The sequence below is a fragment of the Meriones unguiculatus genome, chromosome 11 (assembly GCF_030254825.1).
Source record: "Meriones unguiculatus strain TT.TT164.6M chromosome 11, Bangor_MerUng_6.1, whole genome shotgun sequence".
NCBI classification, from domain to species: Eukaryota; Metazoa; Chordata; class Mammalia; order Rodentia; family Muridae; genus Meriones; species Meriones unguiculatus.
Genome location: NC_083359.1, coordinates 27862702 through 28006880, shown reverse-complemented (window position 1 = coordinate 28006880; position 144179 = coordinate 27862702). Strand labels below are relative to the sequence as shown.

The window sequence follows — 144179 nt, the reverse complement described above, 5'->3', positions numbered from 1 at the left end:
AGAGATTATAGACATTAAATCTTAGACTTATTGTTTGAGGCAGAAGGAATTAATCAACCTCCAGACGCCTCACCTGATATATATATTAGCTGGATCTGACCTGAAAGACTTTTTTCTGTGCCTTAGCTTCTATGATTCTAGAAAAGTTCTATACAAGGTGCCAAAAGAGAGAAATGATTAAATAGCGTTACCCAGCCTCAACAACTATGAATTGTGACAATTACCAGCAAGGCACAATATGAATAGAAGTGTAGAAAGTGGGACTCATATGCTGGTGGCAACGAATGATTGTCTAATTGGACTTGGGGTCCATTCAACAGTATGAAAATTATGACTGATACAGGAAACAGCCAGCTTTCTGGGCCTAGTGATGTCATGGACATTAGAAAAGAATCTACCACGAATTCTTTTTAGACCAGCAGAATTTCTTACTACATTCTGTATCTCTCCTTATACCCAGAGATGCAGCAACTGAAGACCATAACAATACATAAATAAACGAATAAATAAATAAATAAATAAATATGAAATTCACATGTAGATGCAATGCAGAGATCAACAGAGACTGTTGGGAGTCCCAACATATGTCTACATCACAGTTACTACATATATGGTTCAGGGAAGGTTGCTGCAGAGATAACAGAAAGAATGTAAAAGCCACAACTGCTAAATAAGTCTCTTCTAGAAACGGCTACATAAACATGATTGACACAGTGGCAAAATCAGTGGATATGCTAATGCGAAAGGGGAAATTTAGAAGGGCCTTGCTTAGACAAAGAATGACAATTAACTACTGACTGTTGAGAAGAAAATCTGTCTCTCCCAGGGATGAGCCTTCTATTGGTTACCATATTTTAAAATCCCGTTCTATGTCATTTGTAGCACCCAGGGTTTCCCCATCATTTTGCATGCATTGGAAATGGAGCTGATATCAAAACTGAATAAACAACCATACCTGCTCCTCCTTGACGGAAGTCCTGCCTGGCTAGGAGGTGGCCACTTTAGCCAACCCACCTACCTTCAACCTTCAACCCAAAATAACCCAACCTACAAAATGTGCAGGGATAAAGATGGAGCAAGGATTGAAGAAATGGGCAACGAATGTCTGGCCCATCTTCAGACATACCCTATGGGAAAAAGCCAACTCTTGACACTCTTAATGATATTCTGCTACGCTTACAGACAGGAGCCTAGCATAACTCTCCTCTGAGAGGCTCTGTCCAGCAGCAGATCGAAACAGATGCTGAGACCCACAGCCAAACATTAGGCAGAACTTAGGGAGTATTGTGGAAAAGTGAGGGGAAGGACAGAGGCACATCACAAGAAGAGCAACAGAGCCAATTTAACCTAGGCCCATTGAGACTGAAGCAACAACCAAAGAGCATGCACAGACATGCAAGCCGATAGGCAGCTTGGTCATCATGTGGATTCCCTGGCAAGTAGAGTGGGAGCTGTCTCTGACATGGACTATATTGCCTGGTTTTGGATCACTTTCCCCTAGCTGGGATGCCTTGTCTGATTTCAGTGGAAGAGGATGTGCTTAGCCCAGATATGACTTGATGTGTCTGGGTGGGTTGGTAGATAGTAAGGAGAGCATCCCTCTCTTTTGAGACGTGTAGGAAGAAAATGGAAAAGAATGTGGGAGGGTGGGAATGGGAGAATAAGAGGGAGGTGGCTGCGACTGGAATGTAAAGTGAATAAATAAATTTAAAAAGAAATAGTGGCTCTCTGACTTGCAATTTCTCTTAGGATTCAAACTAGATCAGACTAGAAGAGGAACTCAAGTTGACTGCCCTTTTTGTGTTCACTTCTGGCCATTGTAGAAGAGTATTTTGTTTATTTTACTTATTTTTTTGTAAGACACGGTCTCACCCAGACTAGCCTCAAAATCATGCCAACAATCCTGCCTCCTGCCTCTGCTACTCAAGTGTTCTGATTACATGTGAGCGCCACCACACTGGGCTACAGAGTATGGTATTTTAAAGGCACTTTGAGTTCTTATTCCACATCCTGACTGCTTTGTGTTCTCAATAAATCTCTCAACATCTCCTGACTCATTGACTATGACACCACCTGCCCTTTCTTCTCTGCTCAGAGCTGTGAGTTCTCCAGCTGTCAGTGTCCCGCTGTTTATTTTACAATGCTTTTCCCCCCTAAGGATTACTTCTATAAAATGTTAGTCAACTCTTCTCTTAAAGAAAAAAAATCACGCTTTTGTTTTTCACATGACAGAACTTTTTATTTATTTATTTATTTTTAAGAAAAAGCTTGAGAGCCACCTAGTACATTCAAAGCAAACTCTGGGTAACAGGAACATCTGCTCATTTCTTTTGTATGGAGAGTCCTTTGGGAAGCCCTTGCCCTTTTGAGCTTTAATTTTGTAGAGGCCTCTGGCCATGGCTCAAACTTCACAGGAAGAGCATTCTCCTAGACTAACAGCACAGTGCTGCATTACTGGGCTGCCCACACCGGGCTTGAGAGGCAGGGTCTTTGGGATGGGCTGAACCTGGAGTTTTTTTTAGCTTTGCATGGATTTGGCCATCAGGATCTCTATTTTTCTTGTTATTTGATGGGGCCCAAATACCTGAATGAGGGCTTAGATTTAGCTTCCAATGTACTTTTGGGAAAACAGCAGAGCTGGTGGTTAGATGAGGCTTCTCACAAGTGTGACCTTCTTTTCCCTTGTATGCAGTATATCTTCAATTCTGTGACATTTAGAGTTATTTGTGCCCAGCATTTTCAAGTGGCCAGGATCTGCTCCAGACATGTCTCCCAACCCCTCATTCTTTTCATCATAGGCCTTTTTCTCTAATCAGTTTTTACAATATCCCCTCACTGCTATCAATAATGTACAAAATAATGTACACATTGAACGTTTACAGTGGGACATTATGGTACATATATTATGAGATGAATATCATAATCAAACTGTTCACCCACACATTACCTTCTAATTACCATATTTGTGTATGTTTTGAGATTACAACGTCTTGGTAAATTTCAATTGCAATAGAGTATCAATTATAATGATATCATACAATAAATTCCTGATATTTATTATTCTTTCACAAATAAAGTTATGTCCCTTTGCATAAGCCTTATTATTTTTCTGTCTTCGGCCCTTACCAACCATCCTGATCTATTTTATGACTCTAACCTCTTTAGTTTCACATAGGAAAGAGACATAGCTTTATGTCTTCTAGATTTGTTCATATTATTGCAACAAACAATGTTACTTTTTAAAAATTAGTCTTCCTTCTCCTTTAAGGCAAAACAGTGCTTTTTATATATATTCCATACTATATGTTAATCACATTTTAAATAGTTCTATAGTGACCATAAAGTGCAAAGATCTCTTAGACACATTGATTTCACTGAGTTTGTTTACATACCTTTCAGAAGGATTGGCACATCATTTGGTAGCTCTGGCAATATTTTAATAACCGTCGAACTATTTACTATAGCAGCTATATCAATTTATTTTTCTACCAATAGTGCACCAATATTTTCCCTCTACATCTTCAACATTAGTCATAATTTTATTTTTTAATAACTATGCTAAGAGGCATGAGTGTGTATCTCATTATGGTTTTGAATCGTCCTCTCAGAGCCCTGGTCTTGCTAACTAATAAGTTTCCTAGCTTGTGGGGAAAGGCCACATTGATGGATATTCGCGAGCCTAGAGTGTCCCTCTACTTGTCAATTCTGTGTCGATACAGCAACAAATTGTCCTAAGGATGAACTAGTAGGAAAAGTTTTGCTATGTTTTTTTTTGTTTGTTTGTTTTGCTTCTTTACCAGCCTCACTCTTGTTTTAAGGTATAGAAGGAGCAGCATGTGTCACGACAGAGTGGAAGAGCAAACTCTTCTGAGATTTAGTCTTAAAACGGTGCACAGGAAAGTCCCCAAAAGAATTTTGCTTAGAAGGGAATGAGAAACTTGATTTCAAATGGCAGATTCAATAACACTCTCTTCAGATTTGCTTCTAGAAACAGTACTCATATATATTTTATAATTTTAAAAATATATACATCTTAGCATTTATAAAGAAATTGGAAATGGTCAGGCAGTATGTGTTAAACAAAGCAAATCAGTAGGGACACTAGATTTCTGGTACTTGTGATCCACAGAACTTATGAGGCCTACACAGGGAACCATAAGTTGAAGAGTTGAAGCTAGTTGGGCTACACATCAATTCTCTGTCTAAAAATCAAACAGATAAATATCTTTGAGTGGTCAGGGTGATTATGGAAATGAGTGAAAATGCTTAATTTCCCTACCACACCGTGGTCAAGGACAAGAATGCATTGAAGTGGCTAAGCGATGACGCTCTTCAGATTCATTCCTTCTCTCACATGCCAGTAAATATGCATCATTCAAAAGTGACTAAAGAAAGAACTTAAGAAGTAAATGTTGAAATATACATGGGTGGAAAGCAGGGCAGCAGCTTTTCTGGTTAGCTTTTCATTCAGACATTTATTTCAATATCACACCTTAAGGAGTCTTTTCAGGGCTGCCCTCTCCAACTCATCACCCTATTTCTTTCCCAGGTGAGCCTTTCATTTCTTGCATAAGGATGCTTTGCTTGGACTCAGTTACAGATACTTCTTTACTCAAAATGATACAGGTTGAACTTCTCTCTTGAAAATATAAGCTAATCATCCATGTAATAAATGTATCTGCTTATTATACATACACTTTTCACAGTACTAAAGTTCAGAGAGAAAAGCCAACTTCCAAGATTAAGGCCTATGGTATCCCTCAGTAGCAAAACATTTTCCCAGTACATGCAAATCCTAATTTTGTTACCTAACACCAGAAAAACAAAATGAAACATACAAATACCAAATACATTTTAAGCCAAGTGGTCCTGGTACATACTTGCAATTTTGATGGCGAGGAAGTTGAAGGAAAAAAAAATATTTAGTTTGAGGACATCCTGGACTATATATTGACTTTATTATCCTGTTTCAAGGAGAAAAAGAAAACATTAAAGCTTAAATGTACACTTTAAGAGGGAAGGCAGTAGAAATGGTTCAATAATTAAGAGCTTGCACTGTTCTTGTAGATGACCTAAGTTTAATTCTAAGCATCCTCATTAGGCAGCTTGAATCTGCCTATAATTCCAAGTCCAGCAGACCTGATGCAGTCTTTTGATTCCTAGGGCACCTGCTTTCATATTTGTTTATGTATGTATGTATATCTATCTATCTATCTATCTATTTATCTCTCTCTCTCTCTCTACATATATATATATATATATATATATATATATATATATATATATATATAATAAATCTTTAAACAACACAACTCTGGGTCAACATCTACTCACAGCCCTTGAGGCAGAACCTCAAAATGACAAACCTGCTTATTAATAAATATCCATGATCTACTCAAGAAACAAAAATCATATGTAAGTTCAAGCCTTCATTTTATTGCTAAGAGAAAAACACCTACCAAAGGCAGCTTATAGGAGGAAAGGAATATTTAGTTTATAACGCTATATCACAGTTATCATTAAGGGGAGTCAAGACATTGAAGTAGCAACCATGGAGGAATGCTGCTTGTAGCTCATCCACAGGCTCATGCTTTGTTAGTTTTCTCAAGTCCCGAGACCACATGCTCAGGGAATGGTGTGGACTAGGCCTTCCTACATCAATTGACAGTCTTGCATAGACATGTTTATTGGCTAATCTTATCAGGGCAACCCCTCACTTGAGACTTCTTTCTCAGGAGATTCAGCAATATATCATGTTGACAAACAAAAACAAACTAGGCTAGGAGAAATTCGTTTGTAATAAATCCAGCCTAAAAAAGTGTTTATAGAGCTGCCTGTTGTTTACGCTAATGGCTGTGTGGATGGCTGGATGGGACTAGAGCCTAGCTTCAAGAGAGCCTATCAGACCATATACAGTCAGTTCTCGCAAAGATCAACGTGCCCATTTTAACTATGTTTTATACTGAATGTGTATTCCTTTTATACCGTCACAAGGTCAGAAAATTTTATGTCATATGATCTTATATCAAAATCAATGGCTGTGTTTACCTGTCCACTACATGACTTCTTTACTTGATGATTGACTTCTTGAGGACCTAGCACAATCCAAGGAATAAAAAATTCAAACAGTACATGAATATCTTGAGATAAGATGGGCTACATCATTAGTTCATTGCACGAGTAGCCTTCCTTAATGTAGATATCATTGTACAGCTTGTCAGTGGTGTTTCTCTGCCATTTGTCCCTTAATATCTTAAACCATCACTTTTAACTGGCAGTGATTTTGCTCCAACAGAAAACTTTAACCAGTAAAGAGATACTTGACTGTTACCTTGGAGGACATTGGGAGAAGTATGCTACTAACTTCCATTTCAGAGACAAGGAAAATCTCTTGCATCATTATGTAGCACAAAATATCGGTTCTAAGCCCAGGACAACTTGATCTATATGAGGGAGTTTCTTTATTCTCTCTGACATCATTTCTCTTCCTTTTCCTAATATCCTTCATTACTAAAGTTTGATAAGTGGTTTACCTTAACCTTGAGAAAATAAATCTTTCACTTCCTTTTTTACAGTCAGTCAGAAAAATATATAAGGGGAGGAGGTAGTCATAGGGCCAGACCTTTATTCCTAGTTCCAAGCTATTTGAAGCCAGCAAGAAATTTCAAAGGAATATGTAAATGTGCATCAAAATGGAAGTTTCAAATCTGCCAATGAATGTGTAATACATACAACTTTTCTAAGATTGAGCCTAAATCCTTCCAAGCAAAATGAATGACCACATACCCCCACCCCCAGAGTGTGAATCTGGTTAAGAAGTGGTGAATTAGCATCTCCACTTCTTAGGAAAGACAATCTGTGAACTGCGCCCCCACCCAAGTGGAAGTATGCAGGGAAACTCAAACTGATTCCAGTCCTTCTCAGCAGCTCTCGCCCACAGCAAGTGGGCTGATTGACAGTATGGAGTACACAGGTTAACTTTGCTGAGAACTGCTCAATATCAGACTTTTTTCACCACCGTGGTTACATTCATTCAGACTATGTAAACATCCAAACACCAATAGAGAGGATGATCATACGTGCCTCTCGAAGTTCAAGTGTCAAGCAAATGGACTCTAAAATACTGATCCATTGTTTGCCTGTCATATCATCCCCGTGATTTATCTCACAGAAACTTGGGTCACACTTTCAAGAAGAAACATTTGTCACTATTTACCAAGACTAAGGTTATTATACAGACTATGAATGCTAGTGATTCGATGTAGGATCTACAGTAGCAGTTTCCAGTATGGATTGAGTGGAACTGTGACGGTAACAATAAGCACGAGAGCCCTGTCATGGAGAATGGAAGACAGCAGTGCTTGGAACAGCCACTTGCCTCATGCAGTTTTAATGCCTGTTAGGGGTGTGGAGTAGAAGCAGCAGCACTAAAATAAATCTTTAACACCTCTTTCGGGATACATGCTTTTGAGTTGAAGAAAGTGTGTTTGAGCAGAGCGGGGTGGTAAGCTGTGACACGGCCAGGGGAAAACTCTCCTACATGTAGGGTGACCCTTCGGCGTGACCTCACGTTGGAGCAAAAGAATCCTACATTGACCATTCACATTTAAAGGTTGCCCTTTGGGAGGCGACCAGCCTCTCTTCCAAGGTAAGTTGTTCTTTCCCAAAGACTAGAAAGGGAGAAGGTTTGCATTTTATGTTTTAAGGACACCTGAAGTCATTCAATGCTTTTCTAACTTGCTAGTCACTGTGAGAATTCCTTCACTAACTTGGAAAAAGGGCTGGTCACTGTATTCCATACCCATCTCTCTAATTTTGCAATCTCTCTGCTTTTGCAATGGTATTGTCTGCGGTATAGAATCCCCGGCTTCACAGCAAACACAGGATGAAATGAGAGTTTTAAGGTTCAAATTTTTCTGCAGTGCTGTGACTCACCAAACTTGAACTGGCTTCCTGATTTCGTCTTCTTGTTATTAACATTGAGAGTCAGCTGTGTGTCCTCAAGAGTCTGGTGTGAGGAGGTACCTGCTGTGTGATGTGATGATATGTGCTTTGAATCCTAGTCCTCATTTTAACACTCTTGCCGTCTATTCTCCTCTTTCTTCCTCTCATCTTATCTATTTTAAAATTTATTTCACATGTATAATTATATGACTTCAGTAGCAATACAAAACCTCTGTGTGTCTCCATTCATATCTGCAATGGAGATATTAATATAAAATTTCCTCCTCTAGAGTTTCTTTATGAAGATCAAATGAAATCATAAGTGCAAGGTTATTTATAAATGGTGACGTTCAGTGCAGTTACAAGACAGGATAGCAATAGTATCATTCTAACCTAGACTACTTTAGCATCCAGGAAGTACAATTTATACTTGATTAATTCACATGTCATTTTGATAAAGCAACCTTGTTAGATAATAGTTTTACTGTGATTGTTTTCACATACTAGCAGAGGAAAGAGTAAGGAAATAGCATGTTCAAAAGAAAATGAAAAAAAAATGACAAAACAAGCAAACAAAAACATGGATTTTTTTTCTTATCTAACATATTTAGCTTTTCCCCTGGATATGAGAGCAAGAACTAAAACCTTTACAAGTATTTAGTATATTTAAAAAATATAGTGTTTTGTTCCTTGTTCTTTTCCTCAGGGGCAGTCAAGACACTAATTGCAGATTTCAATGATAAACAAAGAGGGCTTGACAATAGCCTCATTTTTTTTAAATTTCTTGAATGTTACTGAAACCATGCATAAAATGGAAACTGCTCTCCATGGGCCCATAAGCCATGTCTGTATTCAGCAGGTCTTTCACAGAAGCATCTATGGATATATTTCTGTGCTATTAGCTGATCCAGAATTGAATATCTTGAATCTTTTGATAGGAGCAGGTGAATGAGTTTTACAACTAGATGACAGTTATATACAATTGTGGTGAGTCAAAAGTTTCATTTTATATATCGTTCTTTGAGAGTCCTTACTTGAGCTTGAAGAGACAGTGTAGAGACTGTTCTCCTTCTAATAAGTGGGACAAAATGGATTTAAGGGGATGTGAGTCTCAGATGTTTCATCAATGAACTGTGACTGCTCTATCTCCCTCCCTCCCCCTTCCTCTCCTCCTCCCTCTCCTAGTTTTCCTCCTCCCATACATCTCCTCTCTCTACCTAACTCTGGGCAAAATGAATCTCCAGGATGTAAGCCAGCTTCTAAGAGTGGGAAGAAACTCCAGCTTCCAAGGTGCAATGAGAACAAGACTGTGTGCATGAGTTTTAGAGAGCAGTCATGAACAAGAACTGTTCCCATAAGCTAAGACTTCTTTCTGGTGATCAGAAGCTTGTGAGATTGTTAAGGTTCCTGCATTAAATGACTGTTTTTGGGAAATGCAGTTCATAGAAACAGAGATAATTAAAAATATCTGGTCACAGGCAAATCACAGCCTATGGTAAAGACACAATAAAGTAAGAAGACAGAAGTCACTCCATCATCTTCATACGTCAACATATTCAGCGCTCTCACAGATGTGGACTTTTCTTGCAATTTTCACCAATGCCTGACAACTGACTCAGTTCACAAAATGGCTATGATACAAGTAGAAAACAACATTCTTTATCCCTATGGACTAACAGAGTTCAAAAGGAAAATGGATTATTATGCTCGGTTTTCAAGAGATCAAAAACCCCTGTAATCCCTGTGTTGCTTCACCTTTCATGAGAAGGACCATGTGGCCTTTGAGAAGACGTAGGCTTTTTCAGAGGAACACACTTGTAGAGAGCACCCAGATTCTGAGGAACAAAAAAAAAATTGTATCGTGTGCTCAGATGTATTATTACAACGTACCACATCATCTTACCAGAAGCACACAAGGAAAACAGTGAAATTCCACATATGTGAGTCTCCTAAGCACACAGGGTGGTGGTGCATTTCATTTCAATAGTGTTGTCTACAGATGACACACAGAGGAAAAGGTTTGGCTCGCCAACGTTTACTTGACAAAAAAGCTATTCTAGAGATCATTTCAGGATTGCCTGCTCAGTCACTCATCCATAGCCAGCAGAACGGCTGTCAGAACTTGTCACTTTTATTTAAGAAGAGCTTTGACACAAAGAAGTTTTATTCTAATCATGCTTATGTCTGACTTTAGAATATCTTAGGCACGTGTCCACTACACATACTCAGAGGGATCACTGATCTGTATGCTTGTCTTTCCTTTGCCAGCTTGCACAGATTTTCACCTTCCTTTAGCCTAATTTCGAGAAAACTCAAATGCGTGTATTAAAAATGCCACAGTTTTTGAATTTTCAGAGGATCTGGTGAGAAAATAGTGCAGAAACAACTGTAATTTATTGTCAGAAAGGGAAAATGCCAATGTAAAGTGTGCATCGAGACACAGGATCACAGAGAACTGAATCTTGAAGGACTTATTTTCTCTTTTAATCCTATACTGACTAAGAAACAAAAAGTATTCACACAGTTTTTCAGCATGTAGACACTAGACACTACACAGCAATGCAAATTAAATATTATTAATTATTAAATTAAATATATATAATTATTATTAATTGGACTGATGGTGTCCAAACTGCATCTTCTGATCTTACCCTAACATAATCTCTCCACATAACAAATGTCTATCATTTGTGATTCAAAGAAATTTTTTAATAGTCCTGTCAACATTTCTTACTCATTATGATATATATGTGGCTCAGAGATTTGAGTTGTCTTATATAGATCACTACACATAACAGTTTCAGCATATAAAAGGTTAACTCCATTTTTCAGAAGTAGGAATAATCCTCAAAGCAGACAAACATCTCTTTCAAGTTTATCTTAAATAAAGTTGCCTTAGGAAGATAGTCAATGAAGACAAGTAGGTAATTATGAACACATGCCTTTGGGTTATGGAAGCAAACCCATGTGCTTTTTTATAGTGAAGAACAATGATCAGAAAAATAATACAAATGGCCATGATTTCACAAAGTTTCAATTATCTGCATTCTTAGTGGATAAATACAGATGAAATGACTAATAGCCAGGTGTAGCAACACCTACACCTAGCATAGACAGGTTCCTAAAATCTGAATGCCTGGATACCCTGAAGAAGTTAATTTTATTATAACCATCTGAAAACTCATAGGTAGACATAACTTGTTCTCAACACATTTGTAGTCTCACCCCATTTTCATTTTCTATTTTTCCTTATAATTAGGAGATGGAGATATATTAATGTCAAGCCAAGGGAAGTAAAACAAAAAGCATCAGTGACCAAACATCTTTTTTCCTAACACATCCTTTACTTTAATTGATATTACCATGCCAATGCAACTTCTCTGTAATGCTAACTGTACAAAAGCTGAGTCAAAGAATAAAATAACCACATATGAATTTGTCAGCCCTCAGTTAAGTTTGAAATTCACTCAAAACAAAACGTTCAAAAGCAGACAGTGCTTACTCTCTTCTTCTGCTTTCAGACTAGTAAACTGCATGATATGACAAAAGCCAAACTCCCCATAAATCACTCCAGGAGAAGAAGTACTTTCATAGTGTTACCACATAGAATTTCAAGCTGAAGAGATGGCTCAGAGGTTAAGAACAATGGCTGTTTTTCCATAGGTCCTGAGTTCAATTCCCAGTAACCACATGGTGGCTCATAACCATCTATAGTGAAATATGGTGCCCTCTTCTGGTGCTCGGTCACACGTGCAGCCAGAATGCTGTGTGAATAAAAAAATAAATGCTTAAAAATAAAAAAAAAAAAAAAACATGGAATTTAGGGTTTAAGATCAATCTAATTACTGTAGTCTAGATATTTCAATGGCCTTCCATTTTTCAGCACAGTGTTAATGTGACAAGTGAGCATCTTCATTTTGTTCATGCTTTTGAGATCCCCTTCATACTTTAAAGCAATAGAAAGTGACTCATACTGAATAACCAAAATTGTAGGTAATTCTCTTGTATTCCTCAAGCCAGTGGTTCTCAACTATTAGCTTACACACATCCTCCCCAGTCACAGGCCATTTGTCAAGCCTAGAGCTGTTGCAGGTTTCACAACTGGGGAAATAACAAAGGGGATTGTTATTGATAAACACACTTCAATGGAGGGGTGGCCATTCAAGACTATTTAGCTCAAATTATTGGCAGTGTAGAGGTTAAGGAACTTTAATTTTTGAAAGGCTTATATGCCAGATATAAAATAATAACCTGTAACCTATATCCAAGACCCTAGAAATCTTACCAGGATTAAGATTAGAGTGGCAACAAAAGACACATAAAAATATGACCTTTTATAAAAATATTTTCTTTATTTTTGAGAATTTCATGTGTATGAAATATGTTTCTTACTTATCCTCACCTTACTCCTTCCAAGTTCCCTCAGCATACATCCTCCCAACTTTTACGCATGGGGGAGTGTGCTATGAAAAAAAAAAAAAAAGATTCTTGATACATCTCCTGATCTTCTTCAGACTTCTTACAGCCTGTGACAATATGAAACTAGTAGGCAGAAAAACTCTTTTGTTGTTTCAAATGTGAACATATGATATGAATGGGATTAGAACGATAGCAGTGAACCTTAGTACTTGATCGACAGTGGCGACCTATGTAGGCACTGGTTTTTTTTCAAGCAGCAAACACAGGGTGATTTTCTATTCCAGCATCAATACAATCACGTAGAGTGGCCTGGAATTTGTAAGAAGCTTCTCATAGCCTTAACTATGAGACTGTAAGATTATTCGCGGGTCACCTTAACCCTCTAACAGTTCTGCCACCAGGTGTGAATGGTAATAATAGTGTCTGAGTTCTGGTGCTCTGTTCCCTTGTGGTCTGGAACACGTGCTGGCTTCAGTAACATGAATCTTCTTTTATTTTAATTGTTAAATGAGTGAGTTAAAGTTTAAGTTTTTCTTCAGAACTAAATTCTACAAAATTAATATTATGTTGAACCAAAAAATCATCATCATGGTATGTGTATGTGTGATTTTGTATGTACATATGTGTATGCCTGTGTTGGTAGTGGGCTTGTGTGACTACATTTGTGACCACATGCTTGATAAAGTAGCAACTATTGTGTAGACTAAATCCATGACATTGATTGCAAATTTATATTTTGGATCAATTCAAGTGATGACAACATTTGTAAAAAATTATATATCTCTGTCATGAACTCAGTGATAAGCTCTCTGATCACCTTCCCTGTGTGGTCCAGCCTTGCCAGGCCACAGAGGAAGACAATGCAGCCAGTCCTGATGAGACCTGATAGGCTAGGGTCAAATAGGAGGGGAGGGTATCATCCCCTATCAATGGACTAGAGGAGGGGCATAGGAGGAGAAGAGGGAGGAAGGGTGGGATTGGGAGGAGATGAGGGAGGGGGACACAGCAGGGATACAAATTGAATAAATTGTAATAAATAATAATAAAAATTTTTAAAAGTCATATTTCTTCATGTATATCCCAAAAGCTGAAATTCTATGAATTTGTTTTGGCAACATCTGAGTCATAATGAAATAGATTATCATGATGATGTCTTCATCAGAATTAATATCAATATTAGCAACTTGATGTAGATATATGTCTTGCTGCATAATCTTTGCATTCTGTTTAAGTGTGTTTACTCTGTATTATTATTATTTTTCTTACAACTTATTCACTTTGTATTCCAGTAGTAGCCCCCTCCCTTATCTCATCCCATCCCCCCCCACTCCTTCCCTCTTCTTACTCTATCCCTCTGCCCTAGTCCACTAATAGGGGAAGTCCTCCACCCCAACTGTCTGACCCTAGCCTATCAGGTCCCATCAGTACTGCCTGGATCCTCTTCCTCTATGGGCTGGTTAGGTCTCCCCACCATGGAGAAATGATCAAGGAGCAGTTCAGAGACAGCCCCTGTTCTCCTTGCTTGAGAATCCACATGGAGACTGGGCTGTAAATGAGCTACATCTGAGCAGGAGGTCTAGGTCCTCTCTATGCATGTTCTTTGGTTGATGCATCAGTCTGCAGTTCCCCACCCTGGTCCCAGCTTTTATTGGCTTTGTTGGTCTCCTGTCCCCTCCAGGTCCTTCTATATCTCCCTTCTTCCATAAGACTCCCTGCACTCCTCCGGGAAATGTAAATTAAAACAACTCTGAGAGTCCGTCTCATACCCATCAGAATGGCTGATATAAAAACGTGACGCACATGCTGGAGAGGTTGTGGAGAAAGGGGAGCGCTCCTCCACCGCTGGTAACAGTGCACACTTGAACAACCACTTTGGAAATCAGTCTGGCGCTTCCTCAGACAACTGGGAAAAGCGAAACCTCAAGACCCAGCTACGCCACTCCAGGGGATATGTCTAAAAGATACTCAACCGTACAGCAAGAACATTTTCTCAGATGCTCATAGCAGCTTTGTCCATGATACCCAGAATATGGAAAGAACTTTGATGCCCTTCCACTTAAGAATGTATATAGAAATTGCGGTACATTCGCACAATGGAATACTACTCGGCTTTTAAAAACAAGGAAATCATGAAATTTGCAGGCAAATGGATAGGACTAAAAAAGATCATCTTGAGTAGGGTAAACCAGAAGCAGGAAGACATGTATGCTATATACTCACTTATAAGTGGATATAGCCATATAGTATAAGATAAACATATTCAAATCTACAGGCCTAAAGAAGTGAAAAAAGGAAGAGCCTAGTGAAGATGCTTAATTCTCATTTAGAAAGGAAAACAGAATAGACACTAGAAGAGTAGTAAAAGGATGGGAGCCTACCATAGATGTCCTTTAAAAGGCTCCATCCAGCAAGGGATGAAGGAGATGCAGAGACTCACAGTGTGTTCACTTTGAACATTTGGAGCTTGGAAGAAAGGACCTAGAAAGATATGGCAAAAGCAAACTGACGACTCATATCCTTAGATAAAATACAGGAGAATGCAATTTTCTGTGATGTTTTCATTCTTACTTATTTGGGGGAAGGACCCAACTCAAGACAGTTAAAATAGAAATAATAATATGATTTTAGAAAATATGCTAAAATATTAAGTAATAATTCAGAAACAGATGATGTATTAGTAAGTTTTCACATTTTTCACTGAGAAGGAATACAGCATACTTTAGCTTTCTGGGATTCCAGATGATGCTGTTGTAGAAATAAATTGTTAAGGAACAAACAAAATACACTAAATCTGTAAAAAATCTAATAAGAAAATAATAGTACCCAACAGTTGCATGTTTTTGATTTTTCATTAAAGGGATTTGTAGTGATATATCACTTTTGTACTGATATATCAGATATATAATACTGATATCTATATTTCATAGCAAATAGCCTAGAAATGGCACTAACATTGCAACTGGCAGAAAAATGTGAATCTAAAAAGCAGAAAGATTTTACACTGTGCCTCCTTAGGACTTTGAAGGAGCTTTTGAAAACAGATAGAAGTACTTTTTAAAACTCCAGTTATCAATTTTTATATTAGATGAAAACACGTTTTCACTGAACTCTTTCTTTTCATTGAGATGCTACATTAAAATACATTTTAGGAAGAAAAGTGATATATTATTATACTTCTTTCTTAACACCATTCAGAAAATAGAATTTATACACTGTTATAAAGGGTATTAATTTTTAACTGTAACTGGCCTAGAATTCTGTATATAGAAAAGGCTGAAATGAGATCACAGAGATCTGCCTAAATTAAAGACATGCACTATGTTTTCCAATGTATACAATGTTTGATTTTTAATTTTTTAAATCAGCATATATTTACACCATTGTCTTGCTTCCATTTCCTCCCTTCAACCCTTCCATGTTTCATTTCCCTTGCTCTCTCTCAAATTTGCAGTACTTATTCTTTCATTTTTATTAAGTGGTCAGTCCTAAAATTATCAGCATACAAGTAACATACAGTCTGACCAGGTTGTATTTATATATTTAGGAATATATGTGTGTATATAGATATATATGTAAACATTTCTTTTTTAAAATAATATTTCATTGGAAAGCATTTAATAATGGCACAGGCAGGAAGTCCTTGAGGAAGTGGAGATGTTCTAAATAGTATATCATAATTGGACAATGTGTGTACTATAGTTTTATAAGGTACAACTTAAGAATTCTTAGGCTGCTGAATAAGTGTTATTGAATGAACTATAATTCCAGCTAACATAACCCATTAAATACAGTTTTTAAAAGATGAAAAATCAGACTAGTGAGCAGAAACATCTTCATGCTTATTTGTTGTCTGTTGATACATAATAAGGTTTATTAATAAGAGTTGAAGATTTATATGGGTGGTTAAAATTGCAATAGCATTAACTGCGACGAAAGCAGTTGAAATGTGGTTTCACTCCTGAACTCTTCTCTGAAATGGCTTTACTCAGTGGAATTACATTTAATCAGCAGTTTGATGGCTTGGGCCATCTGGTATTGCATTATTAGTAATAGACCAAATTCAGTCATCTCCCAGCAGTTAGCCTTTGGAGAAACACTTTCAATAAAATGAATAGACCTCTTAAGCAGGTGGTTCATGAAGACTAAGAACATATACAAAAACGAAAGTAGGTATTTATGCCATATCCTCACAGGAGTTTCAATTCCATTTGAGCATTTTTAAAAGATAAATAATTGAAATCAAGCTCAGTGGAACTTATCCATCCAAGTGACTAAAGTTAACAGAAGTGAGAACAGAAAATGTTTTGTTGGCGTGTAGCAACTGCAGTGACTGATTACACATTCCTGATGGGGCTATGAAACTCTATGATGTAATAGGCTAAGTTCCAGTCATTTAGTCTAAAATTAAACACATCTCTACTATACGATCTAAAATTCCATCACTAGCTATCTGCTCAAGATATATAAAATCATATGCTCCCAAATGGCTCAAAAACCAATTATCAACAGAAGATTTCTTAGTAATTAGAATAGTAAAACAGAATTGGAAAGTTTAGATATACATCATGGCAGCCGGATAAACAAATAGCATTTTATTTTATTTTATTTTATTTTAATCGCAGGTCATTCACTTCTATCCCAGCCATAGCCCCCTCCCCCTTTCCCTCCCGATCTCACCCTCCCTCCCTCATCTCCTCCCTGCCCTTTTCCAAGTCCACTGATAGGGGAGATGAGGGAGGAAGCGCAGATCAATGAGCCAATCACTGAGATCATGTCAGAAATAATCCTTGTGCCCCATACTAGGGAACCCACTTGGATACTGAGCTACCATGGGCTACATCCGAACAGGGATTTTAGGTTGTATCCATGCATGGTCCTTTGTTGGAGAAACAGTCTCATAGAATACCCCTGTGCCCTGATATATTTGGTCCTTCCGGAGCTCCTATCCTTTCCATGTCATACTAACTCCTCCTTCTTCCATATGATTGCCTGCACACTGCCGAAGGTTTGGTTATGAGTCTCAGCATCTGTTTTGATACACTGCTAGATAGAGTTTTTCAGAGGTCCTCTTCCTATCCTGTTTCTTGTTTTCTCCTACTTCCAATGTTGATCCCCTTTGTCTTTCTAGGTAAGGACTGATCATCTTATCCCTGGTCCTTTCTCTTGTTTATCTTCTTTAGATGTACAGATTTTAGTATGTTTATCTTATAGGTCTAGTACCCACTTATAAGTATGTTTAGTATGTGCATTTTATCCCTGATCTCTCCAAGACTTTAAACATGAATGGGTGTTAGGTGTTGTGAAATGCTTTTTAAACATCTAAGGAGATGATCATGTGGTTTTCCTCATTCAGTTTGCTTATATGGTGGATTCCACTGATGGATTTCCATATATTGAACCACTCCTGCCTGCTCTGCAGGAAGCCTACTTGGTCATGTTAGATGATATCTTTTTTTGTGTTCTTGGATTCTGTTTGCAAGTATTTTATTAAGCATTTTTTTTGCATCAATGTTCATAAGAGAGATAGGTCAAAATTCTCTTTTATGTTAGGTCTTTGTGTGGTTTAGGTTTCAAGGTGACTGTGGCTTCATAGAATGAGTTTGGTAATGTTCCTTCTGTTTCTGTTTTGTGGAATAATTTGAAGAGAATTGGAGTTGTACTTCTTTGAAGGTCTGACAGAATTCTGAGCTGAAACCATCTGTCCCAGGGCTTCTTTTTGGAAGGGAGACTGTTGATGACTGCTTCAATTTCTTTGGGGGATATAGGGCTATTCAATCTTTCTACCTGATCTTAACTTAATTTTGGTAGATGGAATCTATCAAGAAAATTGTCCATTTCTTTTAGATTTTCAAATTTTGTGGCATATAGGCTTTGTAGTACGACTTAATGATTGTTTGGATTTCCTCAGTGTCTGTAGTTATGTCCCCCTTTTAATTTTTGATTTTGCTGATTTGGATAGTTTCTCTCTGCCTTTTAGTTAGTTTGGCTAAGGGTTTATCTATCTTGTTGATATTCCCAAAGAACTAGCTCTTGGTTTCATTGATTTTTTTGAATAGTTTTATTTGTTTCTAATTGATTGATTTCAGACCAGAGTTTAAATATTTCCTGCCATCTGTTCCTCTTGGGTGTCTCTGCTACTCCCCCCCCCCAAGGCTTTTACTTGTGCCATTAATTTGCTTGTATGAGATGTTACAAATTTCTTCTTGAAGGCACTTAGTGCCATGAATTTTCCTCTGAGCACTGCTTTCATTGTGTCCCATAAATTTGGGAAGGTTGTACCCTTCATTTTCATTGAATTCTAGGAAGTCTTTAATTTTTTCCTTTATTTCATCCTTAACCCAGCTGACATTGAGTATCAAGTTGTTAAGTTTCCATGTGCATGTAGGCTTTTTGCTATTTCCATTGTTGTTGAGGTCCAATTTTAGTCCATGGTGGTCATATAGAATACAGGGGATTACATGAATCTTCTTGTATCTGTTGAGGCTTGCTTTGTGACCAACTATATGGTCTATTTTGGAGAAGGTTCCATGAGGTGCTGAGACGAATGTATACTCTTTTGAGTTTGGGTGAAAATTTCTGTAGACATCTATTAGATCCATTTGAATTAGGACCTTTATAAGTGCCTTTATTTCCATATTTGGCTTCTGTCTAGATGATCTGTCCCTTGGTGATAGTGGGGTGTTGAAATCTCCCACTATTAAGGTGTTGGGATCGATGTGTGATTAAGCTTTAATAATGTTTCATTTACGAATATATAGGCGCTCTTGTATTTGGGGCATGGATGTTCAGAACTGTGATGTCCTCTTGGTGGATTTTTCCTTTGATGAGAATGTAGTGCCCTTCTTCATCTTTTTTGATTAATTTTGGTTGAAAGCCTATTTTATTAGATATTAGGATAGCTACTCCAGCTTGTGTTCTGGGTCTATTTGCTTGAAAAACAGTTTTCCAGCCTTTACTCTGAGGTAGTGTTTATCCTTGTTGCATGGGTATGTTTCTTGGGTGGAGCAGAATGTCGGATCCTGTTTTCGCACCCACTTTGTTAGTCTGTGTCTTTTTATTGGAGAGTTGAGTCCATTGATGCTGATAGATAATAGTGATTATTGAACGTTAGTGCCTATTATTGTGGAGTTGGTGGTGTTACTGTGATTCATTGTTTTCTTTTAATTTTGTTGGGAAATTATCTGTATCCTATGTTTTCTTGAGTGTAGTTGTTTTCATTGGATTGGAATTTTCCTTCTAGTATCTTCAGTAGGGCTGGTTTACTGTTTAGATATTGCTTAAATTTAGTTTTGTCATGGAATATTTTGTTTTCTCCATCTGTGTTGGTTGAAAGCTTTGCAGTGTATAGTACTCTGGGTTGGCATCTGTGGTCCCTTAAAACCTGTATGATATCTGCCCAGGCCCTTCAGGCTTACATAGTTTCTGATGAGAAGCCCGGTGTGATTCTGGTAGGTCTACCTTTATATGTTACTTGGCCTTTTTCCCTTGCTGCTTTTAATATCTTTTCTTTGTTCTGTAGATTTAGTGTTTTGACTATGATGTGGCATGAGGAGTTTCTTTTCTGGGCTAGTCTATTTTGTGTTCTGCAGGCCTCTTTTATGTTTATGGACATCTCCTTCTTTAGGTTGGGAAAATTTTCTTCTATTATTTTCTTGAAAATATTTTCCGGACCTTGGAGCCTGACATCTTCTTTTTCATCAATTCCTATTATTCTTAGATTTATTTATTTATTTATTTATTTATTTATTTATTTATTTTTGCCTTTTCATAGTGTCCTTGATTTCTTGGATGTTTTGTGTTTGGGGTTTTTCCGATTTTACTTTTTTTTTTTTTTTTTTTTTGAGAGCAGTATCAATTTCTGCAAGTGTACCTTGAGCACCAGAGATTCTTTCTTCCATCTCTTGTGTTCTATTGGTGATGCTTACTTTTGTGGTTTCTTTTCTTTTCTCTTAGTTCCCCAGCTCCAGGGTTTTCTAAATTTGTTTTTTCTTTATTGATTCTAATTCTCTTTCAAGCCTTGTACCATTTCATTCATCTGTTTGAATGTGGATTCCTGTCTCTCTATGATGGTCACTATTTTTTTGTTTGTTTCCTCTCTATATGCCACTAATTGTATCTCTACTTGTGCCTGTATTTGTTTGGCTATATTTGCCTGTGTTTCTTTGAGAACTTTGTTTATTTCCTCTTTCTTTGCCTCCACTTGGGTCAACAATTCTTTGAGAGATTTATTCATTTCCTCTTTAGCTGTCTGGATTTGAATGGCTATTTCTCTGAGAGATTTGTTTGTTTCCTCCTTCTGTACCTCAAATAACTGGATAAGCATAGCTTTAAACAACATATGAGTCTTTTAATATCTCAATTCTTTTTGTAAAATATAATTTTGTATTATTTGAGAATTTCGCACAATGTGTTTTGTGGGGGAGGGGCAGGAACTCCAGCAGGGCAGGAACTCTGCAAGAGGGTGGTAGGTGGGGCTGGGGCTCCTGGAACCTGTATTCTGTGGAATAGAGTTCAGCGGTGCAGATGCAGCCGCCCCTTGGGGCTGAGGAGCTAAAAGCTCCGCCTCTGCTGTCTCTAGGCAGTGAGTTTTGTGCTGAGCTCAAGGGTGCTGTGTATAGGCTGCCCTAAGGAGGAGGGAGGCCCGAACAAGGGAAATGCCCCTCTCTGTTCCCAAAGAAGTCCGTGCCTGCTCTGAATCTATAAGTGTCCTCCATTTCTGTGGTGTCCCTTCTCTTTCAGAAAGCCAAAACGTCTAAATCCTGGCCTCAGTTGCCCCTCCACTCACCAATTTCAGAGTTTCCGATCCTCTGCCTCTCAAAAACAGTGTGAGCTTATCGCCGCCATCTTGGATTCCCCAGCATTTCGTCTTAAAATGAACATTTTGTTCAGATATATAAATGGAACTATATATACCAATATGGCTGATTATCACATGTATGGTCCCTTACAAAGAAAATTTGGAATAAAGAGTTCATGTTTCCATTTGGGAGGACATTCTAGAGCAAATAACAGCTATGCATAAAAGTTCAGAACAATGACTGTTTTGGGGGAATTGATTAGAAGTTCCTAAGAGGAAATCAGTAGCAAAGTCTGGGCATGAAATGGTAGTGTTAAATTAGTTCACATTTATTTGAGAAGCAAGAACTTTGCTGCTTGAACTGGTCTCTACTCCTTGGTGAATATTGCACAGATTCTTGGTGCCCATTTATAATCAAGCACCTTACACACAGTCTCATCCTTTACCGTGAATATTACAATAAGTAACAGTTTCATCAACACCCTGTTAGATCACTCATTGAACAACATAACTTGAGTCTTTTAATATCTCAATTCTTTTTGTAAAATATAATTTTGTATTATTTGAGAATTTTGCACAATGTGTTTTGTACATGTATTTTGATCATATTCGTGCCCACTCCTCCCACTACCTCCTTCCAGATCCACCTACCACCTCCTCATCCCCTCCCGACAGTGTGTCCTCTCTGAATTTTTTAAAATAGCCCACCAAGCCTAATTTCTACTACCATCTGTTCTTACCTGTTGGGCCATCCACTGAAGTGTGGTTGACCCAGCAATGGCCATATCCTTAATGGAAATCTCACTCTTTCTCCCCCAAAAGCCATTAATGACAACAGCTCCTGAGAAAGGAGTCAGGACTTGAGAATGCTGGCCCTTTCCATGCTAAAATACTGATTAGCTTGATCCTGTGCAGTCAGCCAGAGTTGCTTTGAGTTCCTGACTGTAGCAGCCATCTTATGCCTAAAACAGACTGCTTCAATTGAGTCCTCCTAGATCATTGGCTCTTTCAGTCTTACTGTCCCTTCTTATCCAAAGGACCTTGAGCATCTGTAAGAAGAGGGGTGATACATATATCTGATTTGTAACTGAGTCACCTTTTTTCTGTCCTTTGACCACTCCTGAGTCCCAATGTTACCCACAATCCACAAAGAAATTTCTCTGATGAGACCTTTAGCCTTGCTAATTTATGGGAATAAAGATACAAATTTTCACAACTGTATAAAAATATGTCTATTTAGCAAAACAATAGTGGTAGTCTCACCGCTGGAGTACTGCAGCCCTAGGTTATTGGTTTAATTTCATTGTATAAGTCTTTTGCGTCCTGGGATAGGTTTACTTCACTGCTTTTGTTTGAGTTTTGAAGCCATTGTAAGTAAAAATGTTGTGTGACTTATTCCTAGGTCCATTTTTTTTCTTGAAATATTGAAAGGCTACTGAATTGAGTATATTAATTTTGTAACCTGTCACATAGTTAAGAGTCTCTATCAGTTCTAGGTGTTTCCTGGTGGAGTCTTTGAGAGTATTTCATGTATAGAACCATGTGATCAGTAAGTAGGGATGTTTTTAGCTTCTCTCTTTTATGTTTTTATCCCTTGTATTTTCTTGTCTTATTGTTCTAGCTAAAACTACAAGAGCTGTATTGACTAGGAGTGGTAAGAGTGGATGTTCTTGTTGCTCTCCTTTGTGCGAATGCTTTACATTTATTTTTCTTTTTCCCCATTTGACACATTGATCAGTATTGGCTTGCTATAAATAACCTTCATTATATAAAGTAATCCATTAAATATAGAGGTATTTCCTATATAGAGAAGTATATACCTCTACCTAAAGTTTTCCAGGGTTCAGGTTTCATTACTTCTCTGAAGATTTGGTAGGATTTTGCTGAGTCCATCTGCCATTGGGCTTTATAGTTGAAAGATTTTTGATTACTGCCTCTTTCTTACTGCTTGTTATGTGGCTGCTTAAATAACTACTTCATCTTGACTCGACTTTGGTAGTTCATATGGATCCAGAAATCCTTTTTCTTTTCCTGAGTTTCCACTTTAGTTGAGCATTAAATTTTAAAGAGTATACTCATGGTTATAAATTTCCTCATTGTCTGCTTTCATCTCTAATTTTATCAGTTTGAGATTCCACTGACTTTTGGTTAATTTGATTAAGGTTTTCAGAAGTTTTATTTCTCTTTACCCAAGTATAAAACATAATATTTGCAAATACTAAATAAATTGATGTTTTATGATTTTTAATGAATTATTCAATGTATCATATTGGAACTAAAATGGCTAAAGATCTAGTTTCATGTAATCAACCATCTACCACCCAGCTTCAACTAATAAATAAACAAAAGCTTCATGACAAAAGCTGAGATAAAATGAATCTCAAACTGAAACCCCCCTTCTGATTTGCTATTGGATAATCTCCCAGTTCTGGAGCAATATACTTGGTTAAAACCTTGGGCATTTTCTTTTACCAACTTCTTCCCAAATAAATCACAGTGCTTGTAGCATCGGCTCTTTTTTGTCGTTGTTGTTGCTATTGAAAATAGATTATTTTTTCATAGAATATATCCCAACCACATTTTCCCTACCCTCCACTCCCCCAGCTCCCCTCAAGTGTACCCTCCTCCAGACTCACTACCCCTTGCCCTCCATTTCCTCTTCAGATAAAAAGCAGGCCTCTAAGAGATAAAAGAAAACAGAACAAAATACTGCCAGAATACAGTACTATCTTCCCACTGCTAATGTCCAGGACAGTAGCTCTACTCTCATTGCCTGTAGCTCTTTCTTAACTGGTGTTCCTGTTTCGGGTCATGGCCTCTTCAATCCATTTTTCACAATTCAATCTCCCTGATTTTCAGAAGTCAAATGTGATCATGTCACTTTCTGGCTTATTTAAAACCTGTCAATATTATTCCACTGCCTTCAGGTTAAAGTCCTACTCCTTAGCAGGGCATGCAAGGTCAGTGATGAAGAAGCATCTGCTTCCATTCCTGGCTACTTCTTTCCAAAGGGTTTCTCCTTATGCTAAGCTCCGAAGACAGGATACCTGAGGTCCTCAACCATGCTGCATTTTATTGCAGTGTTTTAAAAATATTATTTAAAGAAGGTAATTTTCTCCTATCTAACATTTTTTTCTCTCTTCCCATACTTTATTTCATCGTTCACAATTTAGTTCAGAGGTAACTTCCTTCTGGGTCTTCTCTCCCCCATGAAGTTCCCATTCTTTTGTCCAAGAGGGGTAGGCTTATCCGTGATCATATTATTCACTGGAATCTTTCTTCTTTGATTTTATTACTACAGTTTTATTCCTTAAAAGGTAGATAACTTGACTTTCTTATAGCTTAATTTTCTCAGGATGAAAATCCGAGGAATAGATTCAGTGTAAATGATTCTAAACATGACTGCAGGAAGCAATAGCAAGAGTACTGAGATAGAGAAGAGGCAGTTGCCATTAAAGAAGTGTTTGGATGTGTTGCCAGCACAGGTGTGTGATGCATGGTATATTGGGGCATGCCAAGAGTACCTGTAAAATCTCTCTCCAAGTCAGCCTAGCTTAGGAAGGGCTAACATTTACAACAGAACCTGTTTAAACAAGTCCCTGCAGCTAGCACCAATTCCCTTTGGTTACTGGTTGAAAGCAGGTTAACTAAAGAGGTGAATAGCTATTATGTCCTGGACAATTTTAGCTTAGGGTATCTAAAAGCAGATAGATATGGACTCCTGATGCAGTAGAAACAGGCTTGTTTACTGTGCTACTGTGATTAGAGGTCTTCAAAACCATTTACTAAAGAAATGAAAATTAAAAGAAAATAAGCAAAAACAAAATTTTGTGATTTCCTCACTATTTTTTCTCACCATCAAGCATCCTTTCTGGCACCTGATATTTTCAATACTTTAGATATTTATTTGATTAATTAATTTATTTGTTTTAAAGATTTTCAAATGAATAATTTAATAAAGGAGGACTACAGTACTTTGAAATTTCAATATATATTTATAACATACACACAGATACTTACATACATACACACTCTTTCTTCCTGTCCCTCTCTTCCTGTTTCTCTCTTCCTTTCTTTCTCTCCATCTTATTTCAGAGTGTCCTTCTCAAATATGGTCATATCTCTTTGGTTTCTTGGTGATTTAATCTTTTTTTTTTCCTTCATTATTACAGCATAGTGGCTGTGAGTAATTGCATGAGAGACACAATGACAGGGTTTGGGGACTCTGTCACTTAAGAACATTCACATTAAAGCTGTGCGGTGGTGGAGCCCAGATTGTTGCCACTTGGCCTTCACCAATGGCATATATGAAAAGACAACCCCAGTCTCCATCCATCGCTACCATCCTCTGTATTCCCCAGAGCTCTTTCTTTAGTTTTTAAACAGACAGGGAATTAAAAATAGAAGCTTGGGTGTGGGAGAAGGTGAGTCTTCAAATAGTTTCTTGAAATGTCATATGAAATGAGAAGGCCTCCCGGGACAGAACAAAGGGATTGTGTTCAAACATCAACAGAAAGTGAATGCATTCAACTTGGAAATTTTAAAACAATTGTCATACCCCAAAACACAACATTTAATTTAGTATTTTTGCTTTGGTGAATTTATATGAGGTCTGCATGTCTAGTTCTGACTTTTGTGGTAGAATTTACATTTCTCCAAAATATGTTGCTATATTGATCATTTACATAACATATTTTCAGATATTTTATTATAAGAATTTCTCACCTAGCTCCATACTTTTTTTTAAACATAAAATTTATTTATACTAATCATAGTAACAAAGATCTGTAATTTCCAGTGCCAGTAAAGCTCATGCTGGTAGGCTAATAGGGTAAGATGTAGTGCCAATAATAATAATAAATTTATTTACAGTATATACAACTAAGATTTCTAAAAATTTTAGCCTTTTTTTTTTTGAGAAAAAGTCCCACTATGTAGGCTGGTCTGGAATTTACTGTGTAGACCAGACTTGGCAAGAACTCTTCTGCTTCCTGAGTCCTGAGGTTAGAGGAATGGATCACATCAAGTAGAAATAATCTGTAATGTTTCAGTCAGCATAAGTACTGCTAACAATCTTTCTTCTACCATTCATCTACCTAGAAAACCTGAAAGGTACCTTTACATTTCTTTTTTAATATCTTTTATTATTGATAATATAATACAATTACAGAATTTTCCCTTCCCTTTTCTCCTTTAAAACCCTCCCATCTACCGTTCCTTCTTTCATACTTTTTTCATTAGTTGTTTCACATGCATATATGTGTGTATATATATATATTTATATATATATCAACATATATTAAAAATTAAATGAAAAATTTAAAATATCCCTTATTTGGTGAGGAGATATGATTCTCTCAAAGAAATTCGACACTATCTAAGAGGGTTATACTATAGGTACAGGTTTCATGATATTTAGGCTAATCAGTTAATAAAAACTTACACTTTTCTAGTTAACAAATTGATATTTAGGTTATTCTTACTTATCATGAAAAGTAGGTAAACCTAGTGAATGCATTTTGTAACATCAACTGATAGGAATAAAAATGAATATAACATAATGATGATGATGTTCTAATAATTGAATGCAATTTTTTGTCTACGGCAGATAAGTAAGTACCTGGGAGGCTTATGTGAAGTACATACATAACTTACAGAATACAAGATATGAGAGGTAAAGCCAGAATTAATATGAGCCAAAGCTCTCATGAGAAAATTCACAGTAAAAACGTCTTCTTTTGTCTTGTATCACAATGATAGTCATTTTTAAAAGGAAACCTGAATAAAATTGCTTGACTTACTGTAAGATCTTTTATAGTATGCCTTATGTATGATTAAATATTCATACATAGCTAATAAATGTGTATTTTTAAGTTTGGTATAGAAAACCCATTGATGAATGTGATTCCATGAACTCTGAAACACATATGACATCTATTTACATAAACACAAATGCAAATAAAAGTTTTAAAACATTTCTTGTTGGAGCTTGCCAATTTGTTTTACCTTAGCAATGTCATATCCAGAAACATCATTACTTGAAGGACTGCTATGGATTCTGAATTTTAGAATATGTTACTGTAATAATGTGGCACATATTTTGAGACAAAGCCTCACTATGTGGCCTTTGCTTGATTAGAACTCGATGTGCAGATCATTCTAGCTCCCAATGCATAAAGATCTGCCTTTCTCTGTCTCTGTTGCTGTTAAAGCCAGATCTCTGTAAGGTCTGCCTGTAAAGCAATTCCTCCCTTAGTGATTGATGGGGAAAGGCATTGCATGTTGCAATCCCTGTGTTGGTGGTTCTGGCTTCTACATAAAAGCAGGCTGAGCAAGCCATGTGAGCAAGCCAATAAGCCACACTTCTTCATGGCTCGGCATGATTTTCTGCCTCCAGATTCCTAAGTTAAGTTAGGAATCCTGCTAAGTTTCTGCCCTGACTTCTTATAATATTGAATTGTGTAGTGGAAGTGTAAGCCAAATAAACCCGTCATCCCCAACTTTTCATCATGGCGTTCCATCACAGCAGTAGAAACCCTAACGAAGACCTTAGGAGAAAATTAGTATTGATATTCTTCCACAGCTTTTATAATGCTTGAAATTTTCTATCATTTTGAAAATTTGTTTCAATGGTTATATAGCTAGCTAGCATTGATAAAATAAATTAATTAAATATCTTCATTTGAATAGAGTAGTATAATTGGATCTTGAAGTAGATCTATTCCCAGCTGTCTATGGAAACTATTTCCATAGTTTCTGTATATATTTGCACTCTCACCATATTGCAATGGTAAGTGTTCCCCATACTCCACATCCTTGCCAGCAAGAGCTGTCATTTGATTTGTTGTTTGTTTGTTTGTTTTTGTTTTTTTTTCATCTTGGTCGTTCTGACTGGTGTAATGAAATCTCAAGATAGGTTTGATTTTCACTTCCCTAATTACTAAGTATGTTGAACATCTGTTTTTTTATCAGCCATTTGTATTTCCTCTTTTAACAACTCTTTGTTTAATTCTGTACTACACTTTTAAATTGAGTTATTTGTTTTCTTGCTACCCATAATTTTTAATTGTATATGATAGATAGACAGATAGATAGATAGATGCTAGAGAGATAGAAGGAAAGAAAGAAAGAAAAAAAGAAAGAAAGAAAAAAAAGAAAGATATTAGCCCTCTATTGCATTATAATTGGTAAAGCTATGTTCCCACTCTGTGTCCTACTTTGTCCAAATGACACTGTGCTTTGTCATATGGAAGATTTTCAATTTCAAACATTTCCATGTATTAATGGCTGTTCTTAATGCCTGTGATCTCAGTGTCTTTTTCAGAAAAAGAAAAAATTTTTTTCTGTGCCAATGACCTCAAGACTACCCTCTTCATTCTCATCCATTTCTCTTTCATACGTTCCATCTTTCTCATCTCTCCATCACACATTTGTCTAACATAGTGGAGCCCATGTCAGGTGCTTGCTTGTCTTTCTTTTGGCTTCTCCAGGTCACTGTACCCTGTATGAGCGCTTAGGTATCTTTAGGGGGGGGTGCCCCAGACTGCAAGGCTAGGGTAGGTGCTTGGGTGCCGTTATTCCCCATCTTGATTCTTTAAATTAACATTTTTTTCCTTTTTTTTGAGGAAGGCTTGTGAGCATGGGCCTTGGAGATTGTGGTAATACATCCATATGCACATATGTTAGGATACCACGTACTAGGAAGTAAAGATTGGCAGGTAGACTCTGCAGTCATTCCTGTAAGAAGCCTGTAACTTTGTAAAACAGGGTGGTTCCTTATAGACGTATGTACTCCACATGGTTTACATTTATTTAGTCAGCCTCACTCTGAAAACATTAAAGGAAGACACAGAACAAGCTCTTCACTTGAAAACAGTTCGGCTGTTGTCACTTTAGGTTAACTAGTGCCAATTAAAATGTAATTGTCATTATAGTCATTGCATTTGTAAAAATAGGACTTTGCCTTTGTTATTTTTAGCCTTGAACCCATATAGAACTATGCTTTTGGGCTTCCAGTGACTCAGAGCTCTGTCTTTTTTAAGCCTTGCGATAACGGATGAAAAGTGTTGGCACAAAAGGTCCAGACTTGGCTAAGACAGCTCAAAGCTGTCTTGGCCTGCGAACCCCTGACTGACTTGGCAGCCCTGCTGTGGGACTAGGCAGAGTGAAGTGGCCATTAACCCACATTAACTTCTGGAAAACAGTTGCATGGAGACATTTATTGACCTTTATAAAACCATCAGGAAACTTTCTCAAAAATAAATCATATGGACCTTTAATATTCTAATATAATGTTTTTTTCTTAAATATTTCTTATCTTTATTCTATATGAATGGCATTTTTCCTGCATGTGTGTCTGTGTCATGTATTTGGTGCTTAGCAAGGCAAGAAGAGGGTCTCAGCTATTCTGGAACTGAAATTACAGATGCTTTTGAGCTGCCATTATTTTGCTGGGCATCCAACCCAAGGGAATTTTGGGAAAGCAGCAAGTACTATTTTTTTTTCTCATTTATTTATTTTATTCACTTTACATCTTTGTAGCCCCTTCCTTCCTCCCCACTTAGTCACACTTATTCTTTCTCTCTCCACTCCCATTTTCCTCAGAAAAGGAAAGCTCCTTTCACAACCACCCCAGCTCATCAACCTGCATCAGGACTGAACTTGTCCTCTTCCCTGTGGCCTGTCAAGGCAGTCCTGACAGGGAAAAGTGATCAAAAAGCTAGCGAGTGAGTCTGTGCCTGATGCACTCCTCACTTTCCTTACTAGGGTATCCATTTAACACTTAAACGGTCCATCTGCTACATCTGTGTAGGTAGTCTCGGTCCAGTTCATGTATGGTCTTTGGTTGATGTTTTAGTCTTAGCAAACCCCTCTGGTCTCTGGTTAGTTGCCACTGTTGTTTTTCTTGTGGAGTTCCTGTTACGTCTGGGTCCTTTTCTGTTTCCTTCCAATATTCCCCAAGACTGCTATGGATCAACCAATATTTGGCTGTGAGTCTCAGCATCTGTTTTAAGGCCCTGCTGGGTAGAGCCTCTCAGAGGACAACTCGGACAGGCTCCTGTCTGCAAGCTTAGCAGTGTATCATTCATAATGTCAGGGTTTAGCACTCTCTGATAGGTGTATCTTTGGTTGGGCCAGGTATCAGTTGGGCATTCCCTCAATCTCTGCTCTTATCTCCTCTCTCTTTATCCCTGGACTTCCTTAGTTGCAAGGGAAATGCAAATCAAAATGACTCTGAAATTCTATCTCACACAGTCAGAATAGCTAAGTTCAAAATCTCAAGAGTATGTTATTATATATCATATGTCTAATATCCACTTAAAAGTGAATATATACCATGTGTGTAATTCTTCTTCTGGGATATATCACTCAGGATGAACTTACTCACTTTTAAGTGGATATTAGACATATATATATATATATATATATACATATATATCATATATATATATATATATGATAAACATACTAAAATCTGTACAGCTAAAGAAGCTAAGGAAGAAGGAGGATCCTGGGTAAGATGCTCAATCTTCATTCAGAAAAGCAAACATGATGGACATTGGAAGAGGGCGAAAACAAGGACTAGAACAGAAGCCTACCACAAAGGGCCTCTGAAAGACTCTACCCAGTAAGATATCAAAGAAGAAGCTGAGACTCATAACCAAACATTGAGCAGAGTGTGGGGAATCTTATGAAAGAATGGAGAGATGAAAGACCTACAGGGGACAGGAGCTCCACAAGGAGAGCACCAGAAATAAAAATTTAGGGCACAGGAGTCTTTTCAGATACTGATACTCCAACCAAGGACCATGCATGGAGATAACCTAGAACACCTGAACAGATGTAGCCCAGGGCAGCTCAGTGTCCAAATGGGTTTCAGAGTAAGGGGGAAAGGGGCTGTCTCTGACATGAACTCAGTGGCTAGCACTTTGATTCCCTCCCCCTTGGTGGGGCAGTTTTAATAAGACACAGAGGAATAGACTAGGGTCAGATGAAAGGGGAGGACCAACTCTCCTATCAGTGGACTGGGGGAGGGGGAGGAGGACAGAATTTGAAGGGGTCAAGAGAGGGGCTACAACTGGAATAGGAAGTGAATAATTTGTAATAATAAAAAAATCTCAAGAGCTAGCGCATGCTGGAGATGGTGTGGGGAAAGGGGAACACTCCTCCATTGCTGGTGGGAGTGTAAACTACAAGTTTACGAACACTATCTATTTTCTGTTAGTTCTATAATTAGTAAATTATCATACCTTTTATTCAACAAAACTCATTTGTAGATGCATTATGTGAAATAGAATCTGTGGAAGGCACACATAATACCTAACAAATGTGTCTCCTACAGCATTATTCAATTATAACAACAAGAATGAAATATATCAAGTTTCCCATGGTTGAACTGAACAGTAAAAACAGAAAACCAACAAATGTTTCTTATAAGAACTCATACAACATGAAAAATGTACAAAAATATAGGTGTACATGATGTATACCCCTATACCTATAGCTCTCTATAGCTCTAACTATGATTTTATCAATTTACCTATCTATCTACTTATTCTATGTATTTAAACACATGTGGAGAGAAGAAAAAGAAGTGTTTTTTTGGAGTGGCTAGTTGTAGCTAGTGAATTGGTGATACTTCCTCATGTTTTGCAAATTTTAACTTTTCGTTAGTAATCAGAAAGGAAGTTCTTAAATCAATGATAAAGTCTTACATATGGCAGAGCTTTGAACAACAAATGCTTTCCTAGTAGTACTCAGAGATAAAACTATGAAATAAGCTTCTTTTGTGTGTAGCCTATCAGATTCATTTGTGTTTCTATTTATTCCATCTGTCATATGCTTGATATTTCAAGGCAAGTTATGCCTGTAATTGTTCTCTTTCTCACCTCACAGTGCCTAGTATAAAGTTCATGCTTATGTATTTACTGAAAGCATTCTGCTGAATTCACTTAATAGGTGCTTAATCAAAATTTCTTTGATAAAAGACTTCATCTCAGAACCTTAATACACACCCTGTTCATTGAAAATATGAAGCAAATTTATATATCAAAGACAGACATAAAGATAAATACCCTTATTTATGATGTTAATGAGGAATGAATTATACATGCCATATTCTTGTTACAGCATTGTTTATTTAAATTTTGTTTACTAAGAGCAATGGGTGAATGTTCGTACCATGATAAAGTAAACATTTAGAATGAGATCATTCTAAATCATACCAAGTAGTGGACGAAATGAAAGGAAATAGCTTATTATATGCTAGTAAAACCCTAAAAAAATATTCTAGATCCAGAAGATATTCAAGATGGGAAATTCTCTTGAGAAGTCTTTTGAGAGGACTCATGATGCAAAATAACAATGGACCAATGTGGCTACATGGAGATAATATAGTTTGATAATTTAAATGTTCAATTGAAACCAATAATATTGCTCCTAATAAGGGCCAGGGGAGATGTAGAATAAGTGACTGCCGGAATAGAAAGAGTCATATCCCCTCCTCTAGCTATGAGAAACTAGTTTTCCCAGTGAAAGGAGTATTTACACAAATTCTTCTGCTACTAATGGGCCAGTGATAATTTTTTCTTTCTCATTTCAGTGATCAAACAGTATTCTTATAGATGCTAGCCATTAAACAACATAAACATGGGGTCCTAACACTCAATCCTTTTGAAATTTCATTTTCATGCTAAGGAAAATAATTAACATTGATTCATTTTATAGCATTGTCTCGATTATTTGATTATGCATAATGGAAGTATATGATGTATGCCAATATTGTCTCTATATTTGGAAATGAGGAAACTAAAACACATGAGAATTTTACAACAATGAGCTAGGTGTGGCGTGACATACCTGTAATTCTAGCACTTGACACACTGAGACTGGAGGGCCAAGCGTTCAAGACCATCCTGGACTATATAGGGAGACCATATTACAAATAAATTAACCAGTAAAACACGAAATATCAGAGCCAGGGTTTATAGTCATGAAATATGAAACAAGAGCCTCTGGATCCCCATTTTTTTAATTTTTATTTTTTAAATTAATTAGGGTTTATTCACTTTGTATCTTAGCTGTAGCACCCTCCCTCATCCCCTCCCAATCCCACCCTCCCTCATCTCCTCCCATGCTGCTCTCCAAGTCCACTGATAAAAGGAGTTCCTCCTCCCCTTCCATCTGATCCCAGCCTATCTGCTCTCATCAGGACTGGCTGCATTTTCTTCCTCTGTGGCCTGGCAAGGCTCCACACACTCATGGAATGGTGATTAAAAAGCCAGTCACTGAGTTCATGTTGGAGACAGCCCCTGTCCCCCCTTACTAGGGAACCCACTTGGAAACTGAGCTGCCATGGGCTATATCTGTGCAGGGGTTGTAGGTTATTTCCATGCATGGTCCTTGTTTGGAGTATCTGTCTCAGAAAAGACCCTTGTGCCCAGATTTTTGGTTCTGTTACTCTCCTTGTGGAGCTCCTGTCCCCTCCAGGGATTCCTATCTCCCCCTTCTTTCATAAGATTCCTAGCACTCTGCCCAAAGTTTGGTTATGAGTTTCAGAATCTGCTTTGATACACTGCTGGATAGAGTCTTTCAGAGACCCTCTGTGGTAGGCTCCTGTCCTGAATCCCCATTTTATAACCTAAAACATTTCAAAAAAATTTAAAGTTCATTATGTAATTGTAGTATTCTTTGTAGTCATGGAAAGAATCATAAGGGCCAGTCACTACTTACTCTGATACAGAGCACTATTGCATTGCAGAAATGGCACAAACAAATATTCTACATAAAATAGCTTTGAGAACACTCAGACAGTCATCTCCTGTCCCATGCCTTAGAGGCAAAACCAGCTCTAGATATGGAATTCTTCTAGATAATTTCAGGTCCCTTCGTCTTTAAAAAGCAGTAGAAGAAATATTGAATGGTGAGCATCACATATGGTGGAGAATAAAAATGTAACATCTTAGTTATTAAATATTATTTAAAAAGCAGTATTTTTGTAGTTAAGAGAGTCAAGGACAGGTTTGGAAATGAATTTTCAAGCTTGAAATATCCTAATGGATTTATAGAAAGATAATATTCACCAGAATTTTACTTCCAAATTCGGAAACACTGTGAGACAAGGTGGAAAGACCAAGCCGTGTGACCTTGGGCAGTTCACTGCAGTGCCCATTTGGTGTAGGTCATTACCCTACACCTTTGACAAAAATCCATAGTGACAGAGCATAGAGGCAGCACTTTTTTTTTCTTTGCATAATCCCCACAGACAACACCATTTGGTTAATTTAATTTGACCTTCATCACAAAATTTAATGCTACTGGTCAGAATAACATTTAGTAAAAAAAAAAAAAAAATGCAGGTTTTACAAAAGAAAATGCCCTTAGCTGAAGATAAGGCATTTGCTAAACAGCAGATGAGACCTCAGTGAAAACAATCCTGACCTGATGGAAGGTGAGAAACAGATGTTTAAATCAGGTGCAGGAAAACACAGCAGGGCAAAAGAATGTCATGCAGGGGAAGTTAGCACAGATTTGTCATATCTGCTTTCATTACTGTATTCTCAGGAGAATTTCAAAGACCGCTGAGAAAATAGGACACTGTCACCGGAGCAGGGATCATCAGGTCTCTACATTTTCAAAGTTTGGAAATGTTATTCTTTGGGGGGTAAGTTATACGAGCCTTAAAAGTAACTATTCTGGTTTATAAGATTTTTTTTCAACAGACCTCGATTTTCCACCCATATTTCATGTCTCTCCCCCTCATTTCATCCCTCAATTCTCCCTCTCTCTCCCTTCACCCTCTCTCTTTCTGTGTGTATGTGTACGTGTTGTGTGAATGTATGTGTGAGTTTGTGTGTTCCTCGTTTGTTGCATGGAAGAGGGGAACACATTTGCCATGGTACACATGGTACACCAGAGACCATTCTTTCATGTCATTCCCCACTTTCCAACTTTTTTGAGACAGAATCTCTTCTCACAACCACTGAATATGCCAGACTAACTGGCCCATAACCTTTTTAGGTATTCTATCTCAACCTTCTATCTCACAGTATGAGCACTGGGATAAAATATCTGCATGTTACTATGCATAGATTTTAGAGCTCTGAATCCAGGTGCTCAAGGCAAGTTCTTTCTCTACTCAACCATCTTCCTGGCCTCTAATCTATAGTTTAATAAAAATATTGCATAGTAAGTCTCCCTAAAAAGAACAGCATCACATGGCTTCAACTTAAGACAGACTGGATATCTCTCTCTTACAGGACTGATTAGATTGGAGTGGGAGAAAACTGAAGTACATGGGTACACTAGAAGTGAGAGAAAACATTTGACCACCTGTTAGGTATCATTAGCTGGGATTATAATATCTAATTTATAACTCATAAAAATGGAGGCTTCTAAATGCTGCCATATCAAGCAGCCTGACAGGGAGACTGTAATTCCAATTCTGAGAAAAAAAAAATCAACAGATTTTTATATGAAAGGTCCTGTAGTGGAGAAGACTGGAGCCTTATCAACTTCATTAACGCTTCTGTCTCCCTTCTTCACTCTATCCACAAATGCTTATCTAATTTATCCACTTTACTCATAGTGAAGAGAATCACTTGCTGATTGCTGAAAGGGGTTCAGCAGTAAAGCTCGGTGCAAGGATATTTATGGAAATGAACCTGGAAAGAGAAGGTAACACTTGGAAACAGAAAACAGAGTCCAACCAGACAAGTGAGGTGCCACCATGGGTTAGAATGCAGCATTTTTATTGTAAAAGTTCGTATGTTTGGCAATTCTCTTGTGAAAAGGTTTGCAAATACATAGACAGGGAGCAGCTGATGATTAAGAATTGGATGATGTAATATATATATATAAGCATATTGCGATTGTTACACATGTTGCAATGCTAGCTTCATTTTTTTCAGTGTCCCCACTGCAGAACACATTCCAAGTTGACAATAATACCACGTTTTTCACAATTGAAATTTGCCAACAACTCTCCCAAAGAGTCAACTTTGACTATTAGGACAATTCAAAATGTGAAAATAATCATCTATTTACAACTGTTTGAGGTTATAAGCTGAAGCACTGGTACATAATCAAGGTTTTTTTAACCAGTAGCTGAATGTTTTCAAGATTCATCCAGATGAATTATAATGACTTCATGTGGTTTTCTATTAACAAAGACACTCCCTTTAATTGCCTTTTTATTGTCTATAAAGTTATTCTAACTATGATTTAGCTTTGATTTAAATCAATATTTTTCTTAAAGAAGAGCTAATCACAGGGTAATATTTTAGAAAAATAAGGATTCAGGATGATCACATTGAGCTACAATGCATTATGTCTGAAGGCAGGCAATCACTCCATTTAATTACTGTCGAGCAAAATGAGCCCTCCTTCAGAGGTTCAATGTCCTCCGTGCAAGTCACTCAATGTTGTTTCAGTTTTTAACTTAACCTTCAATGCATCGTTTCCAAGCATACTGTACACCAATCAGGTATGAATGTTGCTCATACTTTCATAGGTTCACAAGCATAATTTTTAACAGATTAAATTAATTCTTTAAAAAATGGGTAATCAAACAACTATGCTCAAGTCATCAACTGCATACATAGGTGTAGGAAATGGATATTGTCTTAAAATAAATACACTTCACCTAAAACAGATTTTTAAAGATGAACATATGAGCTACAGTTCTTCAGATTCTCTTGTTATTTCTATAGATAAAGCATCACTTGCCAACAGCAATGTGAAAAGATGAATCGCTTGTTCTGGGTCAGAAAAGGATTCACCAATCTACAAGAAGGTGTGTCTCTTCTAGCCGTGTTTATTGAGCACTGACGATATGCCAGGCACAATACGAGACTTTAAGAACCTAAAGAAGAAACGACAAGGACTCTGCCCACAAGGCATTCTCAGTCACTAGAAGCCGATATTGAGATAGAGAGCAAGTTCTGTTCAGAACTCACATCTTCACAGGAAGGTAAAAAACATCAGCAAGCACATACATTTATTTTATATGCAAGTGATGAAGTTGGGCATATTTAGAGCTGTCAAATGTCAATCAGCCTGAGTTTTACTCAAACTGTTTTAATGTCATACAAGACAAACATAATTTTAAAACCAGAATTTTCATGCATGAAGGGGAAGGCAGTGAAGACCCCTCCAATTTCAAGCCCAAATCCTTGTAGTTATATTAATATATTATTTTATAGCCGAAAGGAAAAAAAAATAAAAGACAATACTATATGATGGTAACATCAGTTCATTTATTTTGGCTCTAAAGTTCTGCATGCATTAAACTTGAAGCATTCTACATTACTGAAATATTTACATCATTGTACATATGATATGAAGGAAATGTTCTCCCTACCTTGGAATAAAGATATAATAGAGTTCTAATCTAGCCTTTTCTATTGTGATTCTTCACAAATAAGGGAGGTATTCTAATTTGTTCGAATTTACCACAACTTGACTCAAATGGACATAGCACAAAGCTTTATACTTTTTGTAATAAACTATATTTGAATCAAAGACTGATATCACCAATTTAAACACTCACGGCTTTCACTGTTTCGTTGCTGTTGCTCAAAGTTATCTTGCCTGGTGTAACAATTCTTGCTCTAACTCTACTTTGCCTTGCAGGTTTGAAAGACAGTGCACACTGAAACTCAAATTAAAGGAGAGTTGGGCACGGATAGTATGACATTATACACATTACTAGGTTGAGACAGAGAAACAAATTCAGTGACCACGTAGGGGATTACTTCATTGGACTTAGAAAGGACATTTTTCTCTCCATGAGATTCAGTGAATAAGACTCCTATCAGTAAAACCCAAACCTCCTCACAGATAAAGGTAGGAGACCCAGTAAACCAGATTGAACAAGCAGAAGGCGGTGGGGAAGAAAATCCGAGCATAGGAGTCCATTTTGGCAATTCGAATATGTATCCTCCCATGTCTCCAGGCTCCTGTTCGGCAATCTTCAAAACAGCAGAAGAAACTGGCACAGTCCTTGCCATCCAGGCACTCGTAGCCATATTCTTCATCCCTCTCTTGAAGGTGTGTGGCATTGTTCATTTGGATGGTTGCTGATCTGGGACGGATATCAATGGTAGGGGCCTGAGACAGGGTAGGTAAGGAAAGAGATCAAAGTTAGTTACGCTGAAGCTATATTGTGATTTCCTCATGCTGTCATCAATGAGATGATGAATCTGGAAATGAGCACTTAGGAAATTGCTTATGACATTATGATCTATGATGGTAAAATTGAACTCAGAAAGATAGCACGGTTGCAGGTTTCAGATTTTGAGCTTAAGCAGTGCAGCTGGAAATAATATCATCAAGCTAATAGCTACAGCAAGAATATTGAACACCAAAAGAACTCAAAGTATAAATATTTGAATCAAGCTACATGGAATCTCATTCTATTAATTATTAGATGTGAAGCTGGTTACATGAAGCTAGTTAATGGTACTGCAAGTGAGTAAAATAGAGAAATAAAAATGCATTGATTTTTCAAATCAAATTGCATGTCATGCTAACTTATAGGCAAATAGAAACCCATCATACTAAACAAATATATTCTAGTAGCAAATGCTAATATACATGGAGAAATAAAGAAGTTCATTGATTTTTTTGCAACAAAGATTTAATTTATGTGTTAAGGGAATGTAGTTTGTCTAACATTCACCAACTTGAAACTTAAAACTGTCTTCAGTGTTTACATACGTTGAATGAAATTGAGAATTCAAAAAGAAAGCCATTACTTGTCAAAGTTTTCTTAGCAAGACGAACTGCATTTAAGACGTAGGCATGTAATATTAAATGCTTGAAACAAATAATAAAATTAAAGCAAAACTCAAGGGTTCTTTTTAGCTTTTGGAGTGTATAAATATAAACTACAGCTTCTAAGTCAGTTGTTAGAAAGAATGAAAATCTCATTTCAACATTTCACAGAGCCAACAGGCCTGTGATATCCCTGACAGGAAAGAAAGGGGACTTTAACTTAAAGTCTTGGAAAGACCATTTCATTATTATAAAGTTCTTAATTATACAGAGATTAAGGTCTTAAAACAAATTTTAAATCTCATTTTAGTTAGTGTTTACAGAGTTAAAATTTAACTTTAAACCTATATACGTGTACATAAAATTTAGCTTTAGACATATACGTGTACATATACAGGTTTAAAGTGTATATGTAAGTTATAGCCAGTGAAGTAAGTTTCATTTAATCTGAGACATGGTTTGTTTGGGCTTTGGGTTGATAGAAGCCTTGTTATCTGTGATAACTATTAGCCTCATGACATTGAACTGAGTGTAGAATCAAAACCTATGCAAATAGTGTCTAGTTGCTGAATTAACTCTAGAGGTCTATAGAATGTTCCCCACCTTGAGTGTGCCACCATCTAGAAGAATATTTAAATGTCTATTCATAAAAAAATACAGCATTATGGAAAGCATCAATAGTTAATTCAGCGGTTGCATGCAGTGAAATTTCCATTCCAAAAACATTATACCTTGAAGGAAAACATCCGAAGAAGCTTTGGATTTGTAGACAGAAAAGAGAATAGCATTTTTTTTTTAAATAAAAGAGAAAAGAAAAAGAAAGAGAGAGAAAGAGAAACAAAATAAGACAAATTAAAATACATTTTGAAAACACGGTAAGTAAAATGAACTGAAAGCATAAACACAGAAGGTGGGCTCTGAGCTTGTCATAATTTGCATATCTAAAGTTAGGAAATAAGATTTTATGATTGGCAACCCAATCGTTTACAAATTACCCCACAATTACAGGACAGTGAAGGTCACTGTTGTTCAGTTGCAAGGATGCTTCCTAGTGAATACTTGCCTGTAGAATTGTGTAATTGTCAATAAAGAGAATCCGATATGTGAGTCCTGACAATGAGGACCAAAGGACACATCAAACAAGAAAGCAAATTTTCAGATGCTTAGACCTTCAGCATCTAGAGTAGTTTTGATAAATAAATAAATTGGATTAAAAGGAGAAAATGCTTAAGATTTTTCAGGAATTATATTTTCTTGTTTTCTCTGGTCTCTTTTCCTGTCTGTCCATTTTTTTATTTTGCTATTGCTATGATTCTGGGTTAAGGAATCAAACTGTTTCTGTCTCTGTAGCAAGGTCCACACTGAAGTGACAGTACTGATAAGGAAAGACAGGGGAATTTTGTTAAAGGACTTCAGACTTCGAATAGAAGACTGTATCCCATCCTCCTCACAGATGAGGGAGAATGAATTAGGGAGTGAAGGAGAAGGATGAATCAGAGAAACAAAATTCAAAGGAAGAAAATCAAGAATAGGAAAAAGTAAAAAGGTAGAGATAGAAGAACAGACAAGGAAAGGAAGGACCACATACAGTACAATAAATACTAGTGACAATAAAATCAAGCATTTTCTGTTTTCATTAACCAATAAGAATAACGATGCTATTTTATTTACCTTCTACCAAGTCTTACTTTCAAGGAAATGTGTCATTTGTAAAATTTCTTCTGTATTTCTAAGATGCATCAGAATATGAGTCAGGCCCAACAAGAGTTTTATGAGGTCAGCCCACAGTTCGGGGTCAGATAGGTAGCCACTGTGATCTGCTTATGCTTCTCAGAGCAGATAACCAAGGATGGGGTCAATTCAGGAAGGTAAGGCCATTACCTTTTTCACCCTCTCAAAAAGAAATGAACTTTTACTTTCATAGGGACTGTTGTGAACTAAACACTAAGCCCAGGTGGTACCTATTTGCTATCCTCAACACTCACAATAAAAGACAATTGCTTCATTTATTTATATTTATGCTTCATCCTTTCCTTTTTGGATTGGTACAACCAGTAGACATCTTACCTGTTTCTAAATCACATAGTCACTAGAAAATTTAGCTTGCCAACTGAACCATCAGCATAAACTTCCATTACCATCCACCAACGTTAAGAACCCTCACATGACTTTTTTCTAATGTTTTTTTTAATATTATGTTTTTATGGGTCTTCGTCATTAAATTTGTTTTTCATAGAAGACTCATTTGACATTTGTTTTTAATATATTCATCTTATTTTATATGAGGGAGCAGAGACAGAAAGGCCCACACAATGCTAACCCATTTGTTTTGAAAGTAAAAAATATATGTAATTATACAATGAGTAGAAGTCTTCTAGTAATAAAATACATATTCCTGTATAGGCAGATAGACAGATACACACACACATAACTTTACAGTGTGCATACATGTGTTTGTGCATACACATGTACACACTGTTATTTATAAATTGTTATGACCTGATAAACTAATGTAAGAACCTAAAGTTTGTAATGCCTTTGGTGTGCACTTTAGTTAAAAAGAAAAAGTCATGTAAATATTATAGTAAGGAACCACCAACTAAAGAACATGCCTGGACTGGTCCTAAAGCCCCTGCACATATGTAGTCGATGCACATCTTTGTCTTCATGTGGATCCCCCAACAACTGGAGGGAGGCCTTCTCTGACTCTGATGCCTCCTGCTGGAACCCATTCTCCTAAGCATGCCTTGTCTGGCCTCAGTGGGAGAGGATGCGCATAGTTCTGCAGTGACTTAATGTGCCAGGGCAGGTTAGTACCCATGGGGGACATCCTTCTTCCTTGAGAAGGATTGGGGAGAGTGGAGAGGTTGTTTGTGTGAGGAGGGAGACTGGGAGAGGAAAAGGGTGGCTACAAACAGGATATAAAGTGAATAAATAAGTAAATTAAAATAGAAACATATACCATACTAAGTTGATCAGAAAAAGTCCATGACATACAGAATAATAACTCAACATTGTAAGTATGTCTGAATATTCTTTTAATTCACACCTATATTGAAGACAATGGGTAATTACATTTGCATAAAAGTATGACTTAGAGTATCTTGGAACTGTGACCTAACTAATGATCATAACTAAGCCTTTATGTCCTGGTCAAAAACCTCACTTATTCCCTTTTTCATTGTGGAGCTCAAAGTGAAGATCCTCAATGTGCAAGGTGAGCTAACCACACCAAACCCAAACCAAACCCAGTGACCTTTCCTCACAAACGTTTCAGTTGTCCCAGTGGGAAATGATACATACAGGGTTTTTCTTCTTTTTGTCTTTATCCTTGCTTGGTTTCCGGTTGCTGACAAAATAATGCAGGGTGCCGTACTCCACCAGAGCAGAAAACACAAAGATGAAGCAAACAGATACAAAGAGATCCATTGCTGTGACATAAGAGACCTTGGGCAGAGATTTTCGGGCTATGGTGCTGAGGGTGGTCATGGTCAGGACAGTGGTGATTCCTATAGAGAAGCACAATAGAATACATCATGTGATGGTATCAGTAAGGTGAGTATCCGAGTCGCCATGCTGTCATTATCACTTCTACTCAAGGGCCTCCTTAAGGGAAAAATAACTAGAAAGTTGGAATTAATTCACTCTACCCAAAATACGACCTGTCTTTTTTGTATCTATTATTTCTATTGGCACTGAGTACATACTAGGAAATATCAAAGATGTGGTTCCGGATGCTTTAGATTTTCATGAGATGGAGCAGTATAAATCAAGTGAGGAAAGAAAATGCTGGTTTCAGTTTCTGAGGTGATGGAGAAAACCTCCTTAGAGTTCTCATAAGAGGATCTTAGAGGCATTCATGCTGAAACTGAGGCTTCGAAGGCAAAATAAAATCAGCTTTTTTAATATTAATAAACTAAAGGCAGAGTCTGAGCAAAGGCAATCATGTTTATTTATGAAAGTTGAGAATGTCTGCTGTCTGTGGAGAGGGGAGGAGATCAAGGGGTAGTTGGTGAAATAGAAGTTGTTCAATCATGAAGTATACATGTAGTCAACAAAGAGAAATCATTTGAAATTAGTAAACAGGAAAAATGGTTAGGTGACACCACCTAACTAATTCTATGACAGTTTGTACCATAAAAATAAAACTATCTCAGAAGTTACCCAAACCATCCTGAGTACAAGAGAAATGATATTCCATCTAGGCTACTGTAGGATAGAAATGAAATAAAAATGTGGGCAGCCTGTCATCATTTGCTTTACACTGGACTATTTTTTTCACACTTTTTTTTAAATACAGGAAAATATGTAGAATGAAACCCCAGAAAGGAAGGAGGTATTGAATCATCCTGATTTGTGAAGTGACGTGGTCATGTCGGTTTCCACCACCAGTTACTAGAAGGGGGATTTTCCTAGGATTCTCATTGTTTTTTCACAGCATTGCTTTACTGTCGAGATGGGAAAATAGTGGCTAATTTTTAAGACTTTTTGATATCATATAATGTGTTAAAGTATGTATAGTGTGTTGCATTCAGGATATAGACTGTTGGCCAAGGGTTCGTGTGATAAGTGTCTTCAGCTTGACACTTTGGGGACATGGTGGAACATTTAGTGACAGGGGAGGATGATAGGACACTGGAGGCATACACTTGGAGAGATATTGAGACACCAGCCCCATCCTTTCTCTCCACTTCTCATCTATATGCATGACGTAAGCAGACTTCCTCCTTTCTAATCTTCAACATTGATATCCCGTGCTCAGAACAACAAGGCCAAATGACAGTGTTCTGAAACCTTTGAAACTTTAAAGTAAATTTTTCTTCCAGTCAAATGGATTTATTTTATATACTTGCCATACCGTTGGAAGACTGACTAACACAGAGGACTGACATCTAAGAAGTCTCAAGATATTTATGTAGTTTATTTTACACCCTATGCTAAAAGACACTAATTACATTTGGTACACATTAATTCAAATTGAACTTCCTGATTGTTCCTAATTGCTTCTTATATTTTAGTACAGAACTTAAAAGCTGGATTGGAAACCGGGCTTTCATATTCACAATCAGGCCGGAATCTATACTTGAATTTTGAAAATGTGAAGTAACTATTAAATCTAAAGTAAGTATTCTTGCTGTATTGCACAGATGTATTCATTTTAGAAGACCTTGCAAGCGACCCTTATATCAAAACAAATTCTGACGCATAACTTAAGTACTGATCTCACAAAAGGGAAATACATTATTTATGACATAAGGAAGTTCATTATGGCTATTCAACATGTGGCTTGAAGAATTGTTTCGTCATATTTTCATCATATTTCCAGGGTACTTCCTGGAAATACGAAAAGAGAAAAACTGTGGCATTATGAACAAGAAAAGGCATGGTCTTACCTGACTCATCAACCACCAACAAGGTAACGGTGTGATTTTGAAGCCAAGTTTTATTAACTGGAAAAATTAATTTTATCTTACCTTGGCAAAAGACGTAAGGAGCACAGCTTTTGCTAATTACTCAAGTCTTGGCATGAAGTGAGATTCTTAGGGTTGCCATTTCACCTCAGAATACTTAAGTGAAGAATGCCAACGTGTTTTCATCATGCTGTGTAACTCCTCTCACTACAGCATGTTTAACTGTCACCAGCTACCAGCTGTGCACCAGACGCCATTTCTGTGTTACAAGATCCAGAAATATGTCCCCAGAAAGCAGCCAATCTCTCTGAGTGTACTGAGGGACTCTGCCATTGTACAAGTCAGCTCTATTTGCTCTGTGACCAGAAGTGAAAAACCTGCAGGTGTTCACGGAGCTTCACATATATACAGTTACATTTTTTAAAGTGACTGCAGACTTGACTCTCCGGATTAAGACACAAAAGCCTAAGACCGAGGCTAGGCTTGAGGTAAATTAAATAAACAACTCATGGGGCAGGAATAAGTTATCTGTACTTCTCAAGCATTCTTATTGATAGAAATATAGAGTTACATTTAAGAATCACTGATCTAGAGAGCTGAGACAAAATTTAAATAGATGCATTCTTAGACTGGCTTCTTTTCTTCGATGGCAATAGAATCAGAAGATCCTTACATCCAGGATAAACCCATGACCAATTTTCCAAGTTGCAGGTCTGTTACAAACTGAATGCGCGACATTGCAGATATTACTTAATTTTCAGGACAGCTGCACGCTTATCTCTGCTCTACAATATGGTAATTTATATTATTACAACTTCTGCATGTGATGTTTGTGAAACATTGAAACTGCATGAGGAACATTGAACATTCCTGATTTAGAAAGAATCAAAAAACAACCTGTCTCTGGCCTTACTGGGGGCCTTCCCTCAGCCCACCTTGATCTCTCCTATTCAAATGGCTTGTTGCTACAGATCATCTGTTACTGAGAGGTTGAAATGAATTGCTCACATAATCATAAAAGACATATTTGTCAAAAGAATTCAGACTTCAGCAAAAAAAAGACTGAAATATATTCTCTAAAATACTCTGGGAAGATGATAGATTAGAATACATCCGTATATTTGCTGTATCTAGTCACAAAAATAAAAATTGAATGAATAATTATTGAGGCAGTAAGCATGTTGGAAGTATATGTGTTGCCAGAGATGAGCAACAAACATACTATTTCTTCTGAGACATGGTAACATACTAACAAGTAAACACTCTTGTAGTGTTAGATTTAAAACACTTTGAGTTTGTTTCAGTATGTAGCATTAGACAGGATATTTGAATTGTTGAATAGAATTGGTAACACAAAGTACTGCATATATGAGAAAAATCAAAATAACTTCATTTTGAAACAGATGGGAAGCTAAATTGGGTTTGGAAGAGGACAGATATGCAAATGTTGTATTTTTCCCAGTAATCACTTCTGCCCTCAGTTTAATAACCTGGTACAGATCATTTTGTCAGAAATGATGACAGTTACTACCATTTTTGAGGCTTTCTCTGCTCAATGTGCTTTGCATAAAATATGTTAGTAGCCCAATGAAGAACTTCAATCTAGGAATCAGGAATGATATTTGTTTTACTGGTGATGAAGCCATGAATTAGAATAAAGTTTATCATACACACACACACACACACATATGTATATATACATATATATTTATATATTTGGAAATTAAGAGTATTGGACCTTATAGCCCATGTACTACTGCCATACCAGAGAGTCAGCAAGGTGTATGTTACTAGGATGTACATAGCTAATGAAGGGAACTCAGTCAGTGGATGGAGACTATAATGTCCTTGTGAGTCAATAGCTTTGCTTTGGTCTGCAGAAATCTCCCATAAATAAGCAAAACATGAAAACCTAATACAGGAATCACCATATTTGAAATATTGACTAAACTGCAAATAATTATAAAGTAATTCTATTCCCTAGATTTGTCAATAAGTGTTTTTCACTTATAAATCATTTAGATGGCTCTTCTGGAAAGAGTCGATTTAGCTAAACATCATCGCACTAATGATTCATGTTGGAATTAACCAAGCTTGCTTTGTTAGGAAAAGGGTAACAGTTGATTCTAGAAAATAAGTGCTTGATTCACTTTGTTTCCCTTTCTCGAGACACTAATACTTCCACCCTGCTAGATTTCAAACTTCTTCTGGGTCATCACTAAGCAGATAATTGAGAAAGCATAAATGTAGTTACCTCTCATGAATAGGTTTGGAGAGGGCAAAAAGCAGAGGAAAAAAATCAAAGTTATCTTGAAATTGAGTTTTTGTTTTTTTTTATTTTTAGTTAAATTTGTTATTACTAAAGAAAACCCATGCTAATTAAAGAAGGTAGAGCTATAGAACTTTAAATACAATGCATAAATAAATAAATTACAATAATTATTTTCTTTAAGATAATAAAACACGGATTTTCGTTTAACCTTTTAATTCAAAACACCCCACTCAGAGTGGGAAATACAGACTTCTTTTCTCAGGTACTTATCTTGGGAGTCTACAGCACCTAAAAGTGCATCTCACCTAGAGATGTTCTGGCAGGAACGGCATCCTTATTGATCCAGAAGGACACCCAGGATAGGACTACAATGAGCGTGCAGGGGATGTAGGTCTGGATGGTAAAATACCCCATTCTTCTGCTCAGATCGAAGTACACAGACATGACCACGTAGTCTCCTGGAAAAGAAAGACGGAGTTACGGGAAAGCTCATCAGACACTGGGAAGTGTGCACAGTATCCACATAGTCAACTGTTGCACACATACTTACTCTCAGACTTCACGTGACAGCCAAGTCGAAAGCTGTTTTCTAAGCACTTGGGCAAAATAAATAATAGGGAAAGTACAAAATACAGTCCAGCCTGAACAGAAGCCTAATGGTACTATCAGAGAGAAAGAAGTATTTTGAGGCATTAAAGTATTTTTTCTTCCAGGTGTTTCTGGATCTTGACTTTCCATATGTAGTAGCAGCATGAGGTCTTTTATGGTGTGTGAGGGAGGATATCGCCTATGCACTCAGCCTTGCTTGCTGGTCATGTATTGTACATTCTATAATAATTTTCCCTTATTACATATATATTTACATATATATATATGTATATATATATATCACTTGGGAATATCTTAGTAATTGGCACTTATAAAATAACATTTTACTCAAAATCTACAGTCCCTTTCCCATGATGACATGAGTTAATGAAGTTTCATAGTGATTGCTTTCATCAGTGATTGTGCTTTCTTTTGATTGCTGTTCATGTTACAGTTGCTATAGTGTGCTTTTTACATCCATGAATCCATGAATTGTACCTGTGCCCTCCACCGTCACACAGTCAGGACTCAGCATGCTACTTGAGAGAAAATGGGCAGTCCCTTATGTTTGATGGATACATTCATAAAATTAACATTTTACAGTTCAAGAGGTATATTATGAAACATTTTGGTTTTGAAAGTGAGTATGTACGTGGTGTGACATTTAAAATAAGAAAGGGCAATAATAGGAGTTGAGAAAGAATGGAATTCAGGCAAAAGGTCACATGAAGCATGGAAAAGAGTATAAAGCTATGTTTTGTTTTTTTCTAGTTTCAGCTGTTACACTACTTTTTCTTTCTTTCTTTCTTTCTTTTCTTTTCTTTTTTTTGAGGGGTGTGTGGAAAATAAGTGTATACAAAGGTAATTGACAATGAACTCATAAAACCCAAAATAAAGCCCCAAAATAATGAAATTGTAAAACCCAAAGTATAGCTTCTGAGTGGCCATTTTAATACAACAGTTCACTGAGACATGTAGATTCTGAGATGGTGCAAGTGTGTGTTTGAGTGGATACCTACTCTCAGCATATTTGTGTTTGTGGGTTCCTGGCAATAAACTGATCTTATCTTTTAAAAATAATTTACTATTTTTAATATATTATGGGACTTGTTTATAATCCCAGCATGAGGTAGCACTATTGCCTAATTTAAAGCCTTCCTAGCAGCCTGGGCTACATAGTAAGTTACCAGCCAGCTTGTGCTAATTAATTAAAACTTGTCTCAAACAAACAAGCAAAACAAAATCAAAAACCAAACCAACTAAACAGAAACAACCCTCTCCCAAGAATTTGTATACAAAAATTCAAGGAATGTATTAACAAACTCTTAAGTAATTTAAAAGTAGCTATATAGCTATTCATGAAAATAATAGTGGACTGTGGGAAGCATGGGAGAAGAGGCAGGGAGGGCGAGATTTGGAGGGGATTAGGGAGGGAGGTACAGCTGGGACACAAAGTGAATAAACTGTAATAAATAAAAATAAAAATAAATAAAAAAAGAAATAATATACCTAAAAAAACCTAAAGGCAATGAATTTGGAAAGTCATTACGAATAAGTTGCTTGCAAAACACCTTGTCACCAGCTAGTACTATGCCTATAAAACAAACCATTGTAGTCTTCAGAATTACAAGATGGTTCATGTATCAACTAATACACATTTGTACCGTCAAAAGTAGAGAATTTCAAACACTACAATTCCAATAACTTTTTTGTATCATATGAGCAAATGAGAGCCTACATTTTCACAATAATATTCTGACTCTTCAAAAGTGAACTTTAATTTTGTTCAGCATTAACAAGATTCTTATCTTTATTTGATTCTCTATTTCCCTTTAGGCCATGTTCTAACCTCTCATAATTTGCTTATCTAGCAGACTCTATTATAAGGTGATGCTTCTGAACACCTTCATTCCTTGCCTGCAAATCCTAAAGCTTTTCTACCAGTGGATTATGGATTCCAACTCCAGACCAAGCCATTTAAAAGCAAAGCAGCTTCACAGAAACAGCCTGATGTCAGTCTTATCACCAAGGCCACATCACATTTTATATTTAAAAACTCTAATGCTGAGTAGCCAGGAAAATTTAATCCTCTTAAAGTGCTGCATCAGTGATTTCCCCAAGCCCCAAAGGTTTAAGTGCTAAACAAGTCAAAGATGGTAACTTCAGACACTTCAAATGTACCTGTTCCATTGTTAAGTCCCAACACCTGATACTTACAGTCATAACATTTGATACATTACTTCCTTCCCCGTTTATACGCAGGATGGAGAGATAGACTGTAATTAAGGGCATGAAACATATTTTGATTTAATAAACACACGTGTTAATACCTTTTCTTATATTTTAGGAAGCTTCTTAGGGTTCATTTGAGGAGGCAAAACCTCAATGTCAGTGAAAAACAATGATGTTTTTGTTACTGTTTACTTAAGGTAATAATCAGTCATATGAAAGTAATGCAATTTTGTAGATGGTAGGTGTTTGCCTTCTTCTTTTCCACATTAAACTGAAATCTTGATGGTTTGATGGCGATTATTTGCCTCTACAGAAGCTCTGAGGTAATTAGCAGCTACCTTGAAGTTGAGGGTTTGCTTCATGTAAACACTTGAACGGCTGGCAGATGTCTTAAGAAAAATGTCCTGTGTATTTGGTAATAATGATGAAAACAATAAAAGCAAACCAAAAGGCTTCAAATAAATTCTCATGTAGTACCAATCATATTCTACTAGGTTAGTGGTGAAGGCAGATATTGTTTTACTCTACCATCCTTTCAAATGTGCCTTCCCTAGCAACAAATGTTTTTTCATCACTTCTCTGAAAAGAACACTCAGTTAGCTGTACTGAATATAAAGACTTGCAGGCCGTCACAGCTGGTCCTACCTTAAATGGGTTGGATGGAAAGAAAGCCGTTATCTTTCTCCAAGCCTGTGAGAGATGTGGTAAGATAAAGGCTTGCCTTTATCACCTTCTTCAACACTGAGCTCCAGAAGTCACTCCATGGCAGGAGAGCAGATTGACTATCTTTCATTAGATAAAATTGTTTTCTGAAATTAAATCTGTCCTACACCCTAACACACAAACTCCATATACGCCATGTATATAAATTCATAAGTAAATCTAAATGCAACACAGAGAAAATAGACTATCTTCATAACACAGAGACAAAACAGATGGACTAACATTGTAACATAATCTAGAAAAGACTGCAGAAGCATCATGAAATATAGAGACCATAAAATACATAAACAAGTGTACTGCCTAAAACTTAGACATTCTAATTATAATGAATTCCATATTTTTGGGTGAAAGGCAAAATGCCACCAGTGAATAGGTTATTTCCCAAATAAATAAAATATCAAGACTAATATCTTTAATATATACAGAATCCCCAATAGTAATTGAGGAGAGAAATTTTTCTTATATCTGTATTTTCTCAAATTTATAACTTGATTTTAATCTAAGTATTTCTCCTTGATAATTCCTTTTGTGTTCTTCTAACCCCAACTAAAAGAAGGTAAATATTTTCATTTGAAATTTTATGATTTCTCTATTTTTGTTCTCCTTTGCATCATCTCCTTCCTACATAATTAATAATCTCCTCTCACTCACTCATTTCAAGCCCCTGACAAGCACATACCAAAACAATCATGTGCGCGCGCACACACACACACACAAACACACACACACACACACCCATTGCATCACACACACACACCCATTGCATCAAGGCCTCTGCTCAGTAGAATGGTGCTCATAATAATTATAACTTGAAAGTGAGTTAAATGAAATGTTGATTAATATAAATTCTATGTTACCACATTGATCACAATTAAATTTGTTTATGAACTCAGAGAGATATTTCATTGTTCCTATTTTTACCTGTAGTAGTTTATTCTTCTGCAAAATCAATGTGTGTTATGTAGAAGGAAGTCAACAATCCTTTGTTAATGAGTAAATGTGTTAGTTTAGGAAATCTTTACAACCACATGGACATTTTAAAATACTAAAATTTAATTTGTAAAGCAATGTAGTATAAACGCACTTTATAGGTTGCTAGATCTGATCACCTTTGATACAGATACACGGTCACAGTGAGCGGAAGTAATGGTATCTGCTTGCCAAGAAGAAAAAAGAACAAGGTTTTCAACTTGACTAGTTACTCTATGCAACCTTTGCAGTGGCAACTCCTCAGATTGTTAGCTGGATCTTTTTCATGGTGAAGATAACAACCAGATTTGGTTGCTGAATCTACCAGTCTTCCATGTTAAGTCTGATAGGTATGTTTTAGTTGGTTAGTTAGTTTGCCTGTTTGTTTGTTTGTTTGTTTTGTTTGTGTGCGTGTCCCTGTGTGCCCACACACTGACACACTGTTTTTATTTGCCTGCTATTTAGCTTCTAATATTAAAGCAAAAAGAGCACAAGGCAACTACAAAAAGAGGATAAAATGGAAAATAATAAGTATAATTGATATAAGTTTTCATGGTTAAGTTTGCCTTTTAAAGAGGCCATCTGATTCTCTACTGAGGATAAGAGTGTGGAACAATAGTGGAAGCAGGTTAAATTCCAGCTTCCTGGGAGGAGCTGAGTCCATGACTCTTGCTTTGTTGGTGTTTGATTCTCAGAGTATAGGAATGAGAGAAACAAGAGAGAGTAGTGAGGGAAAGGCAAGTGTGTATTTGGTTCAGCTCACAGAAGAAAATTTGCCACAGCCTTGATCTCACCTGGAGACAAGACTGTTATCCAGGTTTGACTGTTTTTTTTTTTTTTTTGGCCAAGGAAAGGGACAATCCTGAAATGGTATCAGTAAGACATTAAGCATCCAGGAGATTGACCCCTGAGTCCAAGGAAATAAAAAAAGCTGGCATTGGCATCAGTGATGACCGCTACAAGGACCCCATCAGGTCAGCTGGAGTGAAATATTTAGTCATGCCATTAACTGATATCTGACTTTGAACAACTTCTTTAATTCCCTGAAGCTCAAATCTTTATCTATAAAATAAGAATAATAATTGTGTTACTGAGACCATGAAAAGAGCTCATACATATATGTTGGTAAACATACTTTCAAACAAACAATGAAAGGTTCATTAATGCTAGTTATTACAAAGTAGGGTAACCTTTAAAATGTTATTAAACTCCATTCTGAGCCATTATTCAGAGGCACAGCAGAAATGCTGTTTGGCATGCATTAGAAAACAGACATTTGAAAGGACCCAAAGAGATGTCTCCCAACTCTGGAAGTTTAAACCTGTTTCAACCATACATGAAGAAGACATGTCATCCAGGACAGAACTTGCCCAAGAGCCTTTAAAAAAAAAAAAACCTAATGCTTGCTGCAGAAGTAAAAATGTTTCTTTATTTCCCACCAAAGGTTAGTAACAAGAGTACAGAAAAGGGAAAGAGTAAAAAGCTGATCAACAGTTGAATACCAGTCATTTATGCAGCTGATCTGTGAAAGTGGAGCTCCTGACTGCCTACAAAAGTTGCCTTAATTTACTATTGAGACTCCACAAGGCACTCTACCTTAAGAAGGCAGTCTGAGTCAGTGACTGCAGAGTTTTACCTTAAAAAAAAAAAAGAGTTTTAGATGAAAGAATCTTGGTGTTCAGAAACTTCAGAGTGCAGTGGATTTCTGCAGGGCCATGACATAAGAGGCTAGGTAATACCAGTTTTTTTTTTGCATTTCTTTACTCAAAACTTATCTCGTTAATGCAATAGCTTCTTTCTCACCTTCTAAAATCCCCCCACAGATGCCTATCCCAATGCAGACCTTTATAGCACAATTCATTATTCTGTCATCCAATTTCAGAACTGCAGCCAAAGAATCCAACCAGGGATCTATTTAAATAAAATGACTTTGGCTGTTATGTCTGAAACTGTAACTTCAAATGAATATGTTTGTCATTGTTATCTATCAGAAGGGGAGGCAATTTCTCCAGATAATTAAGTCTAACTCCTGCAAACATCTGACTAGATATTAAAACATGTTTTACATAAGTACAGAGTAGTTCCCAGTAGCAAATTTAGTCCCAGAATCCAAGTACAAGCCACAATGGCAGCAAGAGATAAGGATAACAAGGTACCTAGACTTGCCTAAATCACCTAAATTCCCACAGCAAAAAAAAAAAAATGAGACATAGATTGCTGTTAAGAATATTGTGAAGATAATATTTCCTGATGAAAGTGAAGTATTCTGTAATTTTTCAAACCAATGTCCAAATACAGAGCAACTTCCCGAGGATAACCTTTTTGGATAAATAACTTTTATGACATTAGTAAGTAAGCTTCTTTATGACTGGCAAGAAGTTTGATACCGTTAAAACACTGCATGTAATTCTCAGGAATAATAGAATACCAAATTATCCTATTGTTTTTGTTTATAGCAATATGAATGCAAACATGAACACCATTAAGTACATTCCTACTTAATGTAACTGAGGAATTCAAGCCAGTAAAATTATGTTCATTTGTTCAGCTCAGATTTCAAATGGCAGACTAATCACAGATTAAAAATAATCTTTAATATACAGGCACTCATTGTTTTACATAGTGTGTGACACAAATGAACCTTTTAATTTACCTTTAACAGAAGCTCTATTCAAGATAAATTTGAAGTTGTCAATTCTTAGTCTGCTGTTAACTCTAACTCTAAAGGAATTATTTTAAGTGTTTTAGAATACTAGAGTTGACTTCTTAAAGAAGACTAGATGTTAGTAAAGAGAAGGGCATCTGAGGAGGTATTGGTGAAGCTCTTGGAAAGCATGCAGTCACTCCGTCCTTATCAGCTTCAGTTATACAAGTTCTTACTGAATTGAATAAGACATCATCTTTAATTTGCCAAATCTGTTAACCCAGGAACACGATAAAAGGGTGAGCATATCATATGGAAGCACACTGACATAGGAATAACTGATTCCTTTAACTGGAGAAAACGAGGGTGAAGCAACACACTCCAGAGGCCTGTCCTGGAGAACACCTGCAGCCACAGACAGCCACTTGATCCACCCTCTCTTGGGATAAAAGCTCTTTCTTCAAGGAAGCTCTTTAATGCCCATCACTTTGTGTATGTGTGTGTTTTTTTAAGATTTATTTATTATTTATACAACATTCTGCCTGCACAACAGATCTTGCTATAGATGGTTATAAGCCATCATGTGGTTGCTGGGAACTGAACTCAGGACCTTTGGAAGAACTGAGAGTGTTCTTAACCTCTCTCCAGCCCTGCCCACCACTTTGTAAGAACAAGAAAGTCAACATTAAGAACTGGGTTCATGTTTTCTTCTTCTTCTGATGTCCATCCTCTTTGCCTTTCTGGATGGGGATTGGACGTTTTAGTTAGGGTCCTCTCTCTTGCTTAGTTTCTTTAGATGCACAGGTTTTAGTGGGTTTGTCCTATGTTGTATGTCTATATGAGTGAGTATATACCATGTGTGTCTTTTTGCTTCTGGGACAACTCACTCAGGATGATCCTTTCCAGATCCCACCATTTACCTGCAAATTTCATGATTTCCTTATTTTTCATTGCTGAGTAATATTCCATTGTGTAGATGTACCACAATTTCTGCATCCATTCTTCAGTTGAGGGGAATCTGGGTTGTTTCCAGCTTCTGGCTATTACAAATAAAGCTGCTACAAACATGGTTGAGCAAATGTCCTTTTTGTGTACTTGAGCCTCTTTTGGATATATGCCCAGTAGTGGTATGGCTGGATCTTGAGGAAGCGCTATTCCTAGTTGTCTGAGAAAGTGCCAGATTGATTTCCAGAGTGGTTGTACAAGTTTACATTCCCACCAGCAGTCACCTCCTCCTGAGGGGGAGCAGCCTTACCAGGCCACAGTAGAGGACAATACAGCCACTTTTGATGTGAACTGACAGACTAAGATCAGAAAGGAGAGGAGAACCTCCCCTATTAGTGGACTTGGGGAGTGGCATGCAAGCAGAGGGAGGAGGGAGGGTGGGATTGGGAGGAGAGGAGGGAGGGGCTTATGGGGGGATGCAGAATGAATAAAGTGTAATTGATGAAAAATTTAAGAAAAAAGGGAAAAAATAATTTAAGAACCTTAAATGACTTTCAAAAGTGGAGGAAAACATGGAGTTAGTCAATTTACATGGAGCACGTCTCGCCCCTGGGGGCAATGGTCTCCTGAACCTACTCAGACCTCGGACACCACCACTGCTAGTTCTAGAACTGACGCTGGATGTTCCAACGAGGGGTTAAGGCTTCTCATAATATTTCCTATAAGCCCACACCTGTTTGTCTATATCCCCCATTTTTATTCATTATTAGCCAGATAGAGCCAAGTAATTGTGGTAATGATACTTGCTTTTTTGCCCAATGCTGGAATGCTAGTAAATTTAGGTATGCCCTGGTTACTCGCATGCCTCACTGGGTGCCTGTGCCCATTGATGCCCCTCACGCTATGACTCTCTTCAGACAGAAAAGGGATCTTGGAACTACAGCCACCATTGTTACTACCATCTCATTGACGGCTGTTGGAGCTACCACCAGGGCATTAGCCATGAGTCATACTGGGCAGACTGCTCAGACCCTGAATAATCATTTAGCCAATGTAGCTCATGCCTTAGTTGTACATAAAGGAATTAATGCTCAACTAAAAGGAAGCTTGATGGTGTTCAATCAGAGGATTGACCTCGTGCAGGAGCAAATTGATACCCTATGGCAAATCGCTCAACCTGGCTGTCAATGAAAGTATGCTGGACTTTGTGTCACTAGCATACAACATGAGAATTTTTCCTGTGCTGCAAATCTGTCTAAACAATTGTCGAGCTATATTTTAGGTAATTGGACTGGATAATTCGATACTACGATGGAGCAGCTGAGAGTGGCCATTGTCACAGTAAATTCTACCAGAGTGGACGCAGGACTAGCCACAGGATTATCACCATGGATTGCTGCAGCCATGAATCATCTGAAGGAATGGGCAGGCATGGGAGTGTTAGCAGGCCTTCTGGTGTTGGTCTCCTTGGTTTGCCTGTGGTATATATGCAAGATTAGAGTCTCACAACAGTGTGATGCAGCCATGATCATTCAGGCCTTTACAGCCATTGAAGCAGGACATTCTCCCCAAGCATGGTTGGATACCATAAAAAAAGCATAAAAAGCATGGTTGGATACGCTCAGGATGCGAGGCTAAGCACTGCACTCAGGGTCAGCCGCTTTGGACCCAGAGAAGAGCATGTCTGATTGCATGCAGGTTGATGCCCCAGGTCCCGCCTCTGAGAAAAAGGTATCGGACGGGTCTGATGCTCTTTGGGTGGATGACACCTAAATGAACATCTGTACAAAGTCCCAATTTATTTCTAATATCAGAGATCAGACCTCTACTCTTGCCTGATGCGTCTAAAACAAAAAGGGGGAACTGTAGAGAGCTGCGGAATGCTATGCCTTAAAGATGGAGCTGGTTTCTGCCTTCCACCTTCCCGATGGTGAGTGCTCTCTGTCACGAACAACTCCACATTTGGCTAAGGCCGAGGATCTGGCTTGCTTCCATGTATGTGGACCTATCTGCATTGCCCCCGTGGCACGCCTGGGTTGGCTACCCAGAGGCTATTTAAGCTGTGGGCTGGCTTTCCCCGGGGTCCGAGGATTGTTCAATGTTCCTGAATAAACTGCATTGAAAAAAAAAAAAATGACTATGCCAAAAACTAAATTTAACAACAAAAAAAAAAAAAAAAAACAAAACTGGGTTCACCCATGCACAGATGTAGCCCGTGGCAGTTCATTGTCCAAGTGGGTTCCATAGTAATAGGAACCGGGACTGTCTCTGACATGAACTAATTGGCCTGCTCTTTAATCACCTCCCCCTGAGGGGGGAGCAACCTTACCAGGCCACAGAAGAAGACAATGCAGCCACTCCTGATGAGACCTAATTGACTAGGATCAGAAGGAAAGAAAAGAAGACCTCCCTGGACTTGGGGAGGGGCATGCATGCAGAGGAGGGAGAAAGGGAGGGATTGGGACCTTAAGAGGGAGGAAACCACAGGGGGGATACAAAGTGAATAAAGTGTAATTAATAAAGAATTAAAAAAAAAAGAACTGGGTTCATGTCCCAAATTAGTCAGGGACTATTTTGTGAAGTCAGGAGATCATTTTAAATAATTTGGCTGTACCTCGATTTCTTCTTCCTTTTTTATTTGTTACCTGAGCAGTCAAGAGCTATTTAGATATTTCCATAGTACATCTATCCAGCTGATCTGGTGTTTGTCCTTCATCAGAGAAGCAGTCTGTTTGTAGCCACAGACTAACACACAGGGATTTCTCTAATAGTTGAGTCTATTTCTGCTTTGGATATCAGACAGCTACTCTAAGCAAGCACATTCATCCCACAAATCTGCCTCTTTTCTCAGCTAGTGAAGACCGAAGATGAGGCTTAGAGGAGAAATATTAAGCAGCCAGTCTTTAATTTAGCTAATTCTCCAAAGCAATGGAGTTACCAATAAGAAGGTGCTTGAACTCAGTCACAAGAGTGAAGTGTTCTTAATGATTATATCCCTGAGCGAGAAAAATATTTTCTGAAGAAATAAGCATCTTAAGAGAAATGTTTTTTTTCTCTCTCTTTCAGTGAGTTTCCTGTTAGTTTGCATTTGAAGTTGGACTGAGTGGTGTAACCCAAGCACTGATTTATTTTGTTATATTTATTTATTTATTTATTTATTTATTTATTTATTTATTCATTTTTTAAGGAAAAGGTTTTGTTGAGGTCGAAAAACCTGAGGTTAGCAAAATACCAGGTTTTCTAAAAATACTTTCAAAGCAGTTATGGAAAAAAAAAGAGTGTTCAAATCCAGGCAACCACAGGCAGTGCCTGCAAAGGTCAAATAATAAACTGGACCCCAATATGTCAAATTATTCTTCAGGATGTTCTGAAAAACTATACACCTAAATGCTTGGCCTTACTTGGCCTTTAGTCATTCAATTTCAAATTCTCCACAACCCAGTGAAATTCTTTCACTCAAAAAGTTTTTGGCTTGTGAATAGGACATTTTTTTAATTAAATTTTTATTTTTATTTTTTTACTTTAATTACATTTTACTCGCTTCGTATCCCAGCTGTAAATGGGACTTTTAATTTTTTTTTAATTTTAATTTTAAGTTTTTCTTCTCATTGTATTCATTATATATCCCAATTGAAAGTTCCTCCCTCAACTCCCTCCCTCCCTATATTCCCGATCCCCTTCCCCTAGTCCACTCACAGGGGGAGTTCTCCACCATTGCCATCTACCATTGCTTGTTAAGTCTCATCAGGACTGCCTGGATCCCCTTCCTCTGTGGCCTGGCAAGGCTGCATCTTCAGGGGCCTGTGATCAAAGAGGAGGCAACCAAGTTCATGACAGAGGCAGCCCCTGCTCCCCTCACTCAGAGATCCACATGGAGACTGTGCTTCTAATTGGCTACATCTGAGCAGGGGGTCCAAGTCCTCTCCACACATTGTCCTTGGTTGATGCTTCAATCTCTACAGGTGCCCCTGGGCTTAGAACCTTTAGCTTTGTTGGTCTCCTTATGGGGCTCCTGTCAACTCCATGTCTCTCTCTCCCCACCCCTCTCTTCTTTCATAAGACTCCCTGTGCTCTGCCCAAAGTTTGACCCTGAGTTCAGCAGCTGCTTAAGATCCCCTGTTGGGTGGAACCATTCAGAGGACCCTCTATATTGGGCTCATATACTGTTTCCTCTCTTCTACCACTTCTGGTGTTACCCTTTTTGCCACTCTGAATGAGATTTAAGCATCCTCCCTAGGGTCGTCCTTAGTTTTTAGGTTCATTAGGTCTATAAAAGGCTAGCCTACATTATACAGCTAGTATCCACTTATAAGTGAGTGTATACATGCCTGTCTTTCTCTTTCTGGGTTACCTCACTCAGGATAATCTCTGGTTCCATCCATTTGCCTTCAACTTTCATGATCTCCTTGTTGTTTTTTTTTTAAGTTTTTTAATTTTTTTTTATTATTTACAGTTTATTCACTTTGTACCCCAGCTGTAGGCTCCTCCCTTGACCCCTCCGAACTCCACCCTCCTTCCCTCATCTCCTCCTTATTTTTAATAGTGGAGTAGTAGTCCATTGTGTAGATGTACCACAATTTCTGTATCAATTCTTTCATTGAGGAACATCAAGGTTGTTTCCAGATTCTGGCTATTACAAAATAAAGCTGCTATGAACATGGTTGAGCAAAAGTCCTTGTTGTATAGTTGAGCATATTTTGGATATATGACTAAAATCTTGAGGAAGCACGATTGCCAATTTTCTGAGAAAACTCCAGATTGATTTCCAAAGTGGTTCTACAAGTTTGCACTACCACGAGCAATGGAGGAGGGTTCCCCTTTCTCTACATCCTCTCCAGGATGCACTGTCTCTTGAGTTTTTGATCTTAACCATTCTGATGGGTGTAAGATGAAATCTCAGACTTGTTTTGGTTTGCATTTCCCTGATGACTAAGGATGTTGAGCATTTCTTTAAGTGTTTCTCTGCCATTCGATATTCCTCCGTTGAGAATTCTCTGTTTAGCTCTGTATCCTATTTTTAATAGGATTATTTGGTTTGTTGGACATTTTTTTTTTTTAAGATAGCTGTTAAAGAAATAGTCTTCCTCAGGGAAGAACAAAGAAATCTATTATCTAATACCAATTTTTCCCCTGAAAACATGCCTATAGCTAACATTATGTAGGATGAGCAGGATATATTTAGGAATGTAACACACGTGTATGTGTGTGCATGCTTGTGTAATAGCAATTATGAAAATTGAGGCCACGGATATGAAAGAGAGCAAAATGTTGTATATGGGAGAGGTTTGAGGGAGGATATTGAAAGGAGAAATTCTTTAATTATATTAAAATAAACAAGAAAAATAATTTCACACACAGTGCTGTGTTAATTAGGCAGTTTTGTGTTGAAAATACAAAACTATCAGAAGGACTCAAATCTAACTGCAACTTACTATTTGACCCTAGGTAAATATCTTCTCCTCTCTAGTTCTCTTTATCTAGTCTCCACAAAATATAAAAATCCAGTCAGATGATAGATTTAGTGAAAGTACTACATAAATACTGATTATATTCTTAGTAATTTTATACCATTTTGATACTTAAATCTTCACATTTGGAAAACATGTCAAATTACCAATGAAAGTTCTAATAGTATTTATATTTATATGTAGAAATAAACAAACCACTTAGCAGAGAAGAAAAAAAAACTAGCTCTTAAATTTTATTTTAGTTTGATATTGGAGAATTTTCACATGTAAAATAGGGATAATAGCCATCCTGAGCACACAGAACTGGATTTCCATAGTGTGTTAAAATTGTGCTTAAGTGGAACAGTGATAATGGATGAAACTGAATCTTACTATCAAAGCTCTGCCTTTCCTAATGTTTACATACATCTCTAAAGTCTTCTGATCTCTAAAACATCTGAGTTGTGAATTAGAACTTGTTTGGATTTGCACTTAGGATAAATATCTTTGTATTTTTTTCTTATTCTGACAGAGAATCTGTCAGAAAGTCAAAACCAATCATTTGTGATCCAAGCTAAAACCTGTTAAATGTTAAAGACCTGTTAAAGACCTGGTTAGGACCTCCTCTTTTTTGCTGCATGCATGCTTCAGTCCCAGACATGATTACACTCTGGATGTACAATTAGGAGGCCAGAGCCCCACCCTGGCTTAAGGAAGTAAGAGGTGGGAGGCTTTGTGATGCAGGCACAACTTTTCTGGCAAGATGGCATCTTTCACTTCTTCACTCCCATAAGACACCGTCATGTCTGTCAGCCCACCAAAATGTCTTTGCTGCATTTGACTTTTAAGGAATTTTAAATTTTCTTGAAGTTAAGTAAAATAATGCAGACACTGAAAAAAAAAAAAAAAACATGTATCCTAGGACATTTTCAGATTACATTTGATTTTTTATTACTCAAAACTTGTTTGTGTTTTCAATTCACACATCAAAGATTAAATTGTAGTGGCAAAGTGTTTGTCTCATAGGTGTTACGTGTCTGTCAGTTTTACAGCAGATATTGAAATGGGCTACTAGCAAGGATTTTCTCCCAGAGGAGATTTGGATAATAGTCTTTAGCAGAACGAGCTCTTAGTCCTTTGAGTCATGGTGTGTTGGCAACTAGGCCTCACCTAGTTTCAGATAGAGGATAACCAGAGGCTACCCATCCATTCCCTTGGAGTTGGTACTTGTTTGTTTTGTAAAGGTGCCATTCTGTTTTACTCTTCCCTCAGGAACAAGGGTATAATGTTCTGCTATTCTATGTGAATGTTTATCTGTCCTCATTGTATAGAAAATCTTCTATACTTTCTTTGATGATGTTAGAACTTAGATTTCTTCCTATGGAACGTCAGAGCTTAGTGGAAATGTAGAAATGAATATCCCCTTAGCTTTACAGGTTCGAAAGTGGAGCCAGAAAGAAGACAGAGCCCTGTTGAATCACTGTAAACACCACAGACATTGCATCTACATTTCATTTCAAAGTGATTTTCTTTTCCTGATACTATCAATTAAGTAAATAAGTTTTGAAATATAAAATTGAACCAATGTTCATGCATTAAAATTTTAATAGACTTTATCTTACATTTCCTCTGCCTAAGTTTCTGAATTATCTTCAGGGAACCCTTCTCCACTGCTGGTGGGAATGTAAACTTGTACAACCACTCTGGAAATCAATCTGGCGCTTTCTCAGACAACTAGGAATAGCGCTTCCTCAAGATCCAGCCATACCACTACTGGGCATATATCCAAAAGAGGCTCAAGTACACAAAAAGGACATTTGCTCAACCATGTTTGTAGCAGCTTTATTTGTAATAGTCAGAAGCTGGAAACAACCCAGATGCCCCTCAACTGAAGAATGGATGCAGAAATTGTGGTACATCTACACAATGGAATATTACTCAGCAATGAAAAATAAGGAAATCATGAAATTTGCAGGTAAATGGTGGGATCTGGAAAGGATCATCCTGAGTGAGTTGTCCCAGAAGCAAAAAGACACACATGGTATATATTCACTCATATAGACATACAACATAGGACAAACCCACTAAAACCTGTGCATCTAAAGAAACTAAGCAAGAGAGAGGACCCTAACTAAAATGTCCAATCCCCATCCGGAAAGGCAAAGAGGATGGACATCAGAAGAAGAAGAAAACAGGAAACAACCTAGGAACCTACCACAGAGGGCCTCTGAAAGCCTCTGCCCTTCAGACTATCAAAGCAGATGCTGAGCCTGATGGGCAACTGTTGGGCAGGTGAACAGAATTTTAGGTAAGAACTGGGAAATAGTAAGAGCTGGAGAGGACAGGGTCTCCACAAGGAGAGCAACAGAACAAGAAAATTTGAACACAGGGAACTTCCCAGAGACTCATACTCCAACCAAGGACTATTCATGGAGATAACCCAGAACCCCTGCACAGATGTAGCCCAAGGCAGTTCAGAGTCCAATTGGGTTACATAGTAATGTGAAGAGGGACTGCCTCTGACATAATCTGATTGGCCTGCTCTTTGATCACCTCCCTCTGGGGGGAGGAGCAGCCTTACCAGGCCATAGTAGAGGACAATACAGCCACTTTTGATGTGAACTGACAGACTAAAATCAGAAAGGAGAGGAGAACCTCCCCTATTAGTGGACTTGGGGAGTGGCATGTAAGCAGAGGGAGGAGGGAGGGTGGGATTGGGAGGGGAGGAGGGAGGGGCTTATGGGGGGATGCAGAATGAATAAAGTGTAATTGATGAAAAATTTAAGAAAAAAGGGAAAAAAATAATTTAAGAACCGTAAATGACTTTCAAAATTGGAGGAAAACATGGAGTTAGTCAATTGGCATGGAGCACGTCTCGCCCCTGGGGGCAATGGTCTCCTGAACCTACTCAGACCTCGGACACCACCACTGCTAGTTCTAGAACTGACGCTGGATGTTCCAACGAGGGGTTAAGGCTTCTCATAATATTTCCTATAAGCCCACACCTGTTTGTCTATATCCCCCATTTTTATTCATTATTAGCCAGATAGAGCCAAGTAATTGTGGTAATGATACTTGCTTTTTTGCCCAGAGTCAATGAATTCTTGATGTGGAAAGTCTACTTCTATTATTTGAAGGGAAAAAAAGGAAAAGACTAGCTTCTAAAGTTGAAAGAACCACATTGTCTTTGAGGCTAACTATCTGTCTCAGCATGGAAACAACAGTTTGCTGATTGGGAGGGATCAATCTAGGAATACTTGATGCCTTTATTAATGAATATTCAGCCCACTTAAAAATGTTGTTCTTAAATAATGGACAAATTGATGTTTCTGTGTTCCTTTCTGAAGTCTTTCACTCAGACAAGAGAAAAATCTCCCTTTTTCCCAACATTTGTGTATGCTGTAGGATCAACATTATGCTGATGGAGCTCCTTTTACCAATATTTTTAAACAACATATAGAATTCAGTTGCAGGAGGTTAATCATGAGGAATTTTTGAAAATCTGTAGGTTTAGTATAAGACACTAGAGAAAGGGAAATAACTGCTTTGAATTTTATTTTACTGTGTAATATTTTCCTGATAGGCAATGGTTTCCAATACTTAGATCCCGACCAAAACAAAAATCCATTTACTCTCGTCTTTGCCATGTAGCAGCTTCTATGGTTAATATATATTTTTAATCTGTCATACTGATTATCTCGCCAAGTTTACAGGATTCGTGTTTTATAAAAGGAAAAGAATTTCTCCTTTAGAGAGGTTAGGTTGGAAAAATATCTAATTACCAAGTTCAAGGCCCAAGTTCTGTCCATACACATATGAGTGTCTGTGTGTGAATAAGGAGAGTCTGTTGACATAAAATTTCCTGTGTCACTATGGCTATGTTAAATAAATCACCTCTAATTCCGAAATTATTTATTTAAACTAATATCACTGTACAGTGAATTAAAATTACATACCAATTAAAAAAGAGAAGTACTCACTTTAGACTACTTTCATTGAAAAGAATATCAAGAAAAATATAATTTAGCAACAATTGAAATAAAACAGGGAAGCTAAGACAGATTTATGGGTGCATTGGCCAATCTCATCATTCAAGAAACTGAAACAGGAGTGTTCTGAGCTCAAAAACAAAAGGCCAGCCTTGCATAGCAGGACACTGACTCCAAACTGGAAATAAACAACAAAAAAAGTAGATTTTAAACTGTACACCTTAGCGTCACTAAAGTATTTGCTCCAGCACTGTGCCACAGAATTTCGATTGCTGCTTCTGAATTTAAAAGATTCCAGTTGATGAGCTTCTGTTAAAGCACTGCACATATTTTTATGGGGGCAATGTACTTGCCCACACAATTCAAGTAACAACGCATGTATGACCAGAGAAACTGGGATTCTTGACACAAAGTTGTTTGAGTCTTTCAAAGCGTAAGTGGAAAAGCTAGAATCCTTCGCTTCTCAGCCTTGTTTCCAGAGAAGGTGAAATGCCAAGTGCTCAGGTTTTTGAGCAGACAGTGTATAACTTGAAGCGAGCAAAGACACAAGAGCCATTGCAGTTTGATATTTGGAGATGCTGATTATGTACTTGCTGAGAGCCGAGTTTGGGGCAAGGAGCGTTTTGCCATTGCTCATGTTTCCCTCCCTGACGTGAGGAGAAGGGAAGCCAGGGCAGCTTCCAGCACTGTTCCCTGAAGGGCTATGGTATGTGAGTACTTAAACAAACCCAGACAAGGCAGGAGGTGCCAGGCAACAGTCCTCAAGGGAGAGCCCGACTGGTGTCTCCAGTGACTGCCACTTCGACTGGAAAGAACTGCACTTGCCGAATGCGGGGTGAATGCCACAGAGGAGAATCAAGACAAAATCAATACACCCTCTCCGTGTGACTCCGCCAAAGAAGAGGCTCGAGACAGCTAACCGGAGGGGACGCTTGTCTGGGTGCAGCGCCGGGTTCTGTGATCTCCAGTCAACGAGTGGAGACTGGACTGATTCTTGAAGAAAAGCGGGCTTTCCCCGTTTCCAGTTAATTCTCAGCTGAGTAAATCATCACAGAAGCCAAATTAATATACCGTTTTCCCAGTTCCCCTGTTATTTCTTTTTCTGTCTCTCAGTGACCTCTGTCCCATGAAGCACAGATTTCAGTTCTACTTCCTGTGCGGTTTCACACAGAGTCTCTACAAAGCCGGTTTATCTGAACGATGTCTGAGCTCTCACCATGTCTGTTCATGAAAATTATGTGGAATTGAATTTGCAACTTGGTTCCTACCAGGAAGACAACTTTCACTTAACTATTGGGAAAGTCGCCTTTGCGGCTACACTCAGTTCCCACTGTGGCATTCCTTACCCTCCGGCTGACCTGTTGGGGGAAGATACAACAGCAGAACAGACGTGTAATCATTGCTTTTCCTAGGCAATTCCACGCTATGGAGGATTCTTAGAGAGACAATGTGTTAAACTACCTGGACAAGTTCTTTTTTATGTGTTTTCTGGTGCTATAGAGTAAAGGAAGTCAGAAACATATTCAGAGCCTATACGAGCACAGTCTAACATGATTCACTCTCACGAATGCCTAGATTTCACAACTGTTTGTTTGTAGATCATGTCAATAATGGCTAAACTTGACAATACTAACAATGCCTTCAGTCCTATAATCCTACAGAACCTTAGGATTAGCTGTGCTGATTTCCTCTTCTGCTGTCTCCGATAACATCAACAATAGAATTTCAATCTTTCTCTGTCCAATCACTTTCCTAAGAAAGGAAAAGCAACTGAAGCACATGGAATTAAAAAGGATTTTGTTAAAGGACATACAACCAACACACAGTCATAGATAATCTGACTTTAGTCATGGTATTTTTATACCATGACATATCATGCTCAGAAATCTTGTATCATTCACAACTAAATTAAAAAATATTTCCGTAGCACCGTTAACAAACCTTTACAATGTCATCTCATTGTTCCTTAAGATATCCAGCTGACCCTTATTCATTGTACAGTCCATAATAGAATAAATAAATACATGGAGTCTCCTAACTTTCTGGACTCTGGCGGGCAACCACCCTCATTCCCGGCTCAAAGGTTAGAGTCCTTATAATCATCTGAGGATTTCCAGACTTATTAATTTGTATTTGTGGTATTAGATTGTATTTAAGTTGTTACCTTTAACAAAGCAGACACTGATTAATCATGCTTTGTAACAATACTACCGTTTCTCTAATTGGGCAGGTACTCAGGTTAAATAAATACATGAAACCCTTCTTAAGATCAGAGAATTCATTACTGCCAGCCCTGGGCTTAACATTAAATGAGAAATGGAAATTTAATAGTAATGTTTTTAAAGTTGCTTAGCTTTTCATTTCTTTTATTTTTTTTCTTATTTTGGATTTTATTTTAATGTTCTTCAGTTTTAAATAAAAATGAGAACCATAAATATCCCAACCTCTCAAATTACTACTCCAGTTTCATTACTCTAATTTCCCTTTAGGACATAACTGAATTTTGCTCTTAGTCAATAAATATGAGTGGAATTTGTGTATTCATAGCACTTCTAACCCTAGTGTGAAGATATAGCAAGCATAACTGCTATACTGTCTGCACTGTTTAGGCCTGGGATGGTTAATCAAGTTTAACTCAAAGATGATGAGAGATAACTTTTCACTAAGAGTTGATAATATGGTAAGAAAATATGAGATCTGGTCTCACCCACCATGGCATTGCGTTAGTAAAAAGTGTAAGAAACTGATTCATCGGGGATAGAGAGATTGATCAGTGGTTAAAAGCACTGGTTGCTCTTCGAGAGGACCTGGGTTCCATTTGCAGCACCCACGTGGCAGCTCACAACTCTCTGTAACTCCAGATCCAGTGGTTTGGACACCCTCACACAGACATACTTGCAGGCAAAATACTAACGCAAGGGGGCGGGGTGTGTGTGAAGTGAACTGTCATGATGGCTCTTTTCAGAGTAGCCACACACACAGAAGGTAGAAGAAATATGTACTCTGCATGGCTAGATACTGGATCTGAAGGATGTGTGCAATTCAGTCATTTAAAATAATGTGATCTGAGCAATTCGAGGAGGAGAATACAGTTCTAGGGCAAGGATGCTAGCAGAAGAGACACTATGCATCATTACACCTGTATCCTTTTTCAGAGCAGACCCATTTTTGTCTGTCTGCAACTAATGATAATTCTAGGATATAAATGGTTTCATAAACTGTTTATCACACTCTCAAGGTTCAAGCAGGCATTCAATACCCACATGTCACATGACACTGGTCTCATTTAATATTTACCATTTTCCAGAATTCTACAGCAATACACTCTTTTTTTTCCATGCTCTTAGATTTATTTTGACTATCATTCTTTTGTCATCAACAGCACAGCAGAAGAAATTTTCTCTTTGCCCACGTTTTTCTTGAATACAAACCCTGATCCTTTGATCTCAGTGGAGAAACAGCAGCTATAATAGCTACTGCAGCCAAACAGCAAAACAAAGTGAACACCCCAGGCCACTACTAGTACAAAACACCTAGAAAGTCATTAGTTAGCCTGAAGCATACAATGGTAAAATATTTCTAGACATGATTATAAACTGACTCAGTATTAATTGAAAGCTACGGTGTGCCAAGAAATTTGTTAGAACCGTTATCTACATTTTATATAGACCATTATCTGAGATTTTCATATTCATCACACTTCATAATAAGCACACTAAATTGAAAAAAAATTAACTTGTTCAGGGCAACAACAAAATGCTTCTAATTTTGGTTATCTTTTCACATTCAATATGCTGATTGTTACAGGAGAAAAGAAAAGATTCTTCCCCTCAGCTCACACACACACTTTACTGATAATTTCTAGTAATAAAATGTAGCAAAGACCAAGACAACAATGGACACTGTATGGCATTCCAGGCCAAATCTTTTCCTTTCTTAGCATGAGTTGAAAGAAACTGGGAGCTCTTGTCTTGGCTCTCTCTGCAAAGCTGGAAAATCGAATGCAGGGAGAATTGTAAAGAATTTTGTATCTGAGAGAAAACCAACACATTCCCTCTGCAGGTCAGTGTTCTAAGTTCTAAGCAGAACTGTACAGCACAATGCATTAAATGAAGCCGAAGAGCCAAAATGCTCACTCCATTAAAATTAAAATTCAGCATCTGAGTTAAGACAGCCTTCCCTGGACACCTAAGTGCAAGCATGCTGGTGTGCCACCTCTCGGAAGACAAAAATTTCAGTGACACATTTAATTTTCAGACATCTGTATTGAGACATGGTTGATATATAATAGGCTATATAGATCTAAAACAAGCAATTTATTTAGCTTGGTATCTTTACATTTTGACTGTAGCTGTTTTGATTATAGTCATTCTGATGGATGCATTAAGGAATCCTGAGGTAGTTTTAGCTATTTTAGCAGTTCTCTAATTGCTAATGACGTTGAGTATCTTTTCATGTACTTGTTGGTCAGTCATTACATTTTTCTGTGTGATATAAGAGATTAAACCCATGGCCTTGGGCATGCTGGGACAAATACTGTATCTCTAGCTATATTCCTAATCCCCAGCTGCACATATTCCTGAGAAAGCATGCTTGGATATTTTACATTGTCCATTAATTGCAGTTTACTGTTAATGGATTTTGAAAGTTTTGTGTGTTCTACAAAAAGCTATCTCTGAAAAATTTTGCACATATTTTCTGCCAGGGTGTAGATTGCCTTTTCTTTTTCTTATTTTAAAACAAAGTTGTTGTGTTTTTTTTTTGTTTGTTTATTTTGTATAAAATATAATTTGTTATTTTTATGGATGTATAAAGAGAAAAAATTCAAAATTATTCCTTAATTTTCTTTTACAAATTGTGGCATTTGTTTTTATATTTACATCTGCTACCTAGACTGAATATTTTTAAACATTATTAGAAATTCATACTGATGTGTCTTTGACTTTTAAAAATATTTATTTTATTTTTGAGATTATATATAATTATATAACTTCCCTTTCCTCTTTCTAATTCCCTCCATATACCACTATTCGTTCTCTTTCAAATTCATACAATCTTTTTTGATTAATTGTTGCTATATATGTATGCTTGTATGTGTACACACATACACACACACACTGCTCAACTATAACACTAGTGAACCACAGCAAAGGCCAGCATGATACAAAACTCCAAGGGTAAAATAGTGGCACTACTCCCATCACATTTGGTACTAGAAACCTAGCTAAGTACCCAGAGCTACTGAAGGCATGGATCTTGAAGGAAAGTTTACTAAACCGTCATAACCCCTAATTATACTGTAAATGTTTTACCTTATATCCACAGATAATAATTGTTTAAAGATGCAATTTTATCTCCTTTTCCTTTCCTTTTTTTTTGTGTATGCCTAATTGTCTATTGTATGTCTATGCAGCACATATGTACAGGTGGCCACAGAAGCCAGGAAAGAGTGTTAAGGCCCTGTAACTGAGGTTGCAGGTATTTCTGAACCATCATGTTCATTCTAGGAAAAACAACTGGCTCCTCTATAAGAGCAGCAACTGTGCTATTTCTTCAGCTCTTCACTATTTTTAAAAGATAATTTTATCACTAATTTTAAGCAATTATGTAATTTGATGTAGTTTTTTTGTTCTCTTTACTCTGATTATGACCTGATGAGTTTGAATCTTTGAGTTAATGTTTCTCTTAATTTATAAATTGCTTGGTTATTTTCTCCTAAATTTTTCTACTCCTGCTTATGTCTTCTATCTTTGGGGAGGCTTCCAAAATGAGCTATGCCCCGTCAGTTGTATTTGGCTGCCTACATTTGTTCAATAGTTTGGTATTGCTTCCTTTGCTTCTCTTATGTCCTTTCTTCTGAAATATTTCTGTTATTTTGGCTTCAAACATGTAATATTTTGAAATTTTCTGTTATTATTGCTTCAAATCCTAATCTTTTATTTCTGTCGTGTCTAATTCTCAATTAATTATACCCAATGTTTTGTTCATGTCATCTACTATAATTTCAATATGGAGAAGTTCAATTTGTTCTTTAAAGTTTTGGATATAAGCCATATAGGTGCAACTGTTTTAATGACCATCTTTGAAAAATAATAATATGTGTGTCAAATCTGAATTGATTCTTAGTGACTTAAATTTTTGTAGAATACAATATTGTTCTAAAAAATGCACACTGAGAACCTTCTGGACATCTGTGCAGTTCTTTTTCTGTACATTTCCTGCTGTTCAAACTTCTGTTCTGTGCTCTTTTCCTACATAGCTCTTCTGACTTTCTCAGCTTCCTTGCTTCAAATCAGTGATGGGTTTATGCTAGAGAGCCTAGCACCTACTGCCATAAAACATTGTGAATAAGTTCACATACATATAGATACATTGTAGGCTCAGGAAGGGGATTATGAACAAAAAGCAGCAGAGGTACAAACATACACACAGACACACTCACATGCACACACATGTGTGTATGTGTTGGTGTCTATAAGATGACATTAAATTCTAATTGAGAATATCTTCAATTTGGATAGTTTTTTTAATTTCTTTGATTTTTTGAGATTATAACACATTTACATCATTATCACAGTTTTTTCCTCACTCCATACCCTCTCATACATTCCTCCTGTGAAATGTACATACATACATAACATTATACAGACTGAGAAAGTTGTATATAGTAATAGTATATATACCCATATATAAGCATGTAAAAACCATCAAAGAAAAATGTCATGGATTTACACAAAGAGCAAGGAGGTGTATAGAGGCTTTGGAGGAAGAAAAGGGAAGGGAGAAATAATGTAATCACATATTTAATTTAAAAATAAAAATAAATTATAACATAGATCCCATTGGGCTGCTTCTCTCTCTCTCTCTCTCTCTCTCTCTCTCTCTCTCTCTCTTTTCTTCTACTTGGATAGGGCCTTTCAGTTTTTCTTTGTTCTCTATCTCTCTCTGTGTGTCTTCTCTTTGGATAGGCCATTTCAATTTTTCTCTGTTATAGGAACTTCTACTTAAACTGACAGTGTCTGTTGGCTGCATTACTCGTTGCAAGAAAAATCAGAACCAAAGATAAACTTTCACCCAATTATATCTTCACTAGTTCTATTTTCCCCAGTTTAGAGATGGATGGATAGATAGACAGACAAATAAATAGAACGATAAATAGAGTGATAATGAATCCAGAAGGACAAAGGATAATGGGAATGTTGGATAAAACATCAAATGAGTACAATAGCATCAGCTGTAAACAAATTAAAAATTTTCTGTTTGTCTGGGACTCCCATAGCTCAGAAATTGGCAAAGACAGGGAAATGGCAAAGAGAAACCACACAGCGTCTAATTTAGCATTAAACTGGTAAAACTGAGAAAATCCCTGCCTTAATCATTGTTCACTGTGTAAGCAAAGACCTTCAAGGGAACAGAGGCTACTGAAGTTCTGGGATGGCAACTGGTCTCCTCAGGAATGTTAATTCCTGCAGCTGCTGAATCCGGAGACACTAGTCACTGTAAGCAAAGATGTGAGACTCCCAACTGCCAGGAAGAAAGGTGGGTGGAGGCAGGCAACTTCCTAAAATGAGCCCTGTAGTAATAATTAACTACAATAGCTCTCAAACAAGATAATGACTGTTCTGATACCTTCCAATTATATTTCAAATATATACTGAGGTATATTAAGAACTTTTAGTATTTTTAGAAGCCTGTTCTTTTTTTTTCCATTCAGAAAAGTAAAAGCGAAGATACATATGTTGGAAGCATATTTTAACTGATGTTCTCTACTAGCATAAAAATATGAAGGTAAGTGTGGTCATTCCTTTGTCGATACATCACATAGACTCATATAAAAATTCCTTAATATTCAATTAGATCAGCTCATCTTTAGTCCAATGAACAATGGTCTGCTCTAGGGAAATTTATCTTTATGAGCTTGTTAGTGATATTATGAACATAGGAGGCCCTAGATAGATAACCAATGTGCTGAGCGGAGCTGAATTGAGCTTTGGGCCATTGTCAGGGGCACCTTGCAACAACTTGTATGCAAGCTGGCTTTGAAGAATCTAGAATTCCAGTCTTTCAGCTATGTTACTTGGGCCAATCACTTTCCATCTCTTATCATCATAAAATCCATCTACAGAATGGTTGTATGACAACTCAATGCATGAAGTAGTTTCAGACAATTATAATGGATACAACGAAGTTATTGTTTAAATAGCAACAGGGGGAAATTTCTTTCGTACTGTTAAACTTCTTCCCAGAGATACTGATATTAATTCAGAAATGTGTTTATTTGCTTCAGGGCCAGGAATATCCTGAGGCATTTAAAAGTGTAGAGAAACAGCCTGTCTCTCTGAGATGGTTTGGGTGAACTCACCCACTAAGACACACAAATTCTTCACATATATAAAATTGTTGACTATTTCTCATGTTGGTGAAATTCCATCGTCAACAAGACTTTAAGAAATAAGAAAGCTGGTGCATGGAAATATCTGTTAGCTGACCTTTCTTTTCTTTCTTTGTTTGTTTGTTTCTTTCTTTTTTTTTTTTCACAGCTAACACCTGGGGAAAATTATGGGCATGAGATTGCCTGCTAGGCGGCCTCTAGCAAGCTAGTGGAAGCGTGGCAGGTACCTCCCAGAAATGCCCTGTGTGAGCATACAATGTCTCTACAGCAAATCATTTCTTGGAGAATTTTTCACTCCCCTCCCTTTCTCTTCATGCTTTATTCCTCAGGACACAATTTCATGGAAGTCCAATATGCTCACAAGAATTTCTGCAGAGCAAAACTTCTGTAAACTTGGCCCTTGCGGAGGGCTCTATCTGGTTTCAAATTCGGTAATTTTTTTCCTGATGGTCGTGAAGAGGTTGGACTAGTTATTGAATTTTCTTGAGTCACAATATTTTTATCTGTGAAAGATGTACACTACAAATATACTTGCAGGTTTTTGTCGGCATCAAGAAAAACTCCTCAGAGAAATTAGGATATGATATGACTGTTTTGAGATAAAAGGGATAATGTTTAAGTCTATTCCTAAATCTCTCTGGAAAGGCTAATTTCTTATTTCCTTCCATCCTGCATTCCCTATTGTAAGTTTAATTTTGATTCCCAAAGAGGTAAAAGAAAGATTTCTTTTTCTTTTTTTTTTTCAATGCAGTTTATTCAGGAACATTGAACAATCCTCGGACCCCGGGGAAAGCCAGCCCACAGCTTAAATAGCCTCTGGGTAGCCAACCCAGGCGTGCCATGGGGGCAATGCAGATAGGTCCACATACATGGAAGCAAGCCAGATCCTCAGCCTTAGCCAAATGTGGAATTGTTCATGACAGAGAGCACTCACCATCGGGAAGGTGGAAGGCAGAAACCAGCTCCATCTTTAAGGCATAGCATTCCGCAGCTCTCTACAGTTCCCCCTTTTTGTTTTAGACGCATCAGGCAAGAGTAGAGGTCTGATCTCTGATATTAGAAATAAATTGGGACTTTGTACAGATGTTCATTTAGGTGTCATCCACCCAAAGAGCATCAGACCCGTCCGATACCTTTTTCTCAGAGGCGGGACCTGGGGCATCAACCTGCATGCAATCAGACATGCTCTTCTCTGGGTCCAAAGCGGCTGACCCTGAGTGCAGTGCTTAGCCTCACATCCTGAGCGTATCATTTTAGCTTTTTATGGTATCCTTTGTGTCACTAGCATACAACATGAGAATTTTTCCTGTGCTGCAAATCTGTCTAAACAATTGTCGAGCTATATTTTAGGTAATTGGACTGGAGAATTCGATACTACGATGGAGCAGCTGAGAGTGGCCATTGTCACAGTAAATTCTACCGGAGTGGATGCAGGACTAGCCACAGGATTATCAACATGGATTGCTGCAGCCATGAATCATCTGAAGGAATGGGCGGGCATGGGAATGTTAGCAGGCCTTCTGGTGTTGGTCTCCTTGGTTTGCCTGTGGTATATATGCAAGATTAGAGTCTCACAACAGTGTGATGCAGCCATGATCATTCAGGCCTTTACAGCCATTGAAGCAGGACATTCTCCCCAAGCATTTTTGGATACCATAAAAAGATTTCTTTTTTTTTAAGAGGCAAAGATAACCCTTTCTCATACCACTGGAGACACTAGGTCCGGTGGCAGGTCCTTTATTGGTTTTAGGTAAAAATGCAGTAATTCCAGGGCCATCCAAACCCTACCTCCCCATAGGATTCTCTTCATGTAAACTCTGTCCCTATCCTAGCCACATTTAGTCTTTTTTCATTTAACAACAAATCCCAGTGTGTGAGGCAAAGCAAGAACTATGCCCTTTGAGTAACCTTGATGACAAAATGGCTGCTTTTGCTTATCATTATTTCTCTAATGTCATGATGACAAATCTGATAGCAGGACTCTAGGAGTATGAAGTAGCCATTTCAGTCATTCTCAGCCTCCTTACTCCGGATCTACGATTCATTGTTTTTATTGTCGTTGTTTTTATTTTTACACCACATTTCTCATTGGATCAAAGTGTATGTACTTTTGGAATCTTAACCACAAAATCTGGCTTCAGGACATCAAACCAGCAGATCTTACAGCTAATGACGGAAAGCACTGACAATGGTATAGCTTTTCATCTGAGGAGCACTCTAAATATGCTATAAGAATTCTTTATTTATTAATTTATTACAAAACTTTGTATTCCTGCTGCAGCCCCCTCCCTTGTCTCTTCCCAGTACCACCCACTCTCCCTCTTCCCCCCCTATGTCCTTTCACTAGTCCCCTGATAGGGAGGACCTCCACCCCTTCTATCTGACCCTAGCTTATCAGGTCTCATCAGGACTGGCTGCATTGTCTTCCTCTGTGGCCTGATAAGGCTGCACCTCCTACGGGGAGCTGATTAAAGAGCTGGCCACTGGTTCATGTCAGAGACAACCCCTGTACAACCTTACTAGGGAATGCACTTGAAAACTGAGCAGTCAATGGGCTTCCTTAGAATAGGGGGTCTAGGTCCTCTCCAAACATGGTCCTTAGTTGGAGTATTGGTCTCTGGTCTCTGCAGGATCCCTGGGTGCAGGTACTTTAAAGAGGAGGATAAAAAGACCTGGAGGGGATTGAACTCCATAAGGGGAACAACAGATCTATCAATATTTCACTTGGTGGAGTTTCTCTACAGCTTTTTGAGGAAGGAAGGCTATCAATGTAACCACATCTGGCAAGTGAAAATCCAATACACAAAGGAGTACAGAGATTTGCTTCAGTTGGTCAGAGTTAGTAGCAGCCTGTGTCTGGCAGCAATTAATGGCTTTTACACTACTTTTTTTTTTCCTGTCAACACTACATGACATTTCAATGAATAATTAATAATAACAAACTCTACCAAGAAGCCTAAACCAATTGTAATATCCCTCAGAGAGCAATCAATAGCCAGACCTTCCAATTAATGATATTTCTAGGCTGTATTTGTCACTGTTTTGCACTCTTAATTTTTATTTTTCATCATTGTGACTTGCCTTGCTCTCTCATGAAACAATGACCTAAAAAAAGAGAACTTTTAAATTCTAGAACTGGGCTGGGAAGATAGAAGGACATGCATTGGACTGGAATCCGGAAATTGATTTTTATATACGACCTTTCCTATATGCTTCTTATCCACATTTCATTTCTAAAAGTGTAGCAAATCGTGGCCTGTACGATAAGTCATCAGGTAAAGGTACATCTCGTACAAGTCTGTCAACCAGAATTTGATCTAGGAATTCATGTGCCGTATTTAGTTTTTGTCCAGCTGACAAATGTCAAGTCACCTAGGAAGAGAAAACCTCATTTGAAGAATTGTCTCTATCAGCTTGGCCTATGGGCATGTTTCATGGTGTTCTCTTGATCTCTAGCTGACACAGAGGGAATGAGGGCAGCGTGATATGCTATCCCCGAACACATGGGCAGGGGATATGCAGAAAAGGTAGCAGAGCAAGTCAAAGGAAGCAAGCGAAAAACCACTATGGAAAGTCAAGGCTCCTACTGATTTGCATATTTTGTTTGTATTAAATGACCAGGACATAATGTATTATCAATCTTATGACACAGAAAATAAAATCATACATTAAATTTGTATATTAGACACTCTGACCAGTTCTAGTTAGAATCAATAACAAGCAAGTTAACCTGGATGTGATAGTCAATTCCTTTAATCCAAGTACTCAGGAAGCAAAGACAAGAGGATAAATATGAGTTTAAAGCCAGCCTGGTCTACATACAGAGTTTTAGGGCAGACTGGGATACACAATGAGACCCTTTCTAAAATAAAATTTTAAAACTCAAGCAAACAAACAAGATTTCAACACTTCCAATCTTTTCAACAAATTTGTCAGCCACAACTCTCAAGGTCATTTTATGGGACAGCTGTTAAAGCAGTTTCCCCAAACACAGCCTTTCTTTCTGCTGTCTTAATGGAAAGGTACAAAGCAAGCTGGATTAATCACTACTTCATATATACTTGCAATAAATTATGAATCACTTTCCTTTTCCTAGAGCCATTAAATATGCCATAGATTTTTCAGGAATTTTCATGCAAATACATTTTAAGGGAGAAAATGGTAAAAAGAAATTCTGACCATCTGGTTATCTGTTTCAAGCTATGTGAAATTTTCTATGTATTTTAGTTACTACAGTTGCATCACTTAGCAACTCAGACAGGATAAATATTTTTTTATCCATTTAATAAGCATAGTGAGATCCAAAATGTTTTTGTGACTTGCCCTGATATACATTGATTCTAATAAGCCTAGCCAGAATTTAAGAACCAGGATTTTTTAATGTCAGCCCAGTAATTTTTTCTTTAAACTTCTTTCTGAAAGTAATATATTGCTAGTTTTGTACCCCTGTTTATACCTACAGTGTTCGTCTCAGTCGTTGATAAAATATTTCTAAACATGACAAGCATTTTAACTATCTATATTTATGATATGCTACAGACAAGGATATGCCAGGCTAGAGTCAGTTATAGTACTCCAAATATTGCCTTATCTTCATAATCATATTTAATAGTTGATTACATTATGCAATTGACATAGTGTACACTGGAAAAGTATTATTTGTTTTATTCATACACAGAGAGAGAGATGGAGACAGAGACAAAGAGAGACAGAGAGACAAGGAGACAGGGAGACAGACAGAGAACACAGCAACCCCTGTTCACATAACAGTCTACTTCTTTAATAAAATTACCAAATTGTCCCTCTACCAACCAGAAACGGTCAGTGCAAACTCTAAACTCAGAAGCTTGCTCTGAGAGCTCCCAGCTATGTGATTCTGAAGATAAACTTGGGATCTACCTCTCAAAGTCACTGTAGCTTTGCACGTTTTTGGTTGAGTGTCTAGCATACCACATCAGTGTGCCAGGGTCTACACTGCTCACTTTAGCATAAATTAACATTGGTAGGATTTTAATACGTCAATGTCCCTCTCTATTCAGGTATTTGGTGTCAGCCAATGAAACAGAAGTTCCATTTTATTTCCATTTACATAAGCCAATGGACAGAAACAGCTGCAGCCCAAGTGCCTCTTGATTAGGTCCCATCCTTGCTTCCATGTTACCATGTGTTAACTTATCAGTAGCACTAGTTTCCCTAATTTATTGAAAACAAATTTCAGGTTAAGAATGGGGGCTAAAATTGGCGCATCAGTTAAGACATTTGGGGCTGTTGCAGAGGACTTGGACTCAGTTCCTAGAATTCACATGGTGATTGCCTATATCTTCAGCTACAGGGTATCTCATGCTGCTGGCTTTCCACGGTGTTAGTGTGCACACACACACACACACACACACACAGTAAGAGAGAAAGGGAGGAGAAGGGGAGAGAGAGAGAGCAAGTGAGAGAGAAAGAGAGAGAATAAAAAAGTAATAAAAGCAGAGCCACAGCTCAAGTTCAAGCTGTCCTTGCAAAGGACTAGCATTCTTTTCCCAGCATCCACACATTGGCTTACAATCAATCATCAGTAACTCCACATGAAGGAATTCAAAGCTTTCTTCTGTCCTCTTCAAGCACCAGACATACACACGGTACACTTTCCTATATTCCATCCATGCAGAGAAGACACACATATACATAAAATAAAATAATCTAAAAAATTTTAATTAAAAATTAATAGTTTGTGGAGGAAAAGTCAACTATATCCAAGATTCACTACAACAAAGTGTTTTTATTTTTGCTTTAGACTACTTAATTACATTTTAAACAAGTTTTACTAGACTGTTAAGGATTTTTCCATACATAAATTAAGCAAAAACAAGCCATCAAGATAACGTGGCCTATCAGAATGGCTAAGATAAAAAAACTCAAGTGACCAGAAGGAAAGAGAGGGGGACCTCCCCTATCAGTGGACTTGGGGAAGGGCATGAGTAAAGAAGGGTGAGGGAAGGTGGGGTTAGGAGGGGAGGAGGGAGGGGTTTATAGGGGTATATAAAGTGAATATAACTAATAAAAGTTAAAAAAGAAAAAGAAGCTAAACAAGAAGAGGGTCCCTGGGTAAGATAATCAAGCCTTATTCAGAAAGGCAGGATGAACATTAGAAGAGGGAGAAAACAGGGAACAGGACAGGAGACTAGCACAGAGGGCCTCTCAAAGAGTCTACCCAGCTGGATATCAAAGCAGATGCTGAGATTCATAGCCAAACTTCGGGCAGAGTGCAGAGAATCTTATGAAGGAAGGGGGAGATAGAAAGACCTGGAGGGGACAGTAGCTCCACATGGAGAGCAACAGAACAAAAACATCTGAGCACAGGGGTCTTTGCTGAGACTGATACTCCAACCAAGGATCGTGCATGAAGATAACCTAGAACCCCTGAACAGATGAAGCCCATGGCAGCTCAGTATCCAAATGTGTTCCCTAGTAATGGGAACAGGGACTGCCTCTGACATGAACTCAGTGCCTGGCTCTTTGGCCAACCCCTGAGGGGGGAAGCAACCTTGTCAGGCCGCAGAGGAGGACATTGCAGGCAGTCCTGATGAGACCTGATAGTCTAGAGTCAGATAGAATGGGAGGAGGTCCTCCACTATCAGTGGACTGGGAAGAGGCATGGGAGAAGAGGGAGTAAGGATGGGTTTGGGAGGGGACAAGGGAGGGGGGCTACAACTGGGATACAAAATGAATACATTGTAATTAATAAAAATATATTTAATTAAAAAATAAAAAGAATCCCTTAAAATAAAATAAAATAAAATGAAATAAAATAAAATAAAATAAAATAAAACAAAATAAAATAAAATAAAATAAAATAAAATAAAACTTAAAGTGACAACACATGCTGGAGAGGTTGTATGTGGAGAGTGGGGAACCCTCCTCCACTGTTGGTGGGATGTAAACTGGTACAACCACTCTGGAAAGCAATCTGGCACTTGCTCAGACAATTAGGAATAGTGCTTCCTCAAGACCCAGCCATACCACTTCTAGGCATATATCCAAAAGATGCTCAAGTACACAACCAAGACATTAGCTCAGCCATGTTTGTAGCAGCTTTATTCATAATAGCCAGAACCTGGAAACAATCCACATGTCCCTCAACAGAGGAATGGATACAGAAACTGCAGTACTTTTACAGGATGGAATACTACTTAGCAATTAAAAACAAGGAAATCATGAAATTTGCACGCAAATGGTGGGATCTAGAAAAGATCATTCTGAGTAAGGTATCCCAGAAGCAGAAAGACACACATGGTATATACTCACTTATAAGTGGATATTAGACCTATAAGATAGGAGAAACATACTGAAATCTGTACACCTAAAGAAGATAAACAAGAAAGAGGACCCTGGGTAAGATGATCAATCCTCACTTAGAAAGACAAATGGGATGGACATTGGTTGTAGAAGAAAACAAGTAACAGGACGGGAGCCTACCACTGTGAGCCTCTGAAAGTCTCTACCTAGCAGTGTATCAAAGCAGATACTGAGACTCATAACCAAACCTTCAGCAGAATGCAGGGAATCATATGAAAGAAGGGGGAGTTAGTATGACCTGGAGAGGACAGGAACTCCATAAGGCGCACAGGGGTCTTTTATGAGATTGTATCTCCAACCAAGGTCCATGTATGGATATAACCTAGAACCCCTGCTCAGATGTAGCCCATGGTAGCTCAGTATCCAAGTGGGTTCTCTAGTAAGGGGAATAAAGACATGATATGAACTCAATGGCATGAACTCTGACATGAACTCAGTGGCTGGCTCTTTGACCCCCCCCCCACCACCACCAGAGGGAGGAAAAGCCCTACTAGACCACAGAGGAGGACTTTGCAGGCAGCCTGAAGATGCCTGATAAGCTAGGGTTAGATGAAAGGGGAGGAGGTCCTCCCCTATCAGTGAACTTGGAAAGGGGCAGGGAGGTGATGAGGGAGCAAGGGTGGAACTGGGGGGGAATGAGGAAAGGGGCTACAGCTGGGTTACGAAGTTAATAAACTGTAGCTAATATTAAAAATAAAATTTTAATTTTAAAAAGATAACCTGGCCTTTTCATTATTTTTGGCCATTGTAAATTAGATTATATTCAGTTATTCTCTCTATTTCTCACATATCGTTACTAACTAATATCTGTAAAATTTAATTTAGCACAGCTTGATACTTACGGAGTGACTTTTTGCTGTAATTAATAAAGCTATCTGGACATTTTAGCAGGGGCAGCCTACCCATGTTTATAATATATGACAGTTCTCACCACCATATGACGATGTTCATGCTAACATCATACATTCTTAATTTTTCTGTCTGAAGCCAATTTTATACAAATAAGAAATCCCAGACTAATCAAGGTGTCTTAACTCCATGAAACCTCTTTGCAAGAGGATAACTCTGAGCCTCAGAGATATTTTTAGTCATGTGCTTTATTTTCTCTTATAATAACTAATTTCCTTTTTTTGCAGGGACAATCGATACTAACATGAGACCTTCAGATTTGAAGTCAAACAGAAAGTGACCAGCAAATGACTTTGTTTCTCCACCATATGATGATGAATTCCTCTCATGCAATCTGAGATGATAGACTTTTTTTTTTTAATGAAAACTACAACATCTACTCTTCATGGACAAATTCTCCTAAGGAGGGCTTCACAAGAAGGAATGAATAAAGTCCCTGATTCCCTGGACCTACTTAAATGGCATGTGAAGGAGCCATTTATAGCTCTAAGGGTTATATTAATGCAATTTTTGTTTATAGACCTGTAACTCAAAATATCTGATGCCCATTTCTCCAAAGTCCATGCAGAATAGCCTACATGGTGGTACTTTATGTACTCAGCATATATGTCTCATCTTCTGTACATCAGTCTTGCCATAAGGTTCTTCTTTAGCCCACAGACTATCAGCCAGAATAACATATCTTTCAAAGTAGAACCTTTCACACTTACTTTATTCCATAACATTCCCCTTTGGCAATAAAAATGTCATCCCATAAGATGATAAGGAAAATCAACATCAAATGTTTTACTTTTAAACTGTAAAAAATAAATTGAATGATATTTGCTATTATGGTCTAGTCTGATTTAGGCTTATCAGTACAGAGTGAGTCTATTATACTATGATGTAATTAACATTAGAGAGAATGAGACGGACAGACAGAATAAGAACTGGAGACTTACAAAGACAGATTTATAAAAATAGAGATAAATGGCAGAATAATAAAAAGAAAACAATTTACAAGATGGATAAAGAAATAGACACATCTTTATGCAAACACAAGTTCAACAATTTCTCCATCTTAAATAGAAGATGACTCATTCAAGGTCACTTAACCATATGGCGGTATGATCAAAATGACAACCCTTAAACAGGAATTATATTGTTTTGCCCTATGCCAGCTGTTGCATTGCATTGTAGAAAATAAATAATAGGATTTTGTTGCAGATGCTATAACTTTCAAACACTACGAGAAGACTATGTTAATTGGCTATGCAAGATTGCTGATCAGTAATATGCTGGAAAACAGCAACAAAGCTTTGAGCTACTTACATGGGAGCTGGGGATGCAACATAATGCCTGTGGTTACAGATAGCTATGCACAGAACTACACAGCCTTAATTTTATCTCACCTACATCTTCTATGAAAGCCGATAAGTCAGTTAGAATTAATATCAATTTGGTTGTTGATATTGGATGTCTATTATATATAATTCCAAGTATGAAGGAGAAAATGACATGGTACCTAGAAAGAATATACTTTGGTATTTCCTTTTGCCCCCAGGCATATCTTGGTTATGTGGTTTTCGCATTCATTTCTTAGTGTTCTTCGGTGAAGTAATTCTCTTTGTCTTTAACCTTTCAAAATGCATGTGCTGTCACTTGGGAATTTATTATGTTTAATTTTTCACTGTTCTCAATAATAGTTTAAGTTGATATTGTTTTCCAAAATTTGGGAACATTATATCAGAATCAAAGTTAATAACCTTGAGAGAGAAAAGTCAGGCTAAGGATTTGGGTAAATTGGATTTTTTATACTCTTCATGTTGAGGTAGTTGATGACTCCTCTCTACCCAACATGGTGCCTGTGGAAATGGCCTCAGATACTTTTGACATAACAATGTTCTACTTCCCTACAGTATTTCTTGTTGTCTAATGTTCACTGAAATAAACACAACTGTACTCCATTCAGACCCACTCTGCTCTAGTTAGGAGCTCTCTATTTGGTTGTCACTTCGAAACTTCTCTGACTTAATCTCTTTGTATTAATTTCTTTCTGAGTAAAATTACAAATGCCATCGATCCTTAAAACGTTATGCTTTATAATAATTTAATTTCACTCTTAGTCACTAATACGCTAGCCAGAATCACCAACCAAAGAAATGCAATTGTTTTCTAACAACTGTTTCCCCTGGTTTTGTTATCTCTCTAACATGCTATTACACAGCTTGCGAGTTAAACACCGTCTTTCATATTTCAGAACTCCTCACTATTCAGCAGTGAGCAAAAGACATAACTAAAGAAAATGAAAGTATAAAAGTATTTGTCCCTGCTACTTACATGAGTGTAAGCAGATTAGAAATTATGTTTCGAAGCAACAAACTCAGATGTATAGTTTGAAACGTTTGTATCTTATTGGCAATGCCACTTTTTCTTATATTCCATCATTCATAGCTACAACTGTCACTTCCTAAATCCTGTAGTAAAATACTAATGGGCAAAGGTTTGTATTTGGAGTATGAGTTGAAAACAACATTAAGGATATGACACTTTCCACTGTATCTTTGTGCCAGTCTAAAAGAAAGTATACTTCTATCAGGAGATAATTTTAGAGTCAAAGGAGGACGAACTGGAAGATAAATTCACATCTATGTTGAAAGTACATGCTTATTGAAAACACTGTCACACAATCTCCCCAAAGCTCAGTCGATGGTACCACTGGTGGGGGAAGGGACCTTAAAGAGATCACATCTACTGTAAGGAAAACAGGGATTGTGGGTGTGCCCTTGAAGCGCCATTTGGGGCCTGGCCATTTCTCTCCTCCCCAGATGCCATGACGAGGAGAGAAGAGGCTATTCTGCTCCACTGTGTATTACCCCTGTGGCATTCTCCCTCAACACACACTCAGGGCAACAGAGAGTGAGTGAAAATGCAAGATTTCTCCTTTAGGTCGATCTTTGAAGTACATTGTCACAGCAATGGGAGCACACCCAAAGACATATGATAAGGTAAACAAGAATTTCATATATACTCATGATTGGCATATTTGTCAGAACTTTTATTTCAAGAGATTTTCTGGTCTTTTGGATATTTTTATTACATTCTAACATCTCTCTCTTTCTGTGTCTTTCTCCCGTGTGTGTGTGTGTGTGTGTGTGTGTGCACTCACACATGTGTACATGGGCTATGGTACACTCATACAAGTCAGAAAAGACCTTGTAGGAATTTATTCTCTCCTTCCATGATGTGTGTCCCTGGAATCTAACTCAAGACTTTGATTCAGTGGCAAGTACCTTTACACAATGAGCCATCTTACCGGCCCTGAATTATTTTTCAAATAGCTACCTGGACATTGGGATAGGGAAACATATATGAATAGTCAGTGATATTAGTAAACTTTGTTTTCTCAGTCTGTCAGAAAATTATTTTTGAGGTGTGTCAGGGTCTAGCGAGATACAGCCATGAGAACCTGACTTCAGTCCTCAAAATTCACATGAAATTCAAGCTGTGGCGTCATGCCTTTGTAATCCCAGAATTGCAGAGGTAGAGACAGAAGACTCCCTAGGACTCATGGGATACTCTAGCACTTAGAGCAAGCTCTAAGCCAGTCATAGGCTCGGCCTCAAAAATGACAGGGATGACAGTTACTGATGAATGTCACCCAAGGTTCTTCTTTGCCCTCCACCTACAGATGTACACATATGCCTGCATATGGGCATATGACCACATTCACACGCATGTGCCTGCATGTGTGTGCAGCACACACACACACAGACACACACAGGACGAAGAAAATTCTGAGCTCTTTCTAAAGGCAAAATATTGTACCTTCTTAATCATCTTTAAGAAAGAGAGAGAGAGAAACATTGTTTCTCCAGGTATTTGCTTTCTTTGGTGTGTTACATACTTAAAAATTTAGGTCTGAAATAATGGACTTGTTTAGAATAATGCATATTCTATACAGGCAGACGTAAGACAAAGAAATCATCCCTTCAAGAAAATAGAATAAAAAGAAAGATATTGCTTTGTAGGTAAAGTGGTGACTCAATGTTCTGTCTACTTTTTCTCACTCACATTTTGACCTTTCAAAACTTGTTTGAGCTTTTGAATTTATTTCAAAGCAGCAGATGTAATGGGAGACATCGCTTAGTTTTATATACTTACACTGATGTATTCTGAAGATTTCAACTGACTTAGAAGGCAATGTGAATAAATTTTTATGACCTAACCTCATGAGAAAACAAGAAATTCATTCTTATATTTATTTTAAATAGTAATAAAAAATATTGTGTTGCATTTATCCAAATTACATTTTTAAGGAAAAAAATATATAAATTCACTGGATTCCAGGACTTCTTATGGCACATAAAGATTATGCTGAAGAGATTTCTTTAGCTAGTAAATAATGGTATCACATTAGCTGTGAATATATTTCTAGAACCAATTGAATATCATTAAATTAAATGTATGAAAGTAGTACTGTTACTAAACATTTAAGATATTATTAGTGAACATAAGTGTTTGCATTGGAAGCCCTTTACATCACAAAAGATTTTCCCCGTGATTTTAGCCATTGTTAAATTCAGCAATTAGCTTCCTTTATAAACCAATGTATCTATTTATGTAATATGCTAATGAGTGGAATGGATGAAAAGTTACATGTCTGCTAAAGAACAGGATATTCCATTGAATTTCCTTGAGCAGACTACTTTTTTGATTTTGCATTTTTAATAATTTTTTATTTTTTATATTAATTACTGTTTATTTACTTTGTATCCCAGCTTTAGCCCTCTCCTTTATTCCCTCCCAATCCCATCCTCCCTCCCTCATCTCCTCCCTGCCCCTCTCTAAGTCCACTGATAGGAGAGGTTCTCCTCCTCTTCCATCTGACCCTAGCTTATCAGGTCTCATCAGGACTGGCTGCAATATCTTCCTCTGTATCCTAGCTAGGCTGCTCCTCCCAGGGAGGGTGGGAAAGGGAGGTCAAAGAGCCAGCCACTGAGTTCATGTCAGAGACAGTCCCTGTTCCTCTTACTAGGGAACCAACTTGGACACGGAGCTGCCATGGGCTATGAGAGAGCAGGGGTTCTAGGTTATATCCATACATGGTCCTTGGTTGGAGAATCAGTTTCAGAAAAGAACCCTGTGCCCAGATATAGTTGGTCCTTGTGGCGCTCCTGTAATCTCCATGTCTACATTTATCGAGTGAAAAAGAGTGATTACCATCCTCAAAAGCTTGTGGAAATAAAACTGTTTTGTACATAATTCGCAGATGGTAAGCCTTCATAAGACTTGTCCCTTCCTAGTACACAAGCAAATGACAGTTTCTGGTCATGCTGTGTCTTCCTAGGAACACACAACTGTTTGCCAAGGGAACTCTAGCAGAAATCACACACATCACCCTGAAACCAATCGTCTTTGGATTTCATGAGACTTCTCCAAGCAATTTTTCTTCACTCCTGGGAGCCCATTTCCAGATAGGTTCCAAGTAATATCAGAACAACATTGAAATTTAAAGTGCAAACGTAAAATGTTTAAATGTAACATGAATAATCCAGTATTACAGCTGATAGAAAATGAGTTATCATGTTTGGTTACCAACTTTAAATATATATATATGTTAATATCTTATCACTGAAAACAAAATAGTTTTGTCAGAGAAGACTGCTACTTTCCTTAAACTCAACACCTGCATAACAATAAGTTTGTTTTTATTTGATTTGTTTTCAAAATCATGCTGAAAACTCAGAGAGGGAGCCACAGCCTAAGAAAACATCCACCTATGAAGAAAGTAACTGCTACATTTACACATCTTCAGGGTATCCTTGGTTACAGCAGGAGCTGAGGAGTGCTCAGGACAAGGGCTTTAGAGAAACATCTATTCAAGTGCACTCCTTTTATAGATAAGGAATTTTCATTCCAGAGCTGTAACAGCTTCTCCAGGCTGCCCCAATCCAATGGCTACATTATTTAATATTTTCCTGAAGTGAAATGAAATTTAACTTTTTTAACTGAAGATTAAAAATAAAATAAAATTCTGTCATTGCACAGTTAGTTCACTGATTTATTTTAAGATAGCATGTTACTACTTCAAGTACTTAGGAAATTTTAGTATTAATTAAAATAGATTAGTGACTCACATGATCTCAAAAATACAAAGACTGCAGGACTGATGATATTGTAGCTGATTTCCATTCAGTTTTCTCTCTACTTTTAACTTAATTAATAAAAGAAAATCTTATTAACTTCTATTTTTGAATTTTATTTCCTGCCTCTCCCCTCAATATAGTTCACTTCAGTAACAATCCTTTGGTTCCCATCCTGTTTCCTCTTTTCCGCCACTTCTGGTGTCTATCCTGTCTGCCATTTGAATGAGATTTAAGCATCCTCCCTAGGGTCCTCCTAAGCGTTTAACTTCTCTAGGTCTGTAGATTTGACTATGGCTATCTATATTATTGGCTAATATCCACTTATAAGTGAGTGTATGCCATGCCAGTCTTTCTGTTTCTGGGTCACTTCACTCGGGATGATCTTTTCTAGTTCCATCCATTTGCCTGAAATTTTCACGCTTTCCTTGTTTTTATTAGAGGGTCCTCTGAAAGACGCCACCCAAAAGGGGATCTAAGCAGATGCTGAGACTCTTGGCCAAACTTAAGGAGAGCACAGGAAATCCTATGGAAGAAGAGGGGGATGAGGATAGAAGGACATAGAGGGGACAATAGCCCCACAATGAGACTAACAAAGCTAAAAAAAATCTGAGCCCAGGGGGGGCTGCAGAGATTGATGCAACAACCAAGGCCCATGCATGAAAAGGACCTAAACCCCCTGCTCAGATGTAGCCAATTGGCAGCTCAGTCTCCCTGTGGAAACCCAAGTAAGGGCAACAGCGGCTGCCTCTGTCATGAACTCAGTTGACTGCTCTTTGATCACTTGTCCCTGGTGATGTGTCTTTACAAGGACACAGAGAAAAAGGATCCAGGCAGTCCTGATGAGACTTGACAAGCCATGGGCAGATGGCAAAAGAGATCTCACACTTTCAGTGGACTAGGGGAAGGGATGGGGGGAGAACAAGGGAGGGTGGAACTGGGAGAAGTTGAGGGAGTCATCTTCAATTATAATATATAATGACTAAATTGTGAAAAAAAATTAAAATGAAAAAACCCAATCATTTGGTCTCTTAAGTTTCTTTAACAATTCAAGTTAACCTTAAGTTGGAAAATTTGATTTGAATTCAGATACTTATTCCACTGGATATATAAATAAATGTATAACTAAATGTTGCGCTTGAATTGATATCTACTAATGAAGTTGAAATAAGTAGAGATGGTAGGTTAGGTCAACATATGTGCTAGCTCATAGAGAACAGTAATATATAGTAGAGGCTGATGTGCAAGCTTTGAAGAGTAAGAGTAAATAGCAGATAACTGTAGACAGCAAGCAATGAGCATAAACTTTAACCAAGGACTATTATTTCTAAATTGGGGCCTGGGTATAACAAATGATGAATATAAAGACATATTTAAGAGTATAGGCTTTTAAAACTTGTGTATTATGTATTTTGTGCAATAAAACTTAAGAAACAAATGTATCTATTAGTATTTTCTTTTTCTGTTTACGGTGGCAAAATAACAGACAAAATCAATTTGATTAAAGAAGGGTTCATTTGGGTTCAGAATTAGAAAGTTTGATCCATTTTTTAATTGTTTATTAATTACACTTTATTCATTTTGTATCCCCTCTGTGGTTCCCTCCCTCCTCCCTTCCCAATCCCTCCCTTCTTCACCTCTCTGCACACATGCCTCTCCCCAAGTCCACTGATAGGTGAGGTCTTCTTTTCCTTCCTTCTGATCCTAAGCTATTAGGTCTTATCAGGAGTGGCTGCATTGTCTTCTTCTGTGGCCTGGTAATGCTGCTTCCCCCTGGGGGGGTAATTAAAGAGCAGGCCAATTAGTTCATGTCAGAGACAGTCCCTGTTTCTATTACAATGGAACCCACTTGGACACTGAACTGCCATGGGCCACATCTGTGCAGGGGTTCTAGGTTATCTCCATGCATGGTCTTTGGTTGGAGTATCAGTCTCAAGAAAGACCCCTGTGCTCAGATTTTTTGGTTCTGTTGATCTTGTGGAGTTCCTGTCCTCTCCAGATCTTACTGTTTCCCACTTCTTTCATAAAATTCCCTGCACTCTGCCCGAAGGTTGGCCATAAGTCTCAGCATCTGCTTCAATAATCTGCAGGGCTATTAGAGTTTTAAATAAGTGATAGCATTCACTCCCTGTCAGAAAGTAGAGAGTGATGAACAGTGGTGCTCTCTTCAGTTCCTTCTTTTTTTTTTTTTTTTTTTTTTAATTTGGTCCAGGACCCTACATTACAGATGATGGTACTCATATTTTGCCCTTCTCACTTCAGGTAACTCTGAGTTTGAGCTCAAAAAGTAAGTGAAGAATAAAAAGGAATTAAATAATGACTAAGCTGAAATTTTTAACAGAAGTTATGCGGGTGCTTCATGACAAGTGTTTCAAATGCATTGTGAACAGAAATGCCCTGTGAACAGCCATGCGGAAAGCTCTGTGGATAGTAGAGATACAATAATTTTCTCTTTAGTTCATTGTGAAGGCTCTTAGATCCTAAGAATTTAACTTCCTCTATGGAAACCATTTGTTCATTTTGTTTTTCATCTCAGAGTGAGAACATGGGAGAACCAAGTTCTGCTTGATTGACACACATACAAAAAAAAAAAAAAAAAACATAGAGAGAATTTGATGGCCAAATTATATGAGAACTAATAATATGAGGACAAAGAATCAATTACTGGTTTAAGCTAGAAGACTGAGAAAATACATCAATTAATTCTGTATTACTTATGTTAATTGATGAAACAGATATAGGTTTTATCAAAGCAATTGCCAAATTTGGTGGCCTGAAGGGTTAGGGATTGAAGATAAAAATCTCTATATAAAACTAGGCACTAATTATGTTCTCACAGGGAAATAGAATTGAAGGAAAGAACTTGATAGGATTTTAATAATAGTTGTGATGGTCATAGTAACTGTTGTGAACTTTTTTTTTCTTTACCAAGGCAGAACCCATTAAACATTTGTACTAGGCTTTCTTTCCATGTGGATGCTGGGGATTCAAATTCATGTTCCTTTGATTTTCCACCAAGCATTCTTACCCACCAAATCATCTCCCAATGTCTCATGTTCTTATAGTAAATAGACTATCCAATAGGTGTTAAACAGGGAATCCATAGTTTTGCTCTGGGCAGTCCTATGACAAGGATTATGCTGATGATGCTGATTTCAGATGTACTGAGAAAATCATATGAATAAGAAGGGGAGAAGCAGTTTTGGAAACTTGAGTGACCAGGATCTAAAGGTATCAAAGAAGGCTCCATATTGCTCTGGGGTGAACACCAGTAAAAAAAAACAAGCAAACAAAAACAACAACAAAAAAAAAAAAAAAAAAAAAAAAACAAACCAAAAAAACAATAAGGAGAATCAGGCATTTGTTTAAGATATATAGGCACAGAAAAGACATTTTGGATGGGACCTGTGAGAAGATGGTAAGCTTTGTGAGTGTTTGATCCACAGGACTTCCATGTTGAAAAGGAGAGAACCAACTCCCATGTGCTAAATTTACCACAACATGCACAATGTAGCACATGCACACACACATACACACAGAGAGAAATTAGTAAGTGGAATGTACTTTCAAAAAATGTAGATGACTATCCCATTTGCCCCACAGGCCCCTGTGGAAACTGATATCCCAGTCAAGGACCACGCATGGAGAAGACCTAAAACTCCTGCTCAGATGTGGCCCATAGACTCAGTCTCCATGTAGGTTCCCTAGTAAAGAGAACAGGGGCTGTCTCTGGCATGAACTTAGTGGCCGGCTCTCTGATCACCAGCCTCTGGGTGGGTTGCAGCCTTTCCAGGCCACAGAGGAAGAGAATACAGTCAGTCCTGATGAGGTCTGATAGGCTAGGGTCAGAGGGAAAGGGAGGAGGACCTCTCCTATCAGTGGACTTGAGGAGGGGCATGGGAGAAGAAGAGGGAGGGAGGGTGGAATTGGGAGGGCTGAGGAAGAGGGCTACAGCTGGGACACAAAGTGAATAAACTGTAATTAATAAAAAATAAATTTAAAAATAAGCAAAATCATTTCAGGCATATATTAACAGGTAAATTTCGTGACAAGCTGAGAAACTACAGAAAACAATGCTGAAAGTGGCATAATGCTGGGATTTCAAGTATTAGAGAGAATAGTGTTAGTTTGAATGAATTTGTTTCATTCTTGATGTATGCTGGGCTTTGCATATCAAGGGCTCACAGCACCAGCAGGGGAGCAAATTAGTGTAATAAGTAGTGTCTGGGAGCAGACTCATGAAATTTATACCCTGTACATGCATTAGATCCTCACAAAAAAATGAAACCCTCAAGTCACTGACCAAGATATCAGCATCACTGGTAACTGTAGCTAGTACCATGATTTGGGGAATCGATACAGCCATTTGCACAGAGTGAATTCTGGACCATGCTGTGTGTTCAAGACATTCTGTTGCTTTTTGTTTAATTTGCAAGGCACACCTTAGAGGAGAGAGGCCGACAGCAGAGACATGCCTTAATAAGCTGCCGACATAGTCCAGATAAGAACAGACAAATTTGTGAACTAGGACAGTGGCAATGGCAACAGAAAGGAGGACAGTTACACAAGAGATTTCAGAGGCACAAGTGCCTTCATGAATCATTAGGTGTGGGAGGCAGTGACATGACTCTGAGTGTTCATGCCTGCCTCATGGGGGCCACAGTGTTGCTGCAGCCAGATAATGAACCATTAAGAAGAGATGGAGTTTGAAAGGAGGATTCTTAGATCAGGATTCATGATGATGTAGTGACAAAATCGAAGATACTTACTAAGTGCTACACTAATCTATCACCCAGAAAAATATTGTCCTCAAGGGATGGCACACAGATACTGATAGTAAATAAGATGATTCAAGAAAGTAAATGCAAGAAGTATGAAGAAGTAATGGCTTAATGGGAGAGGAATTCTTCCCTTTACAAAGTTCTCTACCTTTTCTTATAAAAAGGAGGGATATAAGCTTTGGTGCTAATTGTAGTACATTCTACTTTTTCTTCCTCTCTTTCAACATACTAATTTTGGAGATCACAAATATATATATATATTCATAAATATATACATATAATATTTATTTATTAGTTATGCTTTATAGGAACTTCTATTCATAGTAATTGATCCTGACCGCTACTTTTGCTAATTAAAAAAAGACATTCATTTCGCTAAAAATACAGAAAGCTAATTTAAAGAAAAATAATACTGAGCATACGGTTTCAAATTCAGCCATGATGAGCCAGAAACCACTCTGCTCTGTCCTCCCACACGGTTTTCCAGCATTCTAAAAATGAACAACCATCATTAAAGTAGTACACAGAACTCACCTCCAAAAACATGGGTGTCACCAGATCTTGGAATACTCTGGGCATTTTTTATGTTAGTTTGATATCAACAAAAACATATTGGGGTTTGATATCAGTCACCTTTCTCCTAATAATTAAATTAATCTCTTCCTCTAACCAAAATTATAGATAACCCACTGGCATTACAGAAGGTTTTGACATTCCATTCTGTGTTGTCTACATCTGTCTATCACTCTCTTCAGCCTGAACTGTCAGCCTTTCACCAATTATTTTATCCTGGATTTTATTAATTACACTTTATTCCTTTTGTATCCCCCCATAAGCTCCTCCCTCCTCCCCTCCTGGTCCCACCCTCCCCCCGTTTCTGCATGCATGCCTCTCCCCAAGTCCACTGATAGGGGAGGTCCTCCTCTCCTTCTTTCTGATCTTTTTTTTTTTTTTTTTGTTCTTCTCAATGCAGTTTATTCAGGAACCTTGAACAATCTTCTCACCCTGGGGAAAGCCAGCCCACAGCTTAAAATAGCCTCTGGGTAGCCAACCCCAGCGTGCCTCGTGGGCAATGCAGATAGGTCCACATACATGGAAGCAAGCCAGATCCTCAGCCTTAGCCAAATGTGGAATTGTTCGTGACAGAGAGCACGCACCATCAGGAAGGTGGAAGGCGGAAACCAGCTCCATCTTTAAGGCATAGCATTCTGCAGCTCTCTACAGTTCCCCCTTTTTGTTTTAGTTGCATCAGGCAAGAGTAGAGGTCTGATCTCTGATATTAGAAATAAATTGGGACTTTGTACCAATGTTCATTTAGGTGTCATCCACCCAAAGAGCATCAGACCAATCAAATTGTTTCAAGAATCAAGCTGTGTTTTTGGTACTTATGCTAGTTTTCAGTTCAGGTGTTATTGTCAATGAAACTGTTGAAATCAAAAGACATAGAAAAAGCAAAAAGGAAGAACAAGGAGTAGGAAAAATTGTAAATGCTAAATGTAGCCACCCATCATTAAATGAAGTTATTGTGTCAAACTTAGCATTTTTCTTCCTTGTGATTTCCTCAGAGAGATTAATGTTCTTACGGAACCGTGGCAATTCTTTCCGTGTGTAAAGAGATTAGATAATTCTCTCTGGTACCTGTATCTTAACAAATGCAAAATCCATGTGACATTGAGAGTTGGGGGTTATTCTAGGAGTTTATGATGCAAAATCAGCCTTCCTGTATTGCCGTTTGTGCTAAACTCCCTCTGGAACAAAATGACTAAACAAAATGTGTGCTAGTCATGAGTTTGTGGATGCTGTTTTAGGGTGCTGATACAAATATAGAAATGTGAATATACAGCAGAACTTAATCCCAGTTTCTCTTTCTGGAAGAGATAACAACTGGAGATTATTTTTATATTACTTTTATAGAAGGAAGGCTTTAGTTCAAAGGTAGTCTTGGTATTTTTTTTTCTGCCTGAACCAAATGAAAAGCAACGTTCTAGTACATGATGATCAGGATTCCTGTGAATGGAGGAACAGAAGGCCACCTTTCTATGCATTGCTTTGACCTTTGTGCTTACTCAACTAAAACAAAAGATGCTTTAGAGGAAACAGGTAGGTGATGAAAGCCAGGCAAGGACCAGCTGCTTCTTGAGTTTTGAGAAGAGTATGGATTGCTGAGTTCTGAATTTCAGTTTTGTTTAGTTCCTGAATCTATTCATCTCTGAGCAACAGATAAGGCACCTTCCGAATTACTCAGTACAAAAAAATTTTTACAGGTACCATTGGAAATCTGATCAACACTTAGGCACATAATTCATGGTTTGCCTTAATATCGATAGCAAGTAAGGAGAGAACATAATGTCCATGTCTGAAATGGGGACATATTTAACTTGGTATAACAACATTGAGTTAATGGAATGCTCTGCACATAGTATGCATTCAGCTTTTCAGAGTTCAAGCAACCTTCACATATGAAATGTTCATCTAAAAATACACCAAATTTGTTCCCATGGAAAAATTTCAACCAATAAAATACCATCTATATTAATTACTTTTATATTACTTTGCTAAGACACTATGGCAAAAGTATCTTATCAAAGAGTTTACTAGGAGGTTACAGTTTTAGAGGGAGAGTCCATGGGCATTATGTTTGGGATTGAGGAAGTTGGCAGGCAGACATTACACTGGAATAGTAACTGAGCACTTGAATGTCGATATGCTATCTATCACGAGGCAGAGCTAACCGGAATGCTGCAGGCTTTTGAAATCTGAAAGCCTGACCACATGGCACACCTTGCATTAGTTAGGGTTACTATTGTTTTGATGAAACACACACACACACAAAACAAACAAACAAACAAAACCTATTTATTGAGAAGAAAGGCTTTATTTGGCTTGCATACACTTCTGTTGAAGGAAGCTAAGGCAAGATATCAATCTAGGCTAGAACCTGGAGGCAGGGGTGGACAAGCCATGGAGGAATGCTACTTATTGGCTTTTTCCTCATGACTTGCTCAGCTTGCTTTTGTACAGCACACTGGACCGCCAGCTCACTGACGGTACTGACTTTATTGGCTGGAGCCTCCCAAATATATTGTTATTGCAAAAATGCCCTACAGTCTTGCTTATAGCCCAAACTTATTGAAACATTTTCTCAGTTAAGACTCCTTCCTCTCACATGGCTTTAGCTTGTGTCAAGTTGACATAAAACTAACTGTCCAGATCTAAACATACTAAGCAAAAGAGAGGTCCCTAACTAAAATGTTCAATCCCCATCCTGAAAGGCAAAGAGGATGGACATCAGAAGAAAAAGGAAACAGGAAACAACCTAGGAACCTGCTACAGAGGACCTCTGAAAGCCAGAAGAAGAAGACAGGAAATAACCTCGGAACCTGCCACAGAGGGCAGCCTCTGCCATGCAGACTGTGAAAGCAGATGCTGAACCTGATGGCCAACTGACAGGCAGAGTGAATGGAATTTTATGTAAGAAGTGGGAAATAGTAAGAGCTGGAGAGGACAGGAACTCCACAAGGAGAGCAACAGAACAAGAAAATTTGAACACAGGGAACTTCCCAGAGACTCATACTCCAACCAAGGGCTATTCATGGAGATAACCTAGAACCCTGACAATGCAGACACTTCTGATGAGAACTGATAGACTAAGATCAGAAAGAAGGAGAGGAGGACCTCCCCTATCAGTGGACTTGGGGAGGGGCGTACATGCAGAAAGAGGGGGGGGGAGAGGGTGGGACCGGGAGGGGAGGAGGGAGGAGCTTATGGGGGGATACAAAATGAATAAAGTGTAATTAATAAAAGTTAAATAAAAAATTTAAAAAAAATTTAAAAAAACCCTAACTGTCCAGGACATATTTCTTCCAACCAGTGTGCACCTTCTGATTTCTTAAGCAGTTCATCCAACTGGGGACTAATTATTCAAACATGAGTCTATGGTGACCACTCTCATTCAGACCCCCCTCGCATTAAAAGTCAGGAGACTTCATATAAAGATATTGTATTTCATCTTATCTCAATAATTTAATATTAAGTGGCTTCGTGCCCTTAATAAGTGTCACACTAATTTAATATATAATATGTATATATACTTATGTGCATATGTACATATATGTATACATGCGTTCATATATATTCATACATATTATATACAATACACATACTCTCAGTGAGTAATACTTTTAATAAATACGAAATATTTGAGAAAGTGGTCCTGTGAGAATTTCAGATAATGTCACAGTAGCTATAGCTCATGACTGATGGAGTTGTGACTTAAGACAAGTCTACACAATATGTAAAGATTGTTATCTAATTTCAGTTTTGGAGCCAGTATAAAATTATTAAATTGAGGAGTGATTTGGAGACACAAAATACACTTGCACACAGCCATTGTGATGGTGACGTAGATAGGGAAAGTGGATTTAAAAAAAAAATCCTTTAAATGTAGAGCAATTAGCATTTGTAGGCTATGGAGGAGGATTCAAGTTTTGTGTTTTGTTTACTTCTTTTTGTTTGTTTGTTTTATGATGGCACCTTTGACAGGATAACCTCTGTACATCAGTACAAACCACAATCCCAATACTAGCTGCGTTGCACAAACTGGATGGGGAAGGAAATAAAAAAAGAAGAGTAATCACAAAGTTGAGTGGGAAGGAATAAAATTATGGTGAGGGTGGGAGTCAAGAAGGGTGGATACGTTAAAAAATGCATTGCATGAAGTCCTCAGGTACTTAATAAAAGCATTTGTAATATTGTAATTATTGAAAATATTGCAATTGCAATATGTTAAGAATCATACTCTCTAAAAGGAAGAAATTAATTTGCACCTAATAAATATGTCCTTTTCACAAATTATTGCAATTCATTTGAGAAGTTAGTGCATAAATTAATAAACAAATTTAAATTCAATTTGCCTTAAATTAGTAGAGTACATGTATATTTAGCTTTCTATTAGAATTCCCGGTATCATTTTGTCTAGGAAATTTATCTGCTCCGAGATCTTTCTGACTGTCATTTACAGATGTGCATCAAACAACTTTGCCAACTTTGTGTGTGAATTAAAATGCTCTTCAAGAGCATCTTACCAGAAGTTGTCTTCACTACTTCAGTGGTATTCCTCAATCCAACAAATGAAAACTGATAGAGCCTCCAAGATCTCGTGTCACCCACTTCAACAGAACTGCGCTTCCACTGATAAACAATTTCTTCACGTGGATAACCATCTACCATGAGATGAAAGCTCACATTAACTATGAAAGTGAATGGCTGGCCACAGGTAGCAACCGTCTTCTTTTAACAAGTTGTAAATACTATGGGAGAACAGAACTGAAAGTCATATGGGAACCCTGGAGTTGCCCGGTGAAATTTGCCTTGCAGAAAATTAACAGAATTTATATCATAATCCTGCTGCTAAAGACTGAAAATAACACAGTCAAAACTGACTTTGAAAAATCACTTTTAATTGATTGGGATGTAAACAACAAGCGAGGTTCTAGATGTTGTATCCATACATTTGTCATCTGAGATAAGATTCAAAAGTGTCTAGAGCAAAATGAAAATTATTAGATACGTAAGACAGTACTTCATTCTGAATAGTTGCCAATAGTTCATGATTTTGAGCTTCATTTAGGAATAGAAAACAACAAGAAAGATGCGATAAAGAAGTTTCTCCAGTAACTATCCTATATCATGACTATTTATGTTATCAGATATCAACTTGTTCAGTCTCTTGTTTTTTTGCTGTATAGGTCTGGCTTTTGGGAATAAGGAATTGTTAAATAAGTAGCTCATGCTGACCTTGCGTTCATTACCTCTTATATCTGCCTGATTACTAAGATTACAGGGATTGTATGTGGCAGACATTAAAGAAGAGAAAAATATAGTATTATATCAGGATGCAATTTAGACTCAGATTTTTGTTTGTTTTGTTTTTTGAGACAAGTTTTCTCTGTTTAGCCTTGGCTATCCTGGACTCACTTTGTAGGCCTGGCTGGCTTCAACCTCACAGAGATTCACTGGCCTCTGTCTCCCAGAGTGCTGTGATTATGGGCATGTGCCACCACACCTAGCTCTGGACTCTGTTTTAAGATACATAGAAATTCAAAATTAAAGCCAGTATGAACAAATACCAAAGGGAACCCACAAAAAAGCTTAGGGGAGTAGATGATATTCATGAAAGTAACATTACACTAATGATCAGGGTAAAATAATGACTATGAGTCTGATTTCCCTAGCTGTAATAGGACTTTGTTTTTACTATTTTGTAAAATAATTATTAATAGAGATTATTGTAATTCTTATATCATAGAACTGATAGTCACTGTATATTTTCTAATTGGAAAATAGCCTTATGAATTAACTGTCAACTGTCCTTTGCCCAGTAAAATAGGAATATAATTAAAAAACAAGGCTGACAATACAGCTCAGTGGCAGAATGTTTGTCTAGCATGGGCAACATACTGGTTTCACTCTAATGTGAATGGATACATGAATGAATAAGTGAAGAAATAAACATTACATCAAATGTTTCTATATTAACAATGTTAAGTGAAAAGAACCATTGATTATAAAATATGAAATTCTGTTTGAATAAAAGTTCTTTGCTTTATACTTTTATTTTATTTTTGGTGATACTCTGTACACTCTTTTAAAAGAGAACAGAAAGATGACATCTACAGAATTGCTGGGGATGTGTAACAGGACACCCTGAAAATGAGAAAAGCTGGTGCCATAAGGGAACACTCTGTGTAGAGTGTAGTTGTGAGTGATTTTCTTGGAGACGTAAATGCCATTACTTCGTGTGTGGGTTCAGAGGAAAATTTTCAGTTGCAACCTGGTGGTATAAATATTTCTTGCTCCTTAGTTTAGGCTGACTAAAAAGTATAGCAAATCTACTTGGTTAATAACAGACAGGAGAATTCGTCTTTCTAAAAGCTAATGCTATTTTATTTAATTGGAGGTAGCTAGTTGCATTACAAAACTAACCAGATTTTTTTTTAAAGAAAGCTAGAAGAGAAAGATAGATATTCCTATCCCTCACTGAACGATTATAATTTATTTCTGAAAACCCTGTCACTTAGTGAAAAGCCATTAAATAAAAACAAATTTTCCATTAAAAATAGTTAAGGAAATATCAATTTTATAACTGAACACATTCTAACCAAATAGATGGATATGAAATAAGATAGAATCTGGAAAAATTTCTGATTAGGTTTTATGATTATTTGTATGTCTGGAATTAAAGTGATGAACAGATGATAGAGCCTCTTGTCACGGGTCTTTTAAAATTAACTATGGTTATGACTTTATTGATCTTAGGAGTCTCTCTGACTTCATAGAAGACAAATTATGTTGATGCAAATTTAGGTTAAGATCCATGATTAGTATTTCACACACCCATTTTAATGTGTCTAACTGTTATACCAAAAATAAGGCAGAGAAGGATAAGCTAACATAGATGTGGAACAAATAGGAAAACTGAGGCCTGTTTTGTTTCAAGTATCAGTGGAAGTTTTAATATTTAGTTTGGTTGTAGAGTTGTCAAAGATACTCTTGGCATGTTATATTATCTGACGAAAATAACCATTACTCATTCTCTGATAGTGTTGTCATGCCATGCATTTTTACACTTATTATACCAACAGAACATTGCTCATGTGGGGTACACTTTAACTAAGATTGGTGGTATAGAATCTATTGAGTCCAGGCCTGCTCTTAGAGTCCTCCTCAACAGTGAGTCTGGGCATCCATTGTCTATTTTCTAAAAGTTTCCCATTTGATCATTTTTTCCAAAGAATGTGTCAATTGGGGCTGTTTGGAATTACAATAAAAGAAAAAGCTTTCAGAATCAATAGCATAGCCCAATGGCACGATGTAGTTTCTATGAGTCATCACATTCATTGACAAGGCAATTAGAATGAACACAGGTGACAGGGCACAGCACAGAGAGAATATTACTTACAACTGGAGAACTCCAGGGGGCAGGAGTGTTCATCCATTGGGAAGTTGTGTAATTGCAACTGACACTCAGCATCAATTGTCAGCCTAATTAGAACGACAATAAACATACAGAAAAAAAAATGCTGACATCATTTCACACTGGCAACCTTTCTAGAACAATCTGACATTCTGATGGATAATACAAAGCAATACTCAATGGAAAAAACAAATTCAAGTTCCAGGTAAAATTTATTTCTGAGCATAACTTTTCACATAGCAAGAAGAACCACTTAATCCACTTCAACTCCATTTATTAAAAAAATATGTGATTATTTGTTTTGTATTTTATCTTATTTTTTTTGCAAATTGTACACACTGGAGATTTCTCAGTGAATATATTTAACTTATTAAAGAGAACAAACTGTTTTAGGAACTTAAGCTCATTTAATGTTTGCATCGAAATGAATGCTGACAGTTCTCTGATCTTATCAGCTAATTAACACAAAGCCTTCTGTTGGTAAGAACTTGCTGTTTTTAAAATTGCCATAGGTGGGTTTTAAAATACCTCTGCTGCACAAAGGAATTGTGTTCACTTTTACAACAGAAGAGGACTATCTAAAGGCAAACCAGGGAGAGATTGGGAAAGCCTTCATCGGTGAGTCTGTCTGTACAAGTTAAAGCCTGAAGATGTGCAGTTTCAAGCCCTAGTCTGAGACTCCAGGAGGGAGTTTAAATTTAAAGGCGTCCAGATGTTCTGCCCACCTTTGGAGAGTTGTGGAAAACCATCGCTGTCATGGTGATAGTTGGTGGTTTTCAAAATGTTCATGTTCTTGAGCTGCATTTCTTACAAACTACAATACCACTGCTTAAGTGATAAGACTGTTATTTTATAAAATTTAATTTAAAAGGTGCTCCAATCAACATAATTTTTAATTTGGGACAGTTTAGGGGTTTGGGTATAATAGAGCAGTTAATGATGATTCTGTATATCTTTCCCTGTCTCTGAGGCTTGGATGAAGAGAACTACTTCCATATTAAGAAAGTGCTGTTATGGCTCCAAATTACTTGAACTTATTCAAGGTCACCTGACCAGGACATAGTTATGATGTATCCTTAGACTTTTCACTCTTCACAACGGGAATCTTTAATCATTGTCTCTTTATGATTATTCTTTAAAGAATAGCTTGGCTTTATTCACAAATGAGATTTTAATTAAATTTGATTTTATTAGAATTATCTTTCAAAGTTAAAGGGATGTAATTATAATTAAAGATAATACAGATAGATTGCAGATATAAATATCGATTCAGAAATAATAAATAGCTCTGCAAGCACATGCATATATGTATTGAGACACTTATAGTCCAGATAGGCTACTAAGTTAAAAATCATCTTTCTTTCTCTACATATACATACATTGTTTCATGCCTTAGGCAGATCATAATTGACACTTCAAGGAGGCTTCTTTAATTAAACACTGTAGTGGGTTCTCAAATTAATAAACTCAAAAATGACTACAACATTAAAAAATGAAAACAAGACTTGAAGTAGGGTGAATGATTGCATATCTCAAGCTACAATGTGCTCTGATTTATCATACAGACTTTGATTTCCACATTTCTAATTCTAGTCATTACCTTATCAGTAATTTAATAAATTACCAATGAATCTAAAATAGATGCAATGGCTTTCTTTTGCAATTGGAGCTTTTTTCTCATTAATTGATCTAACTCTGGTAAAGCTTTCAAACCATTTGAAATTATTATGGCTTATATGTTTAATTTTAAGCATTATGAGAAATAAATATATTTTATTAGTATCTACAACATGCCAATATGGATCTATATTATTCATATTTTGATAATATACAAATAAATTTTACATATATCATGCCCCAAGGTTAGCATTGTGCCTGTCATTAATTGCACTTTAACAAACGTGTGGAGTGAGAAAACCCGTTAGGTAGAGAACCATTAGAGTTCATAGAGTTCATTAGAGTTCATAGACATTAAAGAGTGGGGGGTAAGTTAGTGGGAAGTAGGGAGAACTGTATATGGCACAAGGAGTGTGCCGGGTTCACTATTGTGTAGCAATCCAAACTCCCAGGCATTTAAGAGATACTTAAATGGGGTTCAGTTGCCCTATAATACAAAAGGAACCTAACAATGGCTAATGGTCAATTTTATGAAAAATACAGTAACTTCACCTCTCCCGAGATTTTACATCTGTTTTCACTAAATACATTTAAAATGAAAACATAACAGGGGTAATATCGTGCTTGTTGCAGAAAAAAGCACTTTGATGTGTATTCTAGAGCCAAGTCCATTCTCACATACTGTCCAATAAGTTCTGTACATATAAATTTTACAGTTAGCCTAGTTTAAACTATAGCAAGATGGAAAGCAAAACACCACATGTTTCCCTTCCTTTCCATCACTCCTTCCTTCCTAAAAGCATAGGGTTGCCTTGTCATTTTATTTCTAACAAATATCTCTTTTCCCCCCAAATAATACCTTAAGGTGTAGAGAACTCGACCATCATTCCAAATTCTCAGCATCCTGTTGGGAGTGGTGATCCAGTGAGCGTCAGCCTTTTTGGAGTTCCTGAAGAAGGTGTCTGGAATCCAGATTTTCCCCACCATATTGCTATTCAACCGGAGAACTTTAATGGTACTGTTAAATTTCAAACGTCTGTCATACCAGGTTTGGGCAAAAAAAATGTCAATTGTATATTCCTGTTTAAAAAAAAAAAAAAAAGAAGATTCAGAGTGTTTGTGTTTCTCAATTTTGTGCTCATTGCCAATGTAAGACAGCCCTGTTTTGGCTTGGAAGTCTGAAACAAACAGTAGCTTTGGTGATGAGATCGCTACTTTATCTGTTTTTCACATCCGTTTCACATAGTGATTATTTCTGACCAAATAGCCAATCCTTGGTAGTAGACAGTTTCCTTCACACATATCTAAAGCAGGAAGACAGTTCCTGTGCGAGGAGAGGTGAAGGTGGGTGCATCCCTCTTCACTGTAGGATGTTTAGTGTTATTGCTGCCTCTGTGTCTCAGATACCAATAGCAAATCTTCCATTCCACCCTAACCCCCACTAAATATTGCTGATTGTTTCCTAGTAGACTAAATGCCCCAGCTTCACTATTGTAGAGTAAACCAAAGTTCCATGCATTCAAGAAGTACTTAAATGGAGATTTGAATGTTCAGCCTTATAATAGAAGGATTCTAATGATGGCAAATGGTCACCCTTGTAAAAATATAAAATACATGAAATGCTTTTCCCCCTCATAGATAGGGAAAATGAAAAACACCTAACTAGAATTTATGATTGTTTATTCCATTTCTCTAAATGAGATAAAAATAATTAAAGTGCTTACTTACTTAGCTATCCAAGTCTTTTAATTATAAGTTAATTAGAATAAAGTGATTTTATTAAAACATTAGTAGTGATTCATATGCTGAATTAATCTCTCTCATTGAACATGTTTCTTAAATGTTATAATCATAGGTGAATGCCATGATTCACCTATCAAATATAAGGCAAAGAACAGCATGTACTTCCTGAAAGTCAGACCTATAGAACTGTAGGCAGCACACGGGAGAACTGCTGTGGCTGCTGCATTTTCAGGCAGTCTTTTTTTTTTTCAATGCAGTTTATTCAGGAACCTTGAACAATCATCTGACCCAGGGGAAAGCCAGCCCACAGCTTAAATAGCCTCTGGGTAGCCAACCCCAGCGTGCCATGTGGGCAATGCAGATAGGTCCACATACATGGAAGCAAGCCAGATCCTCAGCCTTAGCCAAATGTGGAATTGTTCCTGACAGAGAGCACTCACCATCAGGAAGGTGGAAGGCGGAAACCAGCTCCATCTTTAGGGCATAGCATTCCGCAGCTCTCTACAGTTCCCCCTTTTTGTTTTAGACGCATCAGGCAAGAGTAGAGGTCTGATCTCTGATATTAGAAATAAATTGGGACTTTGTACTGATGTTCATTTAGGTGTCATCCACCCAAAGAGCATCAGACCTGACCAATTCCTTTTTCTCAAAGGCGGGACCTGAGGCATCAACCCGCATGCAATCAGACATGCTCTTCTCTGGGTCCAAAGCGGCTGACCCTGAGTGCAGTGCTTAGCCTTGCAACCTGAGCGTAACATTTTAGCTTTTTATGGTAGCCAACCATGCTTGGGGAGACTGTCCTGCTTCAATGGCTTTAAAGGCCTGAATGATCATGGCTGCATTATGCTGTTGTGAGACTCTAATCTTGCATATATACCACAGGCAAACCAAGGAGACCAACACCAGAAGGCCTGCTAACGCTCCCATGCCCGCCCATTCCTTCAGATGATTCATGGCTGCAGCAATCCATGATGATAATCCTTTCAGGCAGTCTTGAGGGAAAAAAACGTTTAACTATATGGTCTCTGCTATCCTCATGTTAAAAATGTAAAAAAAATCTTGCATATATACCACAGGCAAACCAAGGAGACCAACACCAGAAGGCCTGCTAACTCTCCCACGCCCGCCCATTCCTTCAGGATGACACCTAAATGAACATCGGTACAAAGTCCAAATTTATTTCTAATATCAGAGATCAGACCTCTACTCTTGCCTGATGCGTCTAAAACAAAAAGGGGGAACTGTAGAGAGCTGCGGAATGCTATGCCTTAAAGATGGAGCTGGTTTCCGCCTTCCACCTTCCCGATGGTGAGTGCTCTCTGTCATGAACAATTCCACATTTGGCTAAGGCTGAGGATCTGGCTTGCTTCCATGTATGTGGACCTATCTGCATTGCCCACGTGGCACGCTGGGGTTGGCTACCCAGAGGCTATTTAAGCTGTGGGCTGGCTTTCCCCAGGGTCAGATGATTGTTCAAGGTTCCTGAATAAACTGCATTGAAAAAAAAATGTAAAAAAAAAATAAATAAATGTCTTCAAGATCTAGTATACTTGGATTCTTGTCCTTTTAACTTCATCATCAGTATTACAGTTGTTGATTAAAAATTTAAAAAAAAGAGCAAAACAAAACAAACAAAAAAAAACACTCCCTGCTGCTGCCGTTATGTGTGGTTTTGTTGTTTTGTTTTTCCCTTCTCTTAATTTGGTGGTATTCTTCAGCACTCCAGCAACACTTACTCCGGGTCAGTTCTTGCCTAAATCCTTCTCACTTGTCAATACACTTAGTAAACCACTTTAGGTCAATAACGTAAAGAATCAACTGTCGCAACAACATACAGTATCTTGAATTATATAGTAACCCCCCCCCCCCCCATGGTTCCAAATAACCATTCTTGTGCCTTGCATCGCTTATACCTTGATTTCAATCAGATGATGTAAGATAGGAAGAGCAGAACAAAAACAATGCAGAGTTCTTAGAATAGGGATGTCTCAGAAGAGCCTGCTTTGTTAGCTAGTACCCCACTCTCCGTTTTCTGCTTAAAAGCATGAGGGACCAGGGACAGCAGTGGTTCTTCAGGACTACACTTCACATCCGGCTGCTTTCACACTGCTCTGCATTCTTCTCACCTACCACCTTCTCCTGGGTCTCACTGTGGAGACCACAGCGCATGCCCTACCAACTCCTGCAGAGCTTAGCTCTCTTGCTGGACGATTTTAAGTAATGGGAGAACCACCAATTTTATGAACTCTTCTTCAACTATTTAACACTGAGTTTAAAAAATAAAATGTGCAATAAATTTGGACATATTTTAGAACCAAACAAATTGAAAACGAAAATGCAAAGGTCTTAAAAACTAGAATTTCACAGAACTAAAGGACAGTTTCCAGAGACCATCATTTTGATCCAAAGCGAAGTTCTGCATTTCTATACACTGCCAGCAAGGACAAAGCTCAATTATTACTTACACACTGTCTTTAAATATTTATACTTTGTGTCAGAATGCTAAGGTTGTAACATCTGAGAATTATTTTCATGGTTATGTAAGTAATAAGAATAACTGTAATTTTATGTCATTCTATCTGTGTCTCTATACCAATATAGCTTAAAACAAATTTATTTTTTCATGGTAAATACCAATTTTAATTCATAAAATCACCATAATTCATTATATTATACTATATTATACTGTGTATTGAAATAGTATTTTTCTGCTGTTATTTTAACATTTGTTTTTTACTATATTTACCACATTATTTATATTAAAATATACTATAAGTTTATTCCCTTATAGTATCATATTAGATTTTCAATCTAGTTTTTCATACCTTATTTGGCTAAAAATATTGTAAATATGTAATATTTGCTCTGAGAAACACTTGAGCTTGAAGCAAACTATTATTTTATTTCTATATCATCAATCTTAGAAAATGTAGAGGAATTTCATTTTTTATTGTAGGCAGCACTTGACAGGTATACCATGATAGTTGAGTCAATATTATATCACAATTACAAACATTAATTTCACATATAACCATGTTTGATTTTTATGACCAAAATCTTCAAATTTTAAACAAGTTCAATACATGGCAAAAAATAGGACCGTAATATTGTCTTTTCCTTTCAAAGTCTCAATTCCCTTTAGATATTTGTCACTTATTATTCCCAAGCTAAACACAGACAATTAAATTACATAACTCACCATATTGATAGCATTCACTGGACCAATGCTGTTCACATACATATCTGTGTGAATTAACGTTGGTTTCACTGCAAAGAAAATTGTTAGAATATGTATTTGTTTTGCCAGAAACAAAATTGTATTTATTTGGTCTGTTTCTTAGCCTACATTAGAGCCTACATTAGTCACTTAGCTACATTAGACATGATTTATTCACAACTAACTTGGTACTGGCAAATATTGACATTTCATAACAATTTTGTTTTTTACAGATATTTCTCTTTTAAGCATGTTGTTTTGAAAAACAGTATAGTAGACACCAAGGAATGTTTTCTTCTGTTTGCTTTCCTACAATGATCTCTCAGATATCCTGAATTTCATCACTTGTTTTCCTCCAAGTACTAAAATCTGCTTTTGCCTCCTGACCCCATTTGACTGATGTATAGAGGAAAGTGATTAATGAGTGACAGGGGAACTTAAGGTTTTAAAAGTTGACAGAAACAACAATAATGTAACATTATTGTTGATATTTTTATTACCAACTCTGCCCTCACACATCTCTAGCCAACACCAAATCAAAGTCTTCCCCAATGACATTCTCAGTGCTGTAACTGTGTGGATAGAAGAAAACTCTAAGAGAGCCTATTACACACCCATCTGTCAGACAGGACTAATATTTAAAAAAAAATAGGTTGTGTAACATTCAAGACCAAATGACTGTGACTTATCTTAATTTACCATTTAATGAGCAAAAGATACGTGAGATGGTTCTGGGCTTCATTTCAAGCACATTTTATTTTCTCATATATATATTTTTTTCATGTTCCTTGAAAGTACCATGACCAAACTCTCTGTAGCAGATGGGATTCTTCATCAACACTGACATCCACATCCTTGCCTTCCTGTGAGTGAGGTTACTTTCCTGTCTCTTGACCCTGGGGTTGGTGAATCTTACTTAGACACGTAATATCTAGACAAAAGTGAATGGGCCAATTCTAAGCTCAAACATTAAGCCTTATGATATTTGACCCTCTCTCTTTTTCTTTTCTGTTGCTATGAAGTTTTCTCTTAGCTCGGGTGCTGATTCTGTAGTATAATAAGAGGCTATCAGACTCTGCTTAGCTTAGCCTAGTTTGGCCCATCTGTCAGTGTGATCCCAAATAGTGCTTATTGCTAACGCCGCTACTAAAATTTTCATCTGGTTGCTATATACTTATATTTATCCAATAGCCTCTCTGCTAGTCTTCATTTTCTTCTCTCTGGTGCTATTACATAAAAATTTGCCACTTTTTAAAATAAAATATTTAAAATACCGAGGAAAATATCTAGAAGATTTTAAGCTTCACCATTGCAGTCCCAGGCTTGAATTTGACTTATATACTTTTTCTTTCTCTCTCTCTCTCTTTTAGAGGGTTTTGTTGTTGTTTTTGTTTTGTTGTTGTTTTGGTACTTGTTAGTGGTTTTGTTTTGTTTTTGTTTTTGTTTTTTGTTTTTTGTTTTTTCAAGACGATGTTTCTCTCTTCTTCCTGTCCTAGAACTCATTCTCTAGACCAGAGTGGACTCAAACTCAGAGATCCAGATGCTTCTGCCTCCCTAGACCTGACATTAAAGGCATGTCCCACCACTGCCAGGCATGCCTTTTCTTTATATTGAAAATTATAATATTATAATTTACACCTTTCTGGTTCTTGAGATATGCTGATATGTTATTGTAATTTAGTGACTAGATCTGGTGCAAGCCCCTTCCACACCTCAGAATCCAAAGCTTCTCCATACCTCCTATATCAGGGCGAAGTTTGTTGTCATACCCTTCCAGCAGGTTGTTTAAGATGACAGTGACATCGCCCTCGGGGACTTTTGGAGTCAACACCCATGTTTTATTAGAAGCATAGTCTTCATAATCATCATCTGATTTTTGACTAGTGAAGCTAAGAAAACAAAAATACTGGTCACAAAACACATAGATCACTGGTGGGTTGATTTCTACCATAAACAAGCCAGAGTAAAGCAGGAATGAGTCAGGATAGGAATGTAGAAACACAGCAAAAGGTTTACCTGATGTTTACTCTAACCAAGCAAACTGTGCAGATGGAGATCAAAATATATTAAAAGTTTCCTCCAGTTTTCCGGAGTGCTCTGCCCTCCCATCTATAATTAAGCCATGAGTTGTCATTTATTTTCACATTTCTATATTTGATGTTCTTCTCACCCACCTGCCCAACCTCACAAAGAACATTTAAAAAAATGTGAACATGATATTTAAATTTTGTTGTAGTGCTGCCTAATAATTTTGCCCTGATGTCTCCTTCTTACTCCTTTGAGAAGTGAACTTATTCCAACCTATTAATGAAAGTAAGACGGTGATAATTAGATTCACTCCCACAGTCCTCAGACCAGCCCCTCCTCCCCCAGTTGAGTCACTGAGGAGAGTTCAGGCTTACTGCCTTTTTCTGTCCTCAGGCTACACGATGTGTATTTTCTCCATGTCCTTGCTCTGAAGACTAGAGTCATCCATTTATCTTTAGTTGTTAAGCGACTGGCACTATGAAGAAAAATGCAGTAGCAGACTTTAGTTCTCCCTTTGTCACAGCAATAGTCACTAAGCTGGAACATCACAGGGATGCTGGGTGTGCTGTAGTCATATGAATAAAATGGTTTTGATTGGTCAAATAGTCACAGGAGTATAAGCTGTCAGTATTGTATGCTGAAACCTGTTGGGAATAGAAGTGAGGAATGGATTTTGAAGATGAAATTGAACCTAGTGATTTTTATCTTTCCTGCTCCAAGTTCTAGCTTCTTCTCTCCCACCTGAAAAATTATTGCATTTTTCCAGTTCTAGGAAAATGTACTTTCCAGACTTTTTCCATTTACTTTTATTAGCACTCCAGAAATCTGTACTTTGAGATAAAATGTGAGGAATGTAAAAAGTTAATTTACGAAGACTCACAAACCATTATTAGCTATAGTTTTATTTTCCTAATTTGATATAGAATGGATATTGTTACGTAGTAGATAGCCATTCTGAACTGAATGTATATAGTTTTATAATTTTTATTACATTTATTTGGGGAAGGTTTTTTATAATTAAATTTTTTAGTTTTATTAATTACAGTTTATTCACTTTGTATCCCCCCATTAGGTCCTCCCTCCTCCCCTCTCAGTCCCATCCTCCCTCCCCTTTCTTCACGCATGCCCCTCCCCAAGTCCACTGATAGTCCTCCTCTCCTTCCTTCTTATCTTAGTCTTTCAGATCACAGAATGGATATTGTTACATAGCAGATAGCCATTCTGAACTGAATGTATATAGTTTTATAATTTTTATTAAATTTATTTGGGGAGGTTTTTTAATTAGGGGTAGGAAAGTGTGTCATGGCACACTTGTGGTGGCCAGTGCTTGTGGGAACATCAGAAAACAACTCATGGTAGTCTGTTTTCTCCTTCTGCTGTGTGGTTGCTGGGATCAAGCTAGAGTCAGAAGGCTGAGTGGCAGAAGGCTGTACCTGCTCAGACATGCGTTTTCTCTTCATGTCAAATTTCACCTTCCTTCAATCGTACCAGTTACTGATATATTTATAGACACAACATGGAGAAATAAAACATTTGTATGTAATTGAAATACATGTGTATATGTACATATGTATGTATCACTGTAAATGTGCATATACACATATACAGAAAATAGACAATCAACAATATGTAGGTGTCCAAAAATGTAGGATAATGGTGACTATGTTTTTTAATGTTGTAGAAAAGGAAGAAGGTGATGTTTCCAGAGTCAGCACTAACATCACCTCTTTCTTTTCTACCAACATTAAAGGCTCAGTCACCACTGTCCTACAGTTTTTGACATCTACATATTGTCAGTTAACTATGAAGGTAAGGTTAGTTTATGGAAGGAAGCAACGTGTTTGAAAGTGACTACTTGATGGGTAGACAAAGTGAAGAAGTACATAAAGATTTGACAGAATGAGTCAGAGATAGGGAGTGCCCAGCTCTCGGGAGAACAGGACAGGAAAGAAAACCTACTTAAGAGCAGCACAGAGACAGACCCCAATCTGACAAGGTCTCTGATGCATGGTTTTAGATCACTTCACCCTGGGCATGGCTGCCTTGCCATAACATTGTGAAGGAGGAATTACACAGTCCTAATGAGTCTGAATGTGCTGGGGTGGGTTTGCAGTGGTGAGGGTCTCCACTTTTCCGAGAGATAGGGGGATGAGGGATGGACAGAGAGGAAAGAACCAGAAGGAGAGGAGGGAGGGGGCTAACATTGATTATGTAAAGTGAATAACCAATTAAATTAAAAAAACATAGAAAGGAAAACAAGATCAGTACAGAGAAAGAAGAGAGTTTTCTTTTTTACTGCGACAGTTTTACCAAGAAAGGTTGCAGAGAGAACAAGTTAAACAAAGGTGAAGACAAAAAGACGAGAGAATGAGGAGCCAGAAGATTTAAACATGTTGCCAGAATTAGTTTAACCCAATGAAGAGCAATTCAATCAGAAGCCAAGAGGAACCAGGTTGAATCAGTCAGAGGATTTGGGGCCAGAACAGCTGAGTTGAACCAGTCAGTGAGAGTTCAGAAGGAGCTTTTTTTTTTTTAATTTTTTTATTTAATTTTTCTTTTTAGTTACATTTTGTTAACTCTGTGTCCCAGCTGAATCCCGCTCCCTCATTCCCTCCCCAACCCCATGCTCCCACCCTGGTCTCCTTTAAAAAGCTCTCATCTCATCCACTCATCAGAGTAAATCAAAACCGCTTTTACAGTTGATCACCATATCCACATGATAAGGCTTTTATGGCTAAAGATACCACACATTTTGCCCATACTGATCTGCCAAGAAGATATGCCTGCTGCTACAGTGATGTACCTCTGTTTACCAGTTACTCTTTTGGGGTAACTGCATGTTTTCTGATTGATTTGTGGTCTTCTCCTGGAGGGGATTCCTCGTACCATATTCCTTGTCAAAAGTCCATTGCTGGGAAGTGACAGGTCCTAGAGCGGAAACTAATATCGCTGTTTCCATAAGTTGTGAAACCGTTTCCTGAAGATTATGTTTACACCCACAGACTTAGGCTGCTCTCACCTCTGGTCAGAGACGCTTCTTTTCCCAGAGGCAGTCAGTAGTTAGTGCAGAAACTCACAATTGGTCATCAAATGGAGAAAGTGATTATAAATGTTTGGCTTTGAGCACAAAATATTTGTTAACAACCTTCCCACCCATTATCCCAGAGGCTGCTAAGGAAACATCACAGAAGAAAGGACAAAAAAAAAATTAAAAAAAAAAGGTGAAAGCTGGAAGATGATCCCACAGAGACTGATAAATCAACCAAGGACCATGCATGGAGAGGACCTTGACTCCCTGCTTAGATGTAGTCCTTAGGCCGCTCAGTCACCATGTGGGTTCCCTAGTAAAGAGAGCAGGGACAGTCACTGGCATGAACTCAGTTGCCTGGAGGGGTGGCCTTACTAAGACACAGAGAAAGAGGATCCAGACAGTCCTGATGAGACCTGATAGGCTAGGCTCAGATAGTAGGGGAGGAGAACCTCCCCTATTAGTTGACAAGGGCAGGGATATAGAGGGGGAGGAGGAAGGGAGGATAGGACCAGGAGGAGATGAGTGTAGGGGCCACAGCCAGGATACAAAGTGAATAAATTATAATTAATAATAATAATAATAACAATAATGAAAAATAAAAATGAGTGTGAAAGCTGGAGGATAAGAAGAAGAGCTGTGATTTTTTTTCTGGAAATTACATGGCTATAACAATCATGAACTCACAGAGGCTGTGGTTACTTAAGGATAACCTAGCTATCTAAAATGTTAGCACAGATAGGGAAAGGTCTAATGAAGCCCTGTCTCTGAAGTGCTATTGTCAACTGGTAACTACTGAGGAAGGAAGTATCATTTTTGTTTGGTGATACAGCAGCTGCTAAGTTGTCTAAGTTGTCTATGCTCCAGTGGATGGCCTCATATCCAAACGCACAAGAGAAAAACTAATTAAACTTTGTAGGCAATTACTTTTAAAAAAAAAAGTTAACATGAAGTTGGGAAGGGAATGTATGCAATGGGGGGGGGGGTTCCAGCATGAAGAACAAGGGGAAGGATGGGTGAATATGATCTTATATTATTGTATACATATATAAAATTCTCAAGCAATGAAGTTTTTGGAAGCATGGAAATGATACAAATATAATAAAAACATCTATGATTCTCAAACAAAAATTTATAGAAAATAAAATACATGAACAAAGCATGTACCAAAAACACCTTTTTACATCTTGTGTTTTAATGACGATAGCTGCTTCAGACAAGTGTTTGTTCCAGAGCGTCTTCCCTGGATGGGATAGGGCAGTACTGTTTTCCCTGCTTTCCAAAGAAAGGCCATACTACAGCCTAGACCAGCATTCTGCTAGAAAATTGCCCCTGGGGGCTCAATTCTTCATTTCATCAAAGCACTGTTAAGCATTGCCTAATGGAGCTCTAATCCTTTGACCCAGATCTTACTTGTGTGATGGGGGAAGGCTTTCTAGCAGACAAATTTTCAAGTTATTTAGTTCATGAAGAAAGAATATGGTTGGCCCATCAAACCTAATCCTGATAGTATTTTAATATGATAACCATTCATGCAAGTGTGAAAGTGCCTTTAAAATGTTTCTGTCTTAATATCTCTCTCTCTCCCTCTCTGTCTCCCTCTCCTTTCTTTTTTTCCTGCTGGACATATGAAAGGATTCTATTTTCTGTAATATAAGAAGATGATGATTAAGTGATTTAATTTAATTATTAAAAACTTCTAGCACTAAGAAATTAATATTCTAAGCACTGTGTTGTTACTTTTACTGTCTAGCAAGTAGAATAAAAAAATCACTTAATGTAAAAAATGAAATATGCCTGTAGAGAAGAGATGCTTTACTAAACTTAAATAATTTTCTCAGTATCATCACTTTCCTGTCATTTGCAAAAACAAAAACCTAACTGATTATTTAAAATAAATTTATCAGTGGTAGTTTTATAGCCACACTTCAAAGTGCCCAAATAGACATTGAAAATTAAAATACAGCAAATAAATTTAGAGCAATTAGTTAGGAGACAGAAAATTCTGGATTGTCTTCTATGTCCATTTTCACTTCATCACCTGGGATAGTTTATTCAAACCTGGTAAATCATGTTTTCATCTTTAAGCATGAGGGAGTATCTGAGCCCATATTACGCTGTATACAAACAAGAGGCTTACTTATTGCTTAGGTCCATCATAATTATTATGATGAGGTGAGCTCTGCCAGGTTTATCATAATGACTACAAACATCTAACTAAAGCCTGAATCCATAGATACTGCTTCAAGGCATTCACCAAACATTACTTCAGAAGAACTAAAAACAGATGTTTTCCAAGAAGAAAAATAATGAGCCCCTATATTATAAATAAATGAGTTTTAGCTTCTCCAGAGCTCTCTCGACTGAGATCTAAATTAAAGGGGATGATGCATGATCTGGGATCATTTCCAAATTTGTCTGAAAGAAAAAAAAAAAAAAACAGGAAAAAAAAAACCTTGTTCATGGTAGGCTAATTTTTTTTTCTGGTCTTTGAAGGTAAGACTTCTGATTTACAGATGGGGTATAATAATGTCTGACCAACAAATGAGGCATCCCATGAGCATGCCGGGGCCCAAATGGAGTGATAATGATTTAAGAAAATCCATTTCACTGCTGTGTGGCTTAAAAGCAAACATAAACTTAGAAATCTAAGTTGAGGAATCAGTTAGGAATTCCCTGGGTACTTTTTAGTGTCATGACTCTGTGGTTCCTTTTAATTTATAAATACTTCCTTATAGAGGAAAATAAATATAATCAAAATTATTCTTAAATTAATTGATCATAATTTTAAAAATTTTAAAAATTTACCTGAATGAAAGTATCTGTAGAAGAGTGTCTACAAACCTTTGGTCTTCTCATTTTTGAAAAGCTTAAAGAGGTTGCCATAGGGCTATCTAGCCAAGGGTTGTGACCTCGTAATATAAAGAGTCTCCAAGGATATTCTAAAAATGCTGAACTCTAAAATCCATATATAGTCATAAGTGAGGCTCTTTAACTAATTCCTTAATCATTGGAATTTCTTCAATAAACTCATATTTCCAATTTATCTTAGTCATTTGTATCTGTCTCTGTGTCATAAATCTCAGCATTCATTTTTATTTCTTTATTCATTCATTTTTATTTATTTATTTATATAGATAGATAGATAGATAGATAGATAGATAGATAAATAGATAGATAGATAGATAAATAGATAGATAGATAGATATATTTTCCCATGTGGTTTGGACTAAAACATCACTATAAACATTAAGTCATCTTAAAACTGATAATGAGCTATTTAGAAATAGAAAAAAGGTACAATACATAAAAGACTAAACATTTGACTTTGGTATGTATTTGGCGTGTTTGCTGTGAATAATGGTTATTTTATGGAATTTGATATATTCATCTATGTCATATTCTAATAGGCTTACTAAAGCTCCAGATTAAGTGGAGGGAGTCTCTTTATTATACCCACCAAGCATAAAAGAACAGACAGCTGGACAAGAATTAAAATGTATTTGCTCCTTAATTGAGCTGTCTATAATTCTATTGATACTCACTGCCTGATAAATGCATCCTCTATTTTTTTTCTCTAATACAGGTAAGGTATTCAAAGAAAGTAATGAAATAATTTTATTTATTTTTATGCTTCAAGTACTTTTAAACTACTAACATAATTTAAAAATCAGTTGCATAACGTCATGTTAGTACTGGTTGCCAGTTTATTTTATGGACACAATAATCCACATGCACGGTATTTAGCATGTCATTGTGTATTCCAAAGGTCATATGCATCAGAAAAGTGACAGCTTTGAATTATTTCTATTGGAAGTTATTGCACATTGCAGGTTTTGCTCTCTTAACTTTATCCTTAGGGATGGAGAACTACCTCTGCCATGCTTTACCACATCTGGCTTTCTGTAGCCTCCGTAAATCAGAACTGAGATATTTAACTGATCCACTGAGCCATCTCATTAGCTTACGAATAAATGCTATGTGTTGCTGGGTGCATACTTGCTTTTCATCATGGATATAACAATAGCAAAATAGATACTATTAAACATTTGTTGTGTTACAGGAAAAACACTTCAAACACTTCAATGTGTCTCTTTTTTTGTGCTGAAAACATGGATGTCTGTATAACTTCCATCTTTCAGAAATCACTGTACTCATTCATGATTACCACTAGTCACTTTGGTTTGACAAAATAACAATGTGTAAGGTTTTTTTTAGCATTTCTCATCTACTTTATTTAATATGTATTAATTTCTGAGTGAGCAGTCAGCTGAGAAATATGGCTTTAGATCAAAGGTGTTTGATAATTTTCTTTTTTTTTGTCATCATTTATTACAATTTATTCAATTTTGATCCGGCTGTGGCCCTCTCTGTCGTGTCCTCCAAATCCCACCCTCCCTCTTTCTTCTCCCCATATGCCCCTTCTTTTGCCCACTGATAGGGGAAGTCTTCATCTCCTTCTACATGAAAGGAGTGCTTGTTGCATGGGACCCTCCAAACTGCAGGCTATACATCACAGATTCAAACAATATGGAATTGTTATGCTGCCAAAAAAAAAAATTGGAATCAAAGAATCCTCTGTCAGTGGTTCTCAACCTTCTTAACCTTGTGACTCTTTAATATAGTTCTTCATGTTGTGCTGACTCCCAACCATTTGTTGCTGTTTTAGAACAGTGATTTTGCTACTGTTGTGAATGTTAATGTAAATATCTGTGTTTTCAGGTGGTCCTAGGAAACCCCCATGAAAGGGTCATTCAGCTTCCCCGAAAGAGTGCAGTCCACACCATGAGAATTGCTGCTCTACGTGCAGTCATCAAACAGACAACAAAAAGATCATAGACCACGAATGATAGTTCCTGCTCATTTTTTTCTTGAAGGATAAATTAATTTATAACTGAGCACACTGAACAATATGGTACTATCAGCACAAAGTTAATAAAGTTCAAATTTCATAAACCTGACATTGTGGACAATTGCTTGATTTGTTCATGCTGGGGAATAACAGCGAGCCTTGCAGTTTAACTTAACGGATGTGATCAACTACTTCATTTCAATCTGTGTTGCCTTTGGAAAGCAATACACTGATAGGAGCAAGGCAGTTGTATAAGCCAGTTCCTCCATGAGGATGCAGCTGAAAAGAGAATTTAGTAGAATGGTCATGGGCCGATAGAATAGAGGCATTTAGATCAGATTATAGTACAGGAGAATCAGTTCATAACACGGGGATCTTGGACTCCATCCTGTTTTCTAGAATAATTGGAGCTCTTGAAGAATACCTTGGCTTTCATGAATAGTGGACTCAAGACAAAAGCAGTTCCATTTGTAGAGCCTTCAGTAGTCTGTACATGTGTCTATCTCTCGGGAGGATCTGTAACTGAACTACATAGTCATTGCTAAGAAGGGGATCAATGAATGTGTATTAAACATGCATGCATATAGATCTTTCTGAGAGCAGATTGCCCAGCTTGGAATGACTTAACCTCCCATATAGTTCAGCTTTTGGAATTAGGTTCGTATCTATTAGGAAGGGTGTCTATTTGGCTGAATCAATTATCACACATATAGTCCTGCACATTAAATGAAACATCCAGTCACAGATAAGTTTCATTAGCTGAAAGGAATCTTAACTATAAGTGTCAGAACCTCCTGATTAATTTGGAAATATAAATGATTATAATGGCAGAGGTAGGATGGTCTTCAATGCTCATTGATGAGGTTTTAAATTGTGTATTGAAATAAACAGGTTTATGCTGAGCATGGCTGTTCATGCCAATATTCTCAACACAAAGGAAGATTGGAATGTGTGAGAAGGTGATTGAGTAAGGCATGAAGGCAACCTCAATACGAGCAAAGAAAAAAAGAGTTTCTGCAGGACAATAGCAATCAGCCTACATCTTATGATGACTACAGTGATCCATTTGCTTTGGGACAACTCTTCTGCCATGGTTTCTTGTTATTTTGCTTCAACTCTTCTCAAAAGAAATATGGCTATGAGTCTCAGCATCTGCCTCGATACCCTGCGGGGTAGAGCCTTTCAGAGGCCCTCTGTGGTAGGTTCCTGTCCTGTTTTCTCCCTCCTCCAATGTCCATCCTCTTTGCCTTTCTCAATGGGGTTTGAGCATCTTAACCAGTGTCCTCCTTCCTGGTTAGCTTCCTTACGTGTACAGATTTTAGTATGTTTATCCTATATTATATGTCTAATATCCACTTATGAGTGAGTATATACCATTTGTGTCTTTTTCCTTCTGGGATACCTCACTCAAGATGATCTTTTCCGCTTCCCATCATTTACCTGCAAATTTCATGATTTCCAGACTCATAGCCAAACTTTGGGCAGAGTGCAGGGAATCTTATGAAAGAAGTGGGAGATAGTAAGACCTGGAGAGGACAGGAGCTCCACCAGGAAAGCAACAGATCCAAAAAGTCTGTGCACCGGGGTCTTTTCTGAGACTGATACTCCAGCCAAGGACCACTCATAGAGATGGCCTGGAACCCCTACACAGAGGTAGCCTATGGCAGTTCGGTATCCAAGTGGGTTCCACAGTCATGGGGGCAGGGACTGTCTCTGACAGGAACTGATTGTCCTGCTCTTTGATCACCTCCCTCCAAGGGGGGAACAGCTTTACCAGGCCACAGACAAAGACAATGCAGCCACTCCTGATGAGACCTGATAGACAGGATCAGAGGGAAGGGGAGGAGGACCTCCCTTATCAGTGCACTGGGAGAGGGACATGGGTGGGGAAGAGGGAGGGTGGGATTGGGAGGGGAAGAGGGAGGAAGGTACAGTGGGATACAAAGGGAATAAACTGTAATTTTTAAAAATAAAAGTAATTAAATAAAAAAGAAATGTGGGATGAAATGGACTGATTAGGTTTCATATACCTTTAAAATGAAAATATTTTGCAATTTTCTGTCTGTCATGGGCTATCTGTAAATTCTATAGTGTAGCCATCCCACATGCAGTTTTATTCCATAAAGATAGATATACACATATCTTCTAAAAGACATGCATAAGAAGATCTGTAGACCTGTTACTATGTTGACCATAGAAAGAAATGAATAGAATCCAAACTGACCACAGAATTGGTACATAAAATATGGCATCTTCATGTAATGCACAAAATGTCAATGAAGTTAATACATTCAAAAAATAGAAACCCAAGTAAAACATGCTGCACATAAAAGAACATATGAATGAAAGATGCAAAACAAAGTTTAATGACAGGAGGATAAAATAACTATAGTGTTAAAACAAGGACAGAAGTTAGTTGGAGACAAGGGAGAGAAGACAGATTGGTAAAGTAGACAACGCTATTTCCTAGATTTGGGACAATCCTTTCATTTCCAGAATTGTTTGGCAAAGACATAGTTTTTGTTCCTTTGTATAATACCCCATTTCATTATGACTTGTGTACTTTTTTACATTTTGTTTAACAAAACAAAGACAGCTTGAAATAACCATGTTTAACCTCAAAACTTAGGCACAGGAAAGTTAGACCACAATGAGCTATTTCTGATCTCCATAGCATTTTCCAAAATCAGCCAAGAACCTGGCATTTGCTACACTGTCCATTTAACATTGTTTTAAAATAGTGAATGGATCAATAAGAGCGTTTATTTGTAAAATTAGTAAAAATCATAAATTAAATTTCTCCTAATGTTCTTATAAAACAATCAAATCTAATATGCAGATGAACGGCCCATTACACTCTATCTCCTACCAGGCACTGTTCTTTTCATTAAATGCCAACCATGCCTGTGTGAAAATGCAAATGATGTCCATGACATACACTAGAAATAGGTTTCAGGTCACAACAGCACAAGCTCAAGCCCACAGCAAGCAACAAATTCTGAAGTCATCTCAACTGTGATGGTGATCTTATAAGATGGATATAAAAAAGTTGATATCAATTATAGTTAGAATGAAATATAAGCGGACAATTACTGAGTAAGCAGGGTTTTACTTACCCATTTATTTATAAGAACATTTCAATGTCCTTGTTTAGAACACTGATAAAACATACTATTTTTATCTTATTTTATTTTTATTTTTTTAGCTATTATGTTAGGGACTAAATCCAGGATTTATTTATTTATTTATTTATTTATTTTGGAGGCTAAGCTAGCAATCTAGCGATAGCCCATCCTCAGATTCTGCATGACTTCCTCTGTCCTGACAGTGGAAATAAAAGGTTAACTTTAAGAATAATTATACGTAAGTCATAAAAGTTTGTGTCAGAGAGGGGTGTGATTATATGCACCACCAAGAATTATTTGGAAGGCAAAATAATTTATATTTCTTTATATATGCTAACTATGGTACTTAAGACTGCATAATGCTACTGCCTCCACAACAGATGTTCAGACAGGGTCTAGACAAATCATTTTTAATCCTGCATACTAAAATTGTTTGGAGGTCTTTATAAGAATACAAATGATGGAGGAAAATCATTTTCAATAGTGGTTTAACTGATCAAAGACAAAGTCAAAACATGCAACTCAAAATATACTGCCAATCAAAAAAAAATCATTGCTTTTAATATTTGTATCCTATTAAGACAGTCCCTATTTGATCTAAATCTTTGAAGTCATTTCTGGGGAAACAAACAACTTGAAATGTCATTTATACATAGTATAAAAAGACATTAAAACACATATTTAGGAAGATATACTGCTTGCTCTTAATTTTCCTCCAGCATATATAATCATATTTGGTAAAACTCTCAGTTGTCTGTAATTGGCATTTACCCATTGTATTCAGTTGGGTAATCTCCTTGGTAAAGAAAGTAATAACAAAATCAACTTGTCTAATAGACAAAAATCAGTTAATTAAAATGTATCAACATTGTTCTGGTTTTATTATTTTAAATTAATTTACTGAGAATATAAAATTACACAGAACTAGTAGTACTTGGCTTTAAAAAAAATCAGTAAATAATGAGGTAGAGAAATGGTTCTGTCATTATGAAGATATAGTGCTCTTCCAGTTGACCTGAGTCAGAGTCCAACACCCGCATCAGCCAGCTACAACTGCCTGTAATTCCAGCTCCAGGGAACTTTATACATCTGGCATCCATGTCATGTGTAGTCAAATGAAAACACACACACTACAATTAAAATGAAATATATCTAAAGTATAAAATACATATTCAATATGTACATTTCTAGGTGTCTCTTAGTTGTGAAATCAATGAAAGTGCCTGAATTTCAAAAAGGATGCTTTATAGGTTTACATTTTCTCATCCTTCATTTAATCAACTTGTGTTTGAGACTCACACAGAAAACACGGCTGAAGGTAGACAAAGAAGTGTTAAGGTATTTGTGGAGACAAACACTTGGGCAAGCAGAGAAAGGCAACACTTTATGTGGAAGACAATTCTACAAAATTCTCTGAGCTTGAGCATGACTAATCCTTCTCCCAGTGCATCTAACGTGACATTAAGGTTAAATCTACTGAAATGCCTCTCTCTTCAATTTTAATTCTCTATGTTTTGTGGGAAAGATGAACATTTTCTTCCACAACACACACTATTTTAAGAAACTGATATAACTTTTATTTTTCTATCAGAAATAAAATGAAAATGGGAATAAAATCATACATACACACACACACACACACACACACACACACACACACACAGTCCATATGTTTATAAAAGAGCCATAGAGGGACAGGAGAACCTGTGTGCCCTCCCAGACAGTTTGTCCCTGAAAGCCAAAACTGTCTCAGGGCTAATAAAGTCTGAAGGTCACTGAAAGCAGGTCTAAGAAAAAGATGGTTGGCATGTGTTTTGTTGTTGTTGTTGTGTTGCTTGTTTGTTTTTAATTTCCATACAATATCTGCAAATATCCAGGTATGTAGTTAAATATACCAAATTCAAAGACAGTCAAACAAAGTTATTTTGATGTCACCATCTAAAACCTCTGTAGTGTAAGCCTACTGTGTTTGAACTGTGCATTTACCTAATGACTAAAGCTCAGAGTTTTGGATTCTTCTTTTTCTTATTAATTAGTTTATTCACTTTGTATTCCATATAGTCCCCTCCTCAACCCCTCCCAATCCCACTCTCCCTTCCTCTTCTCCTCCCATGCCCCTCCACAAGTCCACTCATAGGGGAGGTCCTCCTCTCATTCCATCTGATCCTAGTCTATCAGGTTTCATCAGGAGTGGTTGCATTGTCTTCCTCTGTGGCATGGTAAGGCTATTTCCCCCTCAGGGGGAGGAGAGCAAAGAGCCAGCCTCTGAGTTCATGTCAGAGACAGGCCTTGTTCTCTTTACCAGGGTACTCACTTGTATACTGATTTGCCATGGGTTACATCTGTGCAGGGATTCTAGGTTATCTCCATGCATGGTCCTTGGTTAGTGTATCAGTCTCAGAAAAGAACCCTGTGCCCAGATTTTTTTTGGTTCTGTTGCTCTCCTTGTGGAGCTCCTGTCCCCTCCTGGTTTTTCTAACTCCCCCCTTCTTTCATAAGATTCCCCGCACTCTGCCCAAAGTTAGGCTATAAGTCTCAGCATCTGCTTTGATATCCTGGGCAGAGCCTTTCAGAGGCCTTCTGTGATAGGCTCCTGTCATGTTCCCTGTTTTCTCCCCCTTCCAATGAATTCTTCTTATGTGTTTTATATTTTACAAATTTAGATGAATTTCAAAGGATCAGATTGGCCTTAAATTTCCCCTTAGTTTCTAGGGTTAACAATGAATATTTTATTACTGAAGTAGTACAGTGGCTTTGTGAATTTGCTAGACAATTTAAGTACTTTTTGGAGTTTAGATAGCAAATAACATTTCCTTGTACTTCTGCATGCAGGTTAATTTCAGCAATGTTAAAATATACCCCTGCTCTCAGCAAGAAGAAAGAACTCGTATCACATAAATATGAGTGACAATGTCCCAAGAACACAATTTTCCAAACACCCTGTTCTTGTGTGGAAACGGTTTTATGTGGTTAAGTTTAAACATATTTTAAACCATCATGTTGATTTCATTGAACAATAAAAATTTATATTAAGGAAAGACGGTTTTTGTAATTCATATCTTAATAAGTTGAGAAAGTTTACAATGGCATAAGGTTAGAGGCATTGAGCCATTCCAAATTAATAATATTGTACATCTAAAAAGCAAAAGAAAGTCACAAACTGGGGCATTTGAAAATACTTTGTTGTGAACAGCAGGTGAGCAGGTGGCAGCTAAGCAGGGGGATAGGCTTCAGGTTCTATTTGATGACATCCTTAACTTTGAGGTTTATAGAAGCCAGTCACCTGCAGGGTCAAAACACTCCAGACCTTTTTAACATGACAGTCAAGAGGCAGTGGGCCATTGGTTACTACTAAGAAATATGAGAATCTGGATTTGCAAAAAAATGCATCTGGCCCAAATCACAGTTTTAAGAAGACAGTCTGCAGCATAGATGTATCTTACTTCTGCTAATTTCAGTCCACACTGATAAACTTTACAGGTTTAAAAAGAAAAAGACACACTTGCTAATCCTCTCCATGACAAATCCCTAGAATTTTTTTTAATTGTAAATTTTTAAATTAATAAAAATTAATTTTTGTAACTAAGAGGCGTTTTTAGTCCATTTCAATGCTATAGTTTTAGTACCATGATTTGTAAAAATTTGTATAAACAGGCCAGTTAAATATCTATAGAGAGAGATTTATAACCACTATAAATAATTGTGTATGAGATAACTGGACTGCTATGAGAACTGAATGATTTTTGTTTGAATAGAAGATGAGATTGCTGAGACAGCAAGAAGTCAATAGTAAGTTATTGTCAAGTGACTGAAAACTCATGTCTGAACTACAGAATTCATCATTCTCCAGACGATATGCAGGTGTCTCTTTTAGAATAAGATTGATGTCCTGAAGTATTCTCGCCAATGTAAAGCCTTTACCTGAGCTATGGTTTAAGTTCATACTATGGCTGTTAAGTCTGGGCACAGGCAGGCAGCTTCACACCCCCCAAATTCTTTCTTCTGGATTTTCTACCTTTGGTTACACTTTCCAAAGATCTGGATTTAGTTTAGTGCTCAAATTATGTCAGAAAACTATCTCTTTAAGGTCCTTATATTCTCTATTTTTCAAAAACATTCTAATTGTAAGTATGATGTTTTTTCTATCCCCTAATAGTTTCAACTTCTCTTACTTTAAAAATAAATCACTACAACTTCCTATTCATTGGTCACAGTGGTTTGGCCTGAGCATCCTATGAAAAGTAAATTCTTCATTTCAGTTTTAATAATGTCACAAACTTTCAGACACATTGTAATGTTTTTAAAAACCTATTGAAATGTTAAAGTTTCATTGTTTATTTCATTTTACTGTCTTATTGTTTCTCTGCTCCCGTCTGCCTTCTCTCTACAAGAGAAAAAGAAGATTCACCTATTATTTTGTGTGTTATGCCAAGGATAAGATAGGAGCAGACAAGTACCAAGAGTACAGTAATATTTATTAAAGGCAGACGAGCCAGGACATGGAATGTTGGAATGGATTTATCTACTTTAATTTGTTTTCATTTTACAATCAACAGAAGACTTTGGAGTTGAGAGACACATATTTGGACATGTCAGCCAGAGGAACATGAATGGAATCTTTTGGGTGTAGTATAAAAGATGACTGAGAAGAAAATATATCTTAGTTATATAACTTCCTGAAGTCAGGAGAAATAAGTGAAACATGTCAGTATATAGTTGTACAATTGGCTGCAAGTAAAGTTATAAAGGTAGGCTTATATCATCATATGAATAAGCCACTATATTTTAAAGGTATGTTTTTATTCTACAATATAAGGACCATGAACCCATATTTTCTTATTCAGCTCTATCTTTAGCACCTGTCACAGTACTAGCAACAGACCAGATGTATCCTCTTGAAAGTTAACAGAAAAGCAGGGTGTCACATTTTGGTTTCTCTGAGTAAGCATGGAGCCTTTATTTGAACCTTCTGCATTTGAAATAGACTTGAAACTCTCCTCTGTCCTTCCTTGAGACTTAAATAAGAGTTTGAAAAATAACTTAAAAACAAAAGTCAAAGAATATTAATTGAGTGACCTGTTCTCTCACTTCTTCTGCATCTGCAAGGAGGATGGATTTGATGCTTGTTCATCAGGGAAATTGCGCTGTACATGGGGACAACAAGGATTTTTAGAAAAAAACTTTCTTGGATTTGCAAACTATTAATGACCTACTTGCTACAGAAGCACCTGGAAAACCCTCAAAAACTATGATGGATGTTTTCAGGAATATTTGAATGCTGGCATATATATGGCACTGTTAATTTTATTTGCTGTTTATTTAATTCTAGTGGTGTGTGTGTGTGTTTATGTGTATATGTGTGTGTGTGTTGACACACAGTATGACTGAGAAGCTATACTACCCTCCTCAATATTGACTCTTTATCAATTCTTGTTTTCAAAAACAATAATTAGTTTTGTAATTAATCCACTGAAGACCTCCGTTTTAAACCATGAAATATCAAAGTGTGTAAAAAAAAACTAAAATTATGAGGTAACTCTTTCATGAAAACTTCATGTGGAAGATTACATGGCTCAATGAGAAGTAGATAATAAACTTTGATATAGCAAATACAGAGAAAACAGAAAATGAACCTGTTGTTTGAAGGCATCTAATTACAATCAGTGTGTCATACAAATTCTGTCATCCACAGGAACACTCTCATTGGAAGCACACTGTGCTAATCTCAGATTCTCATCTCCACAGGCCTGTGAGAAACCAATTTCCATTCATGTTATTTTAGCTATAGTCTACCCTATTTTTATGAAGAAGTCTCAACAGACCATGACAGGATTTTTCCTTTGACTACTGCCACAATGTCAGAGTTACAGCATAAGTCATGTGAGATACTGTATCATTTTAAGTGTTTGAAAGAGGATTATAGTTTATTTGGATATCTGTTGAACTTCCATTGCACACGTTAAAGACTGTAAGCTGCAGCTCCTCACCTAAGCTCCTCATATCTGTGTTTCTCGGGAAATCTGAAAAGGATATATCTATTTTATACTGCTAACTTTTGGATAATTGATAATTGCTTGATTAAGGAAAACAGTTACTATCTAAAATTGTGAAATTTGCAGTAATTTTAACTGTTGTACAGTAGGAAACACTTCTACTAATTTATTGTAATGTTACATCACTATTTTTTTGCATTTAAAAACTTTTCCCAAGAGAAATTAAAGCATGGTCTCAAAAATGCTTTTAGAATAATGTGGATGGCAACATTATCCCATTAGCTTCAATCCAGAAACACTATGACTATGGCTATATATATTAAGAAACTCAACAATAAAGCTGGACACAGTGATACACTCTTTTAATACCAGGATTCAAGCAGGCAGAGGCAGTTGGATCACTGAGTTCTAGGCCAACCTGATTTATGAAGAGAGTCCAGGACAGCCAAGGCTTCACAGAGTATTCCTGTCTAGAAAAAAAAAGAAAAAGAAAAGAAAAACAAAACCAAAAGTAAAACAGAAAAGATCATCAATAAAAATATTTTGTAATATTTTTATTGTATCTCAAATCAGTATATTGAACAAACAAATGATCATAAAAGAAATGAATAAACATTTAATTTAAGTAATACTAATTTCAAAAGTAGAAAGAAATCTATAAGCACCTAAACCAGAAGAAATGCTATCAATAAAAAGGTGCCTATCTATATATTAAATCCTAAACAATTTACTGATTAAACTAAGTTGTTATCGAATATACAGGCTTCGGAAATTTTCTACTGTTTCATGGATGAATTGTTAGGTAGCAAACATGGTACAGGAAAGGTATTTTCCGTGCTTATGCGGTAACCTAAGTGACAGATGATTTCCCCCAATGATCAGATCTATGAGTTACAAAATATAAGCTTGTAGTTTTTTCCTTCCCAGTACCCTCCAACCATAAAATGCATATATTCTAACAAAAATAGACTAGACTGTCAGGACAAGCAAACCAAGTTTGTCCTCAATAATGAATTCAATAATTTTGCTTAACAAATGAATATCAATAGTTTGATAAAAACTACTGGAAAATAAATGTCTCTCTAGTTTTATTTGGGGTCGTTATATTCATGGAAGAAACATATAGAGTAACATACATTCTTTTACATGTTGTTCCCATCATTAGGGATAGCCTCAGGTTCACATAAATAATATATTTAAAATAAATAGTGCAGCCATTCTAGAAGTTACACCCTTTCCCCCAGTTTACTTATCTCACTCCTGTCAAAAGAAGGGACTAGAAAATTAGAAAATAAGGTAATTATAGTTTTTTTAAGTGTAACCTTTGGATGCTAATAAATTTAGAGTTAATATAAGACAGTATTACCTAGGTATAGAAAGTGATTTATGAAAGAAGAGAGACACAGGAAATAGACAATGACCCTGAACTAGGACCAGAAGTAATGGGCACAAGTTTATTCATCAATCACCTCTCAAAGAAAACATAAATGGAAGGATAACTTTCTTTTTTACATGAGTGACTGTGGCAAAGGGAAAATAAATAATGTGACTGAGACTCATTATGTAGGTAAATGCCTAGCTATAAATGAATCTTGTCAAATTTAATTGCGTAGTTTATCCTAGTAAAGACTACATCAGACCTTAGAATACATAGCCCAGCTGTTTCATTATAGTTTGTTTTCTCTTGGCTTGTCTCCATAGTTGATGGATTCAAAAGTTTAAAATGAAGAGATGATTGAAAAGACCAAAATATTCTTTCCTTGATCTTTTTTTCAAAATAAATATATCTTCCAGAGAAAATAGAATGTATTTCCCATTATTTTATTAAATGAATTGTTATTGAGCATATAAGAGGGACCAAACAGATTCATTAAAATTATTTTTCCAGAGACAGATAGGAGGTAAAGAAAAATGATTTTTAAATTTTTCTGTATGGTTGGTCCAATAAAAAGGTAGTATCTTAAATTAGATTTTCTATCTATATGTGTGACCACTGATAAATGGTTCCACCCTTGTAGTATAGCAATTATTTATTTAAAGATTGGGAAATTCTTGGAGAGGGTTATTTGAAAAAAATGGATTAATAAAGCAGTTAATTTATTAATATGACTATTAGCACTTACTTTTACCAAAATATTACATATTGGGAATTCAAAAATAAAGTAAAATAAAAGTTGCCAAGGCACCAAAACTCCCTATGGTACTCTTATATGACACAAAAATTCTTTTGCACTTAAAATATGAATGCCTCCATCACTTTAATTTTGTTTTTTCTATGTCCAAATGTTCTTGCTTTAATACTTCTGGAAATAACTATACAATACAGTTGACATACGTACTTAAGATACATCAATAGGAGATAATATGTGTTATAGGCCATGGTTATTTTAACTCATGAAGTCACTATAAGTGGGATTGGGGAGATAGTTCAGTTGGTAAAGTACTTTGAGTGTCAACTGTGAAAGCAGGGGAAGTATATATTTGCATATACACACATATATTACATATATACTTCCATACATTTAACCTTGTTTTACCCATGCATTTAAGACCTTGTTTATATTAATGTATGTTATGCATTGAATTATTATATATTATTTCATGTATTTTATATTATAATCTACATAACACAAATACACACGCATTGAAGTTTTGCAAACTTAGTCTAAGCCAAGTCAGTGTCATACACAGAGTGTAGTTTTAGTCACTGCCCTTTGTATTTGTTGTTGTTTTGTTTTTCTTTGTGTTTTAAATAGTTATTTTCTATGTTTGGAGTATCAGTCTCAGAAAAGACCCCCATGCCAAACAAGGACCATGCATGGAGATAACCTGGAACCCCTGCACAGATGTAGCCCATGGCATCTCAGTCTCCAAGTGGGTTTCCTCATAATGGGAACAGGGACTGTCTCTGACATGAACTCAGTGTCTGGCTCTTTGATCACCTCCCTCTGAGCTGGGAGCAGCCTTACCAGGCCACAGAGGAAGACAATGCAGCCAGTCCTGATGAGACCTGATAGACTAGGGTCAGATGGAAGGGGAGGATTACCTACCCTATTACTGGACTGGGGGGAGGGGCATGGGAGGAGAAGATGGAGACAGGGTGGGACTGGGAGGGGATGAGGAATGGGGCTACAGTTGGGATACAAAGTGAATAAACTGTAACAAATAAATACATAAATTTTAAAAAAGAAAAATATAGTTATTTTCTAAATACTAAGAGTATATTTCAAAAAATATATAATTCTCTTCTTCAAAAATAAATCCCATTAATTTATAGTTGTATTATATGCATGAAGGATTGCTACAGAATCATACTTAAAGCTGTGAGGAACAAGAAATAAAAGAATTTCAGTATACTAAAACTGTGTGACTAGCTGTTTGTAGATGAGTTTCAGATGTTTATGAATCTCGGGTTCTTATTCTGTGCTTTCACAGAAGTAGAACTCCACCGTGCCCTCATAGCATCGTGTGGTTCTCTTATGTACCATGTATCTGGTTAAATTTTAATGATTATTTCTATACTGTCCAGGTCATAACCTGTGTCCACATGCATTAGATTGATGACTCTATGAGAACAAATCTTGTGTCGAATGCTGTTCCATAATTCCATACGCAGACACTACAGCAAATCTAACTCAAATATTGTCCTTTTAATAAATAAATAAGATTTGTGTTGATTTATACTTTTCTTGCTTTTGTTTTTGAGATAAGGTCTTTTTAGGCTAACCTGGGCTAGCCTAAAATTCACTATGTAAACCGGGCTGGCCTCGAACTCAGGGACATTCTCTTGCCTTTGGCTCTTGAATGCTGAGATTAAATGCATGCATCACTATAGCCAAATAATTTACAGCAAATTTTTGTATGTAGAGGATTCACCAACTATGTATTTTATGCATGTGTTCAAAATCTACTTATAAAAAAAAATGACTGATAACTACCAAAAAATACCATCTGTCTCTTATTTTTGCCTACCACAAATATATATATTAATATTGACATGGTGTATTTAGTTTATAAGAGAGTTTACTTAAATTTGCTTGAATAAATTCCAGAATTTACTTCCTATTTGCACTGCTACACAGACATATTGTGTAACTGAACTTGTATTCATGGTAGGGTTTCAATTACTACCAAGTATCTTTGCTTTTAGAAACAGCCCTTGGTTTGCCCACTGCTATGCTATTTTCTGTTCTTATGGTTTTCTTTATGAATGGATGCAGAAGGGAATGTCACTGTTTCTTATTTGCCATTTACGTAGTACTTTATCTATGTACAGCTGTACAAAGATCTCATAATGATATAGAATTACCACTATAGTTATACTCTCATAATACGACAAGGATTAATATAATTTGGAGTTAAATTTTATTTTTCCTCTAAGCCACTAATATGTAACTTAAAATTGGCTTTAAATTTTTTTTTCAAAGACCATTCAGTCTCCAGTATACGGAACAAAGAAAAAAGGAAAATCTCCCCCCAGGAATGCAGCATGAAGACGCCTCTTGCATTTCAAAACAACCCATGTGTTTTCTTATACTAAGATTTTTGTTTAGGTGGCTGTATTGTACTCTCTAGTGTATATAATAGTAATGTAACAACAGGAATCTTGGCCTTAACTGAAGCTGACATTTAAGAGTTCCTAGGCTGACCCTTTAATCACCTGGCTTCTCTGTTATGACAATTCTTTGAAGGAAAAAGTCTTATCTCCCTCATCTACCTAACAAGTTTATTGGGGGGTACCAGAGCACTGATATAAACATTTTAGTAAAATGATTAAGCTATAATCAATTCTTACAAACTGCAACTTCTTTTTCTTTTAGAAGCAAAACGGTTAGTGTTTTGATGTTAGGATATCCTATGGCAAGGCTAATTAAATAAGCTTTAGCATGATGGAGAGTAAAAATAGCATCCTTTAATATCCACATATTTGAAGTTTAAATTTCTAGACATTGATTAATTAATGTTATTTCTGCTTTAATATACAGTATTGTTAATTCAATTTCATCTTGTCATTTTTCACTTTTCTAAGAATTTTGGAAGAAAACTGAAGAACAAATTTGAGCAAATTTTCCAGTGAGTTTGCTCAGTTTAGGACAGAAGACTTTTTAAATGCTGATGGCATTCCATAGTAGCTCCTGCATAGTCAAGGAATTGCAAATTAACTATTTTTTACTTACACATACATGACCATAAAAGATATGTATTTTTTTTTCAAATACAGTTCTAATTTGGAATCTACACTTAGTATGCACTTAATATGTTCTTAAATACATAAAGCCACTGAAGAGCAAGAGGTGTCTAAGCCTGTAGGTCTAGAAACTACAATGTAATATCATTTAATGACAGTGTAATAGATAAATGCTAAGACCCAAAGTAATCCTCTGAAAAATTTTTTAAAGTTTTTGTTTCTTATGATTCCCTGTACTCTGCCAAAGGTTTGGTCATGAGTCTTTGCTTTGAAAACACTGCTAGTTAGAGTCTTTTAGATGCGCTCAAAAGGATAGGAGCTCCACAAGGACCAAATATATCTGGGCACAGGGTCTTTTCTGAGACTGACATTCAACCAAGGACCATGTATGGATATAACCTAGAACCTCCACTCAGATGTAGCCTGTGGTAGCTCAGTAACCAATTGGTTTCCCAAAGTGAGGGGAACAGGGACTATTTCTAACAGGAACTCAATGACTGGCTCTTTGGTCTCCCCACCCCCAAAGAAGGAGCAGCCCTGTTAGGCCACAGAGGAGGGCTTTGCAGCCAGTCCTGAAGATACCTGACAAAACAGGATCAGATGAATGGGGAGGACGTCCCCCCTATCAGTGGACTTGGAAAGGGGCACGGTGGAGATGAGGGAGAGAGGGAGGGACTGGGATGGAATGAGGGATCGGGACACGGCTGGGATACAGAGTTAATAAAATGTAACTGATAAAAAAAATAAAAAATAAAAAAAGAAGTGGGAAATAGTAAGAACTCCACAAGGAGAGCAAAAGAACCAGAAAATTTGAACACAGGGGTCTTCCCAGAGACTCATACTCCAACCAAGTACCATGCATGGAGATAACCTAGAACCCCTGCACAGATTTAGCCCATGGCAGTTTAGTGTCCAAGTGGGTTACATAGTAATGGGAAGAGGGACTGCCTCTGACATGATCTGATTGGCCTGCTCTTTGATCACCTCCCCCTGAGGGGGGAGCAGCCTTACCAGGCCACAGAAGATGACAATGCAGCCACTCCTGATGTGATCTGATAGACTAAGATCAGAAGGAAGGAGAGGAGGACATCCCCTATCAGTGGACTTGGGGAGGGGCATGTGTGAAGAACGGGGAGGAAGGGTGGGACCGGGAGGGGAGGAGGGAGGTTATGGGGAAATACAAAGTGAATAAAGTGTAATTAATAATAAAAAATACTCAAAAAAAAGTTTTTGTTTTAGTTTTTGTTGTTGTTTGTTTGTTTGTTTGTTTATTCGTGGCAGGGTTTCTTTGTTTAATACCCTAATACCCCTGGTTGTCTTGAACTCCCTTTTTAGACCTGACTGGCCTCAAATTCACAGTGGTCTGCCTGTCTCTGCCTCCCAAGAGCTAGGATTAAAGGCATGACCTGCCATGCCCAACTGCTATATTAACTATTTTACTTTATCTAAGTGCTATTTTGACTTAAGATGACTTTCTAAAATATGTTATACCTGATATCGTACAATTAGACTTCATTGAAACGGTACATACTTGTGATTTTTCAAAAACAATTTAACCAAATTGCTCACAGAAGACTGATTAAAATTTTTAATTAAGCAATATGGAAGTTCAAGCAGCATGGGTATCAAAACAATCAGAATTTCAATTTGGATAGTTATTCTATAATTATTTTTTCAGGTTGATGTCAAGAGAAAAAGAGCCATTTGACTCAGGGTGTGGCTCAGTTACAGTGAATACTTAGCATTGCCATGTTCTAGAACAAATGCCCAGCATGTTGTATGCAGTGGGTAATTAAACAAATAGAAGGCATCTTCAAAATCAGCAACAAAATAGACATACTTTCAAATCTAATTCTGTCATAAATGCAGATGTCATAAGCTACAATATATGTGTGCCAATTATATCTACTCTTCACTAGAGCTTATTGGAATAGTCTTTGTCACCCAGACTTGCCAAACTAGATTACATAATTGTAGACATATTAAGTGGTTTGCTGAAGAATAACAAGAAAAATCAGAAGTAACAAAATGAGACTCTGTGTGTATTCATAGAACATGATGCGTGTGCATAATAAGTAAACACGTGACATATGCATAGTAAGTGTACAAGCATGGGTGCATGTGTGACTTATAACTGGTTTTTCTTTAAATCAATCATTGTTACCTGTGATGCCAGTGGTTTAAGCTGACGTGCCTTCTGATCTTGTAAGTATGGCGGCTTGACAAGATGACTTATGAGATATTTAAACTGTGTACATTATGCTTAAGTTTTTAGACATCTATGCTTGACAACCTAAGGTGCCATAACCAACAAGGAACGACATGCCTGTTAGCAAAATACAAACAACAGGAATGATGTCCCTACAATCAGTCTTCACATACTTCCAATTTGAATTTACCATTAAATTAGATTTTCTGTGAATTCATTGCTTTAAGTTGAATACAAAATGAATCTAAGATAGTGGAAAGGCATTTATATTGTTAATTATTCAAGTGAAAACTTAAGTTTTAAGTTGGTGTGGAGCACAACCTATAACCCAAACAGGAGTCCCAGTCTGAGCTACACATAATGAGACATTAAAAACAACACAACAAAAATATTGTCTTGAAATCCCAGACTGTTATAAGGTGTTTGGTCTACAATATGGTGAGGGAAGAATTCTAGGAAAGTCTGAGTCATACTATATCCTCTTTTTAAAATTCTTTCAGGTAGATGCTTAAGGCAAACTTTTTGGAATCCTATGTCAGCAGCCAAAGCATGTGCTTATGAAAAACAAAAGTAGATTTCTAGATAAAACAATGTAAAGCATTTGTGAGGATGGAGAGTAACAATGAAGAGTAACAAGTTGTACTATACTGAAAAATCAAGAGTATTTCTTGAATGCTTAATGGTTATAGTTTATAAAGTTAAAAAATGAATAAAGCATAATTATGGCATAAAAATCTTTCACAATTTTTAATACTTGGTCAGAAAATATTTTGTTCAGCAATAGGTAAGGAAAGAAAATAAATATAAACATTAATATTCAATAAATATTTATATGCATATATGACTGTGAGAAAATTAGCTTTAAAAAAATCTCTCTCCATAAATTTGAGAGAGAGAAAGGAGGAACTAGTTTGGAAGAAGTGATAGAAAGGTTGAAATATTTAATTATGTTACAATTTCAAAGTTAAATACAGTAAATATTAAAACAATCATTTTAATGTAAAAATGAGGTTCATATAAAAATGCAATGTAACTTGTTTCTTACCAATCTAATTCTCTGAAAATAATTATCTATCACTCTAAATATAGTATAGCTTGTGGTAATCAAAATAAAATGTCTTTCTTCATATATATATTTCCTACTATACCCAGTTATTTCTGTTGTATTTTACTTTTTCTAGTTTAAAAAACTGTGACAGAATGAAGTTATATTAAAATAATTTATTATTTTTTTATACTTTTGCCCTCTGAATTTTGTTTTTTCTTTTTAATTTTATTTATATATTTATTTATTAAAAATTATGCACTTTGTATCCCCTCTGCAGCCCCCTCCCTTGTCTCCTCCCAGTCCTACCCACCCTTTCTTTTCTCCCCCTATGCCCTTTCCCTAGTCCCCTGATAGAGGAGGACCTCCTCCTCTTTTAAGATTTGTTTTAAAACATACTGCTAACATATGTAATTAGTGTATATAGAATCTGTGAATATACTTATGTAGACATTTGTGTAGGTATATATGTTAAAATTTTTCACCAACTTTTTAAACAGGATAGAAATATAATAACATCCTTTATTGTTTTCATTTGTGGTTTACAGACATTCTTGACTTATATACAATTACAATGTTTATGGATATGGAACTGATTCACTGTGTCAGATGAATAAAATTGTAGAAAAGTAAGTATTTATGACTAAGAACTAGGACAATAAATAAACTTTTCTCAATAGGCAGGCTACAAGCCTATTTCTTTAAAGAGAGCTCTGAGAACTTGTTAAAATTAACATTCTTAGCCTTCACTCAGACCTCATGACTCAGAATCATTCAGTGTGTGGTTTAGGAATTTCCATTTTAGTAAGTCCCCAAGTGATTCTCACAAGTTGTAAACAAGATGCGCAGAAGTTGAGCAAATTTCAAGTTTGTCAAATTCTCACTCTAAGGGAAGGTATAAGCTTTTAATATGCTCATTCTAATGCTTTGTTTTAATATTTATTTTGCTTTTATGTTGAAACAATCTAGTGAGTTTAGTTATTTAATAGTAAGGAAGGTTTATTTGGAGTTTCAAAACTAAAATTGTCCAGTAAATGTTTCTTTTCTTCTCCTACAATGTTTAATACCTTTCTTTTACTATTATTTACTACATAGTATTTTTGTATTCCATAAATGTATTGTAACTGCCTCCTTCCCACATCTGGACCAACTGTAGAGACTGAAGCTTCTTTTGTCCCTGTCTATACTCAGCCATCAAATAGAAAATGTATGGGACTCCAGCAGATAAAACTCTTATCACACCCACTGCACCAAAACTGCCATGGATACTTTGAGGATACTCTGAGGATACAAAAAATATCTGTTTAGAGTTCTCATGCCACATAAATCCCACCACTTAGAAATGTGTAAAAATCTCATGCAGGCTACTCATATAATTGTGAGATGTACATAATAAGTTTCAGTCTTTTGATGATAGTGGATTTCAAAAGTGGGCATGTACTATCTTAAATACTATTGTATTTAAAAAAAATACTATTTTATAAATACTATTGTATTTATAAAAAACTATCTTAAATACTATTGTATAATAAACAATAATAAAATAATAATTTTGGAGTAAAATAGAACAACTGAAGGTGCCATACATGAGAATATACTCGGTTGGTTACAAATTGCTTAGTAAAATAAATGGGAATAAGAAGAAAAGATACATTCTCCAACGTCTGCTCTAGATTTTGTTCCACAGGTTTCATGGTTCGGAGAAATAAAGGAAGATAGGCCTTATTTATTAGTGTTTGATTCCCAAGAAAATCTTTACAAACTTTCACAAAATGTAGAATAGGGAAATGTGTAATGATTTTGAATAGGAAAATATTTTAATGGTTCTACTATGATACTGTTCCCCGTGTTTGTCTCCTCTTCTGGGAAAATTTTTTCAGCTTGTAGTTTTTAATGAAACTGTCTACACTCAGTGTTTATTGTAAAGAAAAAAGACAATAAAAGTAAGAAGGGGGTATTAGTTAAGTATACTGCTTGCCTAAATCTACAAAGTGAAGTGGGAAGCTTTTACTCTTTGCCTTGTTTGAATCTCTTCTGTGTCCAAAACCAACATGTTCCATCTCAAACACTAGGGAAAGAAGGTCAGAGAAATGTACAGATTTCTACAAACAAACTGAAAAGTAGTCAAACCACAACCCCTTTAGCTTATTTTTATTGCAACTACTACATCAACTTCCAAAAAAAAAAAAAAAGCCTTTGAAGTAGTGCCTTGATATTTTCCATAGATTTATGCCTTGGTTGAAGGTTGGGGATGCCACAACCACAGGAGTAGTTTTTACCATGCCTTATTTCAAAATGAGAATACAGAAGGGCATGTTCAGGAAAGTGTGGACTTCTAGCTTGCCATTAGTTTTGGTTGGGAAGTGTAATGTAGTGAGAGCTACATCCATGGACAGAAGCATGGTGTAGTGTGCTTGGAGGGATTCTATTGTCATTGGAAGTTCTAAATAATCTAGAGGAAACATTTCAGGAAACACTCATGCTCAGGAATTTTAGGGGTTCTCCTCCCCCCTTTTCTTTATGCAGAAAGACTGTAAAGCACTCGTGATACTCCACAATTTTGGCATTGCTTGCATTCATTTAGTTGAGCATGTTTTCAAGACTGCAGACAGGCCAACACTATTCGTGATATATTTCCTAAACTATATTCACTACCTTATATGCAGGACACCCCCTCCCATCCGAAGGTAGGAGTAGTGAGGTGAGGTGTCCGTAGGCTTCTGCGCTGGTCCTTGGCCCACTGGCCTGACTGACTACAGGAATGTTCTTTGTAGATTTAGAGATACTATATGAGGTTTGACCAGCCTGCTTGCTTCCACCGGGCCCTTAGCGGGACTGCTGTCCTTGGTGCTGAATCGTCTTTACCCATCTGGGAATCAGCTGCCGGGTCAATGGGGCTGGATAGAAAACCTGGTTGACTGAATGCTCAGGTGCAGGACCAAAGACTGTAGTGTATAATAGAAACAGCACCGCCCCCGCCCCCAATCCTCCCTCACACAGACCACGCTCATGCTCGTCAGGACCACATTTATAATTTTCTCTTCCAGACCCCCACCCAAATGCCTTCAATATGGCCTCAAATGCCGGCGTGTGCTAGCACAGCCCACTTCATATCAGATTGCAGCAAATTCAAATGCTATTCCCGGAACTCGGAGTCTATGAGGTGAGCTTTAGCGCTCTGAAACAAAACACAAATAGATAAAACCTAGTTCGTTAACAAATAAACCAATATGTCCTTCCTCTCTCATCCATCTCTCTCCTATCCCATATATTCACTCTTGCCTAAATTATAAAGCCTAAATCCCAAAAGAGTCCTCAAATCGAGGTGGTCTCTCTCCTTCCACAACCACATTTCTCCCCCAAATCTCTCTAGAGCCAAACGACGACGCTGAAAACGGCCCATCTTACCCCGGGTAGAGCGATAGCAGGAGCAGAATCCACAGCGTCATTTTCTGTGAAAATACTGGAGAGTAGACTGTGCTTCCAATGCTCCATGTATTTGGCGAACTCATCGCTTTTTTTTTTTTTTCCACTCGCCTCTCGCCTCTGGGTTGCAGAAGAATCCCTCCCCTTTGTATTATTATTATGCTGATGATTTGATGCTGGCTCCCCCCACCTGCCTCTAGTAGGTCCCGTCACTCAGGAGATGTATTGCTACCAGCTTCGAAAATTAATATTCAGGGGGCAGAAATAAAGATCAGTACAAACGCTTGCAGATAGCATCAAAGCATCAGCTCAGGCAGCAGCTTCCAAGTCTGAGAGGATAATATAATTGAGGCAGGGGGATGGTACACCCAGAGATGCACACGGAGGCAAATGAGAGAAACAGAAAGGCGCTCACGTTCATGCCCTATGCACTCACAGGAACTCCCAGGGGTTCCGTCCTTTCAGGTTTATTTATTTGCTCTCTTTTCATTTCTTTCTTTTTAGATAGGGCTGTGCTCTCTTCCCGTGGTTCTGTTGTGTGTTTGTTTAAAAGAAATAAAAAAAAAAAAAAATCACTCACTAGAGGCTCTGCCTGATTAACTCATGCAGATTAACTGTGAGGTCAAAGTGGAAGAGATGTGAGGCTGCAGCAAGAATTAACACATGCGTGATTTCTTGCCAGCACTTTTTAACCCTTTCCTGTAGCAACATGCTAGGTTTTCCATTTATGGGACAGAAAGAGATGAGTAAGTGTTCCAAGAAATAGAATCACTAGAGAAAGGGTTTGTTTGGCCATATTTGAGAAGAATACTTATCTTAAAATCATGTAATCTTGAATCATAATTGCATTGTTTTGGGAGGGGCAACAGGCAGAAAGAAGTATCTGTGCCCAGTGAACCATTCTTCGGGGAGAAGGGTTTGGTACAGTTAAATTGAAGGAAAGCAGAAAACACTGAGAGCATAAACCATGGGGAAAGTACAGCTGTTGGAATATTGACCAACACAATTCCTTGGAAGTAGGTGCTTGACTAAGGATGATAAAATAGGGCCCTGGTTTGCTTGCTCCTATATATACCAAAGGGCAAAACAGTGGGAGATTTAACAATGCAGAGGCACTTCTGTTTCTTCTGTGAGCCCTGACCTTGCTTTCCTTAATTTTATTTTTAGATGTTCTGGAAGCAATCTTTGAAATTCCTGCATTAACATGCTTCTTTCCTGACCAAATATTATTCCCACCTGGCTAATCAAACACATAGGAAGTCCCTTCTCTTATATCCTGGAGAAGACGGTAGAAAGAGTGCTTCTCACTTCCTGTAGAATCAGCATCTCATATGCAAGATGATATTATTAAAAAGTACAGGTAAGATAATTGTCTCAGGTCTTCATGGAAAGTGTCAGTGTGCCATCTCTAAGCCAAAACCTTCTGTGATAAAAGATCACCCCATACAAATGGCATTTGAGCAAAAAGTCCAGGGGATGAGAATTGGACACAATATAATAGGGTCCCAGTTCCACCATTATCCTTAGAATTACACCAGAGAAAATCAGAAAGAATCACTGATGCCTTCTGCCAATGACATAGGCCCAGGATATTTCTTCTGGCAGGCCCATCAAGGAAGCCCACATGACACCCACCTTAAGCATAATTATGTCATTGCATGTGGACAAAATCCAATAAAAACAACAACAGCATTCACATGAGGTCAGTAGATTCCTTTCTACTGTGCTTTAAATGTGGGTGTGAGCAAACTTAAGTACTTTGTCTGTCACTGAAATGTTCCCCACTCAGCTATTGTAGAAGGACCACGGTTCCTCCTCACAGTCACAATTTTATTTTATTCAGAAATAGGCGGTCTCTGGTTACACATTGTTTGTGACTGCATTTAATCTGATCTTAGTGTGGTAAAATAGAGCCTACAGGCATTTTCATTAGGTGTCTATTTAAAAAACAAAACAAGCAAATTCTATAACTATGAGACAGGTTGGTTATGGACCACTAATACTATGGATCACCATGCCCACTGGAGTACATATTGAAATATACCTGTCACTTTATTCCAGTCAGAGTTGCTAGAAGAAACTGAAATACGACAGTTTTGTGGAATATCCTAAATATCCAAACCAAACAAATAGGCAGCCCAATAACGCGCTAATTTCTTGTCTAGATGACGTGAGTACTTGTGTGGGAAGAATCTGTCTTTTCTTTTGCTGTAGGACATTTCAGGAATTCCAAAGTACTATCTCAGATAAATTCAATTAGTCACACACGTAATGAAACCCACAGGAATGATTGTTATCATTTACAAATTTCCATACACTAATCTTTCAGCACAATCATAATAATCACAACATTCTCCACAAATTATAATCTACTTCAATTACAATACAGTTGTACAGATTAAGAGAACTCATAGAGAAAAAATGGCTATGTTTAGTGTCTGGGTGCAATTTCAATTGTCCTATTTATGATTAGTTGGTCTCAATGTGCCTCAGTGGATCTTCTTATCTGATGACTAGTTCTTAAATTAAGCTATTTTGATGTTTTCAGATATTTGCATATTTTATTCTCTGATACTTATAAAATACATTATCTAATAATTTATTTTGTAATTATCTTACCTATTTTATATCCATTACCTAATAAAATGAGCCTCATTTTATTGTAAATTATATGAGTGCATATATCCGTACATGGAGATTAAATTATATTAAAGTTTGAAAAATGTACTAGAAATTGGAATGAAGGAAACTACCACTCACATCATCTCAATTACAGAAGAATTATCATCATAGGAGAGCATTTATATTTATTGTTGGTGCAGTTGGTAGTGTTGTTTGTATTAAATTTCCATTTTAAGCTTCATTTAAAGCAGTCTTAAGAGTCTTATGTTGTGGCCAATATCTACAGAAGCAAATTATGAGATTAAACGTTGTGAGTCAGTAGGATATATATATATATATATATATATATACATATATATATATATGTATTTATATATATATAATTTATATTTATATTTATTGTTGGTGCAGTTGGTAGTGTTGTTTGTATTAAATTTCCATTTTAAGCTTCATTTAAAGCAGTCTTAAGAGTCTTATGTTGTGGCCAATATCTACAGAAGCAAATTATGAGATTAAACGTTGTGAGTCAATAGGATATATATATATATATATATATATATATATATATATATATATATGTAGGGGGAAAAAAGTTAGTGGGAAAAGCCCTGAGTTCAATCCCTGGAACCCCATTTCAAAAGCCAGACACAGTGGTGCCCTTCTGTAATCCAGGCATTTCTAACATGAAATAAGGCACAGAGACATAAGAATTGCCCAGAAGTTTGTGGGGACATGTAGCCTGGAGCAAGCTGTGGTAGCAGGAACATCAAGAAAGACTGGCTCAATAACATGGAAGAAAACTGACTCGGCCACGTTATGTTCTCCCAAAAGTTGTCTTCTGACCACCACAAGTGTTCTATTACACATGCGTGTGCAGGCACACAGACACACACATAGAGAGACAATAATTTAAAAGAGTAAATAAATATCAAACATATCAAAAGTTGGTTTGTATAGTTGCTCATGAGAAATTAAAATATAGCACCTGTATTTTTGTTTCAGCAATAACTCAGTAGATGATCCTTCTTTGGAAAAACATTGCAGTCCTTTTGGAAATATTAAAGGAACAACATTAAGATTAGAAAATTGTCTGATACAATATGAAAGTATAAAACAATGCAAGCAGAATGGAATTAAGCCTAGGATTGGGACTTTTCTCTGGAAAACTTAAATGCTTAGCACCTGTTGTCTATTTCCCTGGGCTTTGCTTGTTTGTAGCCCCACACTGAAGAAAACTACTCAACCCCAGAAGTTTGAGATGGTTACATGGAGTAGAATCTGATTGGCAGGTCACAGAAAACTCCCTTAAAAGCATAAACTGAATATAAAATCAGAATGGGACAACAGAAAGATAATATTTCACGTCAAGGTAAATTCTTAAATGTTTGTTTCTGTGTATGAAGAGGGTGGGGAAGTTAAAGAGCGGAGAGAATTCGAAACTGAATGATTGGAAAAGTTGTGTCAGTATCAGCTGCCTTTCTCTTTTAGGTAGTAAGGCAAGTGAATCTCCTGAAGGGATGATTCCCCTCAGTGCCTTACAGCTCACTCCAACACCCAGGACCATGATCTACCTTGATCTCATGAAGTGTTGATTTCTCATAAAGGTAATGACAAAACTGAGACTGACCCACATGAAAATATTGTGTTGTATTCTCCACTAGATTGCAGTGGCTGGTAGGTAATTTCAAACTTACTGAAAAAAAAAAAGAAAGAAAGAAAGAAAGAAAGAAAGAAAGAAAGAAAGAAAGAACAAAACATAATTATTCGGCAAAACATAGCACACTAGAATATTGTTTATACATTATGTAAGACTTCTGACACATGGTAAAATCATAAACTGTACATAGTATAGAACATTAGGGCATAGCAGGTGCAATTATGGTTTGTAGAAGCAGAAAAATTTGAGATGTCGTAATATTGCAATTAACAGGTAGCCACAAAAAGTAGTTCAAAAGACTTAATGAAAAGTATGGTCCTAATGTGTGTATGGCCAAAGGAATGATTGTCATTGAATCTCAGCAGGACTTGGAAATTCTTTAGAAAGAAAGAAAGAAAGAAAGAAAGAAAGAAAGAAAGAAAGAAAGAAAGAAAGAAAGAAAGAAAGAAAAAGAAGAGATAAGACAGAAATTCTGGCACTAAAACTTCCAGTGCCTGGAAAGAAAAAAATATATTAGCAGACAGATGACACAATAACAGAAGTGACTGAAAAACCATTAATAAGATGAAATGGGATCAGTGAAAAATGTGCTTCATATAAACACTAGAAAAATCCAACAAATAAAGTAGAAGTGTCCAAGAAATGGTTAGTGAAATGTAAACATCCTACAAAGAGATGTTGATGGAGAAGAGGAAAGTAAGCAGTCACACACTGAAGGCAATAATGCTGTAAACTCCCCAAATTAGCTGGAAATATTAACATTCACAAAATACAGAAGATTTTAAGCGATGTAAACACAATGAAAATTGCACCAAAAATCTTCATTGTCATACCATATGAAATAAAACACAGAATGCTGTCCTCTGACATTACAAGTCAACAATGTGATGATGGATTGTTGGAAATCTACCAGGAACTACAAACTCAGAAAGGAATGAAAATCCACACCCAGCAACTCTGCAATGTTCACAGTACTTCAGGAAGGGATGTCAAGCATAGGGGGGAACTAACTTGACTCTTTGTGTCACCATAAAATAAAAGACATAAATGTGGGCAGGCTTTGGGGGACATAAGGGAAGTTGACATGTGGAAAGGGAGAAGTAGGTGTGATTGTGTATGTGTGCGTGTGTGTGTAATTCTTAAAAATAAAGATTTAGATATTGTAGACAAGACACCGCAATGACATCTTTAAGTGAATGAAATAAGATACACACATTAAATTCTGTAAACCTTTATAAATTAAAGAAAAATGAAAACATTTTTAGATAAGAGAAGTCTGGAAGACCTTGTCAGCTGAACTAAAACTAATGCTAAAGGCTTCATGTTGAGAGAAGTACCAAATAGAAACACAGACCATAAAAGAGGAACGGTAGAAACCCTTAAAATAACAGAAAAATAAAATATATTTTATCATTATTTTTTTAAAAGCCATTTTTACTATGTTTTAAAATTAAAAATATTTAACCCTGTAATGCAAATATAATATTAGAGTGTATTTTCTAGTTTATAACAAACATATACATATAAGTGCAAAGACATATAAGTTGAGAGAAATAAAATTATAGTAAAATTATAGTGAGACACATTTTCTGCATATCCCTTGAAGAAATAACACCATGTGTGTACACTTTGACAAGACAGAGATTAAAATTCTCATCTTTGAACACATAAAACACGTAAGAAGGGTACTATGTCTAAGTGTCAGTAAATTTAAATCTAATTCTAAAAATAATTGAATAGTCAAAACAACCAAAAAAATACTGAATGCAAGGTTTAAAGAATGTGTGTTTAGAAATAAAATACTATTGGTGTTCTGTTCAGGAAGTTGTCTCCTGTGCCAAGGAGTTCTAGGCTCTTCCCCAATTTTTCATCTAACAGATTTAGGGTGCCTGGTTTTATGTTGAGGGCTTTGATCTACTTGGACTTTAGTTTTGTGCTCGGTGATAAGTATGGATCTATTTGTATTTTTCTAAATGTAAATGCGATCATATGAAACTGAAAAGCTCTGTAAAGCAAAGGACATGGTCACCAGAACAAAACAAGAGCCTATTGACTAGAAAAGGATCTTCACCAACCCTATATCTGACAGAGGGCTAATATCCAGAATATATAAAGAACTGAAAAAGTTAAACACCAACAAACCAAGTAATCCCATTTAAAAATTGGGATACAAAGCTAAACAGAGAATTCTCAATAGAGGAACATCGAATGGCAGAGAAACACTTAAAGAACTCTTTTCCCTCTCTAAACCCACTATCAAGCACTGAATATTTCAGACCTCACAGTTTTAATATATTTAACCATTGAGCACATTTAAAAGGTTGTGTATTTTGTGAATTGGAAGATTACTTATGCTTTTCTCTTGCCTTATTATTGTATAAATTAAAAGTGCTGTAGTTAAAATATTTTTAATCAGAAAAAAAAAAAAAAAGAAATGCTCAATGTTCTTAGTCATCAGGGAAATGCAAATCAAGAGGACCCTGAGATTTCATCTTACACCCATCTGAATGCCTGAGATCAAAAACTCAAGTGACAACACATGCTGGAGAGGATGTGCATAAAGAGGAACCCTACTCCATTGCTGGTGGGAATGTGAACTTGTACAATCACTTTGGGAATCAATCTGGCGCTTTCTCAGACAATTAGGAATAGCGCTTCCTCAATAACCAGCTATACCACTCTTAGGCATATATCCAAAATATGTTCAAGAATGAAACAAGGACATTTTCCCAATCATGTTTATAGCAG

General features: G+C 37.0%; 1 protein-coding gene across 3 annotated transcripts; it reads right to left on the bottom strand.

Moving 5' to 3' along the window:
- Positions 1–35881: 35881 nt before the first annotated feature.
- Positions 35882–137777, bottom strand: Gabrg2 (gamma-aminobutyric acid type A receptor subunit gamma2). 3 transcript variants are annotated; one of them, XM_060363844.1, is made up of 10 exons: positions 137135–137777; positions 107996–108147; positions 106241–106308; positions 102158–102378; positions 99667–99749; positions 96791–96928; positions 46924–47076; positions 42239–42444; positions 39667–39690; positions 35882–38269 (listed from the first exon to the last, which is right to left on the bottom strand). In XM_060363844.1, exons 1-10 carry the CDS (start codon positions 137236–137238, stop codon positions 37994–37996), a joined length of 1425 nt encoding a protein of 474 aa, XP_060219827.1. In that variant the 5' UTR covers positions 137239–137777; the 3' UTR covers positions 35882–37993. The 3 variants fall into 3 exon arrangements, with proteins under 3 accessions (XP_060219827.1, XP_060219828.1, XP_060219829.1); XM_060363845.1 differs by lacking the exon at positions 39667–39690; XM_060363846.1 differs by lacking the exons at positions 106241–106308; positions 107996–108147 and having other exon boundaries at positions 137135–137696.
- Positions 137778–144179: the final 6402 nt, after the last annotated feature.

Coding starts and splice junctions, on each gene's coding strand:
- Gabrg2 (XM_060363844.1), bottom strand. CDS start 137,238: ATGAGTTCGCCAAATACATGGAGCATTGGAAGCACAGTCTACTCTCCA. Junction 102,379..106,240: donor CAGTGAATGCTATCAATATG/GTGAGTTATGTA, acceptor TTTTTTAAACAG/GAATATACAATTGACATTTT. Junction 38,270..39,666: donor TTCGGATGTTTTCCTTCAAG/GTATAATGTTTT, acceptor ACCCTGTCTCAG/GCCCCTACCATTGATATCCG.